Source organism: Schistocerca gregaria, chromosome 2 (assembly GCF_023897955.1).
Source record: "Schistocerca gregaria isolate iqSchGreg1 chromosome 2, iqSchGreg1.2, whole genome shotgun sequence".
Taxonomy (NCBI): Eukaryota; Metazoa; Arthropoda; class Insecta; order Orthoptera; family Acrididae; genus Schistocerca; species Schistocerca gregaria.
Window position 1 is genome coordinate 612,537,811 of NC_064921.1, and position 144,179 is coordinate 612,681,989.

The following is a 144,179-nucleotide window of genomic DNA, read 5'->3' on the forward strand; positions in this document are numbered from 1 at the left end:
CAATATCTGGGAGCCAGTGGCCTGATTTCCTGCTCCACTGTGCTGAACGGGACCAGAACAAATTTAATTAGGAAGAGGGAAACGACGGCCATCGGTAATGGGAAAGAAAGCCCCATTCGGAAATGAGAAATTCTGGGAAGAATGCAGCGTCTTTCAGTAGTTCGATATTAATCAACGTGGAAAATTTTCAGAGAAAACGCGCGCCATTAAGGAATCTGCAAGATTCCTTTACAGCGTTCATGCCGCTGCACCGTCTGGTGACTCCTGTGACATAGATCTGCTTTCCGTTTACTGGCAAGAGTGAATAATGTAAACAGTAAAGTGAAAGTCGTCATGTATCTTCTTACACTTCTAATCAGATTCACCATTCATTACTATTCATACTCATTAATGAAGAGCATTTGTAATGATGCTATCGTCGTTGTACAACTAAAAAGGTCCCAACATTTATCTGGGATAATTTATAGTGGTAGGCATACTCGTAATGGAGATATTTACAGTCCCTCTATTAATTCCAATATCTAGGTGATTCACAAGAAATACGCCACAGAGAGAGTAACTTGAAAGCTCTTAAATTTGGTTAGCTCTACTCACAATCCTTAAAGGCACACGTCATAATACAGTGAGACCCAAAAGTCTGTTAACATTTGAAAATACACTAATTCACGGAATAATGTAGATAGAGAGGTAAAACTCGACACACATGCCTGAAATTACAATGGATTTCCTTGAAACCAAAAATGAGTGGAAAAAACTGCCACAAGATGGCGCTGGACAGATACACGTCAGTAATGCAGCATGAGACTCCTGTATAAAATGAGCTGTAGTGAGAGAGGGCGTCAGATGCGCCAGCAATCGCTACGTGTTTGACTTGACTAATGAAGACTATGTCAGTGAAGCTTCCCTATCAGAATGTAGAATTCACTACTTCACTTTTACGATCCTATTGCTATGAGAAAGGTATTTGAAAAGGTAAAGTTCAAAGCAATGGGTTGGTTACACGATCGGACTCCTAGTGGGTGACCAGACAAAAATGCTGCTGCCGTTGCTTATAGACTTCAGGAATAAATGGAGACTTTAGCGGGTTCGTCTGCGCATGGAAAAGTCAGCGCTCTTGGAGTTGCACGTCGGACCAACATTCCATGCACTACTGTTTGGAGAGCACTAAGGTATATCCTCCAATGTTATCCGAACAAAATCCAACGTCATCATGAGCTACTCAGATTTGATAACGCCGAGAGCAATTGCGGCATGAGCACTTCAAAAAATGGAAGAAGATGACTATTTGTTCTGTAACGTGTTGTGGACCGACGACGCTTATTCTGCACACCGAGGATGTGTCAACACCGACAACTGCATAATTTGGTTCGCCAAAAATCCTAGAAAACTGTCGTCGAAAGCTTACGTGTGATGTGGATTTAACACATCAGTCATGATTGGACCATTTTTCTTTGAGAAAATGGGTGGTGCTGCTTTTCAAAATGTAAGTATGGCAAGTGGATTTGTACCCCGATCTGTCACAGAATCGCCTCATCCCTGGTCCGCCCGATAAACACATGCTGGAAGGAGCGACTTTTATGAAATATGGTGCACCATCTCCTATTTCTACAAATGTGAAGGATCTCCTGTGCCCATCGTTTCGTGATGTCGCGTGCTGAGCGGTCGCTTCCATCACGCCTCCCAGGTCCCGTGACCTCAATCCGTGTGGTTACTATTTGTGGGTTTGCCTGAAGTCGCACGTCTACCGTGATCATCCGACCTAATTGGGGATACAAAAAGACAACATCCGAGGGCAATTTCGCACCATATTTCCTTATATGGTGTACAGCACTGTTCCCAAAATTGTCCTTAGAATACAGCTATTGTTCGTGAACGACGGCCTAAATGATGAGCATTTGTTACATCCTGAAGGGACAAAGATCGTGGGCTATCGATATGTATTTATACAGATGGCGGTAGTACCCCGTACACAAGATAGCAGAGGGCAGTGCACTGGCGGAGCTGTAATTTGTACTCAGGTCATTAATTTGGAAAGGTTTCCAAAGTGATTAGAGGAGCACGACGGGAGTTAACAGACGTTCAACACGGAGTGATTGTTGGAGCTAGAGGCATGGGACATTCCATATCGGAATTGAAGTCATTTTGGATTTCGGTATTACGAGATGCACAGTGTCGAGAGTGTGCAGAGAAAACCAAACTTCAGGGCTTACTTTTCACTACGGACGACGCAGTGGCCGACGGCCTTCATTTAACGACTGAGAGAAGCGACGTTTGCATTGAATTGTAACTGCTAACAGACAAGCAACATTGTGTCAAATAACCGCAGAAATCAATGTAGGGCGTACGACGAACGTATCCGTTACGACAGTGCGGCGAAATTTTGCGTGAATGGGCTGTGGCAGCAGACGACAGAGTGCTTTTGCTCACAGCACGATAACGCCTGCAGCACGTCTCCTGGGCTATTGACCATATCGGTTGGGTCCTAGACAACTGGAAACCGTGCCCTGGTCAGATGAGTACCGATTTCCGTTGGTAAAAATTGAAGGTAGGCTTCGAGTGCGGCGCAGCCTCCAGCAGGCCATGGACCCAAGTTGTCAACGAGGCACAGTGCAAGATAGTGGTGACTCCATAATGGTTTGAGCTATGTTTACATGGAATGGGCTGGGGCCTATGGTCCAACTGAAGCTATCATTGACTAGGAATGATTATGTGCGCCTACCTGAAGAGCATTTGCAGCCATTCATGGACTTCATGTAATATGGATGACAATATGCTATGTTACCAGGCCACAATTATTCGCGATTGGCTTCAAGAACTTTCTGGTCAATTCGATCGAATGATTTGGCCATTCAGATTGCCCGCCAAAAAACACATCGAAGACTTATGGGACGTAATAGAGAGATCAGTTCATGCTCAAAATCCTGCACCAGCAACTCTTTCGTAATTATGGTCGGCTATAGAGGCAGCACAGCTCAGTATTTCTGCTGTAGACTTCCAAAGACTTGTTGAGTCCACGCTACGTCGATGTACTCCGCTACACCGGGCCAAAGGAGGTCCGACAAGATGCTACGAGGTGTCCCACGACTTTTGTCACCTTAGTATAAATAACATCGTCTTTGCTAAAAATCAAATATCCCAATTTTGGCTTTTGTATCTTATGAAGCGCCATCTGCTGAACACTTGGTAGCAGTTTTTGGTTTCAATAAATTGAAATGTCATTTCAAGCATATGTCAATTTTTACCTTTCAACTTACATCATTTCGCGAATAATTGCATTTCAAATGCTAACCGACTTTTGGGTCATCCTGTATATTTACTTTTTTATGAATCGCCTTCTCTATTCAACGTGTGTGTTCGGTAAAAGCATCAGAGCAGAGAAAAGAGCAGCTATGGATTTCGTCGAGATAGTACCCTTGAAACGTTAATTACGCAGCAGTCGCAATGATCAGTATTAGCCGTATTAGACATACAAACAACTACCTCCGCTTCCGCCATCCTACCAAGATTCTTAAAAGAATCGAATTACCAAGTATAAAACAGCATCAAACGTCTGATCACTTTACAAACAAATGAATGAATTGACTATTAGATGTTAAGCATGTAAAATCTATGTGGCATACGACGTCATGTCTCCTGACCTTTATTTCGTACAGTAATGTAATTTTGCAGGCACTTTCTATGACACATACGATTAATATCTGCAAAATATGTGGCGAATAGAGTTAGTAGTACAGAAATAATAAATTATAACGTCGTATCAGATGCCGAAGTTTCACCAAATGAACAGCGAAAATGTAGTTAGAGATAATTTTTTTTTCTTTTCATTATTTGTGCTGCGTATAAGCGTGAAAAAGCGTCGAAAAGTTTGAAATTATGTCTAAAGTACGTTTAGTAACCGTAAATCTTCCATAAAAATGAGTGAGGATCAGCTTCCAGTCGAAGTGTTGTAGAGATATTTACCTCAATGTTATTTTTAAAAGCTTTATTTAGGCCACTATCTTCAGCGCCTCAATAGCAATTCCTTCAGATCCCTACATGGTTATAAAAAATACTTCAAACAATAAAGTGTAAAGAGAAGTTCAATGATACAATAAATTGTTATATCAAATAGATACAAATAAATAATTACGAAATGTAATATGGACGATAATAACACAATAAAAGTGTAATATCAAATACATACAAGTAAATAATTACGAAATGTAATATGAACGATAAAAATACAATAAATCTGTTATATCAAATAGATACAAGCAAATAATTACGAAATGTAATATGAACGACAGTAGTTCATTGACGTAAGGTGTACGTACGTCAGGTTTATTGAGACAGATCTGGAACACAATGCTCTCACTGTAACGGACTGCAGCAAACTTTCAGATTTAATGTTCAAGATATAAAACAGTTTCTGTGAGAACTCAGAAGTAAGAAATATGGTTAAGAAGATTTATTAGGTATGGTGTAAAAAAACACAGTCATAGTGAATGAAAATATGACGAAGTAGTAGTAGAAAGTAACAATACTTAACCACAAACTAAAACGGTTTGAGGTAGGGTGTGTTTAACGTGTGTGTGTGTAGCATCAAAACGAATTGTTTCTTAGGTTGGTAAGAAAACAGGAAAACATCATGCAGTATACAAAATATTCCAGGCTATGTCGGGAAAACCAAAGAACTGTCTCGAATGAAAAACAGCGCACAGTTAAACTAAATTATGTTTATTTTAAACCTTGATCATGGTTTCTGCTATAATAAAACAGCCTTCTTTAGAAGTCCTGTTTTCATAATTTTTCAAAGAAATGTCCTTATACTTATATACTGCCTTCACTACCTGAAGAAGGCTATATTATTATAGCATAAACCATGGTCAAGGTTTAAAATAAACATAATTTAGTACATATGTGGGCTGTTTTTCGTTAGAGACAATTTCGTAAGGGTTGCTTTTGTCGCTGCCATGATGAAAATATTGAAATATGGACCTGCCCAGGTAGTGAAGGCAGCATATAAGTATATGGACATGTCTTTAAAAATAATGAAAACAGGACTTCTGTAGCAGTCTATATTATTATAGCAGAAGCCATGGTCAAGATTTAAAATAATCATAATTTAGTGCAATTGTGGGCTGTTTTTCATTCTAGACAATTTCGTAGCGGTTGTTGTTGTCGCTGCCTTGGTGAAAATAATGAAAAACCACACAAGTTGGTACACAAGTTATGTAGGATGGAAACATTTAAACAGACAGTAAGAAATATCGGCCATTCAGTTGCAAGAACATCCGATCGGTAAGAAATGGGCCTACTTCTCAAGTAATACAAGAAAAGAAATATGGGATGGAGGGATGGAAACTAAAAGGACAAGAATTCCTTTGCCTTTAGAATTATAGATCAGTGTAGCTTAATAATGGCAATATGTACTATCCAAGGAAAATTAAGTGGGAGCTGGATTAAAATAACTTCTCCGTCAAGAATGCACAACAACCAAGCAATGGGCTGGTATAAGCACCTGTAAGAAAGACCTTAATTCAGCTTGATAACGAATGTAATGGTATGTAGCGAGAGAGCGACCTCAGAATTAAAAAACGTCACGTAAAGCATCTACGCAGGGTTTAATTGTAAAAGTATCCTCTAGGGATGGGCTAAACTGTGACATTCAGATATTTATGATTTCTGTGAATGTCACGTTTTGGATGTCTGCCATTTTTATTCGCGATTTGTCGCAGTTTAAAATCGCAGTTAACGAATTCACAGTTTGTATCACTCCGTCTCCACCGGTGCTATTTCTGCGAGTTATACGACATACGAGCTTTTGCGACTTCTGTTATTTCTGCAGTTAATCACCGTACATATTATACTGTGATTAGACGCAAGTAAGAACTAAGAAGCACTGGTAAATATATCCGGGCATCCGCTAACTGGTATCTGTGGCCAGATGAACTGTGTCAATATAACCAACTAATATTTTCACCTGTGAAGGCGATTACTCGTCAGGACTTAAGTTTAATGTTTCGGTAACCCAACCGACAAAACGTTACGTGAGTCGGTATTGTTGAAATCTGCAATTGTTCATCCTCTGTTGTTACGTGACATACGAAAGTTACACATGTCTACAGAGAAAATTTCATCTCAACAAAACAGTCAGTAGGAAGTATGTTTTAAATATGTTCTTCCTGTGGCTTTAATTTTTTATTAATGGAAAGAATGTGATAATTTTAATACTGTGATGTAGAGAACCGCAACATAAATTGCCGCATAATATAGTGAGGCATAGTGTTTAGAATACGGATTCTAATCGCGTTGTTATGTTCACCGGTCTCGTATGAACCACATTTTCAGGCACTCAATATAGCAATAACTCGAAATATCATTGGCAGAAGAACTGGAGAAGTTGCCGTAGTACTTCGTCGAAAATAAGGTTAGCTCCTAAGTTTATGAACTTAGTGAGATGGTTTATTGCCAAGGGTGAAACTTCCGCTAATCGACTGCTTTCATTACCGAAAATATTAGCCGCTGTACACTGTGTACTGCTAGTAATTAGTGACAGTAGAACAGTTTAATAATCCTTGTGCTTTTCCAAACGTAGTTCCCACTTCGATTGCTGGCTGTTCTACGAGTTCACCCACATCTAAGAGTGATAATCAGAAGGTTCAAGACAACTTTTGAAAACTGCTTAAAAGAGCAACAACTGATAACATAAATGTGCAAAGTTAGTACTGGGACAGTGTTTCGCTGCAGGCAGTATGTGATCTGAACAGGATAATAAATAAATATGAAATACACCGTGAGTTAGTAATGAAAATTCCGTTCTTCCCTTTTGTAAGTCGTGCCATATCCCAAACGTTTCAGCTGTGTAATAACTGATAAAGACTCGCAAGAGCGTGATATTCGTCCGTCCGTCCCTCCCACCCTGAAATCTTGGTTGTGATGACAGACTGATCTGTAGCATTGCCCACGGTCTAGGTTAGCTTGGAGCAGTGAGTGTTTTAAGGTTGATGATGTGCATGTGAAAATAGTAGAAAGTACTGATCTTCCAGTTAAAAATTGAGATCAGTAATAGTTTTAATGCAAGACTGAAAAATATACACAAAAGTGTATATATATAATCGTCTCGTGAATATACTTTGTTAAACAATTGGTAAAATTAACATAGTGGATTCCTGATTGCATTTCTAGTATTTTATGTGTGATATATCTGTGAAATACCCATGACAATATTTATCGGAGCTTTGTCCACAGTCTGTTTTCTGTTACGTTGCAGTTTTAATTTTTGTGATGAAACGTGCATAAAGTATGGCATAAATGTAATAATTGGGCTACGCTATAGGTCTGTCTATCAGCAAGACATTTAGGTGGCATTCACTTTCGTTGGCTTCACCAATTTTCAACCGATTATTTGTCAGATCGAATTCGCTTCTTGGTTCATTTCTTCGATCATAAGTATGTTATACCTCCATAGTCCGAGACACAATGTTCTTAGAAAGAAGTACGAACTTCGGCCAACACATTACACGTGTTAAATGCTACTCTTAGTTGCTACTTGCAACGTGTAGAGGCGACTTTCCTCTGAAATCGCAGCTAGACTTGGTAGCAAGACATAAGATTCACAGAAAGAAGTACGAAATTCGACCAACAGACGGCACACGAGGTTGAATGTTAAATGTTACTTGCGACATCTAATTGTGACTGAAATCGCAGCCAGCTACTGTGAAGTTGTAATTGCGACATCTGCGACTTTCAGTCACGATGATTTGTGACATATACGCGATTTCTTGACCATCCCCAGGACTGCTGAGGGGAGAAATGGCGTCGACTCGGCGTGCGGACTCAGAGTGTCGGGAGAAGATAAATGTTTGACATGATGTTTATGAATTTTCCGAGTGATGTGGGACATAGTCACAGAGACTGTCTTTTACGGACCACTGGTGTTAAGTTAGCCAAAGGGAATTCTGCTACCATTCAGTTTACGCATTTACGCAAACTTTATTGCACTGGAGAATCATTATTAATTTTCTGACATTCCCGGCGGGGTCAGGGATTTTCTCTGCCTCGTGATGCCTGGGTGTTGTGTGATGTCCTTAGGTTAGTTAGGTTTAAGTAGTTCTAAGTTCTAGGGGACTGATGACCATAGATGTTAAATCCCACAGTGCTCAGAGCCAATTTTCTAACATATTTAAATTATACTCTATAGTACCACTATTTATAAGTTTGCGTGTCCTGTCTGATTAAATAAACCAGTACACGCGGCTTAAATCTTTGTTGTCATTTACTCAATTATTTACTTGAATTCAACTCTTTTTCATTTATTGATATTGTTCTTAATATGTTTCAAATTGAATTACTTGATTATTCGTACTACATTTGGGTAATTCGACTGCAGGATCACAGATAAACAATATTGCAATGAAATCTGCAGCTGGGCACGAAAGCAAACGTGTACGGCTTGACCTTATGACTATATCGAGCCACATTTGTTGATATAGCCGTACAGCGCCCAAGCATCAATCTCTGAAGGTACGTCGCAGCTTGGCTGCACTTCCTGCATTCGTTGCTATTTTTCTGCAGAGTTGCATACCACCCAAAGATGCTGGAACAGGAGACACACAGAATTTTTCTCTCACAGAGCCTATAAAAAAACCACATACCGTGAGATTAGACAACTGCGAGTTTCATACGCCACTTACGGCCATCCTGTATTGGCAGACCTTATTCTTCAGGTATGTTCTTCCACGCAGACACCAATGCGGTGGTGTTCTGGCCTACAGAAGAAGTAAAATTTTTGGCATGTTCTCTCAGCTGTGGAGGATGCCAGATCTACAACATTTCCAGATACCTGATTTCTACAACCATCATTCCCGCAACAAGAAGTGGCCATAAATCTTTCATTAGAAAGTGGCACAAAACACGTGAAGCCTTTAAGTGTCTCTCTCAAGCTCAACTATGCCGCGAAGGTGATGTGGTGATATGGTGTTGAGGTTGCGTTTTCCTCGTAGCCTCATTACTGAGCACTAAGCGTGTGGGATTATTGTTATCTTCGATCTCTCCTCCAAGAACTAACTAACGAAACCAGACTCATTGTTCCATTATTTTTCGGGAGTACACTTTAAGCAACTCATCGGCTCTTTGTTGTTTATCGCCATTGTGAAGGGCTTGTAGCGATTGAAATCTGTATCGTTTCATACACGAGCGTTACAAACAAGCACTCAGAGGTGATACAAAAACCAGTCTTAAAAAAAGTCTGCTGCACCGTCTAATGGTCTGCGCTGTAGGATGTGCTGTTCTGACTGGTTTGATGGTTTGTTATGACCCACTGCGAATTCCCCTCCTGTGCCACCTCTTCATCACACAGTTGCACTTGCAACATACACTATGTGGTCAAAAGTATACAGACACCTTCAAAAACATACGTTTTTCACATTAGGTGCATTCTGCTGCCACCTACTGCCAGGTACTCCATATCAGCGACCTCAATATTCATTATGCATCGTAAGAGAGCAGAACGGGGACTTCGCGAAACTCAGGGACTTCGAACGTGGTCAGGTGATTCGGTATCACTTGTGTCATATGTCTGTACGCGAGATTTACACATTCCTAAAGATCCCTGGGTCCACTATTTCCAATGTGATAGTGAAGTGGAAACATGAAGGGACACGTACAGCACAAAAGCGTACAAACCGACCTCGTCTGTTGACTGACAGAGACCGCCGACAACTGAAGAGGGTTGTAATATGTAATAGGCAGACATCTATCCAGGCCATCACACAGGAATTCTAAACTACACCAGGATCCACTGCAGGTACTATGACACTTAGGCGGGAGGTGAAAAAATTTGGATTTCATGGTCGAGCGGCTGCTCATAAACCACAACTCAAGCCGGTAAAGCCGGCCGCGGTGGTCTAGCGGTTCTAGGCGCTCAGTCTGGAACCGCGCGACTGCTACGGTCGCTGGTTCGAATCCTGCCTCGAACATGGATGTGTGTGATGTCCTTAGGTTAGTTAGGTTTAAGTAGTTCTAAGTTCTAGGGGACTGATGACCACAGATGTTAAGTCCCATAGTGCTCAGAGCCATTTGAACAATTTGAAGCCGGTAAATGCCAAACGACGCCTCGCTTGGTGTAAGGAGCGTAAACATTGGACGACTGAACAGTGGAAAAACGTGGTGTAGAGTCACGAATCAAGGTTCACAATGCGGCAATCCGATGGAAGAGAGTGGGTATGGCGAATGCAGGGCGAACGTCATCTGCCAGCGTGTGTAGTGCCAACAGTAAAATTCGGAGGCGGTGGTGTTATGGTGTGGTCGTGGTTTTCATGGAGGGGACTTGCATCCCTTGTTGTTTTGCGTGACATAATCACAACACAAGCCTACATTGATATTTTAAGCACCTTGTTGTTTCCCACTGTTGAAGAGTAATTCGGGGATGGCGATTGCTTCTTTCAGAACGATCAAGCACCTGTACACGACAATAACATCCCTGTAATGGACTGGCCTGTATAGAGTCCTGACCTGAATCCTATAGAACAGCTTTGTGATGTTTTGGAACGCCGACTTCATGCCAGGCCTCACCGACCGATATCGATGTGTCTTCTCAGTGCAGCACTCCGAGAAGAATGGCCTGCCATTATCAACCGCAACGTCAGAATTGCTCTCTGGTGCTTTTACATTCCCTAATGCCAATTTTCGTCATCTAACACCTCCTCGATTTTCTTCTCCGGTCTTCTGTTTATTATTCTTGTGAGCAACTTGGGTGAATGAGCCGTTAAGCTGCTCGTGCGATAATTCTCACACGTGTCAGCTCTTGCAGTATTCGGAATTTTTCCGAAAGTCAGATTCTATGTTGCCAGACTCATACATTCTACACACTAACGTGAATAGTCATTCTGTCACCACTTCCCCCAATGATTTTAGAAATTCTGATTGAATTTTATATATCCCTTCTACCTCATTTTATCGTAAGTCCGAAGCATTTTTCAATTTTGATTCTAATACTGGATCCCCTATCAGTTCTATATCGACTCATGTTTTTTCTTCTACACTCCTGGAAATTGAAATAAGAACACCGTGAATTCATTGTCCCAGGAAGGGGAAACTTTATTGACACATTCCTAGGGTCAGATACATCACATTATCACACTGACAGAACCACAGGCACATAGACACAGGCAACAGAGCATGCACAATGTCGGCACTAGTACACTGTATATCCACCTTTCGCAGCAATGCAGGCTGCTATTCTCCCATGGAGACGATCGTAGAGATGCTGGATGTAGTCCTGTGGAACGGCTTGCCATGCCATTTCCACCTGGCGCCTCAGTTGAACCAGCGTTCGTGCTGGACGTGCAGACCGCGTGAGACGACGCTTCATACAGTCCCAAACATGCTCAATGGGGAACAGATCCTGAGATCTTGCTGGCCAGGGTAGTTGACTTACACATTCTAGAGCACGTTGGGTGGCACGGGATACATGCGGACGTGCATTGTCCTGTTGGAACAGCAAGTTCCCTTGCCGGTCTAGGAATGGTAGAACGATGGGTTCGATGACGGTTTGGATGTACCGTGCACTATTTAGTGTCCCCTCGAGGATCACCAGAGGTGTACGGCCAGTGTAGGAGATCGCTCCCCACACCATGATGCCGGGTGTTGGCCCTGTGTGCCCTCGGTCGTATGCAGTCCTCATTGTGGCGCTCACCTACACGGCGCCAAACACGCATACGACCATCATTGGCACCAAGGCAGAAGCGACTCTCATCGCTGAAGGCGACACGTCTCCATTCGTCCCTCCATTCACGCCTGTCGCGACACCACTGGAGGCGGGCTGCACGATGTTGGGGCGTGAGCGGAAGACGGCCTAACGGTGTGCGGGACCGTAGCCCAGCTTCATGGAGACGGTTGCGAATGGTCCTCGCCGATACCCCACGAGCAACAGTGTCCCTAATTTGCTGGGAAGTGGCGGTGCGGTCCCCTACGGCACTGCGTAGGATCCTACGGTCTTGGCGTGCATCCGTGCGTCGCTGCGGTCCGGTCCAAGGTCGACGGGCACTTGCATCTTCCGCCGACCACTAGCGACAACATCGATGTACTGTGGAGACCTCACGCCCCACGTGTTGAGCAATTCGGCGGTACGTCCACCCGGCCTCCCGCATGCCCACTATACGCCCTCGCTCAAAGTCCATCAACCGCACATACGGTTCACGTCCACGCTGTCGCGGCATGCTACCAGTGTTAAAGACTGCGATGGAGCTCCGTATGCCACGGCAAACTGGCTGACACTGACGGCGGCGGTGCACAAATGCTGCGCAGCTAGCGCCATTCGACGGCCAACACCGCGGTTCCTGGTGTGTCCGTTGTGCCGTGCGTGTGATCATTGCTTGTACAGCCCTCTCGCAGTGTCCGGAGCAAGTATGGTGGGTCTGACACACCGGTGTCAATGTGTTCTTTTTTCCATTTCCAGGAGTGTATTATGTAAGAGAAATCTTGCACCTTATAAAGGTCTTCAACGTACCCTTTCTATCGATCCGCTGTCTGCTTTTAGGCTCTCTTTAACAAGGCCGTCGGCAGATTAAGGGTGTCTCCTTATGCCGCCAGCGCTGATTACTAGCCGAAATTTAGGCGGTGGTGGATTTATAAACCAGGACCGAGGGCTAATCAAAACCGCTACCCCTAGACCACGAGAATCGTACTATCCACCAAACTCTCGGCGCACATTCGTAACTGGGTTGCACTTGTTGAAACGGAGACGCAAAACGGCTTGCGAAGGTTAACTGTCAGCATCTCGACTATTGGGTAACAAACTTGGGAGCTAGATATGGCCAAACTTTCAGGAAACATTCCTCACACACAAAGAAATAAAATATGTTATGTGGTCATGTGTGCAGAAGCGCTTACTTTCCATGTTAGAGCTCATTTTATTACTTCTCTTCAAATCACATTAATCATGGAATGGAAACACACAGCAACAGAACGTACCAGCGTGACGTCAAACACTTTGTTATAGGAAATGTTCAAAATGTCCTCCGTTAGCGAGAATACATGCATCCACCCTCCGTCGCATGAAATCCTTGATGCGCTAATGCAGCCCTGGAGAATGGCGTATTGTACCACAGCCGTCCACAATACGAGCACGAAGAGTCTCTACATTTGATACCGGGGTTGCGTAGACAAGAGCTTTCAAATGCCCGCATACATGAAAGTCAAGAGGGTTGAGGTCAGGAGAGCGTGGAGGCCATGGAATTGGTCCGCCTCTACCAATCCATCGGTCACCGAATCTGTTGTTGAGAAGCGTACGAACACTTCGACTGAAATATGCAGGAGCTCCATCGTGCATGAACCACATGGTGTCTCGTACTTGTAAAGGCACATGTTCTAGCAGCACAGGTAGAGTGTCCCGTATGAGATCATGATAACGTGCTCCGTTGAGCGTAGTTGGAAGAACATGGGGCCCAATCAAGTCATCACCAACAATGCCTGTCCAAACGTTCACAGAAAACCTGTGTTCATGACGTGATTGCACAATTGCGTGCGGATTCTCGTCATCCCACACATGTTGATTGTGAAAATGTACAGTCTGATCACTTTGGAATGAAGCCTCATCCGTAATGAGAACATTTGCACTGAAATGAGGATTGACACATTGTTGGATGAACCATTCGCAGAAGTGTACCCGTGGAGGCCAATCAGCTGCTAATAGTGCCTGCGCACGCTGTATCTGATACGGTAACAACTCGTTCTCCCGTAGCACTCTCCATACAGTGACGTGGTCAACGTTACCTTGTACAGCAGCAACTTCTCTGACGCTGACAGTCTGCAGATGTCCTCGTCGTTCTTGGTCTTCTCCAGTCGCGAGTCATAGGTTGGAATGTTCCGTGCTCCCTAAGACCCCGATCAATTGCTTCGAACGTCTTTCTGTCGAGACAGCTTCGTTCTGGAAATCTGTCTCGATAGAAATGTACCGCGTCACGACTATTGTCCCTTGCTAATCCATACATCAAATGAGCATCTGCCAACTCCGCATTTGTAAACATTGCACTGACTGCAAAACCACGTTCGTGATGGACACTAACCTGTTGATGCTACGTACTGATGTGCTTGATGCTAGTACTGTAGAGCAATGAGTTGCATCTCAACACAAGCGCCGAAGTCAACGTTACGTTTCTTCAATTGGGCCAACTGGCGGTGAATCGAGGATGTACAGTACATACTGACAAAACTAAAATGAGCTCTAACATGGAAATTAAGCGTTTCCGGACACATTTCCACATAACATCTTTTCTTTATTTGTGTTTCCTGAAAATTTGGCCTGTACCTTTTTGTAGCACCCTATATAGGGTGTAACTTGTATAATTACATATGTTTTTACTGGTACCTGAGGACGGTGTACTGAACAACATTTCATCAGTATTTACTTCAGTTTCAGAGTAATAATTATAGCTATTAGGGGTCGATTGTTTTTAGGTTTGTTAGTACCTCCAAGTACATGTGGAAGAGCAAATCATCAATGCTTATTTTCCCCTGGGCAGCATCTCAGAGCTTGAAATGTGTACGAAAAACGGTTAACTTAGACTGACAACGGTAGTCCATTTAGTGGTGCAGTTACGACCGTGCAGAAAACATCAGGTTGTAGATTATGTGACGTGTTTGTGGGAAAATTGTTCGACGCGGTGAAAAACCATTGACACACTTGTGTGCGTACATATTGAGGTAGCATGTATAAAAAATGTTTGCACAAATTCCCCGTACACTCTGAATAATCTCGTGAAACTGGGTAAATCTTATAGAAGGACTTGGTCAATGCGTTATTTCTCGGACAAAACTTTTTTCACCTGAAAACCTGTGGTAAAATATTTGAGGGTAATTATTCCAATTTTTATAAGCAAACACTGTAAATTACAAGGGGGAGAAAAAATTCTGTCTTTGGAGTATGATGATTCAGTGACTCCCATGAAGTCCAGTGTTATAAGATATATCTCACCATCCATCGCCGTTCTCTCTCTCTTTCTGGCTTCCAATGTCGTGAGCAGTCACTGCATCCCTGACAGGTGCCATCCCTCTCCCAGTGTAATTACGTAAGACGGAAGGACAGCAGTATTGTATACTATTTATTTGCGAAAAGTTTCAATTTTGTTGTGTATTATTTCGTCTTAAACCTAGCAGAAAAAGGAAAGGAAGATCAACATCCCGAATTGTCATATTAATTAGGAAGGGTGAAAAACTAGAAAAATACTAGTAAGGCAATTGGAATCGTGTGTAACTTCGCTGAGTGAACCATTCTGGTATTAGGAATTACGGAAACCATGTAAAACCGAATGCTTGTTTATCTGTTTCTTAGGAACACGTTGCTGTTTTATCCCTTTGCACTCTGCGTTTCTGATAAGGGGAAGGGCATTGCTTTCGACAGGGTGGGAAACAACCTATACGCCACACTCAGACTGATTGGTGAAACAGACCGGTGCGGCTCACATCCCAGTCTAGTAAATCAGGAGTTCACGAATTATACAGACAAGTAAATGTTTAATTTTAGCTGTATCATAAACCGTGAACACGATATGCCGCAGAAGGATTACGTTTAAGCTCATTAGAAAAGTTAATTATGAGATAAATATACGAGAGGCTTTCGATAAGCAAGATAACTCATTTCTTTTTCTGAAAGCAGGATGGTTTTATACGAGCGTCCAATAAACCTTATTATTCCCCACTCTTTTGGATACTACTTTTCAGAATTCCTCTGTTGAAAGAGACGGCCTTAAGCCATCTGACTGGGAGGGCCTGTATACCTGCACGGTCCCATTCCACTGCTCGACGTAGAAGACAACGTATTGCTGCATCAATAACCTACCCATCATCCACATACTACTTCCCATGAAGTGCATTCTTTATGGGGCCAGACAGATGGAAGTCGGAAGGAGCGAGATCCGTTTTTTCTTCAATTTCCTGAGGATTCTCATGATCCAGTACTGCAGGAGCTACAATTGTGTGCGGCCAGCTGGCACGCGGAACGTTGCACAAATTTCCGCGACCTAGTTGCGATGATGACAGACGCCTCGCCCAACGACTCACCGTGATTTTGTTCACATCCACGTCTCCGTATACGCCCTGCAAGAATATCTACGGTGCTCTGGTTTTCCGCCAGAAGAGACCCGATGACAGCTCTGTGCTTGGAACCTACCTCCGGCACGCGGACACTATTTTGAAGCCTTCATTAGCGCCTCCACCTGCCGGAACCTCAACAACTATACGGGCTGAAGCGGAAGTATTCCACGATGTCCCACAGAAAATTCCACACCTTTTCCACCAAAACTGTAGAGAAAAATGTGTTCGACTACTTACTGAACTCCCCTCGTAGTTTAGACCGGAAGTGTCATAACCCACTGAATTTCACATTGTCAGGAAAACATTTAGAGCTGGAGCAACTTGATCTGTTTCCCTTATTCCATAACATTTCACTGTTCCGGAGCCACCGTGTCAAGTGAGGAGGTGAAACAACTCTTGAGAATAGCAAGTCTGAAATAAACTAACAGTCGCAGCAGTCGCTTAAATTACACTGACTGTTGTTAAAACTGTAAGCCGGCAGAAGGGAAACGTGAAACTGAAATGAAGTGTACCGCATGTTGGAATACGCAAGTGTCTAGAATTTTAGCGCAACCGCAGAAAGCCCGTAGCATTATCGCCATCTACATTATGTTCAAAACTAATGATTACACAGTGGTTTTGTCATTTAGAACTCATATTTGGATGCTGTTTGCATGTGAGAATGTAGTGTTATGGCTCGTGTAAGAAAGTGAAACTTTTACCAGCACGAGCTGGAATTTGACAGGGCAGGATCGTTTCATCTCAAGACTGTAGTTTATCGTTCCAGTTTATTGACATTCCCCTTGGTCATGATTCCATGACTCTTACGCCAATACGGTATCCGTTCGTTCAGGACGACCATACTCAAGTGAAATCTCCACGGCTCCAAGCGACTAGCACACGACTTACACAGAATGTCTCAGGATGAATAGTCGATACTCAGGTATGTGACAGGGATACTCATTTGAAGTAAAAAAACTTCATATTGACATATGCCCTGTAGCGAACGTTTTCCAAGATAGAATACATTTAATGTACATTTGCTGTTGTGCTATTGGGTCGTAGACCAACCTACCTCGTTGCTTTCAACCTCTTTGCTCGTGATATCTTTCTGCCGTTAAACTAGTCGGTTGAAAGCGCAATTATTGTCCATGGTTTGTTGTGAATCAGGCAATTAGAGGGACTGAGAGTTGCATCTGTAATCTGCGTCTGCACACGAGCTAGCTAAAATGCCACGCATCTACAATAATGAATAACATGTAAATATGGTCTATATTTAGATGGTAGTGCTCTTCCTGATGCAGAGGAATATCGTCGCAGCTTTTTAAAACGTCAAATTCCTGATAGTAGAGTGTTCACCAGAGTTTTCATCACGTTGTGAGAAACAGGTACTGTTCCAAGTTCCAATTTTTCTTCTGATGGTGTAGTTCAACAACTTTAACAGGAGAAGCAATATAGTATTGCAATGGTGTAGCGTCGCCCTACTACCAGTACAAGGCGAGTTTCTGGACGTACCAGTGTCCAAAGAACACGTCTGTGGCGACCATGTGGAAAAATTGTAGATATTTCTAATACAGCGTGTCCACAATCTTCAAATTGGTGACCACGTCAGATAACTTGAATTTTGTCACAGGTTAAATGACAACTGTCATTAGCTTTCATTAATACTTTTCACTGACAAAGCCACGTTTACACGGAAGTGAATCAAGAATACACGTAATAGCCGTGAAGGTCACAGGAAAATCTACATGATACTGTGGAAACCAATGGTATCGGAGATAACATGCAGATAGCTGCAGTGAGAGCGAATTACAATGCAGAATTATTTGTACATTTTCTAAAATTCGTTTGTTGAACGCCTTGAGGACATTGTTTTGGCCACGCGGACTGCATTGTACATCAGCGCGACGGAGCTCCCCCACATTTTACAAGACATATGCGGGAACGCATCAATCGCACCTACCATAATCGCTAGCTTGATAGAGGTGGTATAATTAATTGGTCACCAGGATCGCCAGACATTTCGGAACTAGGTTTACGTGTAAGGCGTTGGATGGAGTCTGAGAAATACAAAAGAAAGATGAATACTCGATATGAGCTCCTTGGTCGCATCATGTACGCGGTTGCCCTCATTATCGGACGTTCGGAGACACTCAGACAAGCAACACAACATGTTCTCAAAAGTCTGTACAAATGTTCTGAAATTGACGGAGAGATATTCGAACACTAAATGTGAGTTGTACAACAGCTATAACTGGACGTGTGCGCTAATGCTTAGAAGTGAATGTGTTAAAATTCGTATTTTTCAACTGATACTTTTTAGTGCATGTTATAATGTTTACTAAGTGTTACACGTATGTACATGTGCAAAACCTGACAGTCTATCGAAAAATACAGAACATAAATAAAAACGTACGTTACATGTTTTTCAATGTGAAGTTCATTCTGCTTCAAATGAGCGTTCTTGTCGTATCACTCTGTGCATTGTTAGGTCGCCGTTGCAGAATCGCCCACTTACATCACTTACGTTGACTCAGGAAGTGGGTATGTTTCCGTCAAGACAAGAGCCACACGGAAAGTGCGTCGGCGCCTGGACCACAGGGCCCTATCACAACGGTGGCCATTGCTGTGGCTTTTATTGACGGGGCGGGAGGGAGAGGCGCGTCAAGTCCACAGAAGTGAGCCCAGCAACTACTCTGGACATTGAAGTGGCACCACGTGGTCTTTCCACAGTAATCTCGGTTCTCGGAGCAGAATACTCGTGGACGAGTCCGTGTGCGGAGACTTCGAAGAGAAAGAACGTTATGAGATTGCATTCGTTTTCCTCATAAGGGCCAGGTGCATTGTGTGATGATATGGGATCACACTGGGTGAAGAACACAACGGGTCTGGAGAATGAGATTTTCACTCTGCAGCGGAGTGTGCGCTGATATGAAACTTCCTGGCAGATTAAAACTGTGTGCCGGACCGAGACTCGAACTCGGGACCTTTGCCTCTCGCGGTCCCGAGTTCGAGTCTCGGTCCGGCACACAGTTTTAATCTGCCAGGAAGTTTCATATCAGCGCACACTCCGCTGCAGAGTGAAAATCTCATTCTGGAAACATCCCGCCCCCGCTGTGGCTAAGCCATGTCTCCGCAATATCCTTTCTTTCAGGAGTGCTAGTTCTGCAAGGTTCGCAGGAGAGCTTCTGTTAAGTTTGGAAGATAGGAGACGAGGTACTGGCAGAAGTGAAGCTGTGAGGACGGGTCGTGAGTCGTGCTTGGGTAGGTCAGTTGGTAGAGCACTTACCCTCGAAAGGCAAAGGTCCCGAGTTCGAGTCTCGGTTCGGCACACAGTTTTAATCTGCCAGGAAGTTTCACAACAGGTCTGGTTCGCACAGTTGGTAATTTGATGCGGAGAGGTTACTTATATGACGTATTGAGGTAGGTGACCGTATGCTATGTGACTTCGTGCATTTGGGAGCCATAGCATCCACTCTCAAACCTCGCTTTGTTATCGGGAAAGTATAACGTTAACTCATGTATGACTCAAGAGGGGAAGAGAGTTAGCAACATTCTATCATTTATTAAAATTTCTTTAACGTAAAGAAAAAGAGCGTTCAGTAAGTAATACAACACATTTTTTTCTCGGCCAATTTCTTTTGAACAAATGCGGAATTTGCTGTGGCACATTGTGGAATATTTCCCTTTAAGCCCCTATAGCTTCACAAACCCCCTACAGCGTACCTTTCAAAATGCGGTCTGTGACGGAGGTGCGGTACAAGCAGACAGCTGTCGTTGAGTTTGTTTTGGCGGAAAAATAATTCCTAGACGTTTGAAGAAGATCTACGGACACCTAGCAGTGAACAAAAGCACACTGAGGCGTTGGGTGAGGCGTCTGCCATCTCAAGAACGTCGCACAAATCTGTCCCATCTCCCACGTGTCGACCGGCCTCACGCGCCTGAGTCCTGCATGTTGGAACGTGCGGACACTCTTATTCGAGGTGATTGACTGATCACAGCCAAACACCTCGCCGCTCAACTCGACGTCTCTGAAGCCAGTGCTTAACACACTCGCCCACCACTTGGTGTACTCAGGATGTGTCCCCACTGGCTTCCTCGCCACCTAAAGGAAGACCATAAAGAGCAACAAAGGACTGTCTGTGCGGAATTGCTTGCGCGTTACGAAGCTGATCGTGACATTTTTTTGTCGAATATCGTCACAGGTGATGAACCGAAAACATAACTGCAATCAATAAAGTGGCATTACACCACCTCTCCTTCTTAGAAACAGAGAAGGATAGTAGGCTACTTGTGGTGTGGATGTGTGGGATGCCAAACATTCATGCTACTGATTCACCCCGGAGTGCACTGAATCCTTAACCGTCAGTGCAGAGGCACATTTCGTTCGACTTCCAGCGGGAATCTAAAATTATCGAGCCTGGAAGATACAGACGGGGACTGCGGATAGGCAGCGCTAGGCTGGAAAGTGAGTCGGCCAGGGAACGTGCCGAGATCGGCCGCGTAATTACGATAAACACAGTGTCCGTATAGCGCAGCGATTAACGCAGCTCTCCGCTAACGGAACTGTTTACTTCCGCGTCGCGGTATTTCTGTTGGTTAGCGTCCATCAGTATTGAACCCTGTGGCACACTATTTCCGCCGAGCATCACTTAAAGTTACATTCAAAGCTGAACATGCAGGACCACACGCTTATGCAATCTAACGATGCATTCGCAGAGAGCTACTCCTGGACTCTCTCGAGAAGTGATAAGTATTTACTTCTCTATCACTGGCAGTATAGTCTACATTAAGCTGATGATGGAGCAAGCATGAGCTGACGTAGAACGACAAATCTGAATGAAAATGACGATGGCTCACATACTACAGGGTGTTTTTAAATGAATATCGGGGTTTTGACGCTTTATAATATTTATTACATTAACCTCCAGTTATGAATGATATGTCAAATGAAATAGAAACTCAAACAATTGTGTTTGGCACCAATGCACATGCGCAGCGCGCAATGTTTCCGCATCAATTAGCTAGACAGTGGTAGTAGCAAAGATGGCGACTAGTGAACAGACAGCGTTTTGTGTTTTGCACTTTGCAAAGACTGAATCTGCAGTTACTGTGCAACGTGCGTTCTGGTTGAAGTTCGGTTGTGGTCCGCCAAGAGATAAAAACATTCGTAGATGGTACCATCAATTTAAAGATACCAGCTGCCTTTGTAAAGGGTAGAGCATAGGACGACCAAGAGTTAGTGAAGAGACTGTTGAATGAGTGAGGGAATCGTTCACTCGTAGCCCAAAGAAATCTGTCTGGAAGTCTAGTCCTGAATTGCAAGTTCCTGTGTCGACTGTTTGGAAAGTTTTAAGGAAACGGATACAACTACATCCATACCGTTTACAGCTATTTCAGGCTCTAAAGCCGGCAGACCATGGATTACGTGCTAATTTTGCAAACGAAATGTTGTTTGATGATGATGAAGAATTTTTGGATCATGTTGCCTTCAGAGATGAATCGACGTTTTACCTTAGTGGACATGTTAACACTCACAATGTGAGCATCTGGGGCTCAGAAAATCCTCACGAGGTGGTACAAATGCAACGAGATTTCCCTAAAGTGAGTGTTTTTTGTGCCGTATCCTGGCGGAAGTTTATGGGCCTTTCTTTTTTTGTGAACCTACTGTAACTGGCACGTCTTACCTTGATACACTAGAGCAATGGCTATTCCCTCAGTTGGAAGAAGATGATCCAGAGAACTTACTTTTCCTGCAAGATGGTGCGCCACCTCAGTGGCATAGCGAAGTATGCGATTGGTTGAACTTCACTGTACCCAAGCGCTGGATAGGCCGCAAGGAGGCCAATGACAGGGCTTGCTTTGCATGGCCTCCACGTTCACCTGACGTAAGGGCATGTGATTTTTTCCTTTGGGTCTTAAAAAAATGGTTCAAATGGCTCTGAGCACTATGGTACTTAACATCTGAGGTCATCAGTCTCCTGTAACTTAGAACTACTTAACCTAACTAACCTAAGGACATCACACACATCCACGCCCGAGACAGTAATCGAACCTGCGACCATAGAAGTCATGTAATTGCAGACTTAAGCGCCTAGAACCGCTCGGCCATACAGGCCAGCTTTGGGGCTTCATCAAGTATCGTGTGTACGTGCCTCCGCTACCAGCAGACCTCCCTGAATTAAGAAACTGGATTCAAGCAGCTGTTGCTACAATCACTCAAGGCACACCAACATTTGGGAAGAACTCGGCTATAGACTTGATGTATGCCTTGTGGCAAATGGTGCTCACATTGAACATTTATAGGGTTCTTGGTAAATCTGTTTGAGTTGCTCTTTCATTTGACATATCGTTTATAACTGCAAGTTTAATATAATAAATATTATAAAGCGTTAAAATCCCTATATTCATTTATAAACACCTTGTACATATCAGCAGACAGAATGGTACGGGTTGGGACAGATCAGTCTTGATCTGTTGGACACCATTTAACATGAGGCATGTACTTAGACCGAAATGCCGAACAGAGCTCTCACGACGTCTTACTTTGATAAGGTTTCTACAAGTTAATTAATAATTAACTTTTGAGATAATATCAGGAAATTCATTTAATTTATCGGTGTGTAGAGGGGGGGGGGGGAGGGTTGGGGGAGGGCCGTTCTGGTGCAAGATATTATACGGCCAAACCAAAATTCAATGAAGGATTAGTCGCTGTGTGGAGGGCCACATTTCAGTGCAGTTCACAAAGCCTGTCTATATCGGTATGTGTTCACGACCTCTCAAAACTCCACATGTATCGATCCCAATTCGAGTTTCCGGTCAATGATTACACACTGATTATCAGTTATGACGTTTTCTTATCACTGGAAATGGTGTTTCTCCCGATATTTAACAGCGCTCTACGATCCTTGGTATCCTACTGGTATGAAGCACATTGGTACGAAGAATACTCTGTCGCGCAACACTGGAAAGGAGGGCACTCGGCCAGGCAAAACTGTTACTAAGCACCTTCTGCCATGTAACTTCGGTAGGATGTACCCTCTATCACAGAACATTGGTACGAAGGACATTGTGCCACTCAATATTGGAAACCACACTCTTGCACGCAAGACTGGTACGAAGCTCTCTGCACCATGAAACACTGTGGATGGACCTTCTGCCACACAAATTTGGTACAAATCACTCCCTGCCACACACAATCGGTATGATGCATCCTTCGCCTCTTACAGTAGTTACTGAGAGTATCCTGAAGAGACGGAAACGCGGCAGGAGATTTAAGTTTATGCACCCTGAAGAGACGGAAACGCGGCAGGAGAGTTAAGTTTATGTACGTAGAGAAAAGTGCAAGAATGAAATAGAGAGAGTGAAAGAGACTGTAGATAATCAGAGAGACAAACAGACAAATAAATGTATAGAATATGGTTCATAGCACTTCAGTGAGATATATGAAAATTAATAATAATGTAAAAGAGTAGGTGTGTTAGCCTCAGAGAGATAAATGTATTAAGGCTCAAACATTTATTTTCACAAACAAAAGGGTTTTGCACCACGGTTTCTAACTTGAGCCCTTAGTTTTCAAGTAAGTGTTAAATGTAATTATCGTTCCATCGGCACTGGTGGAATAGTAATATATCCATTATCACTTAATATCTCTCGTCCTTCCTGGGATTTACTAGTTATTGTTCGTAAGAGATCTTTATGTACAATGAAGGTGGAACAAAGGATCGCTTGTGTGGCAGATGCCAAAATGATATTCACTGAAAAATCCTGAGCAACTGACGTCAACCGTTAGGAGGTAGCATGGAAAATACTTGACTACATTGATAAATACTTGAATAATCATCGCCATTCTGCTATGAGTGCGAGATGCGAATGGTAGATGCGACAGAAGAAAATGCAAAGAAAAGTAGTACAATTCACTACAGCTTCATTTAGTAAGCATCACGTGGATGCTCACCGAATTCCTCTGCTAGACGTTAGAAGACGTGGTTTGCTGTGAAAATTCCAAAAGCATGCGCTCCGCTGCTAGAAGAGTTACACAATATTTTGCTTCCCCACAGGTATATCTCGCGAAAAGACTATGAAGGTAAGGTTAGGGAGGCCTACCAAAGACCGTCCTTCCCGTGAAATATTGGCGACTCGAATAGATGGAGTGACAGTGGTATACAACGTGCCCTCCGCCACACCCCGTCAGATGGTTTGAGGAGTGTAGATATGTATGTATATTACGGATGAGACGAGGATGCCGAGGGAGGTGTATTGCATGAACATGCAGAACAAGAGCCCAAGGTAGAAGTGGCTCAAAGGAGTGAATGAAGCATACAGAGACTATGATGGGAGTACACTAGTGTATGTCATTAGCAGGGGGCTTTCTGTGGCGTCTTTATGCAGTTCTTGGTGTCTCTGGAGCTAGTCGGCTATTGTATCTGGGTAGCAAATGTCGTGTTTGGCCCATTCTTTGACAGTGGACTGTCTCAGCTGTCGTTTGACGTCCCATCAGGTGGAAACATTACAGTATTAAGTTTTTATAAGCCAGGTCAGTACATCACTTATATATTTCAAAATGTGACCATGCTTTACTCGGTACAAAAACGATTAACACACTGCAAAATGACTATTTTTGAGTGGAGCCTGTCTGCACATAGTGACCTTACAGTGCGGAAGTATCATGCCCTTTCTTTTTTCTATTCTTGCCGTTAGCTTGGCAGCCAAGCGTTGGCTCTTGACTGATTTTCTTTCTTCCACGGTATTTTGTTCGTAATCTTTGATATGGAGAGATAAATTTCTGAAGGAGCTGAACGAAGAAAGCAACGAAGATAAGAGTCTCACAAGTTTGATTCCATGGAGAAAAATATGTGCCCAGCGGCTGTATTTATTTCACGCAGTAGAGGGTGCAGCAGCCAGTTGCAAATTATGTCTATTTCAAATCTAGGTTCCCATCACTGTTTTGGCATCTTTAGTTCAGTAAATTTAAGTTAAAACATTTAAAATCTATTTGATGTACACGTAATTCCAAGTGGAGTATTCACGTCAAGTGTTGGGTTCACATTATCTTTGGACATATATAATCTATTTGAGGCTAAGCGTATATATAAGTGGCTTGAATGTTTTATCTTACATTTACTGCACTGAAGATGGCCACACAGTGATCGAAGTCTGGACTTGCAATGAACATTATTTACGACTGATTGTTATACGTTTTACTACTTACGGGTTTAACATCTCGTCGCCTAAGTAGGCGTTTACAAAGAGGACTAATTCTGTGGCACAAGTATGTGGAAGAAAGTCCACTGTGAACCCTGTCAGGGAACCACCACCGAGTTCTAGGTGAAATCGCTGAGACCTAAATTAGGATTATCAGTAGAGGCATACTCCTCAGTACTAGTCTGACGTCTTAACCATTCTCCGGATTACTGAATAATGCTATAACGAAGTGAAGCAGGGAGTCGTAGGGAGGATGCTGCGATCTCTTACCACAGGACGTAGGGGTCCTTGTTTACGCGGTTCCATTCTATATAGGTCACCGTAATGTGTTCCTAATCCCAAATGGCATACATCGGTAGTTCACGCTCAGTTGTGTCGTGATTGTATTAAATTGGCTACTCCAGTATCCTTGCGACGAAAACGACAATCTTCGCTACGAACAATAATAGACAGAATTAGCAACTAGAATATCTCTTGTCGAAATCTATGAGTGATATCATGTGCCTTATGTATTTGAAATGTAACCAGACACAGAGGTACAAGCGGTAGACAAGATGTGTAGCGTCTGACACAGAAGGGTAGAGCTCATCACAAGACTAGGAGCACCGCGTCTGACCCAGAAAGGCAGCCCAGTCGGTGGTCCGGCCGAAAGGAGATTGAGAGCGGAGAGTCGTGAAGGAGTGCCTTCTTTGAGGGACGGAAAAAGAAACGGTTTGCAGTGGAAGGAAGTCCCCGAGCTACAAAGAATCCAGAGGGATGAAGCTCCGTGCCGGAGCTATTTTGGAACAGAATAAGCTCACGTAACTTCTATAGATGGCGACAGCTAAGAAACATCTCTTGCGTAATTTCCTGTTTCGCAGGAAATTTAACAGTTGGTTATGCACTCTGAGGAGCACATCAAATGGCCATTAATAATTGCTTACTGTATTGCTTGTCTTGCGTGACGTGCACACTCCTAAAGTTTCATAAACAGTAAAGAAGATTAAGCGAGTTATTTTTCCCTCTAAGGTGATTTTACTTAACACTCTTTCCACAAGTCGAGTCTAGGCTCACGATAATGTATACTGATTAAACGACAACAGTTTTAGAGACATGTTCCTTTTTATTTTTGAGAAAATGAACCAGTGACTTTTCTATAAGCGTCACATAACATTTCCCTCAAAAGTCGAACAAGAAAGAAAAGTTAACGTAGCTCAACTCATTACATTAAATATATTCTATAAGTAAAGAACATGAGAACAGTACTTTTTAGTCATACAGACATACAAAAATTTTATAGTCGGCAGTAGTAAATCCGCAAACATATCTGACTTCAGAAGCACTTGCGGAAGGCACAAGAAAATTGGCCAGCTGGTGTGGCCAAGCGGTTCTAGGCGCTTCAGTCTGGAACAGCGCGACCGCTACGGACGCAGGTTCGAATTCTGCCTCGGGCATGTATGTGTGTGATGTCCTTGGATTAGTTAGGTTTAAGTAGCTCTAAGTTCTAGGGAACTGATGACCTCAGATGTTAAGTCCCATAGTGCTCAGAGCCATTTTGTATGAAAATTCTAGCTTGGATTTGGACGTAATGAAACGCGTTAGTTGGTCACATGAAGAATACTGCTCTGCATCAGTGCAACAATGAAGATAAAAGCGTGCGTTCTATGCGTATAATGGCAAAACAAGGAGCTACAAGTTATTCGATAAATGCAAAAGCACTTGACTGTTAATTAAATGTGACAAAATTGGGAAAACGGGGCGGCGTTAAAAGTGGTAGCTAAATAAATTATTATTTTATACAAGGCAACTGCAGCATTGGTAACACAGTCAAAAAATCCGTTATACAAATGAAGAACTGAATGTATTACACCATCTGAAGAGGGGTGAACATCCGCAGCGCATCTTTGCTAAAATAAAGCTGAAAAAAGTTACTGAATGCTGTATTTCTTCAAATAATTAAGCAAACCTTGTTTTTAATAGGAATTCGTCATTGCGATTTCGCGCTGAATGCTCAGTGAAATTCGCCTCACCTGCAAGAATTCCTGTAAAACATCCGTCTCCTGATCTTTTCTCGTTTATTAACGGTATCTGCTGCTGAGTAATCGGGAGGCAGAGATACGAAAACGCCTCACTCTGTCGACTCTTAAATACTACATACGTGACAGTGACCGTTTATTGGTTCACACGAGGCAGATAAATCCCATGGCATTTCCCGGTAATGATAGTGGATCCGGTTTCCTATAATTGAATTGAAACCTGATGAAGCAGTATCACGATGATTCTGTTGCTTTTTGTCAGATGTATCATTGCGCTCTGTTACTAAAACGGCCTGGTGCTGCCGTAAAAGAATCTCCATATCCTCTGTAGTAGGGAGGTATAATAATCATAACAGGTCCATAAGTCAAACTGCGTATTACGCTGGTGGGGAAGAAGTACTAACGCAGTGTAAGAAGGCGGTTGGAGGAGTAGGGAATACGATCGATCGCCAGAAAGTGTTCGGTGGGGCAAATCGACCTCAGACATCAGAACGAGCAAGAGGAACTTGCCTCAACATTGGTCGGCCGCTGTTATGAGAGAAGCACGGAACGAAGTGCTTCCATTCAATTCGGTAGGAAACACTTGCGTGCGACTCACAATAGCAGTGCATTTTACATCGTTCTGTTAGGGCTACAGGAGTAATAGTGTGTCCGGAGATGCAAAAGTCTTTGCTCGCGAGTTTGTTTGTTACTGTCTGTTATTTACTGGGAAACGCTCTCAGAAAACTCTTAGGTGAATATGTTAGTTTGTTTAGTGTCTATACTGTTCTCTGTTTGGGTCATACATAGATTTGCTTCTGAGGGATTGTTCTGAACGGTCATATGCCAAGTACGAGGACACGAAAAAGATTATGAGTTACCGTATTTTTTTTGGAGAGGCCAGAGCTGTGCCTAATGTATTTCATTACGGGCCAAAAGCGGACACACTGAAACGTTGTTAATGACATTAAAGACCCTGAAAAAATATTTCGTAAATTACTGCCCGATGGCCCAGAATTTAACGAGAAAAGTGATAAGGAACGAATTATGCGAGTGGTTATCTATAATTAGGAATAACCTGAAGAAGGTAAAAGACGTTTAAGATTTAACGTCCTATCGAAAATGAGGCCATTAGAAACGGAACGGAATCACATGTTGGGTGTGTCGTTCTCAAAGAAGTAATGCGGCATTAGTCTAAATTGATTTAGGGAAATAGTGGGAAATCTACATATCGAAGCGACCGACAACTCTAAAGCCGTGTCAAATCGATAGTCTGATGCATATCGATAGTCTGATGTATATAATCAGTAAATCTGATGGTAAACGTTCAAGCAATTACAACACAGAACTTCTACGTATCCTTCGGATACCAGTCATAATGTGTTTCTAACAAAATGTGGCCGTGTCACTTTTGGAAGGCGACAAATATTGAACTTCTTCCAAATAGGAATTACATATTGAACGAGTGCTTCTTTCTGTTACTGAGCCAATGATAATGAGCGGAGCTCACTTTGGTAACGGAACAATACACTGACGGAAAAATGGCAACACCAAAAAATAATTAATGTAGAGTTATGAAATTTCGGGAACCCATTTGTGTAGGTAACATATTTAAGTGATGAACATTGTAAGATCACAGGTTAATGTTAACACTAAATAGGTCACTGAAAATATGAAATGTGGGTCCATAACAACAGATGTAAGCCCCAGAATGTTGAATGCAAGCCTCCAAACGTGCATGCATTCTGTTGTACTGGTGCGGTATGTCAGTTTCTGGGATGGATTTCCATGCCCGTGGTATTTGGTCGATCGATATAGAGACAGTGCTGGTCGTGGACGACGCTGGAGTTCTAGTTCGATGATATCTCATATATGCTCGATTGGACGGAAATGTGGTCAAGGCGAAGGCAACATGTAGACAACGATCTGTAGAGGATGTTGGATTATAACAGAGGTAAGCTGTCGCCGAGTGGTTCTAGGCCCTTCAGTCCGGAACTGCGCCGCTGCTACGGTCGCAGGTTCGAATCCTTCCCTGGGCATGGATGCGTGTGATGTCCTTGGGTTAGTTAGGTTTAAGTAGTTCTAAGTATAGGAGACTGATGACCTGAGATGTTAAGTCCTATAGTGCTCAGGGCCATTTGAACAATAGCCATATGTGGGCTGGCGGTACACAGTTGGAAAACACCAGATGGAATGCTGTTCATTAATGGCGACACAACAAGGTGGAATAATCACCAGACTGACGTACAAATTTGCAGTCAGGGTGCGTGGGATAACCACTGCCATACGAAATCACACCCCAGACCAGTGGGTCTAGGACCCAGACAGGTTGGTTGTAGGGCCTCAACTGGCCTCCTTATAACCAATACAAGGCCGCCACTACCTCTGGGGCTGAACCAGCTTTCATCAGGAAAGGTAACAGACCTCTACCCTGCCCTCCAATGAGCTCTCGCTTGACACCACCCCTGAAATCGAAGATGGTGTTTGTTGCCGCCTGTGAAATGCAAGCTACAGAGCATCTCGATAGAAGTTGTCCATCAGGTACCTGATCTGCAACAATTGGTTGTGTCACTACGAAACCAGCTGCTGCTCAAATTGCTGCTGGAGATGCAGTGTGATGCGCGAGAGCCACTCCCTGAACACGGCGGTCTACCCTCTCGGTAGTACCATGTAGCCGTCGGGAACCCGGTCTTCTTTCGATCGTACATTCTCGTGACCACCGTTATCATCTAGAGTGTCTACGTTCCTACCATCCTGCTTCTTGTAACCCTGTCACACGACGTCATTCAAACTGTGTGAGGTGTTGGTAACGGCGTCTTTGTTGCCTTAAGGGCATTCTTGACTAAGATCGTCTGATCACGTCCAATTTCAAAGGGAACTAAAGCTTACGAACGTTACAGCGTGTACCTAAAACAAAGCTGATTTATATGATCTTAGAGGCGCTACTGGCGCGACTCTTACGCGACTGGCGTCAAATGTGAATAGACATAACCTCTCAGGTGTAGAAACACGCCTAACAACTTTTGTTTGTCTCGCACAATTGCTTTTTGGTGTTGTAATTTTTTCCGTCAGTATTGTTCCCCGATCTGTCGTTGGAGGATAATGGTAGCTTATGGATGGGTGTCATGGTTAGAGTTAGTATTTTTGGTAATGTGAAAGTAAATGGACTAAGACAGCGGCTGATGCAGGGATGATGTGCATCAGTTAGTCTGGTCGTCCCCACAGACCTCCACCCTGTCCTCCAACGCTTAACACCTCTGCTCTGCACTTCCCTGCACTGGAGATAAGAATAGACTCTCAACTGAGACTTGAGTTTTCGTTTTCAACGTGACGTTAATTTGTGCGTCAAATATGATAATAGCATGAAATTCTATTGAAACTGTGTAAACCTTTATATATGTGAATGTGCTGGTTGCAAAGGAAATATATGGAATACACTACTGTCAGTAAAGTTCTAATACCAGGAAGGATAGTAAGTAACGGAATTTTGCTTAATGTGTGTAACACAGTACAATAGGAAGAACACGCAGTTACATTTGTAGGTGACTTGATGGCATACAGTGTGAGACATTTAGCACACAGAGCAAAACTGACGCTCTTGACAGCGCGTCGAGCTGAACTCGGATGACAGATAGACGTGCCCGTCGCTCTTCACTGCTTCAGTTCTGTGCAGAGTTCATCAGTGGCGGTGGATGGCCGTTGGAAGCACGTCAGTCTCTCAGGAATCCGTTATCAGATTTTTTAGTGGGAGGGAGATTCGGAGGACGTGTTGGACAGTGTTACAGTGGAAACCCCGACGTGTCGAGATGCGCCCGAACAGCAAAAGCACCATGCAGTCAGGCGCTATCAACTTGAAACATAACACTACAGAGACCTCGGCGATATGGCACAACCACCGGCCTCAAGCACGTCAGAAATGTAGCGGCTGCCGTCCAAATTACCGTCTATACGAAACAGAGGTGATCGTGTCGTGTACCGAATAGCCCACCATACCACATCCCGTCACGCCAGGTTCTATGCCAGTACTACAGTTGCACATGAACGTCCGTTCTCCTCCACACTCCTCCATCCTGAAACTGTATGCCGAACCTGGACTCGTCTGCAAAGGTGACGTGTTGCCACCCTGCCGGCCGCGGTGGTCTCGCGGTTCTAGGCGCGCAGTCCGGAACCGTGCGACTGCTGCGGTCGCAGGTTCGAATCCTGCCTCGGGCATGGATGTGTGTGATGTCCTTAGGTTAGTTAGGTTTAAGTAGTTCTAAGTTCTAGGGGACTAATGACCACAGCAGTTGAGTCCCATAGTGCTCAGAGCCATTTTTTTGTTGCCACCCTAGTGTCTAGTGTAGTTATTGGGCTCACCACTCTCGGCTAGCCTCGCTCTGCGGGGAGTGAGCCACACAGTGATCGCCGTGCCGACAATCCGTGGGGCTCCAGACGTTGTCGCTATGTTCGTGTGGATACTTGTCTCACTGCAAAAAGGCCCATTTCTTGAGTCAATGTATGTAACGTCCCTGTCCGATCTTCCATAGTGTTGAGTATGGCACTCCGGATCGCATCGACTCCACATTCGCATGGCAGTCTAGGGATCCCGGCCACCGTGAGCAGCAGTTTCTCGCCACGATAACACGATAAACCACTGTCTAGGAACGGCATGATTCAGCCGCAGCTGTTTTTTGATATGTGCTGGCAGAGGTTACACCTTCTTACATGCGTTAAGAAATGATTTTCTCACGAACAACCAATAGTTGTTCCAATGGTTCAAATGGCTCTGAGCACTATGGGACTTAACAGCTATGGTCATCAGTCCCCTAGAACTTAGAACTATTTAAACCTAACTAACCTAAGGACATCACGCAACACCCAGCCATCACGAGACAGAGAAAATCCCTGACCCCGCCGGGACTCGAACCCGGGAACCCGGGCGTGGGAAGCGAGAACGTTACCGCACGACCACAAGATGCGGGCAACAACCAATAGTCAAATTTCGGTTTTGATTGACAAATCACGCTGCTTCATTATACTGGGTGTTCCTAAATTGAAGGTAAAAACTGAGAGGGCTAGCAGAATGGGTCATAACAAGCAACTTTCACTTAGCAACCCAGTCCGCATCCGTTAGAATTCGGCACTAAGCGTCATTTAACAGCATTGCATGATGCCGGGAAGGAAGGCATACAACCAGTAATCCGAATCGAAATGCTAGCAGGTATTCCGGGTGAGACAACACAAGGAATTTATTCCGCATTCAATGGGGCGCGTTTGGTAGTTTATACGCGTCTTTGATACGATATTGCACAGTGGGCGGTAGCTGTGACCACTGCAGAGACTGGTCCACCCTGCGTCAGTGTGTCACCGAAGGGGGGCATTCTGGTGTTTGGTACTGTGCCGAGCGGACGGGAAAAGGGCGCTTTTCTTGGGAGGAAACAGCAGACATGCGTTGGGCTTATGATGCAGCGGATGGAAACGCTCTCGCTGCTCTAGTGTTGTAAGTTCAGCGGTCTCCGAATCGTTGGAAGCCTGAATCACCACCCACAGATCTCTAAGAGAGACGGGTGCACTTGATGTGGGTTATCCAATGGCAAGGTAACGTAATAGTACATGAGCATTTAAGTCCTACTTTGAAACCCGATACATCTATTTTGTGATTCAGCGTTGCAGTGACTAGCGCTAGAGGTTTTTTCAGAAGTGTGCCATTCATACTGAATTCCCACACTTTGTACTTTTCATGGATGAGGCGTGTTCAATAGCAACAGCCAACACTTGTGGGCACGGGAAAATCCGCACGCTACCTTTATTCATGGTCAACAAGAGCGCTTAGCCTTCAACGTTGGTCTGGTATGGTAGGCGATAAGCTGGTCGGTCCATACGTGATCACCCGACAACTGAACACAAACAGATACTTAATCTTCTTAAGGGAAACAATGTCAGAGTTGTTAAAACATGTCCCACTCAATAGGCGACAGAGTATGTGGTAACTTGATAGTGCATCTGCGCACTTTGACCTTGCGGTTGAAAATCATTTGAATGAGATCTTTCGTGAGAACCGAATAGTATACGGTGGGCTGGTGGCATGGCCTGTATGTTCCCTCCACTTGACGTCCCTTGATTTTTTCATCTGGTGACGCATGTATTCCGTTGTTTTCAAACACGTATCGAGACGATCAAGAACTGACAGCGTGAAGTATGGTAGCCCCTGACGGAATGCTCACTTGGACAAGGGTGTTTGAAAGAATGCGACAGCGACTCAGGCACCGTTGCGTGACATCCATTCAAACAGTGAGGCATAATTTTTAGCAGTTTTTGTAACTGTTTGCAAATAAAGGACATGAAATGTCCACCCCCCCCCCTCCTCTCTTTTATCTCGATGCCTCAAAGAAATTGAAAACGTTGCCCTCCAGGCCTGCCACCTTGTCGACTCGGATGGGAGGCAGTATGCGTACCTTCCCAACTGTGTGCGACATTGTTAAATGTCACCTAACGCCGATCGCTAAGGGATGCGGCGTGGATTCCTATGTGAAAGTTTCTTTTTATCGCCCACTGTACCAACTCTCTAGTTTTTTACATTGATTTTCGAAACACCCTGTACACAGAACATCGATATTGTGCGGTTGCGTCGAAATTTTAATCGTTCGCGTATCCAAACAAGTAGCGAATTTCATGTCAATCTGACATACGTTGTATGCCATCGTCCTGTTATTTCAGTTTTAATGGCGATCAGTGTACATTATAGCAAGTAAACAGAGCCCTAATAATAATACAACATGAGTACACAGAAGATCGTTATCATTGCGGTACTGGAAAACTGGGTTGGTATATAGCTTGGTACACAAATTACTAAAAAATAACAAGCCTGAGTTTCGAACCGGCGCGTTGCTTCAGTGCCATCGGGTACCTAGGAGTATTACTTGTAAGTGCGTACCGACTTGTCCGCGTTGTGGGGTGCAAGGAAAAATGCACAAATTTTTATAACTATAGTGGGATGTTAATCATTGTGGTACTCACAAAATTTATTTTCTCGTGGACAAAGAATATGTTTTACTTGCAATTAATTGTCTGAAGAAAACAGTTACTAAAACATTCTGATGTTTACGCTGCTATCTTGAAGCGCAGACAATTACTGGTTAACGCAATCTTAACGCTCGTCTTTGACGAACTATGTCTCCAACAGAAGGGTAAGAGAGTACTGAAATCCTTTGGACTTAGGTAACTTGTAACACTACAACCCAGCGCCTCACGTATGTGTTTAAAACCATTTTTTGTAACTATATGTATCTATGAATTTTGTCAGTATTTAGTATCTAATGTATGCTGAAAGAGTAAGTAAGAAATAATTTTTTCAAATCATTGTAGTAAACACGCTGGGCATGTCAGGGAAATAGGGGAAATTTATATTGTACGACACAATAAGAATATCTTTCATGTAACAATAACATCGTTGGCTCGAGAGCGTACTGTAGTAGACAGGATAGCAAAGAGGTGTGGCGAAGCGCCCGTCGTGTGGTACAGATGTGTGTGTTCGAGCCCAGATATCAAATAGAAACTGTGCTGTAAATGGTGTTATAATATGTGGCAAGGCAAAGCATAAATGAGCGAGCACGTTTATGGGCACGGTAAACCGTCGCAAGAAGATTTTAGAACTGATGTGGAATACTGTGTGGCCCAAATTTATTCAAGCTGGTCCCTAAGCAAGAAGAGCCTATGCCAACAATGAATTTCATAATAAGAATTACATTGTACCATAAGTAATTCATCGCAAAGTAAGATTCAGCCAGTATTTTTGTAGCTGTGTAATAGGCACGCCAGCGTAATACTAAATTTTTTGGAATATTAGAATGTATTTAGCCAAAGCATAACTTTTGAGAGTGAAACTTTACTGACCCAAGTGGTGAAGTATCAGCGGATTCCTATCCTCTTCACCATAGCTTGCGAGAATGTCATGATGGAAAGAAACAGTTGAAACAAGACAGATTCAGTTAAATATACAGCTGATTTTCAATTAAGTATTTATTGTAATAATAAGTAGTAATAACTGCAGTTGTAATCATGGTGTTGCACTTTATTGCAGAGAATCGGTTTGCACTAAAAGTGAATTAAATGTAATTCATATTTGAATGACAAAAGTACGGTAGCTATCTTGTAGTCAAAGAAATTTTATGACTCCTTGTTCTGTTCTGTAAATGACTTGCATATGTTATGTAACATTAGTGGCCATAAATGCAAGTCTTTACAGCATCATTTGAAAAGTTATCAATAAAGAATAGAAATTAAATTTGTACCCGATTATGCAAATATGTAAACAGACAGCATTAATTGAGTTACGTAATACAGTACAGTTTCTATGAAGTGTTTCTTGTTGTTGCATATTACTGTCTTTCGTATTTATAATTAACATCATTCAATTCCAAATTAACGTCTTTATTGTTAATGTTACGCATCTAAGCTCTCACGAGTGAATTTGAGTACATTTTGTACAGTTGCCGCAATATCTCCTCCGAATGCGAAAATATTTTGTTGACACCGACCTACATAGGGCGGAACAATCACCACGATAAAATAAGGGAAATCAGGGCTCGTACGGAAGGATATAGGGGTTCATTCTTTCGGGGTGCTACACGAGATTGGAATAATAGATGTGGTTCGATGAACCCTCTGCCAGGAACTGAAATGTGATGTGCAGAGTATCCATGTATATGTAGATGTAGATATCATTCTTGTCCAGTATTTGCGTTATTTTAGAGTCATTAGTCATTTAACAAACGTCACATTTGCTCGTTTTGGAGCTGAAAACGTTTCTATTCTGCAATATAAATTCATAAATTATGAAATACAAAATTACGGCTAACTACGGTGCAAACTTCAATCTATTCACATTTTTCATTTTTAACATTTCGATCGTTGTTGTACACAGTAAATACTCAAGCGGTAACGTTCAGGTTGTAACTATCTGTATTCTATCGGTAAGCACTGATCTTCGGATTCGATACCTGGTCTCCTTTAATTACGGAACATTTGGTACACCTGCCACAAAAACAGTTTCATATATCGGAGAGTATGAAGGTATTGAATATAAGGTATTAAATGGAATAGGGGAGAAGAGGAGTTTGTGGCACAACTTGACAAGAAGAAGGGACCGGTTGGTAGGGATCACAACTATAGCATTGGAGGACAGCGTGGAGGGTAAAAATCGTAGAGGGAGACCAAGAGATGAATACACTAAGCAGATTCAGAAGGATGTAGGTTGCAGTAAGTACTGAGAGATGAAGAAGTTTGTACAGGATAGAGTAGCATGGAGAGCTGCATCAAACCAACCTCGGGACTGAAGACCACAACAGCACAACAACAACAATGGGTACATTATAATCTAGATAGACGAAAGTGTTTATAGGAATATGGCTGCTACGACCTTTTCATTACTAACAATAGAATAGCTAACACTTGGTTTAAGAATCATGAAAGAAAGTTGTACGTGGAAGAACCCTGCAGATACTAAAAGGTATCAGATTATATAATGGTAAGACAGAGATTTAGGAACCAGGTTTTAAGTTGTAAGACATTTCCAGGGGCAGATGTGGACTCTGACCACAATCTATTGGTTATGACCTGTAGATCAAAACTGAAGAAACTGCAAAAAGGTGGGAATTTACGGAGATGGGACCTGAATAAACTGAACAAACCAGAGGTTGTACAGAGTTTCAGGGAGAGCATAAGGGAACAATTGTTAGGAATGGGGGAAATAAATACAGTAGAAGAAGAATGGGTAGCTTTGAGGGATGAAGTAGTGAAGGCAGCAGAGGATAAAGTAGGTAAAAAGACGAGGGCTAGTAGAAATCCTCGGGTAACAGAAGAAATATTGAATTTAATTGATAAAAGGAGAAAATATAAAAATGCAGTAAATGAAGTAGGCTAAAAGGAATACAAGCGTCTCAAAAATGAGATTGGCAGGAAGTGCAAAATGGCTAAGCAGGAAAGGCTAGATGATGTAGAGGCTTATCTCACTAGGGGTAAGATAGATACTGCCTACAGGAACATTAAAGAGACCTTTGGAGAAAAGAGAACCACTTGTACGAACATCAAGAGCTCAGATGGAAACCCAGTTCTAAGCAAAGAAGGGAAAGCAGAAAGGTGGAAGGAGTATATAGAGGGTCTATACATGGGCTATGTACTTGAGGGAAATATTATGGAAATGGAAGAGGACGTAGATAAAATGGGAGATATGATACTGCGTGAAGAGTTTGACAGAGCACTCAAAGACCTGAGTCGAAACAAAGCTCCGGGAGTAGACAACATTCCATTAAAACTACTGACAGTTTTGGGAGAGCCAGTTCTGACAAAACTCTACCATCTGGTGAGCAAGACGTATGAAACAGGCGAAATACCCTCAGACTTCAAGAAGAATATAATAATTCCAACCCCAAAGAACTCAGTTGTTGACAGATGTGAAAATTACCGAACTGTCAGTTTAATAAACCACAGCTGCAAAATACTAACACGAATTCTTTACAGACAAATGGAAAAAGTAGTAGAAGCCGACCTCAGGGAAGATCAGTTTGGATTCCGTAGAAATACTGGAACACGTGAGGCAATACTGACCCTATGACTTACCTCAGAAGAAAGATTAAGGAAACGCAAACCTCCGTTCTCGCATTTGTAGACTTGGAGAAACCTTTTGACAATGTTGACTGGAATACTCTCTTTCTAAATCTAAAGCTGGCAGGGGTAAAATACAGGGAGCGAAAGGCTATTTACAATTTGTACAGAAACCAGATAGCAGTTATAAGAGTCGAGGGACATGAAAGGGAAGCAGTGGTTGGGAAGGGAGTGAGATAGGGTTGTAGCCTATCCCCGATGTTATTCAATCTGTATATTAAGCAAGCAGTAAAGCAAACAAAAGAAAAATTCGGAGTAGGTATTAAAATCTATGGAGAAGAAATAAAAACTTTGAGGTTCGCCGATGACATTGCAATTCTGTCAGAGACATCAAAGGACTTGGAAGAGCAGTTGAATGGAATGGAAAGTGTCTTGAAAGGAGGATATAAGATGAACATCAACAAAAGCAATACGAGGATGAAGGAATGTAGTCGAATTAAGTCGGGTGATGCTGAGGGAATTAGAATAGGAAATGAGACACTTAAAGTAGTAAAGGAGTTTTGATATTTGGGGAGCTAAATAACTGATGATGACCGAAGTAGAGAGGATATAAAATGTAGACTGGCAATGGGAAGGGAGCGTTTCTGAAGAACAGAAATTTGGTAACATCGAGTATAGATTTAAGTGTCAGAAACTCATTCCTGAAAGTATTTGTATGGAGTGTAGCCATGTATGGAAGTGCAACATGAACAATAAATAGTTTGGACAAGAAGAGAATAGAAGCATTCGAAATGTGGTGCTACAGAAGAATGCTGAAGATTAGATGGGTAGATCACATAACTAATGAGGAAGTATTGAATGGGATTGAGGAGAAGAGAAGTTTGTGGCACAACTTGACCAGAAGAAGGGATCGGTTGGTAGGACATGTTCTGAGGCATCAAGGGATCGCCAATTTAGTATTGGAGGGCAGCGTGGAGGGTAAAAATCGAAGAGTGAGACCAAGAGATGAATACACTAAGCAGATTAGAAGGATGTAGGCTGCAGTAGGTACTGGGAGATGAAGAAGCTTGCACAGGATAGAGTAGCATGAAGAGCTGCATCAAACCAGTCTCAGGACTGAAGACCACAACAACAACAAGAAATCCGTAATTTGACTATTGAGCAGTGTACTTACAAGGAAATTTTATTGCAACCATTAACACGCTTGAAACTTTCGCACCATGAAACCCTGTGAATTGATTCAAATTGTCTTTCGAAATTCATAAATAGTAAAACTCACTTTTTAAACTGACTCCTACTTAACGGCGATTTGCAAATACAGGACACTCGGTGTCAGTGGTGGTATGTTGCGTTCTTCAGCATTGATTTCTGTAGGCAAACTAATATTTATACGCCTTTCGATGCCATAAAAACAGAATGAATGTTAAAATACAAAATTTTAGCAAAAAATGGAAAATATAATGTAATGGATGATAATAAAATTTAATGGGAGCCAAATATTGTTAGCTGGTCTTATAAATGTTCGCTAGTGTACCCCAAGTGAAATGTCGTCTCCTAGCTGGACACGACGGGCGGACACATTACTTTTACATCTACATCCACATCTATACTTCTTAAGCATGAAGGAAACAATGTATTGGTGGACTTTTGCAATAATGCACTCTCACGAAAGTTCAACCCCAAGCCCTTCGCTAACGCAACTCACTCTTTTGTAGCGCCTGCCACTGGAGATAGACGCTTTCTCCCTTACTATACAAACATGTGACGAAACGTGCTGCTCTTCTTTGAGTCTTCTCTATTTCCTCTGCGAAACCCATTTGATAAAGGTCAGATAATGACGAGAAATACTGATGTGGGGTCGATCGACGGCATTGTAAGCTACCTCCTTCATTGGAGGACTGTTCTTCCTGTGAATTCTTAAATGAATCTCACACTGGCGTCGACCTTTTCCTTTAACCATAATATGTGGCTACTTTAAATCGCTCCATTCGTATACTCTGAGCTATTTAACAGACGTGACGGCTTCTTGTGATTGTGTTAGCAATCGTGTATTCTACAGCAACGGCTCTTGTTGCCCATTGAAGCGCAGTGTGTTACATTTGATGTATGGTTTTGGACGGATTGCGAATCCCCTCACCAGGCGTCAGTCTTCTGCAGCTCTTTCAGAATCTCGCTATAATTTTCTAGCGTTGCTTCTTTTCGATACACATCAGCACCACCCGTGAGCGGCCTCATAGAACTCCCGGTGTTTTTGTGGGAAAAGTTCTGCCTTTTAGCAGGGTGAGCACGCAGCACGGTCAAAAATAAAGCTTTAGTTTCCAAACTGCTGTTGCATACAACTAACGCATGGAACATCGGTGCTGCAAATAGATACATAAGAAATTTGTAGTATAGTGTGTACCACACATCAGAGTGCAAATTTATGTCTGGACGACTCATCCATGCTACTCCAGGACAGCCAACGGTAACACCACGAAACGTAAGATTAATATTGCGCTAGGCATACCAGTGTTGTCTCTTTTATAAACTGTCTCACATCTCTTTCTCAACAAGTTCACTACTGGCCATTAAAATTGCTACACCCAAAAGAATTGCAGATGATAAACGGGTATTAGTTGGACAAATATATTATACTAGAACTGACATGTGATTACATTTTCTCGCAATTTGGGTGCATAGATCCTGAGAATCAATACCCAGAACAACGGCCTCTGGCCGTAATAACGGCCTTGATACGCCTGGGCATGGAGTCAAACAGAGCTTGGATGGTGTGTAGAGGTACAGCTGCCCATGCAACTTCAACACGATACCACAGTTCATCAAGAGTAGTGATTGCCGTATTGCGACGAGCCATTTGCTCCGCCAACATTGACCAGACGTTTTCAGTTTGGTGAGATATCTGGAAATGTTCCGGCCAGGGCAGCAGTCGAACATTTTATGTATCCAGAAAGGCCCGTACAGGATCTGCAACATGCGGTCGTGCATTATCCTGCTAGAATCTAGGGTTTCGCAGGGATCGAGTGAAGGGTACAGCCACATCTCAAATGTAACGTCCACTGTTCCAAGTACCGTCAATGCCAACAACAGGTGACCGAGACGGGTTACCAATGGCACCCCATACCATCACACCGGGTGATACGCCAGTATGGCGATGACAAATACACGCTTCCAATTTGCGTTCACCACGATGTCGCCAAACACGAATGCGACCATCATGATGCTGTAAACAGAACCTGGATTCATCCGAAAAAATGACGGTTTGCCATTCGTGCATCCAGGTTCGTCGTTGAGTATACCATCGCAGGCACTCCTGTCTGTGATGCAGCGTCAAGGGTAACCGCAGCCATGGTCTCTGAGTTGTTAGTCCGTGCTGCTGGAACAGTTCATGCAGATGGTTGTTGTCTTGCAAACGTCCCCATCCGTTGACAAAGGGATCGAGACGTGGCTGCACGATCCGTTACAGCCAAACGGATAAGATGCCTGTCACCTCGACTGCTGGTGATACGAGGCCGTTGGGATCCAGCACGAAGTTCCGTATTACCCTCCTGAACCCACCGATTCCATATTCTGCTAACAGTCATTGGATCTTGACCAATGCGAGCAGCAATGTCGCGATACGATAAAGCGCAATCGCGATAGGCTACAATCCGACCTTTATCCAAGTCGGAAACGTGATGGTACACATATCTCCTCCTTACACGAGGCATCACAACAACGTTTAACCAGGCAACGCCGGTCAACTGCTGTTTGTGTATGAGAAATCGGTTGGAAACTTTCCTCATGTCAGCACGTTGTAGGTGTCGCCACCGGCTCCAACCTTGTGTGAATGCGCTGAAAAGCTAATCATTTGCATATCACAGCATCTTCTTCCTGTCGGTTAAATTTCGCGTCTGTTGCACGTCATCTTCGTGGTGTAGCAATTTTAATGGCCAGTAGTGTAGCTGTTAATGATTTTACGTACGATAATAGTAGAAACTGAAGAGCTGAATTAAAAATTGTACCATGACCAGGACTTGAACGCATGTCTCTTTGCTTACTAAGGTAAAAATGTAAACAGTTACATCACCACAACACTGTAGTGAACATAGCTGCATAGACTACTCTAGTCCAACATTAATTGACAAAATTTCTGTTGATATGTGTAAGTAAAACGTAAGTCACAAGACAGGATTACACGTTTACGTTTCACGGTACCTTTTATATAACAAACATTACGTTTCTTTGGTGTCCCTGTGTATGTAACGTTAGTTCACCACTCCGATCTGTTACATGCGCGAAATATCAGTGAGACCTCGTGAAGTAAAGTAGAACGTTTGTTTCTCAAGAAAGTATGAGACAATGTTTGTTTGCAGTGTAAGAATTGTTACCACTTGTAACGTGTCTGCTAAGTAAACCGTTAGAAGCACGTTCCTGCACCTACTGTTGATCCATCTTGACAGACCGACGAAAGAGATTAAAAACACTCCGTGATGGAATCTGTTTGTCTTACACGCGAAAACCACATGTGAATTTGATGACATTAGACGAGATAGTCCGTGAAAATAGCATATTTTTCCCCCCTCGTAAATACCTGGTTCCAAAAATAAGACACAGGAATTCAGAGAGAAATCAGAAGGAACTGTCACTGCTTTTCTCGCTGTTTTGACGGGGGAGCAGATGGATGCTTCCGAAGGGGAAGGAACATTCCGAGGGCCCTAGAATTTCTTTGACGTTCTTGCGTCTACGAAAACAGGGACGGGTCATAATTATAACATGGACTTGCCTAGCTTACTAACTTTCATGATAGGAAGTCAAGATATATAACGTTTGCTCTTGTTTTTGCAATTAAATTAAAACACTGATGACCACTGCGTAATTCTTAGAAGTTTGTCAATGAAGGAATGTAGACATGGTTTTTGTGGTCTACTAGAACTATGCACGTATGTAAATAAAAGAAAAAGAAACGTCGTACTTAGTTCATCTCCATTGCTGTCAAATTTTCAGCTCTCTGAGGTATCCAGTGATTTACTACTAGAAGAACATTTTTTTTATACGAACCTATTGCATAGCACACAACCTCGTCACCCTTAGGGCGAACGGATATATTCCAGAAATTAAGGAATACGTAAAGTCTTCTGGACGTAATGGAGTAAAGGAATGAAATTTAACGGCGTGTCTGTTGAGAAACAAAGTGTAGAACGATGCACCGATGTAACGCTCTTGATTTTTTAAAAGCCAGATACCTTGATAAAATGTAACTAATTAACAATGTTGCCTCTAAGATTGTAATTCGTATTTTTTAGGAGAAACAAATCATGTTGAAGATATGCGTATTCCCTTCGATTTTTGGGATTTCCTGTCATTTTGTCTTTGATCTGATGAATGATTTTCGGAGAATTAATAAACGTGAACATAGTCCGCAGTAGGCTGTAACATAATTTTATTTAATCGTGCGATTAGCTAATTCCGACTACTTGTCATTGTCAAACACTTGGAACCGACATGGAAAAACACTACATTTTCTGCATGCATCGCATGGGTAACTAACACTCTACACACCTCCCATTAAGATAAGACATCTTAATAGAAGATATGTAAGGAGTTAGTTATACATGCTGTGCATAAAGACAATGTAGTGCTTTTCCATGTCGGTTCCAAGTGACTGACAATGACAAGTAGTCGGAATTAGCTAATCACAGTATTAAATAAAATTATGTTACAGACTAATACGGAATATGTTTACGTTTCTTAAACATCTGGAGGTTGTAAAAAAAAAAGTAAAAATAATCAAGCTCTTAGGATAAGTTACAAGAGTCGCTGGGACTACTCAAGACTGAAGTTGAAGACTGAATGATGCTGCACCATATCTTCTGCTTGACTCACCTAACAGTGAGGTGGGTCCTTATTTGACGATACGGGACGGAACGTCAGTATTCTAAATTGCATTTCAAACGACAGAATTCACAAAGGCCGCCAACGGGACGAGCGGCACAGAATGGGACGCCGACGTCAAGGTCTCTCTGGAATAATGTTTTGGCTTCGTTGGCTGGCGTTGGAGTGACGTCGTCTGTTAACGATGGAAGTTAATTTTCTCTCGCCGCTCTCAGTCGTGTTATAGTAGTTGACTGTGTCCTTGGTTGTTTTCTTAGACTTTGTTCTACTTGTTTCGTTTCAATGACGACATTGCAAAGATTCTATGACTAGAATATTTTTCCTAGGAGTCCATGAGTGCACTTTCTAAGGGCAGATATTTGAAAGCGAAAAATGTTTCACGTTTCACAGTACCTGGACAAAGAAAAACCCACACTGTGCATGAAGAAGAACATAAATAGGTGAAACAGTTTCGATTAAATAACGTTTCTTCCGGCAGTGAAAGCTCCAACTCTACTGAAGCACGAAGACACATTTTTAGAGGATCTTTTTAACTCATAAAACCGTACCTACAATATATAAGGTAAGTATGTAAGCGTACTGTCATATCGCTGGATTGGTTGCGGAGTATCTTTGCGGGCAGCCGCGTCTGCAGAGTCGAGCACAGGACTCGGAACTGTTATGTTATGTTATGTTGTGGGTAGCTCTGCATGTGAGAGGCATTGTTAGTATGGAAGTCCAAGTGTTCCGCGCTCGTCCAAGTGATATTGTGGACAGATAATCATCAATAAGTTAATTGACATAGTCACTTATGACTTACAGAGTGGCCGGCCGCGGTGGTCTAGCGGTTCTAGGCGCGCAGTCCGGAACCGCGGGACTGCTGTGGTCGCAGGTTCGAATCCTGCCTCGGGCATGGATGTGTGTGATGTCCTTAGGTTAGTTAGGTTTAAGTAGTTCTAAGTTCTAGGGGACTGATGACCACAGTAGCTAAGTCCCATAGTGCTCAGAGCCATTTGAACCATTTTGAAATTACAGAGTGTAAACAGTGCAACCTGTAATTTTCATATCGTATCAGAATATAGATGTTCATACCAGACGTAGGACAGTGTTGTGCGTAACGTTGAATGGCTCCCCTAAACCCACTTTCATATTTAAATACACAATTTCAGGCAAGCCAGCAGCAGTGTGGAGCAGAACAATAGACCGCCGCGAGATTATGAGGTATGTGGTGTGAACAGGGCGTACGGTCACAAAACTAGAAGCGTCAAGCGAGAACAGTTAAAGGGTACACCACCATTTGTACCCTCGGGCGTGTTACAAGTAGACTCTCCTTATTGCCTGATAAGTATTGTTTGATGTGTCTGAATGTACGTTTAATGTATTAATGTATAATGTATTAATGTGGAAGTTTTGAATTATTTGGATGACAATTTTCCTCTCGTATCACTTCTCAGTAATTGTCTAACATTGTGCGTGGTGTCTGTTTGTTCTAAGTCGTGTATCCCTACCACTTTCGCGCAACAACGCTCTGAGCGTGTTTTTTAGGCAATTGACTAGTTTGAACCTGAGACCTGTTGCTGGCAAGGAGACGCCAGACCACACATGACATGTAGAGTTCAGAATAGTTCAGTGAGGCTAGCGATGATATAATCAAATACTTAATGATTTCAGTGCCAGCTTCACTGTATTCCCTGTAAAAGAATCTTAATACTAACTAAATTTAGTGGAAGGGGTTCAAGGCTTTCCTATTTTTAGTTAGCTGGTAAAATAACGTCGAAAAAGCAGTTCTCTTTACCACTGGAAATTGTATTCTACTCACAAAACATTGTTTTTAAATTGCACTATTGATAAAAGGAAATATTTTAATATAGGATGATAAAAACCAACTGCGTTCAATAAAAATGTGAACGAATATTCCCTGAATGGGTTTGCAAGTTCTACAATGGATCGAAGGATGAGCTACGCCATATCACATCTATAATCTAGACGCGAAAAAGTCTCACGCTATAACTTTCAGCTATTATGGCTCTTTTAGTGTTATCGTAAGATATATAATGTTCTTCTGGTGGGCTCTATCTTTTAACACGGGCTGGAGGTGGTCCTGGCGGTCAGCCAGAGATGTGGGTGTCCGTCCCTTATCGTAGAGCCTTCTAGCTTAACACGGTTCTGCTCTCGGCTTCTGTTCTCGTTTCTTCCCTCGGAACTGGGTCTGTTTCACGGTGGGAAGGTATGACATGCATTTAGACGTTCTTGTGTTAGTCTGTGGTACTCCATTTGCTCACTCGTTGATCATATTACTTTGGTTGATTTAATGTCAAGATTTATTCGGAACTTTGTGACATACTGCTGGATTTGCTTATCATGTCAGGGTTTTCATGGAAGGTGTTGGATTTGCCTGACACCTTGCAATTGACCACAGTAACATTGTCAAGAACATCCGTAATGAGTTTCGATTTCGTGATTCATAAATTTTTAACCTGCGTCCTGCTATATTTTCTTGGTTCTTAACTAAAACAATTTTCTTTGCAGGGATCGGACAAAGATATCAGATGATTAACAGACACAACACGTCGCGTACGAAACGTTACTGTGTACCCTAAAACGATAAAATATCTCTTTTTTACAAATACTATAGTCTTCAGTTGATAAATTTAAGAATAACATTTTCTACGAGCTACTTCGTTTATTGAGCTTGAGAGTAAAAAACTTCCCAACAATGGCTAGGCGCAAGTAATAATACAATTCCCCCACCTTCCAACGAAAGTAACTGATTAAATATGTCGATACTCGTGCGTATTTTGGTTTCCTGTGCAACTACGTCCGCCATCAGCTAATAAACCGACAAATCACAGAACATTATTCACTTTTTGCTCGCTCACGACTACATACGACCGTCCCAGACGAAATCTGAGTAACGACTGCCCTCGCCTCGCATAAAGGCTCGTGAACGCAGCCTCCGTGTGTTGCTGAACGAAACGGCAACGCAGTGCCTCCGGACGAAAGACGAGCGCTCCGCTCCGTGTGTTCCAGCGAACCAACGATGCGTAAGCGGTACTATTGACTGCGTCATACTAGTGTCGGTAATACTATCCCTCACAGACTTTGTCACTGCTAGTATCTTAATTCTGATAACACCCCGGCCCCTTAAAGAATCCAACTCCCATGTATAAAACAGCTTCAATCATGTGGTTACCTTATAAATGAGTTAATGTTTTAAATAGTTGACAATTAAGTCGTCTGCAAGCCAGACATTGTTCGAAAATTATGTTTAAAGCTTGATGAAAGTCGCTAAGTCCCTTTATTAAGAAACACTGTATGAATATATTCTGAGTAACTTCCGCGCCGTCAACTACCCTGTCTCAGGACATACAACCTCTGACAATAAAGTTCGGTCAATAGTCGAGTTACATTAACGTAATGAACTGTGAACTGCAGTTACCTTACTGTCCTTCGAAACAGTCACGTCCCATAACTATGCACCGCTGATCTCAGCGACATATGCCTTGGAAACTTTGAACGAAGTCTTCCTTTGGGGTGGTGTTCAAATGCTGCGTCACAGTTTGTTGGGTGTCAGAAATATTGTCAAATCTCTTTCCTTTCAAAGCGAGTTTGAGTCGAGGGAATAGGAAGAAGTCTAGAGGATTCAACATCCGGTGGCTACGGTGCATGATCAAATTGCAACACCCCCTTTGTTGCCAGGAACTGTTTGACGGTATTGGCTGTGTGAGGGCCAGCGTTGTCGCGGACAAATAACCAGGAACTTCGTTGTGCGTACTGGGGTCGTACCCTGCGTAGACGTTGCATGAAACGGCTCATAATAGTATATAGTGTCGGAAGTTACATGTGGCTTTTCGCGGATAATGCTGTAGCATACAGAGAAGTTGTAGAATTAGAAAATTGCAGCGAAATGCAGGAAGGTCTGCAGCGGATAGGCACTTTGTGCAGGGAGTGGCAACTGACCCTTAACATAGACAAATGTAAGGTATTGCGAATACATAGAAATAAGGATCCTTTACTGTATGATTATATGATAGCGGAACAATCACTGGTAGCAGTTACTTCTGTAAAATATCTAGGAGTATGAGTGCGGAACGACTTGAAGTGGAATGATCATATAAAAGTAATTGGTAAGGCGGGTGCCAGGTTGAGATTCATTGGGAGAGTCCTTAGAAAGCGTAGTCCATCAACAAAGGAGGTGCCTTACAAAACACTCGTTCGACCTGTACTTGAGTGGAATCCGTAGCAGGGCGCGTTGACAGAGGAGATAGAGTAGATCCAAAGAAGAGCGGCGCGTTTCGTCACAGGGTTATTTGGTAAGAGTGATAGCGTTACGGAGATGTTTAGCAAACTCAAGTGGCAGACTCTGCAAGAGAGGCGCTCTGCATCGCGGTGTAGCTTGCTGTCCAGGTTTCGAGAGGGTGCGTTTCTGGATGATGTATCGGATATATTGCTTCCCCCGACTTATACCTCCCGAGGAGATCACGGATGTAAAATTAGAGAGACTCGAGCGCGGACGGAGGCTTTCCGGCAGTCGTTCTTCTCTCGAAGCATACGCGACTGGAACAGGAAAGGGAGGTAATGACAGTGGCACGTAAAGTGCCCTCCGCCACACACCGTTGTGTGGCTTGCAGAGTGTAGAGGTAGATGTAGATAATTTCAAAGTACCGTGTAACGTTCAGCATCGTTTTCTCAGGTACAAATTCCTTGTGTATCCTGTCTTGACTATCGATAAAGGTGATGAGCATCGTTTTGATGCGCGATTTTACGGCTCTGAGCTTTTTCCGACGAGGTGATGTCGACGAACGCCATTCCAAGCTTTGCCGTTTCGTTTGAGGGTCGTACCAGAGACACCAGCTCTCAACCTCAGTGACAATACGGTTCAAGAAATTGGGTGTTGCATCGACCGTTTCGACAAAATCTTGTAAAGCCCTTAAACGTGCCTGCTTCTGACCGTCAGTCAAGTGATGTGACGCAAGACGACAACACGTTTTCCTCTTCCCTAACTCATGGGTAAGGATTTGTCGCACGGAAGGTTCATCTGCAGTCCATCCGCTATCATGCCCACCGTTACTCTACGGTCGTTCATGATTAATGTCCTCACTTTCTTTATGTTTCCGTCACTGACGGCGGTCGCCGGTTGTCCACTACGGGAACTGTCAGAAACACTTTTCCGGCCTCCTCGAAAACGGCTCGTACACACATTTCATGGACAGTGCTTGATCCCCATAAACACCAGCATTGCATGAGTCTCTTTAGGTGTCTTGCCAAACTTAAGACAAAACTTTAAATTGGTCCTTTTCTCGCGCATTGTCCTGTTATCTGTTCAGAACCAAGACACTAAACAAGCAATTCGTCCAACAGGTCTACCACGGAACACACACGATGCTCAACTGAACTACGGTGGGGACAGGTTTTCAAAACCGGCCGCTACGCAGGTGCAGCATTGTCAGCCGCCAGTGGTTCAAAAATGGTTCAAATGGCTCTGAGCACTATGGGACTTTACTGCTGAGGTCATAAGTCCCCTAGAACTTAGAACTACTTAAACCAAACTAACCTAAGGACATCACACACATCCACGCCCGAGGCAGGATTCGAACCTGCGACCGTAGCGGTCGCGCTGTTCCAGACTGTAGCGCCTAGAACCGCTGGGCCACCCCGGCCGGCAGTGTCGCCAGTTCTGACTTCATTCACCGAAATTTTATTTTCAGAGGTTGTACACACTGCTTCTAAGTGTAACACTTATCTTTCTGTGTTAAGCCTTTAACTTAATACTATACCTCTTAATGAACAGATCATTACAGCACCTAAAATTTTTAAATTCGCTGGATAATTGTTTGAAATATTAGAAATGAATTTTTTTTTGCCCAGGCAGCCCACGAAGGAACTGTGCACAGTGAACCGTGTTCTATGAATCGTGTTAACCGTTTAGTAGCACAGGCACATACCCACTCTTTTGTATCACAAGTGGTGTCACAGAACCTCACTTTCAACTTTCTGTGCTGGGTTGAGCAAAGTGAAGATCTGTTGGAGTCACGTTGTGGGGTAACACTTTTACTTGTAGATTTACAGCGGTAGGTTTAGTGAATTATGTTCGCAACCACCATGCTTATGTGCCCTAAGAAACGCAGATACTTTCTTTCCACACCCAAATAAATTTATAGTCCAACTGAACTACTTTTTAATCTACGTAGAAAAAAAGCGTGCAGAAGTTTAATTTTTACCAGTATTACTTTCATGCTGCAAAAAATGTTTTTTATATGCTCTGGAGACGCTCCACAACAGAGACGCTACTGCCAATTGCCACGAGTAACGGGGAACCTGGAAAAAAAATTGATAGCACAGGCGAGTGGCATCTGTGAGTGAGTGACATAAACCTGGAACATGAGTAGGAATTTTTAAAATGAGCTGCACCTGTCTAATTGTAATCAAAAATGTTCTTTGCCGTAGTTACGTAACAACCAGATTAATATAGATTTTTCTGGTTTTTTTATTGGTGAGAAGATGAAAGATATTTTAGGATGTGGACACTGAAATGATATTTCCGAATGTTTCACTATCCAGACTATATCGTGCTACTTTTTTAAAAAAAAAAAGATTTCACTTATTGTTTGTAAACGAGGAATATTTTCTGGAATTTGTTATTGCTGTGATAGAGGAAACCAATAAATTCAAATCGGACCACAATTCACATATGTGAGTTCAGTACGACTTGATTTACATAGTGACATAGCTTGGTGTCGTATCTCCAAGTAAGTACAAACCGATACCCATTTCCGGAGAGCCCGCATCTCGTGGTTGTGTGGTAGCGTTCTCGCTTCCCACGCCCGGGTTCCGGGTTCGATTCTCGGCTGGGTCAGGGATTTTCTCTGCCTCGTGATGGCTGGGTGTTGTGTTGACCTTAGTTTAGATAGGTTTAAGAATTTCTAAGTTCTAGGGAACTGATGACCTACGATGTTAAGTCCCATAGTGCTCAGAGCAATTTCAGGATTTTTGATCGCATGTGTGACTTATTTTGTGGCAGTAATGGTATCCCTATGGTAAATCTGCCCTCTCAGCGACCTACGAAGCAAGTGCAACAACATTTTTGAAAATATATAGTCACATTTTTTTTCCTGAAACCTGAATGCTGCAGCTGGTTACACTGTAAAGCCGCGACGACAGTTTTAAAAACGAGAAAGAAATGTCTTTTGGTGAAATACTAATGCTTAAAAGCAGACTCGCCTTTTTTATTTCTGGGTTCAGCCTTTTGGCCCGGTATCCTGGTAACCAAATTTTGAAATATTTTACTATGTACAGTACTTCGTTCGCTCGAGTAACAGGAATAACTTGCTTTTCCTCCGTCTAGTTTGAACACACCTTCATTCGATAGTGATATAACTTCCCATTCCGCTGACGTCCAGTGTCAGTCGACCTTTATTCTCAGACCGTTTTTGTTCCAAAATACACTCCTGGAAATGGAAAAAAGAACACATTGACACCGGTGTGTCAGACCCACCATACTTGCTCCGGACACTGGGAGAGGGCTGAACAAGCAATGATCACACGCACGGCACAGCGGACACACCAGGAAGCGCGGTGTTGGCCATCGAATGGCGCTAGCTGCGCAGCATTTGTGCACCGCCGCCGTCAGTGTCAGCCAGTTTGCCGTGGCATACGGAGCTCCATCGCAGTCTTTAACACTGGTAGCATGCCGCGACAGCGTGGACGTGAACCGTATGTGCAGTTGACGGACTTTGAGCGAGGGCGTATAGTGGGCATGCGGGAGGCCGGGTGGACGTACCGCCGAATTGCTCAATACGTGGGGCGTGAGGTCTCCACAGTACATCGATGTTGTCGCCAGTGGTCGGCGGAAGGTGCACGTGCCCGTCGACCTGGGACCGGACCGCAGCGACGCACGGATGCACGCCAAGACCGTAGGATCTTACGCTGTGCCGTAGGGGACCGCACCGCCACTTCCCAGCAAATTAGGGACACTGTTGCTCCTGGGGTATCGGCGAGGACCATTCGCAACCGTCTCCATGAAGCTGGGCTACGGTCCCGCACACCGTTAGGCCGTCTTCCGCTCACGCCCCAACATCGTGCAGCCCGCCTCCAGTGGTGTCGCGACAGGAGCGACAGGTGTGAATGGAGGGACGAATGGAGACGTGTCGTCTTCAGCGATGAGAGTCGCTTCTGCCTTGGTGCCAATGATGGTCGTATGCGTGTTTGGCGCCTTGCAGGTGAGCACCACAATCAGGACTGCATACGACCGAGGCACACAGGGCCAACACCCGGCATCATGGTGTGGGGAGCGATCTCCTACACTGGCCGTACACCTCTGGTGATCGTCGAGGGGACACTGAATAGTGCACGGTACATCCAAACCGTCATCGAACCCATCGTTCTACCATTCCTAGACCGGCAAGGGAACTTGCTGTTCCAACAGGACAATGCACGTCCGCATGTATCCCGTGCCACCCAACGTGCTCTAGAAGGTGTTAGTCAACTACCCTGGCCAGCAAGATCTCCGGATGTGTCCCCCATTGAGCATGTTTGGGACTGGATGAACCGCCGTCTGACGCGGTCTGCACGTCCAGCACGAACGCTGGTCCAACTGAGGCGCCAGGTGGAAGTGGCATGGCAAGCCGTTCCACAGGACTACATCCAGCATTTCTACGATCGTCTCCATGGGAGAATAGCAGCCTTCATTGCTGCGAAAGGTGGATATACAGTGTACTATTGCCGACATTGTGCATGCTCTGTTGCCTGTGTCTATGTGCCTGTGGTTATGTCAGTGTGATCATGTGATGTATCTGACCCCAGGAATGTGTCAATAAAGTTTCCCCTTCCTGGGACAATGAATTCATGGTGTTCTTATTTCAATTTCCAGGAGTGTAGATTGGAAAGCGACAGGGCCCTGCGCAACAGATACACTCAAATCGTTGGACGTCTTCATATTTTCCTTTCGCGGAAACTGAAAACCAGTGATAGCCGTCCATCTGCTTTTCCCCTGTTTTGCCAGCGTGTACTTGCCTGCCCTCTGAGCACTCTTTGTTTTATGGAACGGAAGGCTTCTCGAGTGCGATGGATATGGCCTGCAGCGCGAGCATCCACCCAAGTAGTTGGCAAACTTCTGCCTGCGCAGAAGTGCGTAATGGGGGCGTTTCGGGAACTACTGTTCTGCCGCGATGGGAAGGCTTCTCGTAAGTGCCGCTGAAAAGGAGGTCGCGGCGAATCCCGGGCTTGTTTTACTTCTCGGAACTGAAGCAACAACGTATTGTACTGCGAGGCAACGACTCTGAGTCCTGGAACGAAATTGAGGTACAAAATGAAAACCACATTCAGCCACGAAAGCTATTTAGTTAACGTACATTGTATTACCTCGATGTTGCAGTGTTTTTCATATCTGACTTACCAGTCTTTCAATGTCTCTAAAAACATGTTAGTTACAGGATGTGCGACAATGTGTTTGCCGGAAGACTTATGACAGTATTCTTAATAATATTATTACTTGCTTACGTCGTGATTTTTAAGGTCTTATTACCATTATGCAACGGAAGATACACAACTAAGAAACGTGAGAGACAGTGAACACATCGCTTGTAACCTTTACTAAGATGAATTTGTCAGTAGAACGAAAAACCAGTCCAAGTTGCAAATTTTTACTTTTTATCCATTCAATGGCTGGTTTCGGGTCGAGACCAGTTTTCAAAAACGTCCATTGCACATTTTTGACATCTTCGGAAATGCCATGTTCGATTATGTTAGGATGATCAGAAAAAATGGTCTCGGCCCGAAACTAGTCATAGAATGAATAAAAAGTAAAAAATTGCATCTTGGACTGGTTTTTCATTCTACTGTTTAAAAGAAGTTGCTGACCTAAGCTACTGCAGAATGCTCCAAGTTCGTATTAATTTGTCTGGTGATGACTGTATGCCACGTTTTAGGAAACGTGCCTGCAATATTTCTGTCATGGGCTTTAATTATAGTCCCTAATTTCTTTTACTATCTAATATTGTTACAAAATTGTGAATTTTAAAATAGATTTCTTTCCTGAGGATGTTGACAGACGTATACACAATTGCTAGCATAGTGTAACACGCAGCACACTAGCTTGCTAGACATCGAGTTGACACAGACCAGGATTGATGTGCCGGATTAACGATTGTGGGCTGGTACACCTGGGAGCCTAAGATGGTTTTTCGGAGATTTTCCACTCTCGTTTAGGCAGAAAGTAAGGGACAGTCAAATGTAAACGAGACAATTGGAAGAAAAGTAAGTCAACTGTTTATTATTTCAAGATTAATAGCCGTAGCTGTTAATACTTGTATCCCACTGTGAGATAAGACGGTCAATGTCTTCATGGAAAAATGTTTGTGGCTGCTTACGAAACGGTGACTGTATTCACGTGTGGACCTTTTCGCCCGAAACAAATCGACAGCCACTGATGTCTTCGCTCAGTGCTCCAAAAATATGGAATTGCTTGGGGAGAGATCGGGACTGTATGGAGGATCTTGCAACCGTTTCCCAGAGAAACTTTGGCAGCGTAGTCGAAACAACCAGCCAATAAAATGTCAGCCTACATTTTGGCAAGCTTGTTCCCACTCCTCTGCAGATGTTTTGCTGGGAAGCTCTTACAACATCGTCCATACAGTCCCGGTCTCTCTCCAAGCGATTTCCATGTTTCTGGAGCCCTGAGGAAAGACATGTTTCGAATTGTTTTGAGCACTATGGGACCTTACTTCTGAGTTCATCAGTCCCCTAGACTTAGAACTACTTAAACTTAACAAACCTAAGGACACCGCACACATGCATGCAGGAGACAGGATTCGAACCTGCGACCGTAGCAGCCGCGTGGTTCCGGACTGAAGCGCCTAGAACCTCTCGGACGAAGAGATGTAGTGTTTCGTTTGACAGTTGTTGTTGCTCGTAAAGTCTTCCACGGAAATTGGGCGCAAATAAGCCTGTGGTATACATTTAGACTGGATGCTTTTTGTTAGCCATGCCACAGTGTCTGAAGATGATTCTGCTGAGGAGTCGAACTGGTAGTCTAAATAAACAGCAAAAAAACCAGCCGCAGTCCTGAACTCCGTAACTGTAAGATTGAGTTATTTTTACAGACTATGGCGTGATCTGCTCCATAATTATGTTAGCAAATTGCCTAATGCAGTACACATGAAGTTTTAAACCAGATGATGACGTTACAGTAATGCTTAAATCTGGCGGTGTTTAGGCCTATAGCTATTACAGAAAATCAGGTTAACAAAACACGGTTATTCGAACTGAACGTTATTGAAGGTTCAGATAATTCTCAGACTTCAGAATATTCTAACAAGGAACCCCCCCCCCCCCCTTCCCTTCTCCCTCCCCCCGAGTGCGAAGTCACAAGTTTAATCTTCAGTAAGGCTCATTTGAAAGTGTTGTGTTAACAATTATGACAGGAAAAATATTAGCCGATAATGACTCACCACGTACATCAGGAGGGCGACAGAATAGTGTGTCCGGGGGGTGCAGAGATCAACTTTACAAAATTTACATCTTCGACATTCAAGCGATATTTGAAGCAAACCATTAACTTACACCATGAACATCGAATGAACAATGGCGCGCGACAGTGATTACAAAGACTCGCACAATCAAGATCGAAAGCGAAGTCCTTGGGAGTTGCAAAGCGTGGCGGACGTTCACTTAGGTATCCACTCTTAAAGAATGCACATACAATCATATTCGTGTAATAGGGTTACGAGAACTGACAGTATGTGATGGCATGTAACCGAATCTAAAGCACTCTGTCGTGGAGCTTATCGTGAAACTGGCTACCCTCTAAGGCAGCGCCGGCCAGACGCTGCACAGTGTGCAGACGTGCGGAAGTGCTGCACAAGTGCGCACGTGTGCAACAGCGAGCGATAGCGACATCTGTTATTGGACATGTGTCCTAAATGAACGGCGTCGGCTCCACTTGCCTGTTTATGTGGTACAAGAAAGAGAGCAACATACCCAGTGTCGTTTACCCCTGGCGACCGTAACCTTAACAGAGAAGTACTGAGAAATGGCAGGTACTGTGAAAAATCAAAGGACGGGAGATCTATGTTCTCAGTCGTTTAAAAATGACTGGGAACTGCAATTCTTTTCTGTAGCCGTTGGCGAAAACTCACAGTGTTTGCTGTGCCGCCGAATAATAGGCGGCCAGCGTAAGTTTTCAATTGAAAGACACGACAATAAATATCAGAAAGACGAGTGTAGTGTACTCAACAGTGAAGAAGGGCAAGCAAAATTAAATGTCCTTAAGAAAATGGATGAGACATATCAACTCGATTTTACTGTACGTCAAAGTAACTGATGCTTCTTGAACTCTTATTTTCTTGTGTTACATTTATGTCTATGTTGCATTTAAGTACTGTTTTCAATTTTCCAGAATGACAACCACACTAAATCTTCACTGCAAGAAAGTTTTAAAATCGCATTAAGATTTGCACAATCTGGGAAACCCTTTCCCGAAGGGGAGTTTCTGAAAGGGTGTCTGATTGATGCTGCAGAACTTGTGTGTCCCACGAACGTTAGCAGCTTCCAAGAAATCAGTCTATCCAAGCAAACAATGACAAGACGTATCAGTGCTATGGCCGGTGATGTGCACAGGCAGCTAATAAATAAGGCTAAAGACTTTGTTGCTTTCTCTGTTGCGCTCGATGAAGCAACAGATGTTACACATACAGTCCAGGTTGTGATATACGTACGAGGTGTCGATAACGCACTTTGTGTAACAGAGGACGTTTTGGACTTACTACCTTTGAAAGGGACTACTACAGGTGCGGACTTACTCCAAGCTGTCGAGCAAGCGATTGATGTTGTCGGTATGGACTGGAATCGGTTAGTCTCAGTGACCATAGATGGAGCACCATCAATGCAAGGCCATCAGAGAGGACTCATAGTACGGATGCGCAAAAAGCTAGAGTGCACAGACGAGACGTTGTATGGAATTCACAGAATTCTGGATCGAGAGGCGCTTTGTGCAAAATCAGTAACGTTAGCAAACGTCATGCAAATTGTTGTGCGTACTGTAAACTATCTGAAGACACATGGGCTTACGCATCGCCAGTTTCGGCGGTTCTTGGAGGAATTTGGAGCGGAGTACGGCGACAGACATTACTATACCGAAGTACGCTGGTTCAGTCGAGGTAAAATGCTGAAAATATTTTTTGAATTACGTTTGGTCACATTAACATTCTTACATGAGAAAGGAAAAAGTGAACGTATGTTGGAAGACCCTTGCTGGATATCAGACCTTGCATTTCTCGTGGACATTACGTCTCACATGAACAGCCAGAACGTCAGTTTGAAAGGTGAAAATAATTTTATTTCTGACATGTTGGAAAAAATAAATGCCTTTGAAAGGTAGCTTGCGCTTTGGGAGAGCCAGCTATTGACAGGAAACACTGCACATTTCCAGTCTCTTGGACTGGTTCATGAAAGTGCTTGATTTCAAGAATACGTGTCAATAATTGTAAAAATTAAGGAACAATTTCGAGCACGATTTGCAGATGTTACGAGTTTGTCTCCTGTCATTCGCCTCTTTGCTCGACCGTTCTCGTCGTCAGATGAAGATGCTCCGAATGACCTACAGATGGAACTGATCGACCTACAGTGCAGTACAAGACTGAAGGACAAGTTCTTTGCAGTGCGAAGTACAAAAGAATTCTACGAAAATTTTTCACAACAAGAATTTCCACGCCTGCACCAAGAAGTCGCGAGAGTTATGTCTATGTTCCGGTCGACATATGTTTGTAAAAGATTTTTCTCGGTGATGAAAATTAATAACTCAAGGTTTAGACCAAGCATAAGTGATGAAAATTTTCGCAACTACTTGCGTTTGTCAATGAGCCGTGCTTTTATGCCCGATATTAACCATATCATTTCTCGTGACCAGTGATAAACGTGTCTGGATTTATTCCTTTCATAATTACAAATTATTGTTTACTAACTGTGCATTATTGCCTCATTCTGCTCTATGTTGCATTATTATCAGGAAAATGGGTCATTAAACTGATTGTGCCAATGTATACTTACATTTAGGTTTTTCTTAAATGTGTGAAGGGCTACGCTCAGCTGAAGTCGATAAAATATAACATTCGTCTAATTGTCTGTTATTATGCAAATTTCAGACGGAACTGATGAAAGATATAGCAATAATGGTATTGAAATAACAGGTGAACATCGAGAGGTATGCGATTATCATTCCGTTCAGAGGTCAGTGAGACAGAAATTATGTGGGTGTGACTGAGGGCACCGAGAATTAGTTATAAGAAACCTTGCATTAGTTTAATGTTTTTTGAAATCACGAATAAGATTGGCTGGAAGTCGCTAAGTGCTTTCTTTCTTAAATAGTGGATCAAAAATATTACGCGTATTTACGTGCCGTCTGTCAAGCTGCCTTCATAAAAACCCACGGTTGTTAACTGTATTACTTGTCTTCCTAGGTTAAACTGTTAACATAAAAGTAGACGTCTCAATGAGTTGCCTGTGACAGTATTTTAAGTGTTTAATACGCGAAGTACCTTCCCGTGGTTGGCTTGCAAGCTGTGGAAAGCGCACTAGAATGCGCCGGTACAGAGTACCCCAGCAAGTGGATGAAGCGACATCTGTGCGTTGAAACATGCACTACATGAACGCTGACGGCTGCGGCGTGCACGCTGTGACCCGGAAGTTGCACATGTGCAGAAGCACCGCACGCGTGCAGAATTCCTGGCCGGCCATGCTCTAAGGCATAGCTGCAGATAGTGCGATAATATGTTTTATAATCACGGTGACAAAACATCAGGGGCTGAATTTTTTCCAGTGGTTCCAGGTGGTATGAATTGCAATGTCACACACTCTAAAAGAGTATGATTTTTGTATGTTTTGATACAGAGACTGGGGACCAAGCAAAAGCAAATTATTTTGACCAGCGACTGGCCAAGTAGTGTTCATACCATAGTTATTCTTTTGTACCCATTTTTCCACTCTTCCTTGCTGTAAGTATTCTCTACTGACCTTGCAAGATCACGCACAATAGAAAGAATCATAGGGGACAGAACACATTCAGCTTCTCGCAGAGCAGTAAATATCTTTCCACCCAATTTAACATCCAGATTAACAGTCGGCATAAATGTATGAGAATACCTTAAAGCATTGATGTTAGTTGATATTGATATATCTCTCTTGGTACCTCTAATTTTCAGGGTTCCTTTCATATGCATTTTCTCTTCAGATCCTGAATAGTCGGGAAAACAAATTATTTAACGGACGATGGGATAAATTTGTCTATATCATCCATAAATTTTCTGGCCGATTCCGCAGTTTGCTGGGCGTTCCCAAGTTGAAGCTTTGTTTGAAGTTTCTTTATTTTACTTCTTCTAATTCTGCAGCACTGTTTGAAGTTGTGCAACTATCCTTTGCTACCCCTTAAAATCACTGTAATATCTGTCGCGCGCAATTTGAAGTGCATAAGGTAGTACGTGATTATCATGTACATCCTATTAAATTGTACCGAGCATTCTTGAAACGCGCTAACACTAGCTTTTGTTAAAAGTTCGCCTTGTCGTCCCTCGAATATCAGTAGTTTTTCTTATGCATTACACGGTCAAACTGCTGCGGACTTTTTCGAAATGTGCTCATTACTATTTTTTGACTATGCTGCGGATGGTGTTCCATGTACGTATTTATGTTTAGTTCCCGCTCCTTGGACAGATATTACCTTTTACTACGTTTTTCTGGAGACGGGTTTGTTGGGGGTTGGGTTGTTTTGGGGAAAGAGACCAGACAGCGAGGTCATCGGTCTCATCGAATTAGGGAAGGATGACGGCCGTGCCCTTTCAGAGGAACCATCCCGGCATTTGCCTGGAGTGATTTAGGGAAATCACGGAAAACCTAAATCAGGATGGCCGGACGCGGGATTGAACCGTCATCCTCCCGAATGCGAGTCCAGTGTCTAACCACTGCGCCACCTCGCTCGGTACGGGTTTGTGGCTCCCTGCTCGACAAGGATGATGAACTATATGGCTCGACACCTGTTTCAGTATCAATTTAGACTGTTAAGAACATATCGTCATAGCTGTTTTCCTCATGTGCACCGTCCGCACAGTGGAGCGTACACGACACTCCACTGACTCAACTTGCGGAAACGCTAATATTTCGTCCACCACTTCTTTCTCACTCTACGGAATTCGTTTGGTTCCCTTCCTGCCGAAATGTCAATTTCGGCAACTGTTGTAAATAAGGGTGATTCAAAAAGAATACCACAACTTTAGGAATTTAAAAGTCTGCAACGACAAAAGGCAGAGCTAAGCACTATATGTCGGCGAATTAAGCGAGCTGTAAAGTTTCATTTAGTTGTACATTTGTTCGCTTGAGGCGCTGTTGACTAGGCGTCAGCGTCAGTTGATGCTAAGATGGCGACCGCTCAACAGAAAGCTTTTTGTCTTATTGAGTACGGCAGAAGTGAATCGACGACAGTTGTTCAACGTGCATTTCGAACGAAGTATGGTGTTAAACCTCCTGATAGGTGGTGTATTAAACGTTGGTATAATCAGTTTACAGAGAATGGGTGTTTGTGCAAAGGGAAAAGTTGTGGACGGCCGAGAACGAGTGATGAAAATGTAGCACGCATCCAGCAAGCATTTGTTCGCAGCCCAGGAAAATCGACTCGCAGAGCTAGTAGAGAGCTGCAAATTCCACAATCAACTGTATGGAGAGTCCTACGAAAAAGGTTAGTTATGAAACCTTATCGTCTGAAATTGGTTCAAGCACCGTCTGCAGCTGATATGATTAAAAGAATCGATTTCTGCGATTTTATCGTTGCTCAAATGGAAACAGATGAATCTTTCGTTTCAAAGATTGTGTTTAGTGATGAAGCAACTTTCCACACTAACGAGAAAGTCAACCGTCACAATGTCTGTATATGGGGCACTGAGAATCCGCGGGAAACAACTCAGTATGAATGTGACTCGCGTAAGTTGAACGTTTTCTGTGCCATTTCAGCCAATAAAGTTTTTGGTCCCTTTATCTTCGAAGGTGCTACTGTAACTGGACTACAGTATCTGGAGATGTTAGAGAATTGGCTGTTCCCTCAGCTCGAACAAGAAGCACAACAATTCATATTTCAGCAGGATGGAGCGCTACCACATTGGCACTTATCTGTCCATAACTACCTGAACGTCAACTACCCGAGGCGATGGATCGGCCGCCAGGCAGCCCGTGACAGAGCACTTCATCACTGGACTCCAAGAAGCCCTGATCTTACCCCCTGCGATTTTTTCTTATGGGTGTATGTTAAGGATATGGTGTTTCGGCCACCTCTCCCAGCCGCCATTGATGATTTGAAACGAGAAATAACAGCAGCTATCCAAACTGTTACGCCTGATATGCTACAGAGAGTGTGGAACGAGTTGGAGTATCGGGTTGATATTGCTCGAGTGTCTGGGGAGGGGGGGGGGCATATTGAACATCTCTGAACTTGTTTTTGAGTGAAAAAAAAAACCTTTTTAAATACTCTTTGTAATGATGTATAACAGAAGGTTATATTATGTTTCTTTCATTAAATACACATTTTTAAAATTGTGGTATTCTTTTTGAATCACCCTGTATAATGCTCTGTTTGCTCAATTTATCGTTGCCATTGCTCTGCTTTGCGTCAACACCAAAAGCATTGTAACACTGTTGTGAGTCGCTCGTCAACCAAGCACTTCAACCACGCTCTGTAGCCTCGTGCTGTGCTCTCCATTGGATCCCTCAAGTCCGACCCCTGCTGCCATTAGCAACCAATATTGTGGTCGCACGGTAGGAAATGTATGGGGTGTCAAATGCCGTAATTATCATTCGCCTTTTGCGACCTCGCACTCAAAGATTTTGAGCCATGCGCGGCTCGTGTTCGTGCCGTTATTGCTTGACGTCTTGTCTTGGTGGTACCCCCGTCTCGTTTCTTTTTCGATTTACTGGCGTCACTACGTTGCTGGCTTGCCTGCCCTTGAGTGGCAGCAACAGCGTTTATCGATAAGAGCACTGTCGTACCATCTTTGGGCCGGCCGCTAGTATTTTCGGGAGTTCAGTGGCGACGGAGCAGCAGTGAGGTCCGGACAGCCGTGACTCGCCCGACCGTTGCCGGCACACATGACTTCAGTGGGGACGACCTTGGTCGGTCATTCGGTCGCTCGTCTCATCGGACGACGTTTATCTGGTCGCCGACCGCTTCCGGGTTCTCTGTGTGATTCCTCCTTGTTGTTCCACTGTGACTGGTTTTAGTATCGTTCGAGTTGTTTCGCGGGACCGTGAGTAGCTTGTCTGGTTTTGGTTGAGCAGTTATTTTAATATCTGTCAGGCCAGGACCGCTGGCAGTGTGCATGCCCTGTCAGAGCGTGAGGCGCTAGCTGCGAGAGCGATAAAGTTCGTTGCCCACAGAACCTGGACGCTGAAGGTGAGTGATCAGTTAACCTGTTATGAGACCTCAAATATTGCGGCATCTCTCTGTTCGTTTGCGGGTTGTTGCTCCCTGGGCCGTACGGGCTAGCAGTAACGTATGACGTGTTGGAGTCGGCGAAATCTTGCAGCCGTCTTCCTATATTGCGATTAATTATTAAATTAAGCGCACCAGCGGTATTTTCTGCCCTGTGGCCGTTAACGCCTCAGTTACCTGCCCTGGTCGTTAGCGTACTTTTCCGGCAGTGTGCCTTCCCTCGTCGTGTTGATGCTGTCCGGCACGGCGTGTAGTTCGACAGCCTTTTGAATGGTTCATATTTTGCTTAGAGTGGTTATTGTTCCCTTGGCTGTTTTTAGACGCCAATTTCCGAGGATGTAGTGCTGTTCGTGTCCTCGTTCTCGGCCAATATTTTCCAGCGTTGTGCCGTTGGTTGGACGGAAGGGAATTGGTTAAATTGTTGGTTGGTCCTTGGGCCATCCCTAGTTTGGGTTGCCATCCGATTATTTAACTGAAACTCTTTGCTGCCGGTCTCACCTCACCTTACATTTGAGCTACCTTCTCAGGCTGACCCTTGGAACACTTCTGAGCACTACTTGTTCTGTTTGTTTTAGATTGTGATTTTCATTTTAGTTTGAAGTATTGTCTGAGGCCTTCTGACTTGTATTAATTCAGTTGTTTTTAAATGTTACATAAAGACCTTGAGACTTGTTAAATTAAAATTTTGAAGATTGATTTTATTTTAAAAAATATTTTTTTCCTTAAAATTTGTTCTATCTGAAATTGTTTGTAATCGAGACCCTAAGCCATTGGTTGTTGGATGTGTTGTGTGTGGCCTTCAGCCGAGGAATTTACGTGAACCCCTTTTTAATAAGGCCTTCATCTGAGTGTATTCCTTAAAGAAGAAGTTTTTATAGGAAGGATGGGATTTATTTTAAATTGTTTGTCTGACTTGTTGTTCAGGCCTTCAGCCGTTATTTCAAATCTGTGGCCTTCAACCGTGCAATTAGTTAATATTTCTTTAATTAGGCTTTCGGCAGCTCTGTTGTAAGGTTAAAAAGAAATTTCTTCGTTAGAAAAAAATTGTTTATTAATGTGTTTTAATTATAGTGTCGTTCAGACAGGTTGTGTAGGCCTTCAGCCGCTAATTATTTTCAGTGTACGTTTTTTTTAAAACAATTTTTTACCTTATATTTTTAACTGTTTTTGATTTCCAAGCCAGGCCTTCAGCCGTTCTTCTTTCTGGCGCGGTTTTGGGGCTTCAGCCCAGAACGCATCTCAAGTTTTCTTTAACTAGGCCTTCACCTGTATTGTCTAATTGTGATCTTATAAAGCAATGTCTAAATAAGTGGTTCTTAGAAAAATAAAGCGGTGTGCTTGAGCGTACAACACACAGTAACTGTTTCCGGCCTTATCCACATTCGTAACCTTATCCTGTGCGCTGTCTGAGTACCTACCAACCAGAATCCAGGTTTGCTTGTAAGCTAGACGCCCAACTTGCTCACAGTTTCAGATTGTTATAAGAGTTTCTTTACAATATATGAAGAACAAACAACTGCGTACAACTAGAATCTGCGAATCATGCTGCACGTGACACACGGAAACATACATCACATCCAGAAACACTAGTAATGTGCTCCTGGTGCTCTGTTTATTAAGAAAGAGCACAGAGTAGACTTATACAAATTACTTCAGTGTTTATACATAACAAAGATAGCAAGATTGAATAAACGAAGGGATTTCCATAAGTAAGTTACACATTATTATGAGGACCGCTGTGTGAACGACTCCAGCGCTGGAAAATCTGCGCGATTGTTGGTAATAAGTTCTTCGATTGCCTGGACAAGGCCGTCACCTGTCGATGTCGATGTCCTTGTTTCGCAATCAGCGTCACACGTCTCTGTAGTGGGTTTGGTCAATCTGTAGGCACCATTTCACTACAGCAGGATGTGACTCTACATTTGGTCTAGATAGCGCATTTTTTACTTTTTGTCCACAAGAGTCATACTGTCCCGTATACTTCATATTTGGAGTACTCACCGCGTCATTTCACTCGCACACTGTGACGCACCTGTTATCCGTATCGCAGCAGACCTGTATGTGCAGGAAACCCAGAGCATGTACTCACTTCTGACAACGAGCCACTTTTGTTGCACAGTGGCCTTAGCGTGGGACGTAATGTGTAAATATTTGAAGTCCCCTCATATGCAGGGTGGTAAGAAACAGTACGAAAAGCCTGTAAGGGTGTAGCACAGTGTTTCTTTTGAGAAATAACTATTAATAAAAATTCGGTACGATGCGCTGTTTCCGATTTAATTAGTATTGACGTTAGCCAATCAGGCCGTTGCCCACACAAATTCAAGCGGCTCACCAGTTACAATTAGTGTCAGTTGCTTTCATATCGCAGGTGATACGCACGAGACTGCTCAGCCATTGGCTCGGGTTCGATCCTTAGCACTATTCCATCTCCTATTTTTGTATCGGTCTCTTGTTCGATTTTAGGGAACCAAACGAAGAGACGTATGGCGACACCGTCTCTGGCGGGCCGCTTTAATCTGTGCGTGCAGGTGCCTGACTGGGTAACTCCAATGTTAATTAAGTCGAAAACGCTGCATTGTATCAGATTTTTTCTTTAAGAATTATTTCTCAGCACAACATACTCTGCAACATCCTTGCAATTTTTACAGACTATTTCTGACTACATTCTAGGCCAGTTAGGAAATCTTGTCCGTAAACGTCATCCAGCAAGGCTACGGAACGTCGTAGTTACAGTCGCCGGCGCCTGCCGGAAGACCTTCGACAGCAAACGTGACTTTGTACGCTGACGGACCGTAGGCCGAACGTCTCGCCATATTCTTTGTTGTTCACTGATCGTGACTGATTGACACGATCGCCAGTGGAGAACATGGAGCTAGCTGCTGCATAGACAAGTTTTGTCTCCTATGAATGAGATGTTTTGTTTTCTTGCTGGATGACGGTTTTGGGTACTGGTTTTCAATCGCAGTTTATTTTCTTCCTGTTTGCCGATAAACGTATGGGATTTTAGAGGGTATCAGGAGAAAAATAAATTGCGGTTGGAAACCGGTGTCCGAAACTGTCATCGCATTAATAGGAGACAAGGGCATAAGCTATATCCAGCTTTTCCTCTGGTGATCGTGGCAATCAGTCGCTGTTACTGAATAACCAACAACATTGCAAGACGTCTTGGGTACGTTCTGTCAGCGTACAAAGTCACATTTGCTGCCAATTGGGTTACCTAGTAGCAGGTGCCAGCACCTATAACTTCGACCTTCTGTAGCGTCATCGGACGACGTTTCCGGACATGGGTTCCTAGCCTCAATATGTTCCTGAAGAGATCCCCTACAGTCCGTCGAAGTTTGCCAGTATCGTTTCGTAACACCCAGCACATATTTTATGAAGTAACGAAGAAGATTTTATGGTGGTACAACTGCGCAACGCAGCACGCTTCCGACAACTAGGGCTAAACGGGGACTGAGAGGGTGGAGGGCTCCGAGCAGTGATTGCGTCACTACCGCTGATTTTGTGAAACTCATCTCGACACGTGAGGGAGCAAACGATCTAATAACGATAGATGATGAAGTTCAGCGCCAAAGTGGTAAAAGTCAAACCGATACCAATCAATTAATCCAGCAACCCTATAGGGACTGTGCTCTATCATTTTCGTTTAACGAGCGCCAGGAAAGGGTGAGTGACTATTCCCGCTCTTGACAGGTAAATTAGACTCAGCGTAAGATCAGCAGATATCATGTGCATTCATACATGCCACAATCGCAAAATCGACGGTTAGGCCGTTACGGAACTCAGCGCCAAAATTTTTTAAATAAACACAACATCGTACTATTCCACTTTGAAGAATAAATTATGGCTTCTCATACACATTTAGGCAGCTGCTATCAAATGTGCTACGAAGTAATTGTATACCTGAAACTGTTTATGATGTAGAACGTAGTTCCAAATTGATGGTACTTTAAGTTTCTCGATGTTTGTCACCGAACTCTACAACCCACAACGAAAAAGTAGTTTCTTAATTGTTTAATAAAGTGTGTGGATGTGTCAGTAAAGTCTAAGCTAGGACATGTTTGTAGCAAGAAACATACACTCAGTTGGTATATTATACACTACTGGCCATTAAAATTGCTACACCAAGAAGAAATGCACATGATAAACGGGTATTCATTGGACAAATATATTATACTAGAACTGACATGTGATTACATTTTCAAGCAGTTTGGGTGCATAGATACTGAGAAATCAGTACCCAGAACAACCACCTCTGCCCGTCATAACTGCCTTGATACGCCTAGGCATTGAGTCAAACAGAGCTTGGATGGTGTATATAGGTACAGCTGCCCATGCAGCTTCAACACGATACCACAGTTCATCAAGAGTAGTGACCGGCGTGTTCTGACGAGCCAGTTGCTCGGCCACCACTGACCAGACGTTTGGAATTGGTGAGAGATCAGAAGAATGTGCTGACCAGGGCAGCAGTCGAACATTTTCTGTATCCAGAATGGCCCGTACAGGACCTGCAACATGCGGTCGTGCATTATACTGCTGAAATGTAAGGTTTCGCAGTGATCGAATGAAGAGTAGAGCCACGGGTCGTAACACATCTGAAATGTAACATCCACTGTTCAAATTTCTGTCAATGTGAACAAGAGGTGAACGATACGTGTAACCAATGGCACCCAATACCATCACGCCCCGTGATACGCCAGTATGGCGATGACGAATACACGCTTCCAACGTGCGTTCACCGCGATGTCGCCAAACACGGATGCGACCATCATGATGCTGTAAACAGAACCTGTATTGATCCAAAAAAAATTACGTTTCGCCATTCGTGCACCCAGGTTCGTCGTTGAGCCCACCATCGCAGGCGCTCCTGTCTGTGATGCAGCGTCAAGGGTAACCGTAGCCATGGTCTCCCAGCTGATAGTCTATGCTGCTGCAAACGTCGTCGAACTGTTCGTGCAGATGGTTGTTGTCTTGCAAACGTCCCCATTTGTTGACTAAGGGATCGAGACTTGGCTCCACGATCCGTTAGAGCCAAGCTAATAAGATGCCTGTCATATCCACTGCTAGTGGTACGAGGCCGTTGGGATCCAGCAAGGCGTTCCGTATTACCGTCCTGAACCCACCGATTTCATATTCTGCTAACAGTCATTCGATCTCGACCAACGCGAGCAGCAATGTCGCGATACGATAAACAGCAATCGCGATAGGTTGCAATCCGACCTTTATCAAAGTCGGTAACGTGATGGTACGCATTTCTCCTCCGTACACGAGGCTTCACAACAACGTTTCACCAGGCAACGGCGATCAACTGCTGTTTGTGTATGAGGAATCGGTTGGAAACTTTCCTCACCTCAGTACGTTGTAGGTGTCTCCACCGGCGCCAACCTTGTGTGAATGCGCTGAAAAGCTAATCATTTGCATATCACAGCATCTTCTTCCTTCCGGTTAAATTTCGCGTCTGTAGCAGGTAATCTTCGTGGTTGTGCAATTTTAATGGCCAGTGGTTTACCTTAAACATAACGTCAGTACAACTGTGTTTAATTAACATGATGGTGGGGGTAATCTCTGTGATATTTAAAGCATTATCAGTGAAGCTCTAATTGTCTAAATATAGTGGAGGGTTACGTGACGTCTAATCTTGCTTATGTATGCTGCAAGAACCAAATACACTCAGTGATATACTGCAATATAAGTGTGTGAAAATGCAAATTAAACAAGACGGTGGTTGAGCCCATAATCTCCCTGGTTGCTTCGGCAGAGGAGAAGGAGGAGGGCGGTTCGAAATTCGTAATGAATTTTAAGAAAATTCCATATGACAGTCGTCGGACACAGAACCTTCCGGAAGTGGAGGTATTAGTACGTCGTGGGGCTGGTGTGTGGCTGAAAGATGGATTTGAAAGTGGATCTTAGCTGTGAGGAAAATTCAAAATGGCACCTGTACTGGTGAGACCATACTATCAATAGTGTGTATGAAGTGTATGTTTCGGGCGCTTATTCTGTAGCGAATGTAATTTCTAGAAAGTTTTGGCACCATTTCCTCCACTGTATTAATCCTATAGGGATTTGCCTCAATTATCGTGGCACCTTATCTCAGTGTCTATGAATTCACAGTATTTAATTGGCTAGGACCAGGGAAAACGTTGGGTTCGTTCCTCTGCCTATCTTGTCACCGGCAGTAGCCCCCTTTGTCTGCTGATAGTGGAGACTGGTAATGGCTGCCGCGCTCCTCCCTGTCCCTGGAGCGGCTGTCCATTGTGCAGTCGGCAGAGTCGGCTTGTAGCTGCGCAGATGTTGCACAAGCAGCAGGCCGGAGTTTGGGCTGCCACCGCGGTGAAAGCCGCCAACTCGCTCTGCTGCCTCCAGCAGGTGACGAGGCTGGCAGCTCTGGACGCGATCAGGCTCAGGGGCGCCATTCAGGTGCACGGCGGCTCGGCGACGTTAACAACACGGCCGCAAGCTGGGGAACCGTAGCTCCGTGCTCATCAGCAGCGGCGGGGACGCAACTCGCACATCGCGTGTGTAGAAGCCCACCTCTAGCGGGCCATAAAGGGCGACCCGCTGTAACTTTCCCTCTCCCCAACTTCAAACACTTTGCTGCGACCTTTCGCGCTTCCCGACGTTGGCTTTCCTATTAGCGCTGCGGTCTTGAGCGTATCGACAGCAGTCAATATACTCCAGCGACAAATTTGGTGATTGCAGTTAATTTGTCAACATTATAACTACTGAACTAAAGAAATGTGAACCTGCAGATTTCATTCCTATTTCTCCCAGAAAATGTACACTGCGGTGGCCAAAGTCAAGGGGTACCTTTTAATATCGTGTCGGACCTCCTGCTGCCCCGCGAAATGCAGCAACCCGATATGGCATTCACTCAACAAGTCACTGGAGTCCACTGCAAAATTGTTGAGCTATGCTACCGCTGTGGCCTTAGTGCGAAAGTGACGCCGATGCAGGATATCGTACACAAACTGACGACTTTATTAAGTCCCACACACGTTCGATGGAACTCATTTCGGGCATCTGGATGGCCAAGTCACTCGCTCGTATTGACCAGAATGTTCTTCAAACCTATCGCGAACAATAGTAGCGCACTTTCAGCCATAAAAAATTCCATCGTCGTCTGCGAACATGAAGCTATGAATGACTGCAAATGGCCTCCAAGTAGCCCAACATAAAGATTTCCAGTCAATGATCGGTTTAGCTGCAGCAGAGGAACCAGTCTATTCCATGTAAACACAGTCACACCATTATGGAGACACCACCAGCTTTCACAATGCCCTGTTGACAACCTCGCTCCATATCTTCGTGGGATCTGCGGCAGACACGATTCCTGCCATCAGCTGTCACCAACTGAAATCGGTGCTCATCTGCCCAGGCCACAGTTTTCCAGTCGTCTGGGTTCCAACAGATATGATCACGAGACCAAAAGAGGCGCTGTAGGCAAAGTCATGCTTTCAGAAATAGCACTCACGTCTTTCGTCTGCTGCCTTAGCGCATCAGCGCCAAATTTCGTCTTACCGACCTATGTTCTGCTCTTATTTCACGCTTGTCTGTTAGCACAGACAACTCTTCGCAAAAGCCGCTGCTCTCTGTCGTTAAGTGAAGGCCGTCGGATACTGCGTTGTCCATGGCGAGAGGTAATGCCTGAAATTTGGTGTTCGCCTCACACTCTTGATACTGTGGTCTTGGAATATTGAACTCCGTAACGATTTCCGAAATGGAATATACCACGCTTCTAGCGGCAAGTACCATTCCGTATTCAAATCCTGTTCATTCCCGTCGTGCGGCCATTATCACCTCGGAAGCCTTTTTACATGGATCACCTGAGTATAAATGATGTGTCCGCCAATGCACTTCCATGCCTTATGCACACGATATTACACTCATTTCTATATGTGGTTCACTGAACCCTCCGCCAGGCACTTTATTGTGTATAGCAGAGTACATGCAGATATGTGAATATCGCTATCCCATGAATTTTGTCACCTCAGAGTATTTGTTTGTACTATGCGTAATACTCGTTTATAGCACAAATAAAAAAAAACTAATTTCACGAAAATATCTTCGGTGCATTGTCTGAGTTTGGGACATGTGTAAATATGTACGGAGACCAAGAAGGGACCAGACGATCTGTCACAAGGCAAGGGCGCATATTTTCGGAATAATTTTAGTTCAACTGGTTAGTAAGAGAATGTCACAGGTATTACCGTTTTATGAGCAGACAACACTAACGACCATAAGTAGCGAATTCCAAAAAATGTAGCCATCTTTTTCCCGCAGAGAAAACGGTTGTTGTTCTCTACTATAGACGTAGACTGTCAGATTGCTTTTGTAACTGGTGTTTCGTACGATGGTGGGTTTACGTCTGGTCTATAGTCACTTAACGACGCCAGAATTTTGCGGATTGGTGTTCAAAGTCTTCGAATGTCATTCATGAAGTGTTTTTTATCTAGTGTTTACATATGGGTGTATTGTATACACAGTTTCCTCATAAGCGTGGTGTTATACACGATAAGATGTCGATCTTAAAAGTAATGCCTCCACATTTCTTATGTGACAACTTTTAAGGCTTTTTTAAATAAAACAAATGTTATTAACATTCTGCATCTTTATTCTTTGTTTCTTCATATAGATTTTTCAACACAGTCACCCTGGCGACGAATACATTGCTCCCAGCGAGTGAACAGAGTGTTGATAATACCATCACTGAAAAGTGTATGACTTGTTGACAGAGCCACAAACTCACCGCTGCTGGCACCACTTCATCACTATCAAAGCGAGGACATCGAAGGTCTTACGTTTTGTAAACAGATGAATTTTATGGAGGGTGATCGATGGCAGTGATCCGACTGCGTTGGATTGTTGCAGTTGTCGCGACGCTCGTGTGTGGTCTCGCATTGTCATGCTGAAGGAGAGGGCGCTCCGTGTGTGGAAAATCTCTTCGAAATCGAAAATCGCTTACAGTACGTTATTTTTCACGTACCAATCTAGTTACGTTGCACTCCGCCAAGTTATAAACTACAATTCGGTTCCCTTCAGTGGCAGAGTGCTGAAAATATGTAGACATGAAGAATAAAGATGTATGGAGTTAATAACGTTCGTTTTATTTAAACAACTTTAAGGGTTTTGACCTGACACATTCGGAGGCATTACTTTTCAGACATCTCTCGTATTATGTAGCCATCAGCAAGGTGTGCCTCTAGACTCAACTGTATTACGAATCGTAGTGCGACGTAATACTGTCACGATACCACCAATTCTGACGACTACGTCTTTAGAAGAAACTTGAGTCGGGAGTCTGGCACATGCCAAGGACATAGGGACTTCAGAACGTGATCTGTCGTCCCACACTAAGACCACTGTGCAACAACAGTGGCGTGTTGTCACAAGAGTGGCGTGTTGTCACAAGAGAGTACATGTCCCGGATTTCCTGCAGACACAATTCTGATGCTTCTGTACTGAAACCAGATGCATAATAGGGTGCGAGGGAAATAACGAAGCAACTGGAAAAGGACTCCAAAGTTGAAGTACTCACGACAGCACGATTCTCGTGGGCAAAACGTCGGAATTTCACACAGATTCACAGTGAAATTATGGCCGTATACCTACCAAGCGCTGCGCCGTGTCCAGGCGGAATGAAGTGGTGGCTCTGGCGTTACTGGCTCTCGGAACGATAGCGTTTACTTCCATACCTGACTAAGTAACTGGAAAGGTTAATTCTACCTGATGACGTAAGTCATGGAGTGAATGTGGACAACTTAAATGTACGAGGGTCATTCAATAATAAAAGAGACAAATTGGCCTGGAGAAAAAAGCGTTTATTTTTACAAAACAATACTTTTTTACTTTTCAACATAACCTGCCTACAACCTTTTTTTTTACTCCGGCTGCAAAGAACACTTTATCTTGATGGTCGAACCAATTTCCCACGTCCTCGTTGTCCCGGAACCTCTTCCCACGTAATGCCTCCTTCAATGCACCTAACAAATGGAAATCACTAGTTGCTAAAACAGTTTTTAAGATGCTAGTTGTGGTACGAGGTATCCTCCGCCATTCACCGAATGGTGGATAGCGGAGTATGTATGTAGATGTAGACTGTAAGGGGGACGAGGCAGTACTTCTAGCCCATTTTGTCGATGGTTTCACGGGTTGATTGAGCAATATGAGGACTTGTGTTTTCTTGCTGGAGAATCTCTCCTCTGAGATCGAAGACGTCTCACTCTCATGGCTGCCTTCACCTCGTTTAAAAGCAAATCCGAGTAGTACTGGATGTTCATTGTACGCTGCTCTTTGAGATAATCACAAAAACTGGGCCTTCAGCATCCCAAAACACCGTCAACATGACTTTTCTTGCTGATGTTTGGGTTTTGAATTTTTTCAGGTGAGTTGGTGTGCTTCCACTTCGCGCATTGTCTTTTTCATTCCGGCTCATAATAGGGAACCCAAGTTTCATCTGAAGTTAAAATTTTGTCGAGGAAGTGCTCACCTTCTCTTTTAGGTGCCCTGTTCCCGATAAAATTGAGCAAGCTATTAGTCAGGTTGAGTCCCTTGCTTGAGATCCGCCCATTCAGCAGCGGAAGCTTGCACTCACCATGCTGAGTAAACAGTGCTACACACCAACTAAGCAGCTCGCTAAACGGGCGGCTACACGGCGGACAGAATTAAGTCTTGCCCTCTTACTCACGGCACAAATACCAAGGCTGCCCCTTCCGACAAGCTCAGTGTCAGGCTTGTGGCAGGAAAGGACATGTACAATCCATATGTTTGCAACTGAACAAACATCAGCATTCGGCCCACTCACAAAATTCTAGTCACAAGGCCCATGTCATTAATGCAGTATATTCAAAGTCTGCATCACGTATTAGCAAACCTAGGAAGCGTGCAGTTTCTTCAGTGACATGCCAATCCAACAAACATTTTGTTCATCTACTACTTTGTGGGGAATGAGTGATATTTCAGTTGGACATGGGTGCCTCTCTCACATTGCTAAGTCGTCACACATATGAACCTCTAGACTCCCCACACCTGTCTAAAACTAGCACGCAACTGAGTTTTTTGTTGGGTTGTTTGAGGGAAGAGTCCAAACAGAGAGGTCATCGGTCTCATCAGACTAGGGAAGGATGGGGAAGGAGGTCGGCCGTGCCCTTTTCAAAGGAACCATCCCGGCATTTGCCAGGAGCGATTTAGGGAAATCACGGAAAACCTAAATCAGGATGGCTGGACGCGGGATTGAACCGTCGTCCTCCCAAATACGACTCCAGTGTACTAACCACTGGCAACTGAGATGTCGAGGAACTCTTTTCTGAAGGTGTAGGCAAGCCTACCAGTTTTTTTACTCGTGTTACTCTGAAAGACAACGCTCAGCCGAAATTTAACCAGGCCAGAATTGTTAGCATGACTTTACGGGACGAAGTCGCTGCTGAGGTTAAAGAGTTGGAAGATAGCGGAGCAATTGCGCCCATACAAGCTAGTCAATGGGCAAGTCCACTGGCTTTGATCCCTAAACCTTCAGCTCGCATTCGCTTCTGTGTTGACCTTAAGTCTACAGTCAACCCATAAACTGTGATTGATATTTATCCATTGCCATGTTCAGAAGATCTCATGGACAGATTAGGTGCTGGACGCTACATTTCAAAAATTGATTTGCAAGACCTGTATCTTCAAACGCCGCCCGATGAGTAATCTCAGAAAGTGTGTGTAGTAAGTAGTCATTTGGGCTACGTCAAAAAAGCAAAGACGAAAATACAAGAAATGTTCAGCAACGACGTTAAAATTCAAAGTGAAGGGATGTCAATGATACGATGGCTGATGATTGCCACCTTCAGTGAAAGTTAGAAAAATTACAAGACCAATTGAATGGACTGAATGGTCCAATGATCCAAAAATACGGACTGAGAGAAAACTGAAAAGGTAGGAAAAAGAAAAGAGTGACACAACTAAGGAATCAAAATGTAAGCATGATGTTTGGTTTGTGGGGCGCTCAAGTGCGTGGTTATCAGCTCCCGTGCAAATTCATAACCTTTGCTGAGTCCAATCTCGCCACTTCCATGAATGATGATGAAATGATAAGAACAATACAAACACCCAGTCATCTCGAGACAAGAAGAATGTAAGAAGAAGACTAGCAGCGGTACCGGCAAAGAGGACATTCCCAGCTAAAACAACGTGGAAAACAGCAAAACAAAATAACACATGACGGTCGAATTAGGGAGCATGTACGAAGCAGACGAGCAGAGACAAAGAAGGCATTCTACGCAAAATAAACCAGTTAGTAGCAAACCTAGGAATTAACTTTAGGAAGAAGTTTCTTATGGTTTACAGAGGGGCGTGGAAAACATGAAAACACAAAAAACAACATAATAAAATGCTGTAGGAAAAATACCTTCCAGTGGTCTCAGAACCGATAAGTAAAGGGCTTGTATGGTTTTCAAAGGAAGATTGCACCATTATTCCTGCAAAATAATAGTAATTTCTGATACTAGCGGGCTATGTCCAAATATTGATGACGGAGATGGATAGCGATCACGCGCGCTTCTCTCCCAAATAAACCACAAAGGCTCAATAATACTGATATCTGGTAATTGTTGGTGGCCAGGGGTGATGCGATAGTTAATCCCCTTGCTTGTAAAACCGGTCCTATGCGATGCGAGCTATGTGAACGGAGGCCCTGACGGAACACAGCTTCGCTATTAGAGGAAAAACCTTGTATCACGGGACGGACCTCATCGGCCAAAATTGTTACATAATCGTTGGAAGTACTGCAACATTGCAGCGCAACTATTGGTCCTGTGGGATACCACGATATGGCTACCCAAATGATCACCGAACGTCCGAAATATTTTAATTTTCAAGGGTCATGTCGGTCAGGAGTTGGAAACAATGGGAAACTAGACTCATCCGACCAAATGACTTCCTTCAATTGCTCCACAGTCCAGATTTTACGCCTTCGACATCATGTTTTCCGATTACGACTATTTACATCATTGGTGAATGGTTTTGGAATTCCATCTAGCGATGCAAGTCGCTGCTTATGGAGCTCCCTTCGTGTTCTTTTGGCGCTGACACTGTTCGCGAGTGCGAGATTCAGTCTTTCGTTGACTTTGCTGCTGTCGTCCTCTTATTTTTCAAGCCAGCCCTCTTCAATGACAGTCTGTCACGAACACTCAACACACACTTTCGTTCACGTTGTGACGTGGCGGATAGGGTTTTTCCACTTTCCCTGTATGCAGTATGAATCTTCGATATACAGGGTGTTACAAAAAGGTACGGCCGAACTTTCAGGAAACATTCCTCACACACAAAGAAAGAAAATATGTTATGTGGCCATATGTCCGGAAACGCTTACTTTCCATGTTAGAGCTCATTCTATTACTTCTCTTCAAATGACATAAATCATGGAATGGAAACACACAGCAACAGAACGTACCAGCTTCAAACACTCTGTTACAGGAAATGTTCAGAATGTCCCCCGTTAAGGAGGATACGTGCATCCACCCTCCGTCGCATGTAATCCGTGATGCGCTGATGCAGCCCTGGAGAATGGCGTACTGTATCACAGCCGTCCACCATACGAGCACGAAGAGTCTCTACATTTGGTACCGGGGTTGCGTAGACAAGAGCTTTCAAATGCCCCCATAAATTAAAGTCAAGAGGATTGAGGTCAGGAGAGCGTGGAGGCCATGGAATTGGTCCGCCTCTACCAATCCATCGGTCACCGAATCTGTTGTTGAGAAGCGTACGAACACTTCGACTAAAATGTTCAGGAACTCCATCGCGCGTGAACCACACGTTGTGTCGTACATGTAAAGACACATGTTCTAGCAGCACAGGTAGAGTATACCGTATGAAATCACGATAACGTGCTCCAATGAGCGTAGGTGGACGAAACTAAAAGGAGCTCTAACATGTAAATTAAGCGTTTCCGGACACATGTCCACATAACATCTTTTCTCTATTTGTGTGTGAGCAATGTTTCCTGAAAGTTTGGACGTACCTTTCTGTAGCACCCTGTAGTGCCTCTTGAAGTAACAATTGTTTCGGCCACCTTGGAACCCGAAGTACCCACCGCATGAGCACCAACTTTTTTCCCATGTGTTAATTCCTTAAGCTCCGACTTGATGGACTCACAACTACACAGAATACTGCTCTGAACACGACTGGCCCTTGCAAAGGATTCAGGACATGGCGCACGTGATGTTCGTGATCTAATAGAACAGCGCAATCTGCAGGCTGATCTAACATCTGAATTTCTAACAGTGTTTCCTTATTTTCGGCTCGCCGCTGTCCGCTTGGAGCACAGCTTGTGTGGAAGTGAGTCATGGAGTCGGAGAAAACTGAAAAACGAGGAGAATCAATGTCTCTGAGATGCAGCGCTGTAGAAGGATGTTGAAAAGTATGTGGACAGACATAATAAGAAATGAGGGGGTTCTGGTGATGATGGTGACGTTTGGTTTGCGGGGCGCTCAACTGAGAGGTCATCAGCGCGTGTACAACGTCCCAATCCTCATACAATTAGCCACTTTCACGAATGATGATCCCGGGTTCGATTCCCGGTGGGGTCAGGGATTTTCTCTGCCTCGTGATGGCTGAGTGTTGTGTGCTGTCCTTAGGTTAGTTAGTTTTAAGTGGTTCTAACTTCTAGGGGACGGATGACCATAGATGTTAAGTCCCATAGTGCTCAGAGCCATTTGACCCATTTTTGAATGATGATGGAATGATGACAACACAAACACCCAGTCTCCTAGCAGAGAAAATCCACAACCTGGGCGGGAATCGAACCCGGGACCCCGTCATCAAGAGCCAGCAACGCTAGCGACGGGGTTCTCCACAGAATCTGAGGAGAGGTACCCGTGGAAAACATTAACAGTAAGTAGTGACAGGATGGTAGGATATTTGCAAAGACATCAGGAGATATCTTCCATGGTACTTGAAGGAGGTGCAGAGGCCAAAAGCTGCAGGAGAAGACAGAGATTGGAATATATGTAGCTAGTAGTTGTGTACAGTTGTTGCTTTGAGATGAGGAGGCTGGCGCACGAGACGACGTCGTGGCAGACCTTATCAGATCAGTCAGAAGTAATTAAAAACTGATCAAAACTGGTTAACTACATTAGAGTGGCAGGGTCGCCTTTTGTTAAAGTACGTGGTTTTTTACTAAGTTCTCAAATGGTTGGTTCAAATGGCTCTGGGCAATATGGGATTTAATATCTATGGTCATCAATCCGCTAGAACTTAGAACTACGTAAGCCTAACCAACCTAAGGATATCACACAACACCCAGTCATCAAGAGGCAGAGAAAATACCTGACCCCGCCGGGAATCGAACCCGGGAACCGGGGCGTGGGAAACGAGAACGCTACCGCACGACCACGAGCTGCGGACTACTAAGTTCTCCTAAGCAACACATTTTTCCGTTTTGTTGTTGTACCCTTATTTCCTCAAGCCCGAATTAGAGGGCGAGGTTCTGTTTTAATAATCAATAGTTCTTCATTGAAAGTCATTTTGCCGCTTAAAGGAATAAACTTCATAAAACGAAAGAGGACCCAGGTGTAATAGAGAATGACATGTATAACAAAAACAAACGCAGAGTTACCTCGCGAGGTCGCAGCTGCTCACCGCCACCTAAGCGTAGCCGCACGTACAGGATCGAAAAGTGTGCAGTTTCCAGAACGACTGAGCTGCCGAGCTAAACCGCAGCGACGGGCCAGTGCGCAATTGACCGCGTCGCTAAACCGCCGGTTCTCGTGGCAACTGCCTGTTAAGCAGCCGCGCAGGTGAACCGCCCAGATAAACCGACACTGTTAAAGCAACCTACGAGTATTGATCGCAAAAGGGTGAGTTCGGAGTCGGTTAAGAAGACAGCCGGTAATTTTCGAAACAGGTAATTGAAAAGGCCATTTTACCAGTCACTGTAACTCAGTAATTCTGGTTGTAGCCTCACAGCGTGGTCTCATTTGGCATGGAACCGTTCGCACGGCCGAAGTCGACGGTCCACGGAGATAACGTGTCAACGCGTGGGAACTCGACGCGAGGCTATAGACGCAGCGGACTGAACTAGATGTTTAACCAGCTTTGACTCCATATGGAACCGTTGTTCAAAGGACTACTTTATCAGGCCGATCGTCAAAAACCTATTTACACTCCTGGAAATGGAACAAGAACACATTGACACCGTTGTGTCAGACCCACCATACTTGCTCCGGACACTGCGAGAGGGCTGTACAAGTAATGATCACACGCACGGCACAACGGACACACCAGGAACCGCGGTGTTGGCCGTCGAATGGCGCTACCTGCGCAGCATTTGTGCACCGCCGCCGTCAGTGTCAGCCAGTTTGCCGTGGCATACGGAGATCCATCGCAGTCTTTAGCACTGGTAGCATGCCGCGACAGCGTGGACGTGAACCGTATGTGCAGTTGACGGACTTTGAGCGAGGGCGTATAGTGGGCATGCGGGAGGCCGGGTGGACGTACCGCCGAATTGCTCAGCACGTGGGGCGTAGGGTCTCCACAGTACATCGATGTTGTCGCCAGTGGTCGGCGGAAGGTGCACGTGCCCGTCGACCTGGGACCGGACCGCAGCGACGCACGGATGCACGCCAAGACCGTAGGATCCTACGCAGTGCCGTAGGGGACCGCACCGCCACTTCCCAGCAAGTTAGGGACACTGTTGCTCCTGGGGTATCGGCGAGGACCATTCGCAACCGTCTCCATGAAGCTGGGCTACGGTCCCGCACACCGTTAGGCCGTCTTCCGCTCACGCCCCAACATCGTGCAGCCCGCCTCCAGAGGTGTCGCGACAGGCGTGAATGGAGGGACGAATGGAGACGTGTCGTCTTCAGCGATGAGAGTCGCTTCTGCCTTGGTGCCAATGATGGTCGTATGCGTGTTTGGCGCCGTGCAGGTGAGCGCCACAATCAGGACTGCATACGACCGAGGCGCACAGGGCCAACACCCGGCATCATGGTGTGGGGAGCGATCTCCTACACTGGCCGTACACCTCTGGTGATAGTCGAGGGGACACTGAATAGTGCACGGTACATCCAAACCGTCATCGTACCCATCGTTCTACCATTCCTAGACCGGCAAGGGAACTTGCTGTTCCAACAGGACAATGCACGTCCGCATGTATCCCGTGCCACCCAACGTGCTCTAGAAGGTGTAAGTCAACTACCTTGGCCAGCAAGATCTCCGGATCTGTCCCCCATTGAGCATGTTTGGGACTGGATGAAGCATCGTCTCACGCGGTCTACACGTCCAGCACGAACGCTGGTCCAACTGAGGCGCCAGGTGGAAATGGCATGGCAAGCCGTTCCACAGGACTACATCCAGCATGTCTACGATCGTCTCCATGGGAGAATAGCAGCCTGCATCGCTGCGAAAGGTGGATATACACTGTACTAGTGCCGACATTGTGCATGCTCTGTTGCCTGTGTCTATGTGCCTGTGGTTCTGTCAGTGTGATCATGTGATGTATCTGCCCCAGGAATGTGTCAATAAAGTTTCCCCTTCCTTGGACAATGAATTCACGGTGTTCTTATTTCAATTTCCAGGAGTGTATTTTCAATGTGATGTAGCAATTCTGTAGAGGACATTTGAATGAATGTAAAAGAACATCCAGCTGTGAACAACAATTATGACAGATTTTCCATGATATGTGGAGCCATTATTTTTCCTCCGTTTTTAGTAATCAGTTTCATTTCATAGATTACATGCTTCAAGGCGTTAGTGTACCTGTAATTTTATATTCCATTTCATTATCAATCCACAGTCTACAAACAAAACGGTTCAAACGCTGGCTTGTGCGGCCGAGCGGCTCTAGGCGCTTCAGTCCCGAACCGCGCTGCTGCTACGGTCGCAGGTTCGAATCCTGCCTCGGGCATGGATGTATGTGATGTCCTTAGATTAGCTAGGTTTAAGTAGTTTTAAGGTCTAGAGGACTGATGACCTCAGCTATTGAGTCCTATAGTGCTCAGAGCCATTTGAACCATTTGAATTTGGTTCAAATGGCTCTGAGCACTATGGGACTTAACATCTAAGGTCATAAGCCCCTAGAACTTAGAACTAATTAAACCTAACTAACCTAAGGACATCACGGACATCCATACCCGAGGCAGCATTCGAACCTGCGACCGCAGCAGCAGCGCGGTTCGGGACTGAAACGCCTAGAACCGCTCGGACACAACGACCGGCAAACAAAACGGTAATGAGAGCGTAATTGATTGTTTCCGTGACGGTGTGTTCATATACTCTCATGAGCAGAGAAAACAGAACACCTCGAACGATTATGGATGGTAAGTTTACATTCACAGGACGTGTACATTAGTACGTTCTGTGAAAATGATTAGCATTTAAACCAAGTGGGCCCTCGGATACAACGCTAACCCGATATCGCGGCCCAACACCACCTCCTGGTAAAATGTGCCTTCGGCTGTCGTTGTCGCTATAAATTAAAGGTAATGGATCATTGCGGCTTGAGCAGATATGCAGGACGCCTCGCAGACATATGCGCGAACCGTACCGTCAAATCAGAGAGTTTGGAAGAGGGCACATTATACGTTATTGGCATAGGTCAGGTCGCACGATCCAGACCCCCCCCCCCCCCCCCCCCTCTCCGAGAAGATCGGCACCTCATTCCAATGGCACTGCAGCACAGATCTGTGTCCTCCTCGGATCTGGTGCAACAGTGTAAGACATTGTACACTACCAGGGGTGACACTCTAGTCACAGTTTATTACGGCATCGGTTACTTGCGCGTCGGCCACATATCCGCCTAGCTTTGACGAATGTGCAGAAACAGGTTAGACGGCAATGATGTATAGAACGATGTCACTGGGGACAGGAATGGCATAAGGTAGTGTTTTCGGACAAATGCAGGTTCCGTTTATGTGAAAATGATGGCGGTATTTCGCTTCGCCACAGGCACGGGGATTGGCGTCACAGTGACTGTGTTCGCACAAGACATACACAGCCATCTCAAAGCCTTATGGCGCGATGTGCTGTTGGGTAGAACCACAAGTTACAGTTGGTGACTGTCCAGAGTGTTGTGACACGAGTGACCTACGTGAATAACGTCCTGCTACCCATAGCCATACCCTTTCCGCACAACATCCCAGATGTCATTATTCAGCAAGACAGTGCACGACCACATGTTTCTGCACGAACACGTGCCTTCGTGGTGTCACAGGATGTCAACCTTTTGCCCTGGGCCACCAGATTAGCAGACTTGTCGCCAATCGACAATGAATCGGATACGGCGGAACGCTGGATGCAGCGCTGTGAGCCAATGCCAACCACCATAAATGAACTTTGGTCCCAAGTGAATGCACCATGACTGTCTATACCACAGGACGCCATTCGCGCCTTATAAGTGCCGATGCCATCACGCATGGAACAAGTTATCTGGGCACATGGCGGACCCTGTGCCTACTACGCAATGAAATGCTAATCCTTTCTGCATAACATACTAAAGCACGAGGGTCGTTCAATAAGTAATGCCCAACATTCTTTAAAAAAGCCATTAATATACATAGACAAACGACCTTGCTCGTGTTTCACATTTGATGTTTCTTCTGTGCACCAGTGAAGTTTCGAACCGTTCTGGCAGATGGCAGAGCCGTAGTACAGCGTCGAAATGGCGTCTACATACGAGACACGTTACAAGCAGCATGCTGTTTTTGAATTCTTGTGTGCAGAAAAAAAACTATGGTCAACATCCGTAAACGTTTGAGTGCAGTGTATGGCGATGCTGCAGTTGATAGGAGTACAGTTGGGCGAAGGGGAAAGAAAGTTACAGCCTCAGGGAAGGCAGAAACTGAGCTCCATGATCAGCCACGCTAGGGACGTTCTGTCACACCTACTGCTACAGACATGCAGAATAACGCGGATGCCATTATTCGTCAACTCGACAATTTTCTCTGCACTTGTCGGTCAACATTGCAATGATCGAGACTCTCGGATATTCAAAAAGGTGCTCACGATGGGTTTCAAGAATGCTCACACCGGACCACAAGATTCAAAGAAAGGCATTTCAGCTGAATTGTTGGAGCGCTTTGAGACCAGCGGAAAGGCCTTACGTCAAGGGTTGCTACGGGGATCGAAAGCTGGGTGCACCACTTTGGGCCGGAAACAAAAAGGCAGTCCATGGAGTGGCATCATCCTCATTCACCACAAAAAGAAGAAATTCAAGACAACCCTCTCTGCCGGAAAAGACATCGTGACAGTCTTCTGGGATTGTGATGGTGTCATTCTCGTGGATGTGATGCCAAGAGGGTCAACCATCAATTCAGAGGCATACGTGAAGACTGAATAAACTTAAGAACCGTTTCCGACGTGTTTGATCGGACAAGAATCCAGCAGAAATCGTGCCCCCATTACGATAATTCACTCCCATACACAAGTGTGAGAACCTGGTAACACATCGCCAAATATGGTTGGACTTAATTGCCTCATCCACCCTACAGACCAGGCCTGGCATCCTCGGACTTGCATCTCTTTGGACAGCTTAAAGATTCTCTACGGGGAACACACTTTGAAGATGACATAAGTGTCAGTCACGCAGTGAAAACAAGGCTACGCCTACAGGACAAGAGCATTTTCCAGCAGGGAATACATGCTCTTCCACAACGTTGTCGTTCGGCCGTAGAATGTGATGGAGACTGTTGTTGTTGTGGTCTTCAGTCCTGAGACTAGTTTGATGCAGCTCTCCATGCTACTTTATCCTGTGCTAGGTTCTTCATCTCCCAGTACCTACTGCAACCTACATCCTTCTGAATCTGCTTGGTGTATTCATCTCTTGGCCTCCCTCTACGATTCTTACCCTCCACGCTACCCTCCAATACTAAATTGGCGATCCCTTGATGCCTCAGAACATGTCCTACCAACCGATCCCTTCATCTAGTCAAGTTGTGCCACAAATTTCTCTTCTCCCCAATCCTATTCAGTACTTCCTCATTAGTTATGTGATCTACCCATCTAATCTTCAGCATTTTTCTGCATCACCACATTTCGAAAACTTCTATTCTCTTCTTGTCCAAACTATTTATCGTCCATGTTTCACTTCCATACATGGCTACACACCGTACAAATACTTTCAGAAAAGACTTCCTGACACTTGAATCTATACTCGATGTTAACAAATTTCTCTTCTTCAGAAACGCTTTCCTTGCCATTGCCAGTCTACATTTTGTATCCTCTCTACTTCGACCATCTTCAGTTATTTTGCTCCCCAAATAGCAAAACATCTTTACTACTTTAAGTGTCTCATTTCCTAATCTAATTCCCTCAGCATCACCCTTCTTAATTCGACTACATTCCATTATCCTCGTTTTGCTTTTGTTGATGTTCATCTTATATCCTCCTTAAAAGACACTGTCCATTCCATTCAACTGCTCTTCCAAGTCCTTTGCTGTCTCTGACAGAATTACAATGTCATCAGCGAATCTCAAAGTTTTTATTTTTTCTCCATGGATTTTAATACCTACTCCGAATTTTTCTTTTGTTTCCTTTACTGCTTGCTCAATATACAGATTGAATAACATCGGTGAGAGACTACAACCCTGTCTTACTCCCTTCCCAACCACTGCTTCCCCTTCATGTTCCTCGACTCTTATAACTGCCATCTGGTTTCTGTACAAATTGTAAATAACCTTTCGCTCCCTGTATTTTACCCCTGCCACCTTTAGAATTTGAAAGAAAGTATTCCAGTCAACATAGTCAAAAGCTTTTTCTAAGTCTACAAATGCTAGAAACGTAAGTTTGCCTTTCCTCAATCTTTCTTCTAAGATAAGTCGTAAGGTCAGTATTGCCTCACGTGTTCCAGTATTTCTACGGAATCCAAACTGATCTTCCCCGAGGTCGGCTTCTACTAGTTTTTCCATTCCTCTGTAAAGAATTCGTGTTAGTATTTGGCAGCTGTGGCTTATTAAACTGATTGTTCGTTAATTTTCACATCTGGCAACACCTGCTTTCTTTGGGATTGGAATTATTGTATTCTTCTTGACGTCTGAGGGTATTTTGCCTGTTTCATACATCTTGCTCACCAGATGGTAGAGTTCTGTCAGGACTGGCTCTCCCAAGGCCGTCAGTTGTTCCAATGGAATGTTGTCTACCCCAGGGGCCTTGTTTCGACTCAGGTCTTTCACTGCTCTGTCAAACTCTTCACGCAGTATCATATCTCCCATTTCATATTCATCTACATCCTCTTCCATTTCCATAATATTGTCCTCAAGTACATCGCCCTTGTATAGATTCTCTATATACTCCTTTCACCTTTCTGCTTTCCCTTCTTTGCTTAGAACTGGGTTTCCATCTGAGCTCTTGATGTTCATACAAGTGGTTCTCTTCTGTCCAAAGGTCTCTTTAATTTTCCTGTAGGCAGTATCTATCTTACCCCTAGTGAGATAAGCCTCTACATCCTTACATTTGTCCTGTAGCCATCCCTGCTTAGCCATTTTGCACTTCCTGTCGATTTCATTTTTGAGACGTTTGCATTCCTTTTTGCCTGCTTCATTTACAGCAGTTTTATATTTTCTCCTTTCATCAATTAAATTCAATATTTCTTCTGTTACCCAAGGATTTCTACTATCCCTCGTCTTTTTACCTAGTTGATCCTCTTCTGCCTTCACTACTTCATTCCTCAAAGCTACCCATTCTTCTTCTACTGTATTTCTTTCCCCCATTCCTGTCAATTGTTCCCTTATGCTCTCCCTGAAACTCTGTACTGCCTCTGGTTCATTCAGTTTATCCAGGGCCCATCTCCTTAAATTCCCACCTTTTTGAAGTTTCTTCAGTTTTAATCTACAGGTCATAACCAATAGATTGTGGTCAGAGACCACATCTGCCCCTGGAAATGTCTTACAATTTAAAACCTCCCTGCGAATATCCTATTTCTGGTCGTTCAAGGTGTACTCTTATTTCTGTAAATGAGTGTATTATTTTACTCAAAGCACATCTTGAGAAATGAAGGAAAAAAGAAGGAAGGATTTGAAATTTTTACTGGATTAAATTTTATAACTTATTCTTTGATAATATTTAATAGATTCAAAATTCTGTTTCGTCTCGTAATAAGAATACGCTTTTATACGTCCTTGATAGGACATGCCTCGCAGCGACAGCACATTCTCTTCGTCCATTCTATGAAACGTCTCGTACTGCAAGGAATAAGGTTAAGCTCAGCTCAAAACGTGTGTTACATCTCCGTGACGAGCAGGTCTCGGGCTTCTTATAGGCCACCTAAATCGATTCCTCTTGTCCACAGTAGAATGATGGTGTCCTCATAAGGCCATTATATAGACTTGTCCTTCACGAGTAATAAATTTCTTAAGAATCTAACAGTAAATGTTATACAGATATAACTATATTTAAAGTTTCTTAACGAAGTGAAACAGGAGAAACAAGATCTGCTGTAAATTTTTTATATACACTCCTGGAAATGGAAAAAAAGAACACATTGACACCGGTGTGTCAGACCCACCATACTTGCTCCGGACACTGCGAGAGGGCTGTACAAGCAATGATCACACGCACGGCACAGCGGACACACCAGGAACCGCGGTGTTGGCCGTCGAATGGCGCTAGCTGCGCAGCATTTGTGCACCGCCACCGTCAGTGTCAGCCAGTTTGCCGTGGCATACGGAGCTCCATCGCAGTCTTTAACACTGGTAGCATGCCGCGACAGCGTGGATGTGAACCGTATGTGCAGTTGACGGACTTTGAGCGAGGGCGTATAGTGGGCATGCGGGAGCCCGGGTGGACGTACCGACGAATTGCTCAACACGTGGGGCGTGAGGTCTCCACAGTACATCGATGTTGTCGCTAGTGGTCGGCGGAAGGTGCACGTGCCCGTCGACCTGGGACCGGACCGCAACGACGCACGGATGCACGCCAAGACCGTAGGATCCTACGCAGTGCCGTAGGGAACCGCACCGCCACTTCCCAGCAAATTAGGGGCACTGTTGCTCCTAGGGTATCGGCGAGGACCATTCGCAACCATCTCCATGAAGCTGGGCTACGGTCCCGTACACCGTTAGGCCGTCTTCCGCTCACGCCCCAACATCGTGCAGCCCGCCTCCAGTGGTGTCGCGACAGGCGTGAATGGAGGGACGAATGGAGACGTGTCGTCTTCAGCGATGAGAGTCGCTTCTGCCTTGGTGCCAATGATGGTCGTATGCGTGTTTGGCGCCGTGCAGGTGAGCGCCACAATCAGGACTGCATACGACCGAGGCGCACAGGGCCAACACCCGGCATCATGGTGTGGGTAGCGATCTGCTACACTGGCCGTACACCTCTGGTGATCGTCGAGGGGACACTGAATAGTGCACGGTACATCCAAACCGTCATCGAACCCATCGTTCTACCATTCCTAGACCGGCAAGGGAACTTGCTGTTCCAACAGGACCATGCACGTCCGCATGTATCCCGTGCCACCCTACGTGCTCTAGAAGGTGTAAGTCAACTACCTTGGCCAGCAAGATCTCCGGATCTGTCCCCCATTGAGCATGTTTGGGACTGGATGAAGCGTCTTCTCACGCGGTCTGCACGTCCAGCACGAACGCTGGTCCAACTGAGGGGCCAGGTGGAAATGGCATGGCAAGCCGTTCCACAGGACTACATCCAGCATGTCTACGATCGTCTCCATGGGAGAATAGCAGCCTGCATTGCTGCGAAAGGTGGATATACACTGTACTAGTGCCGACATTGTGCATGCTCTGTTGCCTGTGTCTATGTGCCTGTGGTTCTGTCAGTGTGATCATGTGATGTATCTGACCCCAGGAATATGTCAATAAAGTTTCCCCTTCCTGGGACAATGAATTCACGGTGTTCTTATTTCAATTTCCAGGAGTGTATTTTCAATGTGATGTAGCAATTCTGTAGAGGACATTTGAATGAATGTAAAAGAACATCCAGCTGTGAACAACAATTATGACAGATTTTCCATAATATGTGGAGCCATTATTTTTCCTCCGTGTTTAGTAATCAGTTTCATTTCACAGATTACATGCTTCAAGGCGTTAGTGTACCTGTAATTTTATATTCCATTTCATTATCAATCCACAGTCTACAAACAAAACGGTTCAAACGCTGGCTTGTGCGGCCGAGCGGCTCTAGACGCTTCAGTCCCGAACCGCGCTGCTGCTACGGTCGCAGGTTCGAATCCTGCCTCGGGCATGGATGTGTGTGATGTCCTTAGATTAGCTAGGTTTAAGTAGTTTTAAGGTCTAGAGGACTGATGACCTCAGCTATTGAGTCCTATAGTGCTCAGAGCCATTTGAACCATTTGAATTTGGTTCAAATGGCTCTGAGCACTATGGGACTTAACATCTAAGGTCATAAGCCCCTAGAACATAGAACTAATTAAGCCTAACTAACCTAAGGACATCACGGACATCCATACCAGAGGCAGCATTCGAACCTGCGACCGCAGCAGCAGCGCGGTTCGGGACTGAAACGCCTAGAACCGCTCGGACACAACGACCGGCAAACAAAACGGTAATGAGAGCGTAATTGATTGTTTCCGTGACGGTGTGTTCATATACTCCCATGAAAAGAAAAAAACAGAACACCTCGAACGATTATGGATGGTAAGTTTACATTCACAGGACGTGTACATTAGTATGTTCTGTGAAAATGATTAGCATTTAAACCAAGTGGGCCCTCGGATACAACGCTAACCCGATATCGCGGCCCAACACCACCTCCTGGTAAAATGTGCCTTCGGCTGTCGTTGTCGCTATAAATTAAAGGTAATGGATCATTGCGGCTTGAGCAGATATACAGGACGCCTCGCAGACGTATGCGCGAACCGTACCGTCAAATCAGAGAGTTTGGAAGAGGGCACATTATACGTTATTGGCATATGTCAGGTCGCACGATCCAGACCCCCCCCCCCCCTCCTAGAAGATCGGCACCTCATTCCAATGGCACTGCAGCACAGATCTGTGTCCTCCTCGGATCTGGTGCAACAGTGTAAGACATTGTACACTACCAGGGGTGACACTCTAGTCACAGTTTATTACGGCATCGGTTACTTGCGCGTCGGCCATATATCCGCCTAGCTTTGACGAATGTGCAGAAACAGGTTAGACGGCAATGATGTATAGAACGATGTCACTGGGGACAGGAATGGCATAAGGTAGTGTTTTCGGACAAATGCAGGTTCCGTTTATGTGAAAATGATGGCGGTATTTCGCTTCGCCACAGGCACGGGGATTGGCGTCACAGTGACTGTGTTCGCACAAGACATACACAGCCATCTCAAAGCCTTATGGCGCGATGTTCTGTTGGGTAGAACCACAAGTTACAGTTGGTGACTGTCCAGAGTGTTGTGACACGAGTGACCTACGTGAATAACGTCCTGCTACCCATAGCCATACCCTTTCCGCACAACATCCCAGATGTCATTATTCAGCAAGACAGTGCACGACCACATGTTTCTGCACGAACACGTGCCTTCGTGGTGTCACAGGATGTCAACCTTTTGCCCTGGGCCACCAGATTAGCAGACTTGTCGCCAATCGACAAAGAATCGGATACGGCGGAACGCTGGATGCAGCGCTGTGACCCAATGCCAACCACCATAAATGAACTTTGGTCCCAAGTGAATGCACCATGACTGTCTATACCACAGGACGCCATTCGCGCCTTATAAGTGCCGATGCCATCACGCATGGAACAAGTTATCTGGGCACATGGCGGACCCTGTGCCTACTACGCTATGAAATGCTAATCCTTTCTGCACAACATACTAATGCACGAGGGTCGTTCAATAAGTAATGCCCAACATTCTTTAAAAAAGCCATTAATATACACAGACAAACGACCTTGCTCGTGTTTCACATTTGATGTTTGTACTGTGCACCAGTGAAGTTTCGAACCGTTCTGGCAGATGGCAGAGCCGTAGTACAGCGTCGAAATGGCGTCTACATACGAGACACGTTACAAGCAGCATGCTATTATTGAATTCTTGTGTGCAGAAAAAAAACCGTGGTCAACATCCGTAAACGTTTGAGTGCAGTGTATGGCGATGCTGCAGTTTATAGGAGTACAGTTGGGCGAAGGGGAAAGAAAGTTACAGCCTCAGGGAAGGCAGAAACTGAGCTCCATGATCAGCCACGCTAGGGACGTTCTGTCACACCTACTGCTACAGACATGCAGAATAACGCGGATGCCATTATTCGTCAACTCGACAATTTTCTCTGCACTTGTCGGTCAACATTGCAATGATCGAGACTCTCGGATATTCAAAAAGGTGCTCACGATGGGTTTCAAGAATGCTCACACCGGACCACAAGATTCAAAGAAAGGCATTTCAGCTGAATTGTTGGAGCGCTTTGAGACCAGCGGAAAGGCCTTACGTCAAGGGTTGCTACGGGGATCGAAAGCTGGGTGCACCACTTTGGGCCGGAAACAAAAAGGCAGTCCATGGAGTGGCATCATCCTCATTCACCACAAAAAGAAGAAATTCAAGACAACCCTCTCTGCCGGAAAAGACATCGTGACAGTCTTCTGGGATTGTGATGGTGTCATTCTCGTGGATGTGATGCCAAGAGGGTCAACCATCAATTCAGAGGCATACGTGAAGACTGAATAAACTTAAGAACCGTTTCCGACGTGTTTGATCGGACAAGAATCCAGCAGAAATCGTGCCCCCATTACGATAATTCACTCCCATACACAAGTGTGAGAACCTGGTAACACATCGCCAAATATGGTTGGACTTAATTGCCTCATCCACCCTACAGACCAGGCCTGGCATCCTCGGACTTGCATCTCTTTGGACAGCTTAAAGATTCTCTACGGGGAACACACTTTGAAGATGACATAAGTGTCAGTCACGCAGTGAAAACAAGGCTACGCCTACAGGACAAGAGCATTTTCCAGCAGGGAATACATGCTCTTCCACAACGTTGTCGTTCGGCCGTAGAATGTGATGGAGACTGTTGTTGTTGTGGTCTTCAGTCCTGAGACTAGTTTGATGCAGCTCTCCATGCTACTTTATCCTGTGCTAGGTTCTTCATCTCCCAGTACCTACTGCAACCTACATCCTTCTGAATCTGCTTGGTGTATTCATCTCTTGGCCTCCCTCTACGATTCTTACCCTCCACGCTACCCTCCAATACTAAATTGGCGATCCCTTGATGCCTCAGAACATGTCCTACCAACCGATCCCTTCATCTAGTCAAGTTGTGCCACAAATTTCTCTTCTCCCCAATCCTATTCAGTACTTCCTCATTAGTTATGTGATCTACCCATCTAATCTTCAGCATTTTTCTGCATCACCACATTTCGAAAACTTCTATTCTCTTCTTGTCCAAACTATTTATCGTCCATGTTTCACTTCCATACATGGCTACACACCGTACAAATACTTTCAGAAAAGACTTCCTGACACTTGAATCTATACTCGATGTTAACAAATTTCTCTTCTTCAGAAACGCTTTCCTTGCCATTGCCAGTCTACATTTTGTATCCTCTCTACTTCGACCATCTTCAGTTATTTTGCTCCCCAAATAGCAAAACATCTTTACTACTTTAAGTGTCTCATTTCCTAATCTAATTCCCTCAGCATCACCCTTCTTAATTCGACTACATTCCATTATCCTCGTTTTGCTTTTGTTGATGTTCATCTTATATCCTCCTTAAAAGACACTGTCCATTCCATTCAACTGCTCTTCCAAGTCCTTTGCTGTCTCTGACAGAATTACAATGTCATCAGCGAATCTCAAAGTTTTTATTTTTTCTCCATGGATTTTAATACCTACTCCGAATTTTTCTTTTGTTTCCTTTACTGCTTGCTCAATATACAGATTGAATAACATCGGTGAGAGACTACAACCCTGTCTTACTCCCTTCCCAACCACTGCTTCCCCTTCATGTTCCTCGACTCTTATAACTGCCATCTGGTTTCTGTACAAATTGTAAATAACCTTTCGCTCCCTGTATTTTACCCCTGCCACCTTTAGAATTTGAAAGAAAGTATTCCAGTCAACATAGTCAAAAGCTTTTTCTAAGTCTACAAATGCTAGAAACGTAAGTTTGCCTTTCCTCAATCTTTCTTCTAAGATAAGTCGTAAGGTCAGTATTGCCTCACGTGTTCCAGTATTTCTACGGAATCCAAACTGATCTTCCCCGAGGTCGGCTTCTACTAGTTTTTCCATTCCTCTGTAAAGAATTCGTGTTAGTATTTGGCAGCTGTGGCTTATTAAACTGATTGTTCGTTAATTTTCACATCTGGCAACACCTGCTTTCTTTGGGATTGGAATTATTGTATTCTTCTTGACGTCTGAGGGTATTTTGCCTGTTTCATACATCTTGCTCACCAGATGGTAGAGTTCTGTCAGGACTGGCTCTCCCAAGGCCGTCAGTTGTTCCAATGGAATGTTGTCTACCCCAGGGGCCTTGTTTCGACTCAGGTCTTTCACTGCTCTGTCAAACTCTTCACGCAGTATCATATCTCCCATTTCATATTCATCTACATCCTCTTCCATTTCCATAATATTGTCCTCAAGTACATCGCCCTTGTATAGATTCTCTATATACTCCTTTCACCTTTCTGCTTTCCCTTCTTTGCTTAGAACTGGGTTTCCATCTGAGCTCTTGATGTTCATACAAGTGGTTCTCTTCTGTCCAAAGGTCTCTTTAATTTTCCTGTAGGCAGTATCTATCTTACCCCTAGTGAGATAAGCCTCTACATCCTTACATTTGTCCTGTAGCCATCCCTGCTTAGCCATTTTGCACTTCCTGTCGATTTCATTTTTGAGACGTTTACATTCCTTTTTGCCTGCTTCATTTACAGCAGTTTTATATTTTCTCCTTTCATCAATTAAATTCAATATTTCTTCTGTTACCCAAGGATTTCTACTATCCCTCGTCTTTTTACCTAGTTGATCCTCTTCTGCCTTCACTACTTCATTCCTCAAAGCTACCCATTCTTCTTCTACTGTATTTCTTTCCCCCATTCCTGTCAATTGTTCCCTTATGCTCTCCCTGAAACTCTGTACTGCCTCTGGTTCATTCAGTTTATCCAGGGCCCATCTCCTTAAATTCCCACCTTTTTGAAGTTTCTTCAGTTTTAATCTACAGGTCATAACCAATAGATTGTGGTCAGAGACCACATCTGCCCCTGGAAATGTCTTACAATTTAAAACCTCCCTGCGAATATCCTATTTCTGGTCGTTCAAGGTGTACTCTTATTTCTGTAAATGAGTGTATTATTTTACTCAAAGCACATCTTGAGAAATGAAGGAAAAAAGAAGGAAGGATTTGAAATTTTTACTGGATTAAATTTTATAACTTATTCTTTGATAATATTTAATAGATTCAAAATTCTGTTTCGTCTCGTAATAAGAATACGCTTTTATACGTCCTTGATAGGACATGCCTCGCAGCGACAGCACATTCTCTTCGTCCATTCTATGAAACGTCTCGTACTGCAAGGAATAAGGTTAAGCTCAGCTCAAAACGTGTGTTACATCTCCGTGACGAGCAGGTCTCGGGCTTCTTATAGGCCACCTAAATCGATTCCTCTTGTCCACAGTAGAATGATGGTGTCCTCATAAGGCCATTATATAGACTTGTCCTTCACGAGTAATAAATTTCTTAAGAATCTAACAGTAAATGTTATACAGATATAAATATATTTAAAGTTTCTTAACGAAGTGAAACAGGAGAAACAAGATCTGCTGTAAATTTTTTATATACACTCCTGGAAATGGAAAAAAGAACACATTGACACCGGTGTGTCAGACCCACCATACTTGCTCCGGACACTGCGAGAGGGCTGTACAAGCAATGATCACACGCAAGGCACAGAGGACACACCAGGAACCGCGGTGTTGGCCGTCGAATGGCGCTAGCTGCGCAGCATTTGTGCACCGCCACCGTCAGTGTCAGCCAGTTTGCCGTGGCATACGGAGCTCCATCGCAGTCTTTAACACTGGTAGCATGCCGCGACAGCGTGGACGTGAACCGTATGTGCAGTTGACGGACTTTGAGCGAGGGCGTATAGTGGGCATGCGGGAGCCCGGGTGGACGTACCGACGAATTGCTCAACACGTGGGGCGTGAGGTCTCCACAGTACATCGATGTTGTCGCTAGTGGTCGGCGGAAGGTGCACGTGCCCGTCGACCTGGGACCGGACCGCAGCGACGCACGGATGCACGCCAAGACCGTAGGATCCTACGCAGTGCCGTAGGGAACCGCACCGCCACTTCCCAGCAAATTAGGGGCACTGTTGCTCCTAGGGTATCGGCGAGGACCATTCGCAACCATCTCCATGAAGCTGGGCTACGGTCCCGTACACCGTTAGGCCGTCTTCCGCTCACGCCCCAACATCGTGCAGCCCGCCTCCAGTGGTGTCGCGACAGGCGTGAATGGAGGGACGAATGGAGACGTGTCGTCTTCAGCGATGAGAGTCGCTTCTGCCTTGGTGCCAATGATGGTCGTATGCGTGTTTGGCGCCGTGCAGGTGAGCGCCACAATCAGGACTGCATACGACCGAGGCGCACAGGGCCAACACCCGGCATCATGGTGTGGGTAGCGATCTGCTACACGGGCCGTACACCTCTGGTGATCGTCGAGGGGACACTGAATAGTGCACGGTACATCCAAACCGTCATCGAACCCATCGTTCTACCATTCCTAGACCGGCAAGGGAACTTGCTGTTCCAACAGGACCATGCACGTCCGCATGTATCCCGTGCCACCCTACGTGCTCTGGAAGGTGTAAGTCAACTACCTTGGCCAGCAAGATCTCCGGATCTGTCCCCCATTGAGCATGTTTGGGACTGGATGAAGCGTCTTCTCACGCGGTCTGCACGTCCAGCACGAACGCTGGTCCAACTGAGAGGCCAGGTGGAAATGGCATGGCAAGCCGTTCCACAGGACTACATCCAGCATGTCTACGATCGTCTCCATGGGAGAATAGCAGCCTGCATTGCTGCGAAAGGTGGATATACACTGTACTAGTGCCGACATTGTGCATGCTCTGTTGCCTGTGTCTATGTGCCTGTGGTTCTGTCAGTGTGATCATGTGATGTATCTGACCCCAGGAATATGTCAATAAAGTTTCCCCTTCCTGGGACAATGAATTCACGGTGTTCTTATTTCAACTTCCAGGAGTGTATTTTCAATGTGATGTAGCAATTCTGTAGAGGACATTTGAATGAATGTAAAAGAACATCCAGCTGTGAACAACAATTATGACAGATTTTCCATAATATGTGGAGCCATTATTTTTCCACCGTGTTTAGTAATCAGTTTCATTTCACAGATTACATGCTTCAAGGCGTTAGTGTACCTGTAATTTTATATTCCATTTCATTATCAATCCACAGTCTACAAACAAAACGGTTCAAACGCTGGCTTGTGCGGCCGAGCGGCTCTAGGCGCTTCAGTCCCGAACCGCGCTGCTGCTACGGTCGCAGGTTCGAATCCTGCCTCGGGCATGGATGTGTGTGATGTCCTTAGATTAGCTAGGTTTAAGTAGTTTTAAGGTCTAGAGGACTGATGACCTCAGCTATTGAGTCCTATAGTGCTCAGAGCCATTTGAACCATTTGAATTTGGTTCAAATGGCTCTGAGCACTATGGGACTTAACATCTAAGGTCATAAGCCCCTAGAACATAGAACTAATTAAGCCTAACTAACCTAAGGACATCACGGACATCCATACCAGAGGCAGCATTCGAACCTGCGACCGCAGCAGCAGCGCGGTTCGGGACTGAAACGCCTAGAACCGCTCGGACACAACGACCGGCAAACAAAACGGTAATGAGAGCGTAATTGATTGTTTCCGTGACGGTGTGTTCATATACTCCCATGAAAAGAAAAAAACAGAACACCTCGAACGATTATGGATGGTAAGTTTACATTCACAGGACGTGTACATTAGTATGTTCTGTGAAAATGATTAGCATTTAAACCAAGTGGGCCCTCGGATACAACGCTAACCCGATATCGCGGCCCAACACCACCTCCTGGTAAAATGTGCCTTCGGCTGTCGTTGTCGCTATAAATTAAAGGTAATGGATCATTGCGGCTTGAGCAGATATGCAGGACGCCTCGCAGACGTATGCGCGAACCGTACCGTCAAATCAGAGAGTTTGGAAGAGGGCACATTATACGTTATTGGCATATGTCAGGTCGCACGATCCAGACCCCCCCCCCCCCCCCCCCTCCTAGAAGATCGGCACCTCATTCCAATGGCACTGCAGCACAGATCTGTGTCCTCCTCGGATCTGGTGCAACAGTGTAAGACATTGTACACTACCAGGGGTGACACTCTAGTCACAGTTTATTACGGCATCGGTTACTTGCGCGTCGGCCACATATCCGCCTAGCTTTGACGAATGTGCAGAAACAGGTTAGACGGCAATGATGTATAGAACGATGTCACTGGGGACAGGAATGGCATAAGGTAGTGTTTTCGGACAAATGCAGGTTCCGTTTATGTGAAAATGATGGCGGTATTTCGCTTCGCCACAGGCACGGGGATTGGCGTCACAGTGACTGTGTTCGCACAAGACATACACAGCCATCTCAAAGCCTTATGGCGCGATGTTCTGTTGGGTAGAACCACAAGTTACAGTTGGTGACTGTCCAGAGTGTTGTGACACGAGTGACCTACGTGAATAACGTCCTGCTACCCATAGCCATACCCTTTCCGCACAACATCCCAGATGTCATTATTCAGCAAGACAGTGCACGACCACATGTTTCTGCACGAACACGTGCCTTCGTGGTGTCACAGGATGTCAACCTTTTGCCCTGGGCCACCAGATTAGCAGACTTGTCGCCAATCGACAAAGAATCGGATACGGCGGAACGCTGGATGCAGCGCTGTGACCCAATGCCAACCACCATAAATGAACTTTGGTCCCAAGTGAATGCACCATGACTGTCTATACCACAGGACGCCATTCGCGCCTTATAAGTGCCGATGCCATCACGCATGGAACAAGTTATCTGGGCACATGGCGGACCCTGTGCCTACTACGCTATGAAATGCTAATCCTTTATGCACAACATACTAATGCACGAGGGTCGTTCAATAAGTAATGCCCAACATTCTTTAAAAAAGCCATTAATATACATAGACAAACGACCTTGCTCGTGTTTCACATTTGATGTTTGTACTGTGCACCAGTGAAGTTTCGAACCGTTCTGGCAGATGGCAGAGCCGTAGTACAGCGTCGAAATGGCGTCTACATACGAGACACGTTACAAGCAGCATGCTATTATTGAATTCTTGTGTGCAGAAAAAAAAACCGTGGTCAACATCCGTAAACGTTTGAGTGCAGTGTATGGCGATGCTGCAGTTGATAGGAGTACAGTTGGGCGAAGGGGAAAGAAAGTTACAGCCTCAGGGAAGGCAGAAACTGAGCTCCATGATCAGCCACGCTAGGGACGTTCTGTCACACCTACTGCTACAGACATGCAGAATAACGCGGATGCCATTATTCGTCAACTCGACAATTTTCTCTGCACTTGTCGGTCAACATTGCAATGATCGAGACTCTCGGATATTCAAAAAGGTGCTCACGATGGGTTTCAAGAATGCTCACACCGGACCACAAGATTCAAAGAAAGGCATTTCACCTGAATTGTTGGAGCGCTTTGAGACCAGCGGAAAGGCCTTACGTCAAGGGTTGCTACGGGGATCGAAAGCTGGGTGCACCACTTTGGGCCGGAAACAAAAAGGCAGTCCATGGAGTGGCATCATCCTCATTCACCACAAAAAGAAGAAATTCAAGACAACCCTCTCTGCCGGAAAAGACATCGTGACAGTCTTCTGGGATTGTGATGGTGTCATTCTCGTGGATGTGATGCCAAGAGGGTCAACCATCAATTCAGAGGCATACGTGAAGACTGAATAAACTTAAGAACCGTTTCCGACTTGTTTGATCGGACAAGAATCCAGCAGAAATCGTGCCCCCATTACGATAATTCACTCCCATACACAAGTGTGAGAACCTGGTAACACATCGCCAAATATGGTTGGACTTAATTGCCTCATCCACCCTACAGACCAGGCCTGGCATCCTCGGACTTGCATCTCTTTGGACAGCTTAAAGATTCTCTACGGGGAACACACTTTGAAGATGACATAAGTGTCAGTCACGCAGTGAAAACAAGGCTACGCCTACAGGACAAGAGCATTTTCCAGCAGGGAATACATGCTCTTCCACAACGTTGTCGTTCGGCCGTAGAATGTGATGGAGACTGTTGTTGTTGTGGTCTTCAGTCCTGAGACTAGTTTGATGCAGCTCTCCATGCTACTTTATCCTGTGCTAGGTTCTTCATCTCCCAGTACCTACTGCAACCTACATCCTTCTGAATCTGCTTGGTGTATTCATCTCTTGGCCTCCCTCTACGATTCTTACCCTCCACGCTACCCTCCAATACTAAATTGGCGATCCCTTGATGCCTCAGAACATGTCCTACCAACCGATCCCTTCATCTAGTCAAGTTGTGCCACAAATTTCTCTTCTCCCCAATCCTATTCAGTACTTCCTCATTAGTTATGTGATCTACCCATCTAATCTTCAGCATTTTTCTGCATCACCACATTTCGAAAACTTCTATTCTCTTCTTGTCCAAACTATTTATCGTCCATGTTTCACTTCCATACATGGCTACACACCGTACAAATACTTTCAGAAAAGACTTCCTGACACTTGAATCTATACTCGATGTTAACAAATTTCTCTTCTTCAGAAACGCTTTCCTTGCCATTGCCAGTCTACATTTTGTATCCTCTCTACTTCGACCATCTTCAGTTATTTTGCTCCCCAAATAGCAAAACATCTTTACTACTTTAAGTGTCTCATTTCCTAATCTAATTCCCTCAGCATCACCCTTCTTAATTCGACTACATTCCATTATCCTCGTTTTGCTTTTGTTGATGTTCATCTTATATCCTCCTTAAAAGACACTGTCCATTCCATTCAACTGCTCTTCCAAGTCCTTTGCTGTCTCTGACAGAATTACAATGTCATCAGCGAATCTCAAAGTTTTTATTTTTTCTCCATGGATTTTAATACCTACTCCGAATTTTTCTTTTGTTTCCTTTACTGCTTGCTCAATATACAGATTGAATAACATCGGTGAGAGACTACAACCCTGTCTTACTCCCTTCCCAACCACTGCTTCCCCTTCATGTTCCTCGACTCTTATAACTGCCATCTGGTTTCTGTACAAATTGTAAATAACCTTTCGCTCCCTGTATTTTACCCCTGCCACCTTTAGAATTTGAAAGAAAGTATTCCAGTCAACATAGTCAAAAGCTTTTTCTAAGTCTACAAATGCTAGAAACGTAAGTTTGCCTTTCCTCAATCTTTCTTCTAAGATAAGTCGTAAGGTCAGTATTGCCTCACGTGTTCCAGTATTTCTACGGAATCCAAACTGATCTTCCCCGAGGTCGGCTTCTACTAGTTTTTCCATTCCTCTGTAAAGAATTCGTGTTAGTATTTGGCAGCTGTGGCTTATTAAACTGATTGTTCGTTAATTTTCACATCTGGCAACACCCTCTTTCTTTGGGATTGGAATTATTGTATTCTTCTTGACGTCTGAGGGTATTTTGCCTGTTTCATACATCTTGCTCACCAGATGGTAGAGTTCTGTCAGGACAGGCTCTCCCAAGGCTGTCAGTAGTTCCAATGGAATGTTGTCTACCCCAGGAGCCTTGTTTCGACTCAGGTCTTTCACTGCTCTGTCAAACTCTTCACGCAGTATCATATCTCCCATTTCATATTCATCTACATCCTCTTCCATTTCCATAATATGCTCTCCCTGAAACTCTGTACTGCCTCTGGTTCATTCAGTTTATCCAGGGCCCATCTCCTTAAATTCCCACCTTTTTGAAGTTTCTTCAGTTTTAATCTACAGGTCATAACAAATAGATTGTGGTCAGAGACCACATCTGCCCCTGGAAATGTCTTACAATTTAAAACCTCCCTGCGAATATCCTATTTCTGGTCGTTCAAGGTGTACTCTTATTTCTGTAAATGAGTGTATTATTTTACTCAAAGCACATCTTGAGGAAATGAAGGAAAAAAGAAGGAAGGATTTGAAATTTTTACTGGATTAAATTTTATAACTTATTCTTTGATAATATTTAATAGATTCAAAATTCTGTTTCGTCTCGTAATAAGAATACGCTTTTATACGTCCTTGATAGGACATGCCTCGCAGCGACAGCACATTCTCTTCGTCCATTCTATGAAACGTCTCGTACTGCAAGGAATAAGGTTAAGCTCAGCTCAAAACGTGTGTTACATCTCCGTGACGAGCAGGTCTCGGGCTTCTTATAGGCCACCTAAATCGATTCCTCTTGTCCACAGTAGAATGATGGTGTCCTCATAAGGCCATCATATAGACTTGTCCTTCACTAGTATTAAATTTCTTAAGAATCTAACAGTAAATGTTATACAGATATACTGTATTTAAAGTTTCTTAACGAAGTGAAACAGGAGAAACAAGATCTGCTGTAAATTTTTTATATACTCTCCTAGAAATGGAAAAAAGAACACATTGACACCGGTGTGTCAGACCCACCATACTTGCTCCGGACACTGCGAGAGGGCTGTACAAGCAATGATCACACGCAAGGCACAGCGGACACACCAGGAACCGCGGTGTTGGCCGTCGAATGGCGCTAGCTGCGCAGCATTTGTGCACCGCCACCGTCAGTGTCAGCCAGTTTGCTGTGGCATACGGAGCTCCATCGCAGTCTTTAACACTGGTAGCATGCCGCGACAGCGTGGACATGAACCGTATGTGCAGTTGACGGACTTTGAGCGAGGGCGTATAGTGGGCATGCGGGAGCCCGGGTGGACGTACCGCCGAATTGCTCAACACGTGGGGCGTGAGGTCTCCACAGTACATCGATGTTGTCGCCAGTGGTCGGCGGAAGGTGCACGTGCCCGTCGACCTGGGACCGGACCGCAGCGACGCACGGATGCACGCCAAGACCGTAGGATCCTACGCAGTGCCGTAGGGAACCGCACCGCCACTTCCCAGCAAATTAGGGGCACTGTTGCTCCTGGGGTATCGGCGAGGACCATTCGCAACCATCTTCATGAAGCTGGGCTACGGTCCCGTACACCGTTAGGCCGTCTTCCGCTCACGCCCCAACATCGTGCAGCCCGCCTCCAGTGGTGTCGCGACAGGCGTGAATGGAGGGACGAATGGAGACGTGTCGTCTTCAGCGATGAGAGTCGCTTCTGCCTTGGTGCCAATGATGGTCGTATGCGTGTTTGGCGCCGTGCAGGTGAGCGCCACAATCAGGACTGCATACGACCGAGGCGCACAGGGCCAACACCCGGCATCATGGTGTGGGGAGCGGTCTTCTACACTGGCCGTACACCTCTGGTGATCGTCGAGGGGACACTGAATAGTGCACGGTACATCCAAACCGTCATCGAACCCATCGTTCTACCATTCCTAGACCGGCAAGGGAACTTGCTGTTCCAACAGGACAATGCACGCCCGCATGCATCCCATGCCACCCAACGTGCTCTAGAAGGTGTAGGTCAACTACCCTGGCCAGTAAGATCTCCGGATCTGTCCCCCATTGAGCATGTTTGGGACTGGATGAAGCGTCGTCTCACGCGGCCTGCACGTCCAGCACGAACGCTGGTCCAACTGAGGCGCCAGGTGGCAGTGGCATGGCAAGCCGTTCCAGAGGACTACATCCAGCATCTCTACGATCGTCTTCCTGGGAGAATAGCAGCCTGAATCGCTGCGAAAGGTGGATATACACTGTACTAGTGCCGACATTGTGTATGCTCTGTTGCCTGTGCCTATGTGCCTGTGGTTCTGTCAGTGTGATCATGTGATGTATCTGACCCCAGGAATGTGTCAATAAAGTTTCCCCTTCCTGGGACAATGAATTCACGGTGTTCTTATTTCAATTTCCAGGAGTTTACATTAGGGATTGAAAACCCATGAAGACAAGATTGCACATGAAATCCTTATTAGCAAATGGAATAATAGTTTCGGCTACCAATCTAGCCATGTTCGGATCTAAAAGAGTTTTCTGATGTGAGCAACAAACAACAGCTTACAGAACAGGGCACAATATTGTAGCAGTCTTCAAGCGTATTTTCACGAATTACTTACAGAATACATACCATAAAACATTCTTTGTTAGTGTAGGTGCCATTACGACTTCATACACCTTTAAAATACTTTTTCAAATATACAAATACATAATATAGTTATAAACAACTTTTCATGGTTCGTGACCAGTACAATTGAACGAAGCTGATAAAACAAAGGCGGTATGCCGTTAAAACTTGGTAACTGACAGTATGGCAGTTTCATCTCGTTACAGTAATGTTTACTAGTATATGATGATCTCTGTTACGAGATGACGTAACTAACAATTGTTGGTTACCTAGTTTTAACGGCATAACGCCTCTGTTTTATGAGCATCATACAGTTACACTGGTCAAGAACGATGAAAAGATATTTGTAACTATACTATGTATGGATATCATTTTCAGAAAGCTTTTAAAGACGTATGCAGTCGTAATTGTACCACCACTAACGAAGAAAGTCTTACGGTATATATAGTCCATAATTAATTCCTGTATGTACGTTTGAAGCCTATTACAATATTATGTTCTGTTCTGTAAGCTGTAGTATTTTGCTAACATGAGAAAAAAATCTGTTTTAAACCTTAGATCTGACGATGGATAGAGTGTAGCAGAGAAGAGTAATACATACAAATGCACAGTTCATTCGTGATCTTGACCTCGTGTCGTTTCCATCCCTAACATAAATTATTGTATTTGTCTTGTCTACGAGGTCACCTCCTGCTACGCTGATCTGAAGTGGGAAGTGTAGCCTCTTTTCGTCGTAGCTTGACAAATCTTGCTGAGCTGCCAGCTACGTCGAGCGGTCACAGGCACGATTCGACAACGCATCTGCTCTCTTGTGGAGATCCATGCCAGCTTACCGTCGTCATCATCACAGAGGCGTCGTTTTGTTCAGTAACGCTCAGTGGGTTCAGGCAGGTCTGCGCCGAATCCCCGTTGTCCATCCACTTTTATTGCTGACCGGCCTCCGCCAGTCATGTGTACATGGACGCCGAACTGTCGGCGCCCGTAGCCCGTAGCACGGCAGCCAGACACCTGTCACGGCGCCACGGACGTCGGGGTCAGTTGGGACTCGGCTCGGGCCGCGGCCGTAACGAGTCCAGCTCGGGCAGCGCCGGCTGCGCTGGCAGCGTTAACGAGACGGTAATTCGACGTAATTGTCTGCTGGCAATCAGCGCGTCCAATTGGCAGTAATTGCCGTCGGACGGCTTTGCAGGCCACGCTGGCACGGCGCGGGTCGCGGGTGGCGCTGGCCGCGGCTCTCGGTGCCGGGAAGCGGCGTCGAGAATCACCCGCGGCGTGGCGGCGCAGGCACCTGCCTCTACACACACTGCTGCCTCTGCCCCTTCCAGCTCTTGGCAGTACACAGCTACCCGTGTGTGACCCGGCACACATTTACCGTCACCTAGCTTCATCTGCCTCGAAACCATGTATTAAAAATATCTGTAATCTTATTCATCCGTTTATTTGTAAAAGTGCACTTACGATGTCGGCGATGTCTACATGAGGTGTACTTGTTGCTAGCAGTGCCATGAATCATGGCAAGCGATGACGGCTAAACGTATATCAGACACAGATAGCCAATGCCAGTATAGTCTTCCCTTTGTTTTACTCTGGGAATAAATCTCCGGCGCTATTAACTTCATGCTCAACCACATCCTCGAAAATCTAAAAACCAGCATATTCTGCCCAAAAAATGAAAGTACTATCAGCGACTATCGTTAGCTGCTTTATACACTACTGGTCATTAAAACTGCTACACCACGAAGATAATGTTCTACAGACGCGAAATTTAACCGACAGGAAAAAGATGCTGTGATGTACAAATCAATAGCTCTTCACACCATTCACACAAGGTTGCCGCCGGTGGAGACACTTACAACGTGCTGACATGAGTAAAGTTTCCAACCGATTTCTCACACACAAACAGCAGTTGACCGGCTTTGCCTGGTGAAACGTTGTTGCGATGCCTCGTGTAATGAGGAGAAACACCTACCATCACGTTACCGACTTTGATAAAGATAGGATTGTAGCCTATCGCGATTGCGGTTTATCGTATCGCGACATTGCTGCTCTCATTGGTCGAGATCCAATGACGTTAGCAGAATATGGAATCGTTGGGTTCAGACGGGTGATACGGAACGCCGTGCTGGATCCCAACGGCCTCGTATCACTAGCAGTCGAGATGACAGGCATCTTATCCGCAAGGATGTAACGGATCGTGCAGCCAAGTCTCGATCCATGAGTCAGCAGATGGGGACGTTTCCAAGGCAACAACCATCAATACGAACAGTTCGACGACGTTTGCAGCAGCATGGACTAACAACTCAGAGACCATGGCTGCGGTTACCCTTGATGCTATATCACAGACAGGAGCGCCTGCGATGGTGTACTCAACGACGAACCTGAGTGCACGAATGGCAAAACGTCATTTTTTCGGATGAACCCAGGTTCTGTTTACAGCATCATGATTGCCGCATCCGTGTTTGGCGACATCGCGGTGAACGCACATTGGAAGCGTGTATCCGTCATCGTCATACTGGCGTATCCCCGGCGAGATGGTATGGGGTTCCATTGGTTACACGTCTCGGTCACCTCTTGTTCGCATTGACGGTACGTTCAACAGTGGACGTTACATTTCAGATGTGTTACTACCCGTGGCTCTACTCTTCATTCGATCCCTGCGAAACCCTACATTTCAGCAGGACAATGCACGACTGCATTTTGCAGATCCTGTAGGGGCCTTTCTGGGTGCAGAAAATGTTCGACTGCTGCCCTGGCCAGCTCGTTCTTCAAATCTCTCACGAATTAAGAAAGTCGGGTCAATGGTGGCCCAGCAACTGGCTCGTCACAATACGCCAGTCACTACTCTTGATAAACTGTGGTATCGTGTTAAAGCTGCATGGGCAGCTGTACCTGTACACGCCATCCAAGTTCTGTTTGACTGAATGCCCAGGCGTATCAAGGCCGTTATTACGGTCAGAGTTGGTTGTTCTGGGTACTGATTTCTCAGTATCTATGCACACAAATTGTGTGAAAATGTAATCACATGTCAGTTCTAGTATAATATATTTGTCCAATGAATACCCGTCTATCATTTGCACTTCTTCTTGGTGTAGCAATTTTAATGTCCAGAAGTGTAAGTCAATAAGTGTAATACGGGTTAGAACTTAGATATCTGTAATCTTATTCATCCGTTTATTTGTAAAAGTGCACTTACGATGTCGGCGGTGTCTACATGAGGTTTACTTGTTGCTAGCAGTGCCATGAATCATGGCAAGCAAAGACGGCCAAACGTATGTCAGACACAGATAGCCAATGCCAGTATAATCTTTACTTTGTTTCACTCTGTAAACAAATCTCCAGCGCTATTAGGTTCCTGCACAACCACATTCTCAAAAAATTATAAAACCAGCATCTTTCGCCCAAAAAATGGAATTACTTTCAGCGACTATCGTTAACTGCTTTGTAGTACCACGGCACTGAATAAATCACGCAATATATTACAGTACAAACGGTTTCCATTACTTTAAAACTTAATAGTACACCGAGGAAAATGTCAAAAAACTTTATTTGTGTTGGGTTGGGTTGGGATGGGTTGTTTTGGGGAAGAGACCAAACAACGACGTCATCGGCCTCATAGGATTAGGGAAGGACGGGGAAGGAAGTCGGCCGTGCCCTTTCGAAGGAACCACCCCGGCATTTGCCTGGAGCGATTTAGGGAAATCAAGGGAAACCTTAATCAGGATTGCCGGACGCGGGTTTGAACCGTCGTCCTCCCGAATACCAGTCCAGTGTGATAACTAACGCGCCACCTCACTCGGTACTTTACTTGCGAACCGAAAGAAATGACGCATGACATTCTCACTAGCTATAAACAAAAATGTGACTGAAATATTATGTTCAAATGTGTCTGAAATCTTATGGGATTTAACGGATAAGGTCATCAGTCCCTAAGCTTACACACTACTTCACCTACACACACACCCATGCCCGAGGGAGGAGTCGAACCTCCTCCGGAATGAGCCGCACAGTCCATGACTGCAGCGCCCTGAGACCGCTCGGCTAATCCCGCGCGGTGGCTATATACATCTGACTAATGATCAGCCGTCTTCATTCCCATGTTACCAACTCCGACATCTCACGTAAAAACCGCCGACCTGTAAATACACTTCGACACTATTTAATGTCATCCAATAATAAAGGCCATCCATGGTACAGGAGGAGTTGTTAAGGGAAGAAAGCTATAATTTACATTTCAAAACACTGCTCTTGTCTGTCAGATATTTAATTTCACTGAGCAGGTTACAAAAGAGTTTTATAACTGAGTACTGCTCTCCTTTTTGTGCCAACATTACATTTACTAGAAAGAAGTTCAAATGGTTCAAATGGCTCTGAGCACTATGCGGCTTAACAGCTGTGGTCATCAGTCGCCTAGAACTTAGAACTAATTAAACCTAACTAACCTAAGGACATCACACACATCCATGCCCGAGGCAGGATTCGAACCTGCGACCGTAGCAGTCGCACGATTCCGGACTGCCCGCCTAGAAAGGCGAGACCACCGCGTACGGCTAGAAAGAAGTGCAGAACACTTTTTTCCCCTCCTGTATTGAATCCATAGTTATCTCTGTTACACTGCAGTGGGTCTTTGGCAACAAATTTCATGAATGAATAAATGTACTGCGGGACTGCGATTAAAATTCCCAGTTCTTTCAGCAGGTTACTGTAAGATGTAGCTGTGTAAACTCCCCATATAACTGTATTTACTTTCTTTTGTGCATTGAATCCTTTTTGTCTTAGTAAGGAGTTATACAGGAATATCATTTGCAACTAATTTATCTCAGGCCTTTTGGAATAATAGTACTGACTAGGAACTAACAGTGAAAATACTAACAAGTTGTGGTTGCTCTCTTTTCTAAAAACTGAGTTTGATTTTTATAGTACTGTAACTAGAGCTCTAACGTTCAGGTTTTTAAAGTTTGTCTTGGATGAGGCACCACTTATAGGGATCTAATATGAAAACCCACAGGAAAAATTAATTTATCAGTAAACAACCACGATGGGTCCCTAGAACTTGCATCTGACTGTCAACAGTAGCCTTCCGCCGGTTCGGGCGTCGCTAACTTCCAAAGAATATTAAGTGACGGGGCATGGACTAAATTAACATCTCAGTTTCACGTAAGAATTAGTAGAAAAACTATGTACGCTGCAAACAGATTGAAAGTAAAGTAATGCGCGTCTCATTCTATTTCATTACGTAAAGGAAGCGACGAATTGCCGAGAACAAAGAGAATATACTAATATGCTTGCAAGAATATTTATGGTTCTGATCCTCATAAAATTAAACTTCGTAACTGTCTTTTAAAATACGGTTGCAGATACAAACTCATGAGTCCGATATGAACAACTTGTTAAGACAGACTATAACATAGTTGAAACATTACTCTTCTTGTCTCCGTGGTAGTGTCGGGTTTGAGTGGCGTGACGCCCACGTGACTGTCCTGTGTCTCCACGTCATGCACAGCGGTTCTGCTAGTGGGCCCTACTGCACTACTCGAACTCAAAGGTGGCTGTGGGGGTCGTCGGCTGTTAGAAACCTTTCATGGCACGTATCCACGCGGGTATCGACGAGCACCTGTATGTCAAAGAACCTTAGTCACTTATCAATCTACTATGTAGTTGATTTTCGTTGGGATCTACAAGGTATGCCTTACACAAGTCGTCTAAGCTCCGACGCGAGCCAGCTAAAAGAAATGCTTGGCATGCAAAAACAGTTAGCGTATGCTGCATGGTCAGTGCAAAAGCAAACATTCTGTTCAACTGCTTGGTGCCGATCTTTTTAGATTAGTCTTGGGTTAAAGAAACGAGCACGTTGAAGCGACATCGTTCTGGACTGAGGGGTATGGCTGCTTGTTTGCAGTGTATTTACGTAGTTGCGCTTTGCGGAACACCAGATTAATTTATACAAGACACTTTACAATCGAATTCAGCGCGAGCGCCGGCCGCTGTGACCGAGCGGCTCTAGGCGCTTCAGTCTGGAACCGCCCTGCTACTACGGTCGCAGGTTCGAATCCTGCCTCGGGCATGGATGCGTGTGATGTCCTTAGGTTATTTAAGTTTAATTAATTCTAAGTCTAGTGGACTGATGACCTTAGATGTTAAGTCCCATAGTGCTCAGAGCGATTTGAACCATTTTTCAGCGCGGGCATCACTAGTTCTTTGTTCGAGTTCACAGTTTCGATAGAATCTGTGGGAATAAATATCCAATTTCTGTTCAGTCATCGGCGTTGCTTATTAAATAATGTCATGGGTGTTGAAATGAATATAGTGTAATTTTCCTTGTATTTTGTACATGCATCCCGTGGTCGGTTGCAGGGTACTTGTGTGTTTTTGTAATTATTCCCTGAACAATATATATATTTAGTATTCATATCATTGTTCTCCCATGATCTTCATTCAAATCTCTACACGCATTCACATGAGATTACGTTTTCAAACGAACTACGTTCAGCTCTTACAGTACTTCACTATTATTGTTATGTATTGCGTCGGTGCATCAGTTCGTATAGTTTTTTTTCCTTTTTTCAAGAGACTTTAGTCATGAGTAACATATTCTTCTCCACTATTTAGAACAGTCTGTCAAAGCTGGGACAACTTTTCGAATAAGCGTGTGTAGGAATCACGTGGTCTTAAGGTGAAGAAGTCGTCGAGCCATGCTCGGAAAAATATGGCTCTGAGCACCATGAGACTTAACATCTGTGGTCATCAGTCCCCTAGAACTTAGAACTACTTAAACCTAACTAACCTAAGGACATCACGCACATCCATGCCCGAGGCAGGATTCGAACCTGCGACCGTAGCAGTCGCGCGGTTCCGGACTGAGCGCCTCAACCGCGAGAGCCACGTTCGGAGCGCAGTTTCATCCGGAAACGAAGAAACTTGAAGGCTGTTCGACAAAGAACGGAAAGGTGAAAATAGGAGGGTGCAAAAACTTGTGAATGAGACGGGAGCGGAATGACTTTGTAAGCCAGCTCCTGTACAGTGTTTTTTGTCAGTCTAGAAGTATGCGGGCGGGCGTTTCGTGGATTACCATCACTTTGCGCAGCCTTTCTGGTCGTTGTTTTAGGAATGCGTCTGCAAGACGTTTCAGTTTTTGAAAATAAATGTCAGTCATGACATTTACACCTCGAGGAAGCAATTCTTAGTACACTAGACCGTGGTTGTTCCACCAGATGCATAACATTGTCTTTTTGGACGTGCGCAGTTGTTTGAACGGGGAGTTGCTGTTCTGTTTGGGTTCAACCATTCCTTTCCTTACGTTAGCAAAAAGACATCATTTCTCGTCACCTATAACGGTAAAGGACAGGAATACTCAGTATCGTTCATGAGTCAACTGATGAAGAGCAACCAGAGACGCATATATGGCGACCCGCTGATTTCTGTAATTTTGGGTTAGAGCATGCGGTACTCTTACATCAGATTTTTGAATCTTCTCCACTGCATGCCAATGTCGTACGATGGTGGAATACACACAGTCCATCACATTTGCCAGTTATAGAGTACACTGACGTGGATCATTGTGGATAGGTGCGCGAGCTGTCTAAGGCGCTGCAGTCATGGACTGTGAGGCTGGTCCCGGCGGAGGTTAGAGTCCTCCCTCGGAGGATAATTTAAGTTAAGTAGCGTGTAAGCTTAGGTACTGATGACCTTAGCAGTTAAGTCCCATAAGATTTCACACACTTTTGAATATTTTTTGGATAGATGCGTTTAAACGATGTTCTTCAAACCACGAAGGTCTTCCTGAACGTGGAGAGTCACTAATACCAAAACGATTCTGCTTAAAACGAGATAACCATTTCCTTCCCTTGCTCTGTCCAGTGGCACACACGGTGCAAATGTTTCTGAGTGTCTCCGTTGTTTTACCGCTGTATTGAACTCAAGCAGAAGAATATGGTTGAAGTATTCCTATTTGAAGTGACAGTTTTCGCCTGAACTTTGCTATACGTATAACCAGTTAAGACTGTAGGTGTTCCTGTGACGCTTTGAGAGCGTTCTTTTTTATTATATAGGGTGTTTCAAAAATGACCGGTATATTTGAAACGGCAATAAAAACTAAACGAGCAGCGATAGAAATACACCGTTTGTTGCAATATGCTTGGGACAACAGCATATTTTCAGGCGGACAAACTTTCGAAATTACAGTAGTTACAATTTTCAACAACAGATGGCACTGCAAGTGATGTGAAAGATATAGAAGACAACGCAGTCTGTGTGTGCGCCATTCTGTACGTCGTCTTTCTGCTGTAAGCGTGTGCTGTTCATAACGTGCAAGTGTGCTGTGGACAACATGGTTTATTCCTTAGAACAGAGGATTTTTCTGGTGTTGGAATTCCACCGCCTAGAACACAGTGTTGTTGCAACAAGACGAAGTTTTCAACGGAAGTTTAATGTAACCAAAGGACCGAAAAGCGATACAATAAAGGATCTGTATAAAAAATTTCAACGGACTGGGAACGTGACGGATGAACGTGCTGGAAAGGTAGGGCGACCACATACGGGAACCACAGAGGGCAACGCGCAGCTAGTGCAGCAGGTGATCCAACAGCGGCCTCGGGTTTCCGTTCGCCGTGTTGCAGCTGCGGTCCAAATGACCCCAACGGCCACGTATCGTCTCATGCGCCAGAGTTTACACCTCTATCCATACAAAATTCAAACGCGGCAAACCCTCAGCGCCGCTACCATTGCTACCATTCGCTAACGATATAGTGCACAGGATTGATGATGGCGATATGCATGTGGGCAGCATTTGGTTTACTGACGAAGCTTATTTTTACCTGGACGGCTTCGTCAATAAACAGAACTGGCGCATATGGGGAACTGAAAAGCCCCATGTTGCAGTCCCATCGTCCCTGCATCCTCAAAAAGTACTGGTCTGGGCCGCCATTTCTTCCATAGGAATCATTGGCCCATTTTTCAGATCCGAAACGATTACTGCATCACGCTATCTGGACATTCTTCGTGAATTTGTGGCGGTACAAACTGCCTTAGACGACACTGCGAACACCTCGTGGTTTATGCAAGATGGTGACCGGCCACATCGCACGGCCGACGTCTTTAATTTCCTGAATGAATATATCGATGATCGTGTGATTGCTTTGGGCTATCCGAAACATACAGGAGGCGGCGTGGATTGGCCTCCCAATTCGCCAGACATGAACCCCTGTGACTTCTTTCTGTGGGGACACTTGAAAGACCAGGTGTACCGCCAGAATCCAGAAACAATTGAACAGCTGAAGCAGTACATCTCATCTGCATCTGAAGCCATTCCGCCAGACACTTTGTCAAAGGTTTCGGGTAATTTCATTCAGAGACTACGCCATATTATTGCTACGCATTGTGGATATGTGGAAAATATCGTACTATAGAGTTTCCCAGTCCGCAGCGCCATCTGTTGTTGACAATAGTAACTACTGTAATTTCAAAAGTTTGTCTGCCTGAAAATGTACTGTTGTCCTAAGCATATTGCAACAAACGGTGTATTTCTATCGCTGCTCGTTTAGTTTGTATTGCCATTTATAATATACCGGTCATTTTTGAAACACCCTGTATATTTATATATATAAAAATTACCTGGTCCCCAGGTTACAGCCAACGGGAGACAACCTGTTTCTTTCATCATTCTCGGTGACTATGTGTTGCATTTTTTATACATCTTCATGACAAATATCGTATGGGCACTCGCGTCTTGCAAGGTGAGACAGCCTTGTTCACAAAACTATACGCGTAAGTCCCTGGTTTGACAAACACTAGCGTACCCTATCACACGTCGACTGGCCCGCTGAATCTCACAGAAAAATTTCTTGGGCGTTGTGGAACAGCGTGTCAAGCGTCAATACCGTATCACTTCGACAGCTCTGTTGGATCAAACCATTAACGATTGGCTTCAACTGGCTGTGGCGCTCCTGTGGGCCGTTTTCTAAGCTATAGTTGGTGTTACACCACCATCTGTGAGATGTCCCATGACGTCACAAGTTTTGTATCTAGTGTGCTTATCAAGCAAGCGAATATATTTCAACAGAGATATATTCCATCATTTTAGTGCTATATACACTACTGCCCATTACAACTGCTACACCAAGAAGAAGTGCAGATGATAGACGGACATTTATTGGACAAATATATTACGCTAGAACTGACATGTGATTACATTTTCACCAATTTGGGTTCATAGATCCAGAGAAATCAGTACCCAGAACAACCAACTCTGGCCGTAATAACGGCCTTGATACGCCTGGGCATTCAGTCAAACAGAACTTGGATGGCGTGTAAAGGTACAGCTGCCCATGCAGCTTCAACACGATACCACAGTTTATCAAGAGTAGTGACTGGCGTATTGTGACGAGCCAGTTGCTCGGCCACCATTGACCAGATGTTTTCAATTGGTGAGAGATCTGGAGAATGTGCTGGCCAGGGCAGCAGTCGAACATTTTCTATATCCAGAAAGTCCCGCACAGGATTTTTGCAACATGCGATCGTGTGTAATCCTGCTGAAATGTAGGGTTTTGCAGGGATCGAATGAAGGGTAGAACCACGGGTCGTAATGCATCTGAAATGTGTCCACTGTTCAAAGTGCCGTCAATGCGATGAAGAGGTGACCGAGACGTGTAACCAATGGCACCATATACCATCACGCCGGGTGATACGCCAGTATGGCGATGACGAATACACGCTTCCAATGTGCGTTCACCGCTATGTCGCCAAACACGGATGCGACCAGCACTTTCCTGTAAACAGAACCTGGGTTCATCCGGAAAAATGACGTTTTGCCATTTGTGCACCCAGGTTATTCATTGAATACACCATCGCAGGCACTCCTGTCTGTGATGCAGTGTCAAGGGTAACTGCAGCCATGGTCTCCGAGTTGATAGCCCAGGCTGCTGCAACTGTTGGTGCAGATGGTTGTTGTCTTGCAAATGTCCCCATCTGCTGACTCATGGTTCGAGACGTGGCTGCACGTTCCGTTACAGCCATGCGGATGAGATGCCTGCCATTTCTACTGCTAGTGCTACGAGGCCGTTGGTATCCAGCACGGCGTTACTTATTACCCTCCTGAACCCACCGATTCCATATTCTGCTAACAGTCCTTGGATGTCGACCAACGGGAGCAGCAATGTCGCGATACGATAAACTGCAATCGAGATAGGGTACAATCCGACCCTTAACAAAGTCGTAAACGTGATGGTACGCATTTCTCCTCCTTAGACGAGGCATCGCAACAACGTTTCACCAGGCAAAGCCGATCAACTTCTGTTTGTGTATGAGACATCGGTTGGAAACTTTCCTCATGTCAGCACGTTGTAGCTGCCCCCACCGGCGCGAACCTTGTGTGAATGCTCTGAAAAGCTAATCATTTGCAGATCATAGCATCTTTTTCCTGTCGGTTAAATTTCGCGTCTGTAGCGCGTTATCTTCGTGGTGTAGCAATTATAATGGCCAGAAGTGTACACACAAAAAATAGAAACGTGAAACAGCATGGAACTCTGGCTAGCAGGAGGAGAGTTTGGAAGAGACAAATGATGGAGGGTGCAGTTGGGGGTGATTAGAAGGTCTTTCAGTGGAGTGTAGCTGGTGGGCATGGTTTGTCATCATGGCACTCCCAGCATATTGGTGATCAGACGAATGTGTACGCAGCGTGCGAAGTGCAAGAAATCGTTTGGCGAGGTATCGTCCATACAAGAGATGGCTTTTAACGAAAATGGTAAACAGCTGATTACAGGACAGGTATAAATCAGTGATGTTTGCTGTCATTGTAGCAGCAGTGCGTACGCAGAATTTATTGCCGTAATGACAGGAGAGCCGCATCGGCAAACAGCTGTGGCGGCGAACCCAGTCGTGATTAGAGGAGCGATGCCTGCGCGTGGCAGAGGACAGCGACTGAAAGTGGCGGCAGGCGGCGCGGACGGCCTGCGCCGCTGCTGGTGGGCTGCTGCCACCTGCTGTGGACCAGCACCACCAGCGCCCACAGTGACGGCTCCCGGTCGATTTGTGCTGTCGCCTGGGTGACTACGGGTTATAAGCCTACGCTATAAAAATCGGTATTACACAATTGGCATCCTGTCGCAATCAGTTAAACTCAGTTTTCCGAGCGGATAAAAAAGTGCCTTCGTTAGGATTTTGGCTAGAAATGTGGAGCCAGGTAATTTTTTGCTTATATGTGCATGAAAAATTTATCAGGTATAGAGTCAGCAGCACCCTTAGGTTGTTCACATGTCCTGACATCCTTTCTGTGTGTCTGTCTTTCTTTCTTTCTTTTTATAGGATGGAGAGGTTCCAATTTGGAAATAAAAGGGAACCACTTACCAGTTACGTCATTTACCTGACAACTTAGGAAACGCTCCCAGGTACCTTGGTTGGAACCTCACCGTGGATGTTCACCAAGAATACCGCCTTGATAGCCTCAAGGAAGTATTCAGAAAACACACCACACGACTATACAGGAACTCGAGACACTCGAACGGTCCGTTCATCCTCACTCTGGGTAACTACGATCACAACCATAGGTGGAAGCACAAGTGGCCAAAGACACTGCTAGCTAGGGCATAGCCACCCATGCTAAACTAACATACACTAACAAGTGACAAACGAAGGAAAGTCCCTGCATATCAGCAACACTGACTGGTAATTACCAGCTGCTATTAGAGCCGACCAATAGGCCACAGCAGGGACACCGACGAGCTCGCCCACTGGCGCACAAACAAATCACCAACATAACCCTACACTGTGCATCCGATATATAACCTATCGGACTCAAAAACGATGATAAACCTAACAGCTGCAGGTTGCTGGCGCTGAACGAGACCTCTACACCGGCATCCAGAGGCAGCCTCCGAGCAACACCACCGCAGAACGTCAGAGGTATCGAAATGCATGATACCCACTACTAACAAAGCCTACCCTTGCACGACCTATCACAGGCAGCAATACATCCGCTACTGCTCTTACCACCCAACCTAACTATCGGAGAGGTTATTTTTTCCCTTGGCTCTTGCCTTGGGACCTTTTTTCCTCTGCCCTTCAAACCGCTACCCTTCGTTCGACTTCGGCCCAATCTATCTCCAGATGAGCGCATATAAATGGTAAACCTTGATCAGACGTACGCAAACATCGCAGTACCCACATCCTGCGACACCTCACTTTAGTGAAAAATAACCCTTATGCAGAGATGGCAGTAGGCCTATTGAGTTGGGCATCACGCCGCTGTGGCCGTGGAGGGGCTGCACCTCTATTTTTTTAAAAAAAGTTTGGAACCAGGGGATTGAAACTACTGTAGACCCATAGTGCACTTGTCCGCTGCAGTGGACATCTATTAATGTCGCTTGTTTGGTGGTTTCATTCAGCCCTGAGGCTGAAAATGCATGGAGGGCACTCCACTGGACGCAGTGAACATGTAGTTATTCTCTTTGTTTCCATTTCATTCCACTTCTTAGTCTTCATATCTTTGATAGTGGAGCATCGCTGTGTTTTGGTAATAAGTTAAAACGTAACTGCAATTTATTTCCTTTTCTTTAGTGGAAAAATGTTTTCTTACTATTACTTGAATTTGGGAATACTTCACATTCTTTTGTTTATTATATCTGAATTTGTAGTATCAAGTGTCAGTGAAGAGTTGCTATGTAAATGTTGTTGTTGTTGTGGTCCTCAGTCCAGCTTTCCATGCTACTCTATCCTGTGCAAGGTTCTTCATCTCCCAGTACCTACTGCAACCTACATCCTTCTGAATCTGCTTGGTGTATTCATCTCTTGGTCTCCCTCTACGATTTTTACCCCCCACGCTGCCCTCCAGTACTAAATTGGTGATCCCTTGATGCCTCAGAACATGTCCTACCAACCGATCCCTTCATCTAGTCAAATTGTGCCACAAACTTGTCTTCTCCCCAATCCTATTCAACACCTCCTCATTAGTTACATGATCTACCCATCTAATCTTCAGCATTCTTCGGTAGCACCACATTTCGAAAGCTTCTATTCTCTTCTTGTCTAAACTATTTATCGTCCATGTTTCACTTCCATACATGGCTAAACTCCATACAAATACTTTCAGAAACGACTTCCAGACACTTAAATCTATACTCGATGTTAACAAACTTCTCTTCTTCAGAAACGCTTTCCTCCCCATTGCCAGTCTACATTTTATATCCTCTCTACTTCGACCATCATCAGTTATTTTGCTCCCCAAATAGCAAAACTCCTTTACTACTTTAAGTGTCTCATTTCCCAATCTAATTTCCTCAGCTTCACCCGACTTAATTCGACTACATTCCATTATCGTCGTTTTGTTTTTGTTGATGTCCATCTTATATCCTCCTTTCAAGACACTATCCATTCCGTTCAACTGCTTTTCCAAGTCCTTTGCTGTCTCTGACAGAATTACAATGTCATCGGCGAACCTCAAAGTTTTTATTTATTCTCCGAATTTTTCTTTTGTTTCCTTCACTGCTTGCTCAATATACAGATTGAATAACATCGGGGAGAGACTACAAACCTATCTCACTTCCTTCCCAACCACTGCGTCCCTTTCATACCCCTCAACTCTTATAACTGCCATTTGGATTCTATACAAATTGTAAATAGCCTTTCGCTTTCTGTACCTTACCCCTGCCACCTTCCGAATTTGAAAGAGAGTATTCCAGTCAACTTAGTCAAAAGCTTTCTCTAAGTCTACAAATGCTAGAAACGTAGATTTGCCTTTCCTTAATCTAGCTTCTAAGATAAGTCTCAGGGTCTGTATTGCCTCACGTGTTCCAATATTTCTACGGAATCCAAACTGATCTTCCCCCAGGTCGGCTTCTACTAGTTTTTCCAATCGTCTGTAAAGAATTCGCGTTAGTACATGTAAATCATAGACATGAAAGCGCATAGAGCGATATCAAGGATGGCAGTGGAGCAGCGATATACAGGAAGGGAGTGTGTGTGTGTGTGTGTGTGTGTGTGTGTGTGTGTGTGTGTTTGTGTACTTCAACATGGCGAGACGCGCGTTGTTGATTTGAGATGAAAAAACTTGCCGATACAGTAAATCGCGCAACTTTATGACTGACAATACGGATTACAGTCGAAGTACGTTATGAAAGTTGACGTGATCACTCTTAACAGAAAGGTCGTATAGTTTGATCATTACTAAATGGACTGTCTCAATCGGAGCTGTTAATGCTTTCGCGTGCAGACAGTATAGTTATCGCTACTGTGTGAGTGAAACTGCTTTTATATTTAACCGCATCACGGGAGGCAAGGCTCTATAAAACTGTGTAACATATCTGTCCTCTTAAAAACATTGCTGAGTGTTTGAAGCCACAACTGCCGCGGTTAGCATGGTTACAGTTGTGGATCAGGTGTAAGAACGGTTTTACTGACTGAATTTGCGGTTGCAGCAGTCACATCCAAACGCGACGGAAATTGTCACGAACGTTATAAGATACTATATTGAGAACTAGGTACGCGTAACGCGTAATAAATGTGGACAAGCTGAATCTGTAGATTATCACCAACAATTACTGCTATTCAGCCAGTGGCCTGAAAACGCCAGCTGCGGATGACTTTGCAGCTTAACCGAGAATATATGTCACCAGCATACTTCGCTGTGGAAATAAGACAAACGGAGTTGCTGGAGTAACTTCGTCTGCAACATCACGAGGCACCGTCACTCCTCTCCAAAAACGAACAGATAATCTGCTCTGTCGCGAGGTCACCCAATTTAAAGACTAACAGATTTCAGCAATTGAGACTGAAAATCGCTTGCTACAAAACTATTTTCTTTTTATTTTATTAAATTTTGTTATGTAAATAAAATTACTTTAAGTGGCCTATTAACTTTCCATGTAGTTTTGTTGACCTGCCATTAGTTATAAGTATTTTTCTTTTACTTCAACTGTGTATTTCTTTTACGTTGATGCTGCTGCAGTCTCATGTCCTTTGCCTGTTTGAGAAGGGAGTGTTACAAACGCACGTGTGGTGTTGTCCTGAAAGTAAGTTTGCATACCTTGATGTTTGAACGATCGCTCGCGCTCGTAAATCGTGGCGTCCGCCGTTTTTCTGCGCACCGAACAATAGCAATAAATCTGCTTGTTCGCTGTTGGTCTAAGCTTCACGGCGAGGTCAAACTAAATGTGGCAGCTGTCAAACCACGCAGGTCATGTTTACATCGTGCACAGAATCATGTTGCCACACTTTAACGAGGTGCTGTGCGCTGCGTGCATTTTGAGCCTAAGGACTGACTGGAAACGATAAAGAAGCGACCATTTATAGATATCCACTGCGTGGGATTAATTGATTAATGGGACCTTGAAGAACATTGTCCCAAACAAAAAAAATATTACTTATTATGTATGTGCTTGTGTGTCACTGTAGACATGAATTGTTGGTGTCCTTGGAATGTTAAGTCGAATGTCGATTGTAAGGTAAAGAGGTGGATTTTGCTAGTAATTCTATTTGATATGATAAAATGTGGTTCAAAGCCAATATTATGCTCCCAAAGAAGAGGAAGAACAGGAGGAATACCTCCATTAGAGGATTAATGGCAAACTTCTAAAGTCTCTCACGTCGTATAAACATACATCAACCAGTTTTAAATTGAAGTAATACATGAAACCAATGATAGGGAAGATCACTGTAAAACAGATATACTGGAAAGATTCTTGGAAAATACTGTGTAACTATTAATGAGTGCACTGCCAAGGGATAAGTGAGATTTGCTCTAGAACATTGTCCAGAATTTGTGTTATTTATGAAGTAGGGCCGCCAAAAGAAGCCAGAGGCGCAATGGCAAGTTCTTAACGTGCCCGAATAGCCCATACGATTGTGTGCCACATATATTCATGCAGCTTAAGTATGACTTTTTTCTCACATCACTCTGTACACGTATAAAGATGCCGTGTCGGTGACAGCCCCAGTTTGGCAGTAGGAACCAGACAATAGTCAAACGAGCTACAGTACCAACAGTTTAATGGCTTTAGGCTCTATTTCCGAATATACGTGAAAAACGAATTCACTTATTTGCTTGAAAATGTCATTACACACTTTTTTGAATACTCAGCAGCTGCAGCTGTATCGCATGCATTCCGCGAGACCAAAAACTTGCTTGTAAGATAAACAGAAGAAAATTATTGTACATGGCTTGAACGTGACATCGCTAGAGACGGTAATAAAACTACTGAGGACGTTTCTTACTTCAGATGCATGTGGAGGGCAATGGGTAAGAAAGTTTTAATGCTGTACCGCAGTAAAAACTTTATACCTTTCCTTCCGTTTCTTATCGATGAGCAGTAAACTTTGTTTCATAAAATGCACATCTCTTACAGTTACTGCTCAGGAATCTCTAAAGCAAGGCAGGGGTGCTTCGAAGAAGAGCTAGAATCCCTTAGCGGATTATTTAGCGTGTCTGCTCGTAAACTCTACATATATGACGGTTTCTTATTATTGACACATGAACAGTAATCGTCCTCGACAGTATTTTGCCGAGGAAGAAAAATTGAAAGTTTCCAGTCATAGGTAGTACGTCCTTTACAGTTAATGCGATTAAGCAAGAATCTCTATCTACTGATATGAAAAATAATGGTGGTTAGAGATGAGGCATTGCGAGTTTACGAAAAGGAAGGTAGATGGTTCAAATGGCTCAGAGCACTATGGGACTCAACTGCTGTGGTCATCAGTCCCCTAGAACTTAGAACTATTTAAACCTAACTAACCTAAGGACATCATACACATACATGCCCGAGGTAGGATTCGAACCTGCGACCGTAGCAGTCGCACGGTTCCGGAATGCGCGCCTAGAAAAAGGAATGTAGAAAGATTGGATATAACGTCCCGTTGACATCGAGGTCATTAGAGACGGAGGACAAGTTCGAATTACATCAAGGATGGGGAAGGAAATGGGCCATGTCCTTTCGAAGGAACCACCCCGGCATTCGCCTGGGGCGATTTAGGGAAATCACGGAAAACCTAAATATGAAAGACCGGACGCTGATTTCAACCGTCGTCCTCTCGAATACGTCTCCACTGTGCTAACCACTGCTCCACCTCAGCCGGTGTGAGTTTAGGAGATCGTTGGGAAACGTAAACTGGAAAGATCTTGCCGGAAGTTGCAGTGTCTCTCATCTCGCAATATTAATATTCGAGAGAGTGACCGGACTACCCATGTTAAACAGAAATGTAGTCATAGGCTCTAGATCCAATAGTTCACTACATAAACAACTGCTAATAATATTTTTCTTTATGTTATGTGTTAAAGCTTCAGTTTAATCTAAGCTTCGCCCTCAATTATATAAAGATTCGGCAGGAGCGACAAGTGGTTCAAATTGCACGTTAAACTGTAAACTTTCTCTGAAGGTTCGCTGCAGTATCCTAGGAACACGTTAAGTTGCCGAAGTGACGTTCAATTGAAAGTCTTGCACCAGGCTGTCAAATCAAATGATTTATTAATACCGAAGTGAAAAGATGGTATGACATTATTGTGCGATAGTGTATCTACTTGATATGACCTCGGCAACTTGCGCGTCTTTGTGTTGAGGATGATATAAAATGATTAGGACGACATAAATATTCAGTCACCGAGCGAAAAAAGATCTTCGACCTAGCCGGAAATCGAACCCAGGGTCCCGCAGTCTAGAGGCAGCGACGCTAACCACTAGACAAAGAGCTTCAGATATTGTCATCGTTATTAGGTTACGATTTCGAACAGTTGAATACACTTTTCATTGTTAAAAAAACTGCACTAATTTCACAAGAAATTATGAAGCGATACTCCACCAATAACTTCAATGCGCATCTGTACACCACATGGCACTAATTGTCTCTGAAGTGCTACAGACCCGGAACACTCCCACAATAAGGGATAAGAATGAGATTCTGTCTCCATTTATTTACAAACTAATTTTCCTCAACGTAATACAAATGGGCTCTGAACTCTATGGGACTTAGCTTCTAAGGTCATCAGTCCCCTAGCCCCTAGAACTACTTAAACCTAACCTAAGGACATCACACACATCCATGCCCGATGCAGGCTTCGAACCTGCCACCGTAGCGGTCGCGTGGTTCCTGATTGTAGCACCTAGAACCACTCGGCCACCCCGGCCGGCCTAGGCGACACGTTTCCTGTTACACCACATCGATGGTCGTGTGAGGATAGGCCGTTGCTCTGAACATGCACTGCGTCACACGCGCTGGTTGAAGGGGCTGTATTGCGCTATGTGGGGCTTCGCCCGAGCTTCCATTGGACCTGTGAGAATAATGGAAGACATCATGGCGATTGTGGACTACGTGAAAGTTTCTTCGAATCACCTGCATCCCTTTCATGCTTGATGCCTTCTCCATTGGCGATGGCATCTTCCAGCAGGATAACTATCCGTGTCACAACACCAGAAACATGCTACAGTAGTCTGAACGTGATGGTCGGTATTTGATATGTTGTCAGAAGTCATCTACGCGCCCGCAAATCAACGGTGTGTAATTTACGGAAACTGCGTATTCTGTACGTACAGTTTTCATGCCACATAGCTCCAGAAACCTAGCAAGGAGTTGCCGAATCCATGAAGGGCCGAGTCGCTGTTCTACTACGTTCCAAAGGTGGACCAAAGAGATATCAAACAGGTTGCCGTAATATCTTCATTGCAACCGTGTCTACAGCTGCAATAAATTTTTTTAACTATTTCGTGGACATTCAGCTGACATTCCTTTTATTTGATGTACGTTGTTGAATTTCGGCTTTAGGCCATTTTGAAGTATCTAAAATGGAAGCATCAAACATTGGATGCATTATGATTCTAATGCTACCTTACGACTTTAACATGGGAACATGTTATATTCCAAGATATACTAGGAGGATTATGAGTGGCTTTGAGGACGATTCTTTGATGAACGTTATGCGACATGCGTCTTTGCTCATATGACTTCGTATAAAATAAATCATTACAAGTATCACATAAGCTACAGGAAGGTAAAATCATGGATGTGACGGAGGAAATTAAAACTTACGTCCATCTAAAAGACCAGTCATACAGAACTTTCAAGGAACAAATAGATCTATGAAATGGAAAATTCCAATACAAATTTTTACCATTTTACAGCGAAACTCCATAGAACAGCAGACTGTAGGATTGTCGCTATGATTTTGTTCATAGCTGTAATTCAGTAGCTGCAGAATATTTCAATGAAGATGAAAAGTTTGTCGTCAGCTCCACAAGAAAACCTTTTTTGGTTCACTTTACCCTTTTCGACAGTTGAAACTGTCATTTTTAGAAGTGAAATAGGTTTAAATCATTCGTTAGCCAACGTCCAAATAAGAAATGCACGGTGGTGTTATTTGCTACAGAATTAATAAAACAGAGTTGAATCGCTAAAAATATATGTTACGTGCAATGATAGCAAACAGTTAACTACCAAATTACACATAGTACATATTATTTATGACAAAAATTAACCACCAGACTCGTGGTTGACTTTTGTGAAATATACTCTGCTTTATTGATTCTCTAGCAAAGAACACCACCGTCCAATTCTTATTTTTACGTTGAGTTACTAATCGTTTGAACCGATTCCACTTCTGAAGATGAGAGTTTATACTGTCGAAACCGATCAAATGAACCAAATAAAGGTTTTCTTATGCAGCTGATGACTGAATTTTTATTTTTATTGGATTATCGGTGTGCTCATCACTAAATGAGCGTAATGTGAAAGCTCACACAACCATAAAGCAGGTTGTGAAAGACTTTACTCGATTCTCATTATTTACAGTCTTGTTTCATCAGATTACGGTGCTAGGCTTTATATATATCTTTGTAACAGTTAATAAAAATTATGTTCTTCCACAAAAATGGAACAAATATTAAGAAGCTATTTTTAAAAAAATTACATAGGTCACATTTACACCAATCATGAACGATGATTACATATAATGGATAACAAAACCTTTATACTTTAATAAACGAATTTCGCTAAAATAATTATAATCTTCTTAGGGTAAATACGTTATAAACATCGACATATAAGAGCTTTGCCACAACTGCTCAAAAGAAGCGTGTTCCAGAAATTTCGAAAAACTATTCTTATTTACTTTATGACAATTTTATGCTGTCATAAAGGCAAACACGTATATGTCATAATATACTATTAAAGAATTGTCCATGAACTAAATTATTAGAGTTCTAGTATATCTTGGTACATGACTTGCCCCTACGTTAAATTCATAAGTCATACTGACACATGCAATGCATTAGGCTTCCGTTTTAGATACATGAAAATTGTGTTAAGTCAAAATTGTACCATCGTACATCAAATAGAGAGAATTTCCGCTGAAGGTTGCCGTAATGTTTTAGCTCGTTAATGTTTGTAGCATGCTGTATTAGCGTTTTAAGGCTTTCCAGTAATTATGTTTTTATTAAGATATGAGATCAGTCGATTAGAGGTCCGAAACAAACGTTAGTTATAGCGTAGTTTAATGCTGAGCTATGATTATGAGTGAATGACTCAAAATGATAGAAGGAAAACGGATATATGGTGCATGAGTGCGGGAATGATAAACCAGAAATGACTAAATTCCGTATCTGCCGTACACAGGATGGATGCTATTAACGGTATTGGAGGCCTGGTTCTTATTGAAGCCATTACTGAGTTTGTTAGAATTTTGACAGATCTGAAACAGTGTCTGATAGATGATGAACACATCATCAATATGGGATATGAGAAAAATGACGATGACAAGAAATATTTTTCAATATATGGATGACGTGAGTGAATACATAGATCTATGAGTACAGCAAGAGCAAGAATAATGAAAAGGAGAAGAAAAAGGAAAAATAAAAAGAAGACGACATAACTATGTGCGCCAACGCGCAGTATATTCTATGGTATAGTGACTCCAGTGATGCAAAATAGTTTTCTCTTCAGTTACTATTTTTTCGGCATGGAGATTAAACTAAGAAGCATTAAGCTGCGTAACTTGTTCCCAGTTGTTTAATTTTAATACATCTTACTTGATATTATACACTCCTGGAAATGGAAAAAAGAACACATTGACACCGGTGTGTCAGACCCACCATACTTGCTCCGGACACTGCGAGAGGGCTGTACAAGCAATGATCACACGCACGGCACAGCGGACACACCGGGAACCGCGGTGTTGGCCGTCGAATGGCGCTAGCTGCGCAGCATTTGTGCACCTCCGCCGTCAGTGTCAGCCAGTTTGCCGTGGCATACGGAGCTCCATCGCAGTCTTTAACACTGGTAGCATGCCGCGACAGCGTGGACGTGAACCGTATGTGCAGTTGACGGACTTTGAGCGAGGGCGTATAGTGGGCATGTGGGAGGCAGGGTGGACGTACCGCCGAAGTGCTCAACACGTGGGGCGTGAGGTCTCCACAGTACATCGATGTTGTCGCCAGTGGTCGGCGGAAGGTGCACGTGCCCGTCGACCTGGGACCGGACCGCAGCGACGCACGGATGCACGCCAAGACCGTAGGATCCTACGCAGTGCCGTAGGGGGCCGCACCGACACTTCCCAGCAAATTAGGGACACTGCTGCTCCTGGGGTATCGGCGAGGACCATTCGCAACCGTCTCCATGAAGCTGGGCTACGGTCCCGCACACCGTTAGGCCGTCTTCCGCTCACGCCCCAACATCGCGCAGCCCGCCTCCAGTGGTGACGCGACAGGCGTGAATGGAGGAACGAATGGAGACGTGTCGTCTTCAGCGATGAGAGTCGCTTCTGCCTTGGTGCCAATGATGGTCGTATGCATGTTTGGCGCCGTGCAGTTGAGCGCCACAATCAGGACTGCATACGACCGAGGCACACAGGGCCAACACCCGGCATCATGGTGTGGGGAGCGATCTCCTACACTGGCCGTACACCTCTGGTGATCGTCGAGGGGACACTGAATAGTGCATGGTACATCCAAACCGTCATCGAATCCATCGTTCTACCATTCCTAGGCCGGCAAGGGAACTTGCTGTTCCAACAGGACAATGCACGTCCGCATGTATCCCGTGCCACCCAACGTGCTCTAGAAGGTGTAAGTCAACTACCCTGGTCAGCAAGATCTCCGGATCTGTCCCCCATTGAGCATGTTTGGGACTAGATGAAGCGTCGTCTCACGCGGTCTGCACGTACAGCACGAATGCTGGTCCAACTGAGGCGCCAGGTGGAAATGGCATGGCAAGCCGTTCCACAGGACTACATCCAGCATCTCTACGATCGTCTCCATGGGAGAATAGCAGCCTGCATTGCTGCGAAAGGTGGATATACACTGTAGTAGTGCCGACATTGTGCATGCTCTGTTGCCTGTGTCTATGTGCCTGTGGTTCTGTCAGTGTGATGATGTGATGTATCTGACCCCAGGAATGTGTCAATAAAGTTTCCCCTTCCTGGGACAATGAATTCACGGTGTTCTTATTTCAATTTCCAGGAGTGTATTTTTAGTTGTCATTGGAGTCTCGTAGACACAGTATATTACTCATAATTTTCTGTAGTATAACCATGTTCTTACTAGTATGCTCATATTGGTTAACGCGCAGACGTAGTCCAGACCCACATCGAATCCGGACGGCGTATTAACGACCTTTTGCCTATACATTGGCTGTGATGTGTGTATTTCTAGGCTGTTTCTCACGCTAGTTTAGGCCAACGCTCGGTTGGTCTGCAACCTCCTCCGTCACAAATACACTCTCAAGAGTAAAAATGCGATAACATACAAACAAAGTTTACGCAAGTCATATGCAGATGGTACACACGGTTACCCTTCTTATGTCAAATGCCAACTGCAAGACCATTCGGCCACAAACTTAGAAATATTATGATTTGACAAATCGTGAGAAATGGAGGAACCTCTACGATGGGATAAATGCTAGGAAAGAACGAGTAAACTTAATTTTTCTGAATTTAGAGAAAATCATATGTCACTTTGCAATTCCTCCACCTTCATCTAACGTAAATAAATGCTGAAAACATGTTACGATATCTGCTTAGGGGTTTTCTGTTACTTTTATTAATATAAGGCTATAAATGATTCTCTTCTACCACTACGTATACTGATAAGGATCTTCATCCTAAATATTCACTAAATAATATATTTATAAATGACGCTATTACAAATAAAACGTACTTCCACTATAACTACCTCCATTGGTTTTTAATGTCCGAGCGAAAAATACTATTTTTGTGATACTGGACTCGTTTTTAACGGGAGTATGCACTGCCGGAAAAAAAAGTTCGTACACCTGGAAAGAAGTTAGTTTTGATTCGATGTCATTCAGCCAACTGAGCGAGTCTGAAACCGGTGAGATTGTGGCGTTCCAAGTGGCCGGTTAGTCCTTTCGGAGAAATGCCGCAAAAGTCGGACGTACTGCACCAGTTGTGAAACAATTCTGGTATCAATAGTTACGTGAACATTCTCACACCCATTGACGAGGCTCCATACGTCAAAGCAGCACAGAAGCCGTCAAGGATCGTCGTGTTGTAAGGGCAGCAGTGGCAGGTCGTACAGCTACCATAGCGCAGATAAAAGGACTTGTGAGCCCAGCTGTATCAGTACGAACAGTCTCGGTTATCAGCAGTGGTCTGAGGGCCCGCACACCTCCAGCACGTCCTCCACTCACACCACAGCGTCGACGGCCCGGCTCGACTGATGCCGTCAGAGGGCCACTCAGAAGATGGAATGACGCGCCGTGGTCCTCAGCGAAGACAGCAGATTCTGTCCTCACGCAAGAGATGGTCGTTTGTGTGTACGACGCAGACGTGGTGAAAGCTGTCTCGCAGAGGCGCATTCGTCCAAGACGCACTGACTCCACCCCAGGACGTATCGTCCGGGGTGCGATAAGCTACAGCCCTCGTTCACCTTTGGTGTCCCTGGCGAGTACGATAACCAGCGCTCGGAACGTGAAGAATGTCACTAGACCCGTTCTTTTGCGGTTCTTGGAACAACACATCACCTTACTCTTGCAACAGGATAATGCTCGCTCACACACTGCCCCGTCAAACTCAACGTGCTCTGCAAGACGTGCAGCAATTTTACTGACCAGCAAGATCTCCGGAGTTGTCTACAATCGAGTTCGTGTGGGACATGATGGGACGAGAAGTGACTCGTCAACCACAGAACTCTTAGAGAACAGATGTGTCATAACTTATCCCAGGATATTATTCACCATCTTTACGTTCGAACGGATGCCAGTATCGGCGTCTGCATTGAGGCCCATGGAGGCTACACTACCTGTTAACACGGATGTTTCAGCATGCGTCGGCGCCTGGTACATCAGAACCACTTGTACTATCGATCTACAAATGTAATCATTTCATGTACTTGACGTGCAATGTTGCAACAATAAATCTTGAATATATTGGGAACGTTTAAAAGGGTGTGCTAATTTTTTCCCGGCCATCTACTACAAGTCGTCGGAGGGAAAGACCGACGAGTTTTTTTTTTTTTTTAGGGTTCTATGAATCTTTAAACAGGATTTCTTCGCTGATATTTGACCAAACGATGCGAAGTTACCTCTTGTCTTTGTCCTTGACGGAACTTTAAACGTAATATCTTCCGTCTTTATTTTCGTTTTGAATGAATGAGAATGAGAAATTATGTTTTACTGCTACACTTCTTCAGGAAGTATTAATGTCATATTCACCTGTGACGGAGAAAGTTCTGAGATGGAAGCGCTGCTATCCTCCTTTGTGAGTCAAACTTTACTCTGCAGCCACCCCTGTTTCTCTTGGGGTAATGTGCTCATGAATTTTTGTCTAGTCGTTGTGCAGATATCTCTGAGTCTTTGAGCAGGGAAATGCATAGTAGACTCCCACGTCAGTCTGTCTTAAAGCCCTGCACATTTATCAAATAATGATGTCTGGTATAACTTAATCTTGTACCCTGTGCTGCAAATAACCGCGACAGGTAATTAAAATGAAGGTATAAACAATGTAGAACAAATTTGACTTTATTTTGAGGTGTGGACTGTGACTTGACAGACGTAGTTGATCCTTCAGTTCTTATAGTGTGTACATGCTTCCCTGTGTGAGTTTTTTGGTTCAGAGTGACAACATAAAGTATCTTCATGAGCAGACAATAATTCACTGAGTCATAGTTTTCACTAACAACACTTAACTTGCGAACGCTATGAAATACAAACATATGTCTATTTTATAACCTTTTCTGTATTTACGGAGCTGACTATACGTTGCCATGCTGATGCAAGAAACCACATAGGACTACAAACACGCCGTCGCCAAATGAACCAGAGCACACAAAAAAATATATACACGGTCCCAAAAGGCACGACTATAAATTGTGGCACGGCACAGAATTTATTCCTTACACAATATCTCGGTATGCTGTTGACATAATTTTGTACGCAGCTCGTGGTCGTGCGGTAGTGTAAGCCGCTTCCCACGCCCGGGTTCCTGGGTTCGATTCCCTGCGGGGTCAGGGATTTTCTCTGCCTCGTGATGACTAGGTGTTATGTGCTGTCCTTAGGTTAGTTAGGTTTAAGTGGTTCTAAATTCTAGGGGACTGATGACCATGGATGTTTAGTCCGATAGTGCTCAGAGCCATTTGAACCATTTGTTGACATAATTTTCCTTACATTATGCCCTGCTCCTCTCTATCTTAATATAGCTCTGAGCTGGTTATAAAAATCGCGACAGGAACGTAAATAATTTATATTCAAGTTGAAAATGCATTTTATTAGAAATGATTTATGCTGTGACTCCACTAAACAGTCTCAACCTCCAGCACTCGCTTTTCTCGTGTCAACCGTCTTCACGGATAAAGTTAAGTAGTAGTGGTATAGAAGTGCTCAGTACGCCGGTCATCGACTGGATTCCTCACCGTTGAAGAACTCTTCATTTCCTACATTCGTTCAACAAAGAGATAAGATATGAACCGCACAGCTGACAATGGTCACACTCCTCGTTAAAACCCTAATATCTCTGAGTTGTAAGCAGTGAGAGGTGATACTAGTGGGTGCCATTACTGGTAGTCTCCAGATTACCGGTACATCGTTTATTGATTTTCGAGTAGGGTTTTCGTCCTATTCCAGCTTTTCATTAGATACACATTCAGTATAACAAGAAAATAACTCTGAAACACGAAAATATTCATCGTAATCGTCAACGAGGTTCTGCAATATCCTTAGCTATTACGAAAAAAGTCGTTGAGAGACGATATATTAATTCGATTTGCCCCGTTCCCTATTGATCCAAGAGGCTGTTACTACACTATGGTAAAGACGACGAGTACTCATCGTGTGTATATACAGGGGTTATACAAAAATATGCAAACACCAAAATCACAACACATTATCATGCCTAACTTGCATAATTTCATTTTTATTGCCATAGTGTGCTGTGAGGATTCTCTTGGTTTCTACATATGTGTCAGAGATCGCAGAAATTCCATCAACTGAATACTTTGTTTGCTCTTCTAAGCCGCCACGCAGGGACTGGTGTTTTTGAATGGTGCATGTGGGATCTTGATCAATCGATTGCTGGAATTGTTCTCAAAAGCGAGGCCAGTTCTCAACATTTCCAGAAAACATCTCGAGTTCTACAGTGGGAAATCTGATTTTTAGTGGTGGAACAACTGAAGTGACGGTTGTAACAGATTGTTAATCACTGATGGCAGTGTGATACATGGAATTCTAAAGTTTCCCCTCTGTTCTACGTGGCGTACGTACTACAGCAAGCTTGGCTGCGTCTTTGTATTCACCACATTTGAACATATCAGCAGCGTAATCAGCGTCATCGAGAAGATCATGTATTTTATGGTCAAGGTCTGTTAGTGTACGCTATAGTTCCTGCTATCGACTTTGGAATATTCATAATCTTCAATGACAGGTGCGTCATCAGTTTTGTGTACATCGTTCAAAATACGTGTAATATAAGCTCATGCTCTCGCCAGTACTCTTTTCAAGCTTTGTAACTGATGGTTGCTATCAACGTTTTCCTTGTCAGATATCGTGAAGTGATTGCAATAGTCTAAGAGGATCAAGATGCCACGCAATTTGGTAAACAACTAACATATGGCCGAACCAGTCACAAAAAAACGTCAGGCGTAGTGTAAGAGCTGATAATCCGTTAAAGCGAGAACTGAACAATTGCAATAACAGTATAGAGCACAACAGTGAAATCAACTGCACTTAAAAATAACACTAAAAAAAGTGTGGCACGATAATTTAGTTAAACTTAACTGTATGCACAGGCGGTTGTCGTCGGAAGCGTTTGTTGCCTGGCGTGACAAATCACTGCAGTGAGCCCCTCGTGGTATTGGTTCGTGAAATATGTTTAAAACTCGTTTGTTACAGCAGCAAGCGTGGAAATCTCCCGGGTTTCGGCACCAGTTTGTATGTCGTGAAACGAAAGCAGTAATCATCGATTTTCATTCTGACACACTATTTATTTATAAGTCACAGAACGCTGATATAACGAAAGAGTTTACAACATGTTATGTCTCACAAAGAGTATTACAAATCAGATATTTAAATGTCCCGACGTCTTCAACACTCAACAACCTTCTCTCTAATTGTTATGGACGCATTATTACGCATAGTCACAAGCAGTTTGTCATTTTTATATTCATTTTGAATTGCCTTATATACACAGACAATACAACGAAATATAAACTGAAATAAAAGATTAAACGACAAAATTAAATGGAATTCACATCATCGGTTTAACACGGAGCTATAATTAAATGTCCAACAGATACAAATGGAAAAATACACTATATGTATTATGAGATACATGACGGTGTTTGATCACTTGTATAATGACATAGAGCTCGTGGCGAAAAAGTTAAATTTGAAAGCAATATTTTTATATTGAACTTCAGCTGTTCAGTAGACGATATTTTGTTTATAACATTACTGCTGGCCTATATAATTTCATATTTGCTTTCACTAAGAAGTTTTTTACTCTTATATGAATACGTACGTGAAAGGTAAGCATTCAGCCGTTTAAAAATATATAAAACATGAAGTATTACGTAAACGGAGTACTAATCCATGGTCATACGTCGTTCAGTAGCCTCATGGAAGGCGTAATGAGCTACAAAAATGTTATGAAAAAATTTACGAAGGAAACAAGAAACACAATTACATCTCACTCACTGATGGAAATAGGTACAGCAAGGAGATCCCCATCATCTTCACTGGGAATGATGACATACACGTCAGCGCTTCAGTTGTTTACATTTGTTACTCTCTGTGCGAGCCACGTGCACGAAATCCACTCTCTCCACGAAATTTCTATTCGCTTTCAGGCATCAGTTTCAACTTTTTACGATCTGTTATGTTTCCCGTGTACAAGCTTATCAGATTTCAGTTTCACAGGTTTCCAGTACGCACAGTTTCATAACTAAGTTACACGTTTCGTAGACACATCTGCAGCATTACATCTACGAAGGACTGAGTGTTATGCTGGTGCTTTCTATCTCTACAGCAGATATACTGCGAGCGGTGGAGTGTAATTTCATAGCTAAAAGAATGGTCTTGTAACAAAACGAGGAAGACTTCAGCTCAAGTAGCAGTGGGTGGGGACCGTCCTGCGTATCTTTACCGAAAACATACGTTATCGTTTACGGCTCCAGTGCTGACGCATGATAAAAGCGTAGGGGTGATAGTGATTTTTCGGATCCTTAAGTAGTACTAGAGAAACAGCATGAAAAGTGGAACAAACCTAGCAGTTTTCGTGGCTAATCAGTTCCAACGTCCACATCCGTTTATCAGGCAAAGGTGTCCACACAACATTAAGTGGAAGGAAAACCAACCCAAACCCATATTAAATATGATTATCACCGGAATGCATGAACTAGCCATAAAGAGACTAAGCTGAAAACCTATTTTATGTAACTTCAGGTTCACTCTCTCCTGCATTGCGTAAAAAGCGCTCATCTATAATATTATATCTTCATGTCTAAATACATGTTCTACTCCAGCAATGCAGCATACGTCAAAGGGAACTAATTTTTACACGCTGTTAAAACTAACTCTGACATGCTGTTACTAAATGATGGCTCTGAGCACTATGGGACTTAACATCTATGGCCATCAGTCACCTAGAACTTAGAACTACTTAAACCTAACTAACCTAAGGACATCATACAACACTCAGTCGCCACGAGGCAGAGAAAATCCCTGACCCCACCGGGAATCGAACCCGGGAACCCGGCTGTTGCTAAAAGTACTGTGCAGTCAGCGTTCCTGATTACTGCACATAGCTCAAGAGTTCAGTTATTGGCACTGCGAAGACTGTAACGCGGTGTACTAGGAGCTGCAGCAGCATTTTCTATGGTAAGTGGAAACGAGCGTTTGGCGTCGTTGGTCGGGAGGCCCCTTACGGGGCAGGTCCGGCCGCCTTGGTGCAGGTCTTATTGGCCGGATGGGGATGAAATGATGATGAAGACAACACAAAACCCAGTCCCTGAGCAGAGAAAATCTCCGAGCCAGGCGGGAATTCAACCCTGGCCCCTAAGGACGGCAGTCCGTCACACTGGCCACTCGGCTATCGGGACGGACTGTTCTACGGTTAAGCGGTATTACTGGGCAGGTGTGTTAACGTCATCCTCCTGCCCCTCACGTCACCCTCACTCCTCATAGTGATGTGTATTCAGAACTTAAGTGCTTAAGTGGAGCAAAACAGTCTGAAGATACAGTTAGTTTACAGGATCTAATTCTGAAGAAAAATAAAATCAAGTCGTCAGGTAATTACGAACACTGAGTAGAAGTGCAGGTTTAGCATCGATGTTAGTAAGTGGCTTACGACTCCTCCGTAACAACGGGTATAAAATATTGAAGACGCTCGAAAGTTGCCTGCAACACAACTATCCAACAGTGTATCCCTCAATTGCCATGAAACGCTACTTGAAGAAATACAGCAACCAACCAATTCTTATATAGCTTTATTTGTACCAAAATGCTTTTACGTTTTCACCCACCTCCAATTGGTTTAACATATTTATATCTTCTTCAATACCATATACACTGCATTATGGAGGCTACATCTATCTTGTGAAAAATAATAATTCGTTTAGCTACCGCCTATACGGAACTATATATTCTCGTTTAATTAATAGTTAGATGTATACAGGGTGATTTACGAAGCTATGCAAATATTTTAATATGTTATTCTACAAGTAAAACTACAGAAAATGCTTCATATAAACATACGTCCGCAAATGTTTAGTAATGAAGTTACGCCTCATAAAAGATTTTGTCTGTCAGCCACTTTTCTAATGCGAAGCCATCACAAAACCATACGAGGTTAAAGTAAAGATCAATCTCCATTTATCTTGGTTATATTGATCTGGTGAATCTAATAAAACATGTCTCAGACGTGTATCTGCAGTAATTTTCCAGAACATCCAGAGAAGTAAAAACGTAATTTCGTAACATTTTTAATTTATTAACTACTTGGCCCAGTTTGTTTTTTTAAATTCCAAACAATAGCACAAAGTTTTCAACAGAACTTATAGAGAATTTAATTTTGGAAAAATGATGGTAATAACTGAAAATGTATAAATGTGTCAGATAATCTGCTTTTAATAATACCATAACACACTTGAATTCATCTTAAACCGAAAAAATAAACCTCAGTGTTAAGGAACTTGTACAGTGTACATACAATTTCACAATACATTCACAATAAACGTTCAAAAATCTCTCCACCGAGTTAAATGGATGTAGCTGCACGTGTATTGTAAAACGTCGTGGTCTCCTTCATTGCTTACATATTCCACCCTCACAATCATATTCCGCACATCAAGACTCTTTATTCGAATCCAAACTCGATAATATGTAGTCAATGTTGTATGAATTCATGTAAACGATTTGCATATAACTAATAAATCGCGAGTGCGCACTGTGGTTGAAATACTCGAGGCTGCCGAACACACATCCATTCCAGACACGATGGTCACAGGAGCTTTTAGTTCGAGAGAGGCAACGGCACGCCAGGAGGCCAGTCCCAACCCATCTACATCGGCCGGTGGACGCCCGTGGAGCGGACAGCGTTCGCCCCCGAGGGAAAGGAGGAACGACCCCGTGTTCGGCTTAAAAGCAAATTCATCTACATTGTGTGGGAGCGGCCAGCCTACGCATTCTTTACACATAGCACGCTGTTTCAGAGATTTTCACAGGGAGACAGCAAACGCCAAACGCCGATACTACAGATTTCCAGATTGGTCGCCTTAAACAAAACGTCATTTTCACGTTTTAGAAGAGCAATGCTGATTGGCAGACGATATTTCTGACGCCTTGAGCTGAAGGAGTAATGGAAGAGACCGAAAGATATACCCCTTCATGTCTGGCGTGGAGAGGCGCCGTTCTGTTGTCGCTCTTGGAGCGAGGAACAAGTCTCTCCTCAGTACTTCAATGGGAGAGCACCTCTGTCGAGAGCGAATCGAAGTGCGACTCTCTATATTGCGTCCTTGCGATTAAGCATTGTTCACTGTGTTGGCCGACACACTTATTGTGCGGTGTGAACTGACAGAGTTATACACTCCTGGAAATTGAAAAAAGAACACCGTGAATTCATTGTCCCAGGAAGGGGAAACTTTATTGACACATTCCTGGGGTCAGATACATCACATGATCACACTGACAGAACCACAGGCACATAGACACAGGCAACAGAGCATGCACAATGTCGGCACTAGTACAGTGTATATCCACCTTTCGCAGCAATGCAGGCTGCTATTCTCCCATGGAGACGATCGTAGAGATGCTGGATGTAGTCCTGTGGAACGTCTTGCCATGCAATTTCCACCTGGCGCCTCAGTTGGACCAGCGTTCGTGCTGGACGTGCAGACCGCGTGAGACGACGCATCATCCAGTCCCAAACATGCTCAATGGCGGACAGATCAGGAGATCTTGCTGGCCAGGGTAGTTGACTTATACCTTCTAGAGCACGTTGGGTGGCACGGGATACATGCGGACGTGCATTGTCCTGTTGGAACAGCAAGTTCCCTTGCCGGTCTAGGAATGGTAGAACGATGGGTTCGATGACGGTTTGGATGTACCGTGCACTATTCAGTGTCCCCACGACGATCACCAGAGGTGTACGGCCAGTGTAGGAGATCGCTCCCCTCACCATGATGTCGGGTGTTGGCCCTGTGTGCCTCGGTCGTATTCAGTCCTGATTGTGGCGCTCACCTGCACGGCGCCAAACACGCATACGACCACCATTGGCACCAAGGCAGAAGCGACTCTCATCGCTGAAGACGACACGTCTCCATTCGTCCCTCCATTCACGCCTGTCGCGACACCACTGGAGGCGGGCTGCACGATGTTGGGCGGTGAGTGGAAGACGGCCTAACGGTGTGCGGGACCGTAGCCCAGCTTCATGGAGACGGTTGCGAATGGTCCTCGCCGATACCCCAGGAGCAACAGTGTCCCTAATTTGCTGGGAAGTGGCGGTGCGGTCCCCTACGGCACTGCGTAGAATCCTACGGTCTTGGCGTGCATTCGTGCGTCGCTGCGGTCCGGTCCCAGGTCGACGGGCATGTGCACCTTCCGGCGACCACTGGCGACAACATCGATGTACTGTGGAGACCTCACGCCCCACGTGTTGAGCAATTCGGCGGTACGTCCACCCGGCCTCCCGCATGCCCACTGTACGCCCTCGCTCAAAGTCCGTCAACTGCAGATACGGTTCACGTCCACGCTGTCGCGGCATGCTACCAGTGTTAAAGACTGCGATGGAGCTCCGTATGCCACGACAAACTGGCTGACACTGACGGCGGCGGTGCACAAATGCTGCGCAGCTAGCGCCATTCGACGGCCAACACCGCGGTTCCTGGTGTGTCCGCTGTGCCGTGCGTGTGATCATTGCTTGTACAGCCCTCTCGCAGTGTCCGGAGCAAGTATGGTGGGTCTGACACACCGGTGTCAATGTGTTCTTTTTTTCATTTCCAGGAGTGTAGTTAAACTCCTGCGAGCGAATTTTTGAGTGGCATCGTGGTGGACTGGTTATCTGACCAGTGTACCACGCCAATAGTTAGACTAGGGGCGAATAGGAATCCTTGATTTTATCAAGGTGTAGGGAGAGTTTGATTGGTGAAGGTCAATTCAGATAGAACGAGAGTTAATTTATTTGTCAGCAGCGAGCGGCGCAGAGAGCAGTCATCGTAGCTTACGGTACTGTGCGCTACAGCTATTGCGAGCCCCATATTTCCTCCACAACAGTACCCTTCACTGCATTTCACACGCGACGGACTCGACCGTGCCTAGCAACATTCTAAAGGATAATTATTCAAGTGGAGTAGAAGCGGCTCTCAGCCATTCTGACAAGTCAATAACAATCTTAAACTTCGTATAGAAATTTGATTAGCGAATCCTATCCTTGAGAGGTAACTTCACATTCCGAAAAGAACCAGGATATAACTTGATCAATTCATAACCAGAACTGCCATTGTGATTTCTCAGAATTTTTGCAAAATAAATAATAATTTTCGTTAGTTTCATGTTTTTCTTACACTAACTAGCACTACTCCAGTACCCAAGTATCCCACTAGTTACGTAAGAAATTTTGTGAATTTTTTTGTCATTTCCTTACAGCGGACGACTCCAGAATATATTTATTGCTGAACGTTTTTCAGCCATTTCTCTTTAGAACGTTAGGAGCGTCTGTCTGACTTCTGTAGTAGTGTGGGGGTGGAAATTGGATGAAGGGTACATCTCACATTAATCCGTTGCGCAGAATAAGAATAGCAGATCAACCCCAACATCACAGAGTATAAACAGATTTTGCTGCTCGTTTCAGTTTCACAGGGCTGTTCTTAATTTCGTGGTTTGCTTTCACAATGCGAGCAAGTAATGCCTCACGTATATTGACTTTGTCCTCATAAACTACGTATTTCATCCATCCCCATGCACAAAAATCTATTACTGTAAAATAACGCGATCTGGGTGGCCACATCGTGTAGGACCACGACCAACCCATTTGTAGGGGGGAGGGGGGGAGGGAATGTTCATTTAAATGTGTAGTAACTGCGTTGCTGAAATGTAGAGGGGCGCAGTCATGTTGAAAATACATTTGCAAGTGGGACATCTTCGAGCAGGAGAGGCATTTCTTCTTGAATGAATTGTAAGTACGTCTCGCCAGTTAGACGTCCTGGGAAAATGAATGGTCGACTAAACTGTGTGTTGGTTTACCACATCACACATTTATGCTAAATCGCTGCTGGAAATTGCGTTACAGTGTTGCATGTGCGTTTGCTTCAGACCATACGTGATCCATAAGTAAATTGTTTACACCATCTCGACTAAACCGTGCTTCACCAGTAAATAAAATGTATTTGCGTAACTGCCGATTAGCATTTAACCAGTTGCACAACCCCAAACGAAGGGCAGGATCTCCCGGATGTAAATGATGGACTTTTTGTTTATGGTAAGGATACATAATATTGTACTGCAGTGTATGCCATGCCTTAGATTGTGAAATGCCTAATCGTTGAGAGATACGTCGTGTACTGGTACTCGGGCTACGTTGAACAACATCCATAATATCCTCATCATCGTCTTCACATATACAGCGCTCGTTCTGACTGTGAACGCTAGGTGCAGAACCTGTCACTCGTAACATTCGAAATATTCCACTAATGCTTCGTGCATTCGGAATCCTCCGAGTTGGATATCATACGCGATATTCGTTAACTGTAACCGCAGATTACCGTCACAGTTGCCATAAATAAACACCGTATCGGCATTTTCCTTTGTCGTAAATCTGAAAGGCATCCCTTTTTCATAAACAGTCTACAAGCTACAACAGTTATTATGTGGTTTTACTTAAATATACTGTTGTTATTGTGTTATTTCACTGAACAATACAGAAAAATAAATCGTTTCATGTTTTGGAAACGACTGAAACAACTCACCAACGATTGCCAACAATGTCACAAACGTTTCTACATTCTTAATGGGAAGTAAAAAAATTTGCTTGTATAATAAATCTTGATTCTCTGGATGTTCTGGAAAACTACTGCAGATACACTACATGGACATGTTTTATTAGATTCAACAGACCAATAACAACAAAATAAATGGAAATAGTGCTTTACTAGATCCTCGTTTATATGAATTTTTTTCTTTAGTTTTACTCGTAGAATAACACATTTAAATATTTGCATATCTTCGTGCATTACCCTGTATGTTATACGCTGACTGAAGCGACGAATGAACATTTGTCATCTAAATATTAATGTGTATTTTCCATTGTTTCATCGAAATACTCATTTGTTATTCCTCTCCAATGTTGGTCATTGAAAGTGCAACAGAGAAACAACACAATTTTTATTAAAGGTAACTAATTATTATTTTATTTATTTATTTAAATTTTTTTGTGCCCCCGCACTGGGTACGAGATGAAGTGTGCATTTCTTGGCTATTGAGATATTTCAGTGACAAGTTTCTTAGTAAGTGACAATACAAAAAGTATAGTGAATAAATATATTACTTCCTATAAGTTAATTATCGCAGAAAGAAAGTACATCCCAATAATGGTGGGAAAAATCCTTTTATGAAAGGGCCATGAGTTGCAAATTGCTTGATAATTCTGAAAAATGAAAATTATAGACATTTAAATTACCACCATCAACAAGAAAAATATGGATGCACATCAGGCCAATGAACATATTGGGTTGCATCATTGGCAACAAGGCTGGGATTCGAACCCGTATCTCTTGCTACCCAGTCAGATGCGCTGACCACTACGCCACCCTGGCGTGACTCACCCTGTATATGCAGACATTAGGACAAAGGCTCGTAATATCACGGTACCGCCTAATATAGGGTACCTAGTTATTATTGTTGTTGGCACCTGACATCTTATGGCAAGTATCAGAACTTGTTCTATATGCGCCACTACGCCATCTTATGACCGGAAGCAGTTGGTGAGTTGCAGTTCGTTTTGGCTGCATGCGATTGTTTGTATCTGCCATCTGAAACTTTTTTGCAGTGTTACGGAAATCAGGCAGCATCGCTATTGGAAGTTGAGAATTTTGACTTCATAAGTGCTTCTTTTATTTCATTTTAATGGTAAGTACATGCTCTTTCAGGACTTATTTACTTTTGTGCACCTGTATAGCATTTCCTTATGAAGGTGGCAGGGGGTTTAATATGCGGTAGTTAGCTATATGTAATATGTGCTAACCCATATTTGGAGGAGCTTATTTGGGAATTTATTTTTATGGTCGAATACGTTCTTCATAATATTATTGAAATGAAGCCGATACGTTATATCATATTACACATTTTTTTATTAGGTGGCTTCACCAAAGAAAACGAAGGCTTAGGTTAAAAACCAAAAGAACTGAGCCGTTGAAGCCGTTTTAAGGAAAGAAATGAGGTACTTAAAATCAGCTACACATTTCTGTGTACCACAGACAACGGAAGAAAATTATGTAAACCAAACGCGAGAATCTGACAATGAAGATATCACTACAAAGTTAGGAAGAAAGCTTATATTTTCACTGAATCTTGAATCTGACTTCGTAAGCATTGCCTATTAATGGAGGAGTGATTTTTTGGGGTAAGCAGGACAGATTTAAGACTACTACCTTACCGCTTAGCCGTGGTAAATAATATCCCAAATAAGTTCAATGAAGTAATCGAAACTGCCTGTAGAAAGTGGTTGTAGGTAACTCTAAAACGCCATTCATGAACGCTGTCTGTCAGAATGCCACAGGGAGTTTCGATGGCTCGTGCAAAATCGTTTTCTGAGAAGATTGTGAACATGTTTTGAATCATATTGGAACCGTAAAGGCACAAAATTAATTTCAATCCTAATCGGGTATGCAATGCGATAAAACAGGGATCAGTGTAGTGCAACACAAAAACACTAAAGTGACTGCCTTCAAAGGAAAATGATCAGTGGCGTCATTGACATCTGCAGAACGTGGTTGCCTCGATACTATAGTAGTTTGTAAGAATGCTTCAGGACATTATGCACCACCTATAACAGTATTTTCACGCAAAAACATGTACGTAGAGCTCATGGATGGAACTCCACCAGGGTCAATCCATGCCTGTCATATTTCAGGGTGGATATAGGCAGATATTTTCACTCAGTGGTTCAGACATTTTATCGCAGTGGTAAAACCGAATAAATGAGACCTTGTCGCCCTCATACATGATGGACATCAGTCCTACACTAGAAATATGGACGACCTTGAGCTGTGAAGGGAAAATGGCGTTTAAATTATATGCTTTCCATCCAACACCTCTCATAAGAAGCAACCCCTAGACCTGGTATTTATGATACCACTCAAAACTTTCTACTGCCGGAAAATTAAGTAGTGGTTAAAAAATAATTTCCATAGCACAAGTACAACAACTCCGGTGGGAAAATTATTTGGCAATGCGTATCTTCGACCTGCAACTGTCGAAACAGCAGTTACCGGTTTTAGGAAAAGTGGAGTGTATCCGCTGAACTGAAATGTGTTTCGAAGCCACGACGTTGCTATACACTCTGAAAATGAAGCACTTATCGAGCGCCAAGATGAACAGTCGCGCTGTCAATGAACTTCAAAGAACTGATGACAGGCCTATAGCTTCAACAAGGGATATTGTGACTGTTGCAGTCGTATGTTTCCTGTCATCCACTTCTGGTGCCACTGCTTATGACTTGCCAGGTTGTTCTGAACGCAACTCACCGTCTTTGAGATCACAAATTCATTCACCAAGTTCGTTGCTGGGATACGCAGACTTTACTTCTCTGTCATCTATTTCTAATGCAGCTGCCCAGAGAAGTTCTAGAGTAGGTTTTGCAAAGATCATAACTTCATCCCCACATAACAAATGGCAAGCAGTCAAATGAAAAAGATCATTAGAACTGATAATCAATAAACTGGAAGGCCTACACAGACTAACGGGTCCCAGAAGATTACGAAGAAGGATTACTATGCGCAAAGAACGTCAACTAGTCCTGCTAAATAAATGGGGAGAAGAGGACGAAAACCTCTCGATCTTCAACTTCTTCAAAAGATTCAGCATTTTCTTGTCTGTCAGAGTATGATGAATGGGGAAATGAAAACGAAGATGAAGCTGATGCTAATGCTAAATATGTGTATTGTGAAGGGTTGCTTTCAGATGAAGAGTGGATCCGTTATAAAAAATGCCCCACATTAACTTTGCAGGCAATCCGAAAAAGAATTTCATGTGCTTGAAGTGCAAATAACTGAATAATAAACCCTACGTGATAATTTTAGTTGTTTTCCTTCCATTTATTTTAGTTGAGCAACAGTAAGAAAATAATTTCCTTATAAGTGTTTTCTTTTTGTGACTGAAGGACTGAAGGACTTATCTGTTTATGGAATCAGTGTTAAACTGTTTCTAGTAATACCGATGTTATTGTTATATTTCTAATAGAAAATAGTAAGAAAAGTGGTACCCCATAATAGGAGCCACCCCCATATTGGGAACAGTTTTGGGTGACTTTCTAAAGATAAACCACAAAAGAAACATTTTGTATTTAGCAAGCTAAAAGCCAAATAAACCTAATCTTAGAATCCCATATTATAATATAAATGCAAAAGTAGTGTTTATAGTGATAGCGGTACGAGACAGAATCAGAAGCTACCACATATTACGACACTTTACATATCATAGATATCTGAGACTTGAAAATGTCTGTGGAACCGTATAGTTTCATTTGACAATAGTTAGGTGCACTTACTTTCATCCCGTAACTCTGCCTGTTCATTCGGCAATTTCAGTATTTACGCAGTATATCTTGCTTTTGGTAGATCGTTACAGTTTTCTGTGCAGAACTTCGCGTATCTCTTCTCAGCTTTGATTGATCGAAATAAGCAACCTCCTTGCATGTCCATGAGACACTTCCGCATCTTTTGGGTGGTTGGGTTGTCATTTGGCCAATGAGAAGCTCTAGCGGTTTTTGAGCCGTGAGTGATTCCTTCTTTGAATGTGCTTCCGCCATTCTGGTTCTGTGTCTTCCCGCGTTCTGATTTTGCACTGTCAAGAGTTCTGTCTTGAGAGGAAGCTTGGCTTTGTTTGGTGTCAACCTGAAAAGGTTTGGAGATTCTCCAGTGTTGAAGAAATTGGGTGAGAGCTTTACTATTGCTTGCCGTAATGAAACTCAGCCGAACTGGTTACGTTATTTCAGAACTGCTTGGTAAATTTCTACACAGTTTACTCGCGATTACTCCGTGTTTAGTCTTGCGGCACAGTTTTTTTGCATGACTAAATGGAAACGCGTAGATTTCTTAGTTTTCGCTAAATAGAAGCCTATTATAGTGACGAATGTTATCATCCTCTCCAGAATTATAAATGAGCTGTCGTCTTATTGAACATTTACTCACTTTACAACTCATTATTCCGATTGGTCATTGTGAAACTCACACGGGTTTGAGATGTTCTGAGGACAGCTATGGGCTCGGAAATCAGATATTACTGAATGACCTTCTAGACCCCGGGGCACGGCAGCGAAGCTCATTTGCATACCTAACGGCTTCTAGGGCCGATAGAAATTTCGTTTTCAAGATTTCTCGTAATTAATGACAAAATTTCAGTTTAAAATGTGATCATAACCTACTCAACAAAAGGTATAATCTTGTGTTAAAAGTTTAACACGATAAAAAAAGTACTACAGTGAGAAACTGCGTTTGCCTCGAGGCAGCGCAACCCAAAACGCGCAAATGTTCGGACTTCATTCACTCGACATTTGAGAGTGAGAACATTTTGTGACTCCCAATGTACTTTACCCATAATCTCAAATCTTTTCGAAATTTTTTCTCCTCCCTCCCTCCCCCACAAAAAAGATGGAAGGAAAACCGTTGAGAGGGCCGCTGTGACCGAGCGGTTCTAGGCGCTTCAGTCCGGAACCGTGCTGCTGTTACGGTCGCAGGTTCGAATCCTGCCTCGGGCATGGATGTATGTGTTGTCCTTAGATTAGTTATGTTTAAGTAGTTCTATGTCTAGGGGACTGATGACCTCAGATGTTAAGTCCTATAGTGCTTAGAGCCATATGAACCATTTGAAAAACGTTGATCGCTAACTGCATTTCTGCTGATCGTGCAGTAAAAAGAAAAATGGCAACATTAGGATGATGCTTCTTTCCTACTAATTCTACTTGTAACACAATTTTCACTAAGTATCCATTTAGTTCAAGACGTGCCCCCACAGCCATCTCAATAGTGGAATGTCAAATATGACGATACGAACGCCAGGACAACACAACACCCAGTCTCAGTTCGGACAAAATGACCAAACCTGGCCCGGATCGAATCTGGCCGCCTTGAGTTACCAATCCGCCACACTGGCCGCATATCTATCGAGGTCGTCTTTATCGCACTTGCAGTAAGCGCCCAAAAATTATCATGAAGAAGGAAACGTATGACAATTACGTTATTAAGGCTACATAAAATCAGGAAATAGCCCTCAGCATGACTTCACACTTGGTGGTAGACACTATTTTCTAAGCATCTTTGGTTCAAATGGCTCTGAGCACTATGGGACTTAACATCTGTGGTCATCAGTCCCCTAGAACTTAGAACTATTTAAACCTAACTAACCTAAGGACATCACACATATCCATGCCCGAGGCAGGATTCGAACCTGCGACCGTAGCAGACACACGGTTCCGGACTGAGCGTCTAGAAACGCTCTGTCACAGCGGCCGGCTAAGCATCTTTACGTGCTTGCTATGCGCTCAGTACTGAAAAGCGACATGACGCCTTAGACGGTCATACTAGAGACACTTCATAACACATCTGTGCAAAACGTCACCGTATTTTCACTGTGGCTTTAATTTCGCGACCGATCGTGGGGGTCGAAAAAAAATTGCCTTCGTATCATTTTACGGCAGGGAGGTTGGTAGAAACGACGTCATAAACATTTAGAGGTGTGAAACACTAGCTGTGGCTTCAAATGGCGCGCAGTGTGATCTCTACAACTAGCATGACGTTTTGATTTAATACTGCTTTTCTAGACTTGATGAATACTGACATGCGTGAAACACTAGCTTCTGAATACCAGTGTTTGATACTACTGGCGTACTTATCAAAGAGTTTACGTAACTAATCGTTTGTATTGCCATGGATAGTATTTTTGAAAGGACAGAATATTTAACCGTTCTTAACAGACAAAGGCTAAACATGATTGAAGTCAAGTATTTAATATCTTATTTCATTTGTAAAAGTAACCGTATATGTGAAATTCTTTCGTACACGGGAGTTAGATTCTCTAAAGAACCGTGGGTTTACTGGTTTCCTTCTAACCCAAGTCATTTCTTTGTTACTTATGCGTGATACAGCACCATGTTGCCTTGTTTGTTAGTTCTAATCTTGGCCCGTCAAGATTCTTATGGATCAGAGCCCACTCACTGAACTAATTTTGCTACTACAAAACATTATGAACAAGGATTCCCTCTTAGCATGATATAGGTTTCAGACGCAGATAGGTAGGTGGACGACAATCGTTACGGCGATTGCTGCTTGCTAAATGTGCTATGGACCGAGCTGGCACCTTAAGGAGATATTAGTTGGAAGTTGCATCCATAAATTATGGCCTTTGTGTTCATTTTGTGGCTCCATTTATTCTTCCAAACTAAGAATCAACGACTACATGCTTGAGGGGAAATCCTCATGAGCACTACTGGACGCTATATGTGGAAATCAAGTACTTATTTAACTGTTGGTCAGTTATTGATGCATCATTACGTACTGTTCATTGTTCAGATGGTAGCCAAGCAAAAACCAGTTTAGGTTGCGCATTGATTATGGATGTGTGTGTGTCTGTGTGTGTGTGCATGTGTAACTTAATTATCGCGAGTCAGAATATGTTTCCAGTTTCAGTCTGAGGTTTGAAGATTAATAGTCAATGCATAGTTTAAAAGTCCAGCCTTTTACTATTCAGTGGTAATGATCGTAGATCATTTCGTAACACAACACAAGATTTG